We start from the raw sequence: 106,391 nt of genomic DNA on the forward strand, positions 1-106,391 counted from the left end.
ATTGTATTGATTACAGGTCATGAAACTCACCGTAAAATTTAGGAATGTCCACTCAGGTTTTGGATGTCTTGGATGGCCACATAGATGCCTCTCTCTGCTTCCCTACCCAGGAGTCGCAGTGGCATGCAGTCAGGGTAGCTTTCTCTGAGCTTGCGGCCATGCCCAATGTGCTGGGTGCCATAGATTACACACACGTTGAGCTGAGGCCACCTAGGGGCAGCCAAAATATTTATACCAATAGACATCTGGGCCAAGACACTAATGTGCCGGTGGTTTCTGTAGCTAATGAAACAATACACATATTCCGTGTGAACAATTTATTATCTTCAACACAGGCATTTTTGCTGTAACAAATCAACATAAATTTTTAAATTAACAAACTATTAGCTGCAGGCCTGATTATTATTATTTTTGGTGTGTTCTGGGTGCAGAGGATTGGGCTGGCTCGTTGGTCCGGGTTCTACTGGAGCGTCTAACTGGGGATTGAACTGGGGTCTGGCTTGGTGTAGTTGTCCCCGAGCTAGAGCTGACTTGGTGTGATGCCAACACCTTAAGGCTTTGACTGAGTATATTGAGGCTTGCAGTCAGTTGCGTATTAGCGGCAGTGTTGCTTGCTATTATTCTGGACAGGTTGTCGTTTACAATTTGGTTGTGTTGGATTAGCTGAATTAGGGATTGGTGCTGCCGCTGTTGTTCATCCATGATGCGTTGGAGATTGGCTTGCATTTGGGAGTTGTCTGCCCTCATCTGCTCCATTGAATTGGCAATTCTGCCCACCTGAACTATAAGTCTGCCTGAGTTTCGACTCAGTCTAGGCAGATGATGGGGCAGACTTGCCAGGTATTGGCTGTGGGTGTTGAGGCACGCATAGTTTTGGTCCTGTTGTGAGGCCCAACGGCTCCAAAACTCAGGGCCCATTTGTGTCTGGGGTGGTGTTGTGCTCAATTGGGGGCTGTGGGATGTTTGGGGTGGTTGGGGTATGTCCTGCGGCGTGGTTGCTGGGTAGGATCGATGGGCTGCAGGTGTAGTGTGTAGGTTTCCTGCTGGTCACTTTCCTGCTGGGCATCCTCGGTCATGAAGGCTGGTTCTGTATGGGGTTGAAGACAGCCACTATTTAGTAATTATTTAGCATTGGTCTTACGTCAACATGCATTACTTCTTAATATTGATGTTGGATTTGATAAATAGATTGTGGCCTAAACTTTACTATGTTGTTCACCTTTTTGGATAAATATGTGGCTTCTAACGTTCACTACTCAGTTGTAATAAGTTTGAGGGAATTGTTGGACTCTGAGCCATAATTAATGTGCGAACACGAAGAACTCTAACAACTACAAATTACTACATTTACATATTGGGTATGAAGCTTCCTTTGGAACAACACACACAATACAATAAATGTGTTGACCAATACACTCATACATTGTTCAAGGCAGTCAGTGGTCTGCCCAAAACGTTAACAAATATAGTGGTCTAAAATGTAAACATTAACAATGGGTGAAAAAGTCTTAAGGTGCCCTATGTTTAGAACTGGTTATGTTGGCCATGCTAAACAATTGGATGAGACTTAACATTTATGTAGGTGTTTTTAGCAAAGATTAAAAGTAAAAATATTTGTTGATCTGGCCAACATCACATCTGACAATTAACCATCTAAAAAAACCTTACCACCATGTGCTTGCTGTTGGTGATTATTACAAGGATGACTGTTCATGTGTTGTTGTTTTTTTGCTGTGCACAAACAGTGGTGCAGATGTATAAACCTGGAGAAGGCATAAGGAAGTGATAAACCAGTGATATGTGCAAGGTGATAAAGGCACAAGGCAAACAGCTCCATTATGTAAATTTACTTTTTTTTGTTTTTGTGCTGCTGCCTTTATCACCTTGCACATATCACTGGTTTTTCACTTCCTTATGCCTTCTCCAGGTTAATACATCTAATCCACTGTTTTTTACCTGCTTTACAGGTAATTGTTATGTTTACTCACCAGACAACTGAGGGGATTGTGGAGCCTCACTTTGTGGGCTGGCCAAAATAGCTTGTGGTGGCAGGGCCGACACTGTGGAGATGCGCCGTTGGGGTGGTGATGATGGTGCTGCTGATTCAGCCTCAAGACGGCGTCTCTTGGTTGGCCTACTAGCCACAGTAACCGAGCCCTGTGATGGGCGCCTTAGTGGAGGGGGGTTTGCTGAAGAAGAACCTATGTGATAAGATAAACATTAACATTTTGTTTTTCTATGTGTTTGCAGAATATGTGTTTACAGTAAAATCTTACCTGCATTGCCACCATCTGCATCTCTTGGCAGTGTTTGGATGTGGCCTGGCTGTGCTGCTTCTCTTTCGTACTGTAGAAATATGAAGAATGTCCTCATGAACATACTATTTTGTTGATATGTTATGCAAATTCCTTATTGTGATGTAAACATATGTGGTACCTGATGAGAACTAAACTATACGATGCTTATGATTTTCTGCCTGACTTCATTGGGTGTGTATACTTTAAATAAGAACCAATTTCACCAAACAATACATACACAAAGGCGCATAATACACAATATTATACTACTTAAAACCCAAACGTCGTAGCTTGACACAACCACAATATTGCACGCTAAATTACCAATTTTTGATGCTAACAAGAAAACACTACCCACAAATATCTGCACAAAATTGTAAACATCAAAACCAAATATGCATGAAAAATCACATCAAGCACACAAAGGACAACCCAGAACAACACACAATAAACATAAATCCATTGAAATTGTGAAATAAAAAAACTTTGCATAAAACATAATAATCACACTTCTTTAAAATACACCTGCAAACTTTTACTTTTCAAATAAAACACCAGAAAAAGGCCAAGGCAACCAGAAAAATTAACAATACAAAGGAAAAAAACATACATAATTGATATTAACACTACATCAGGCATGGGCAACCTGTGGCTCTCCAGATGTAGTGAAACTACACATCCCAGCATGCCCTGCCACAGTTTTAGCATTCCATAATAGCAAAACTGTGGCAAGGCATGATGGGACTTGTAGTTTTACAACAGCTGGAGAGCCACAGGTTGGCCAGGCCTGCACTACATCACCAACACATTAGAAGAATGAACCAACTTACAATCACAATTAGCTAGAAGACATTTCAGACAACTAAGGACAAAGCACAGATGTTTAAATTTTAAAAAACAAGACAAATAACTCACCATCCTGCCTTGGCCGATCCGAATCCCGGACATGAGTCGCACCAACCACTTCTGGCGGAATCAGAGTACGCACAGGCTCCTCCCAATCCTGATAAGACGCTCGGAAGGGGTGTCCACCCCCGGTCTGGCGGGCTGATTTAGCCTCCTTCGACATCTTTGCCTTGACACGGCGCTTGATGTCGTAGAATCGTTTACGACACGTGTCCTCGGTCCGCCTCACCACACCCTCACTATTCACAGCCGCAACGACCTTCCCCCACAGAACAGTCTTCCTGCGTGACGACACCTTTGCAGCATCATGGCCAAACAACTGTCGATGATGCCTCATCAGCTCCCGCACCAATGCCATATTCTCAGCGTAGCTGAATTTAACATTGCGGCCCGTCTTTGTAGTGGTGCGTGGCTGCGGAGCCACAACACCATCACTATTACTGGAGGCCGCAGCAGCAACCTCCCCCTCCTCCTCACTAACCTCCTCCACCTCACTCACCTCCTCCCTCTCACTCACCTCCTCCCTCTCACTCACCTCCTCCACCTCACTCACCTCCTCCACCTCACTCACCTCCTCCACCCACACTCACCTCTGACTGGGACATAATCAGGACAAACAACAAATAACACTGGGAAAAAAAACAGTAAACACACTCCTCCACTACCACTACACACCACACACCAAACACACACACACACACACACACTCACTCACAAACAATGACAAGAGACGTTAAAAAAAATACAATGACAAAAAACTTGACAGACTTTTAAATAACTACACAACAAGTATGACAAGACTACTTACACACACAGTACAGCACTCAACAATCGAAAAGAACCTCCTCAAATCCGCCACAAACTCCAAAAAACTCACCAACTCCTAACACACCTTCCTCTCACCTCTCCACTAGCTAAACCCACGAGGTGCGGGTGGTTTGGGGCGTTTTTATAGTAATGAGCACAGACACTCCTCCATCACGAATCAAACCAATCACGGACGAGTGACAAAAACTAAGCGTAGGAAAAATACGCGTCCGGGAACGGATAAACAGAAATGTGACGCAGTCGTAAATAAAACTCATAACACGGCCGCAAAACCACTAAATCGGCCGCATTCTACCTTACAAAACCACGAATAACATCGACATCGGAAAACACGAAAAATACAAATACGACAGCTTAGTAAATGAGGCGTAACATTTTCAAAAAGTTGCAAATTCACACATTCGATGTCATTCGTGATGAATCTCTCTCCAAATCGGTACAAATACGATTTTTAGTAAATTTACCCCATTGAGTTAGAAAAGACAACCTTCTCCAGCAGAGAATTCCATATCTTTACCACCCTCACCTTCCTTCACTGGGATTGAAAAGTCCTTTCCTCTAACCTAAGGGGGTGGCCACATGTTCTGTGTACAGATCTCTTTGTAAACATGTTGCCTGATAATTCCCTATATAGCCCCTCAATGTATTTATAAATATTAATCATATCTCCTCTTAAGATCCATACACACTTAACGATATAATGAGCGACGTCGCTCATTTTCCCCCTCCTTGAGCGACGTCGCTCATTTTATCTTTAAGTGTGTATGCCGCCAGCGACGACCGATGCGCGGCCCCGCGGGTCGGCAACGATCGTCGCTGTCGGTAGGGCATGCATGAAGGATGTGGACTGTCGTCCACGACCTTCATGCAGGGCTGGCGGGGGCGTGACGTCACTGAGCGATATGAGCGGTCATATCGCTCAGTGCGTACAGGCGGCCGCCGACCGGCCGGCCCGGGAGGGGGAAACGTTAGACGATGTCGCTCACAGAGCGACATCGTCTAATGTGTATGGGCCTTTAGTCACCTCTTTTGTAATGTAAACATATCTAACCTGGTTAGCCTTTCATTATAGTCCAATGACTCTACAGCAGTGACGTGCAGTGAGGTCATAGGCTGGGGGGGCACTATATATATCAGGGCAATACCTAGCCCAGTGGCCCCCTGTCTCACCTGGGTGTCCGGGACTGTGCCGCTGCTGCTGGCTGGGAGAGGGAAGTGCGCTGTCCGCCACCGCGCGCATCACTGCTTTCAGGACCACTGCTTCCACCCGCCAGTCACCACCGGGTCCCGCCGCTTCCGCCCGCCGCATATAGGGGTGATTGGACAGCGGATCCAGCACTGGATCCGCTGTCCAATCACAGCTGCCTTGCTGACATGGGCATGGTGTCCCTGTCAATGAGGCACTTATAGAAGTGCCGCTTACTCCATAGTTTTTAATGGGCTTTTACAGCCCAAATGCTTGGTCCTGCCCCCCGCTTAATCCCGTTCTAATTGCCAACGGGAGGCACTGCTATCGGTGCCTCCCAAACCAATTTAAAAGTACTAAAAAGATTACCATAATATAAAGATGATACTTATAACACAAAATATGTGTCATAAGTATCTTCTTTGTATTATTTCAATCATTAATGACAGGGGAGGCACTGCCTCTCCTGACGGCACGTCCCTGCTCTACAGGGCCGTACTGACGGGGAGATGTGTGCTGAGCGATTTATCACAGACCGCTCAGCACACATCTCTCCCCCCACTCAGCACAGCGCAATGTGTGCTGAGCGAGGGGAGAGGGACGGGGGGCCACTAGGGCCACTAGATGTGACCTTCTAGATGTAGCCGGCACCCCTACACACGGAGCGATGTGTTCTTAAATTCTAAGCAATCTAGTCAGATTGCCTAGAAATTATGTGAACATCGCTGTGTGTACCCCCCTTACGCTTTTGATCAATTTAGTAGCTCTTCTCTGAACTTTTTCGAGTTCCAATATGTCTTTATTATATTTTATCCTAATTTTATCATTTTTTATTTTTATTATTATTTTTTCACCTTCCATTCTTATTTTTATTTTTTTATTTTTATGTTTATTTTTACAAATTTATTTTCATTTTTATCCTTTATTTTTACTTTAAGGCGGTACTACCTGTATACACACAGTTAGAAGTGTTCATTTAGAGTCCCTTTCTATATTTCTCTGTGAATTACCATATGGCAAGCTAGCTGCGGAGAAAATGTGCCGCTAATTAATGTATCTGCTCTATAATATGCGCAGAAACCAGTATTCCTAATTTCCCATGTTGTTATATATTATATTTATTATAAGAATGTGTATATACTATATTGGTGTTCGTTCCGAATTTCAATAGGATAAATCTAAACAGGTTACGTTATTTTATGATTAGTCATCTCTGCCAGTCATTATTAGTGTTTCTGTTTAAGTACAAGAGAGCCTTCGTTTTCTGCATTTCACCTGTTTTTAATATTGCTGATGACAGACATCTGTTCACACTGATCGGTTCAGCCCTTAAATACCGGATACTTTGGAGGCAGGAATCTACCTTTGAAAAAGTCACGTGGAGCGTGACGAAACGCGTCAGGACCCGCCCCCACTCACACCTAGCTCAGGTGTAACTACAAGGTGCACATCGATCTACACTGCACCCTCCGCCTACAGCTTCCGTCATTAGCGGCTTTAACATACACGCCGCCACAGTCAGCTTGTGAAAAAGACGGCTTTCTCCCCTCCGCTGCACAGCTTATGTGCTTATGGGCACTGCAGGACTCTTATGCCGAGGACGCTCGGCTCTGACCAGCCCACCGGAGAGGTATTGAGATTTGCTCTAACCGAGGGACCCATATTCAATTGGGACATTATCAGTGCACCCTGTCTTCTAATAGCAACTAATTCCATCAAGTGGAATACGGACTCTCTCTATTAAGGTTATGTCCATCATATTGACCTTGAGCTACTACTAGTTATTATGAGTTCACTATACTAGTGACTCTTCTTAATATCACTTTTACCGGTATATATGTTTTAATTCTATTTTTATTTATTAATAAATACTGTTATCATTTACGTTGGCTCTCTGTACAGTATATTCATTTTCCTGACATCCAGCGCAGCCGTTTGTCTTTTTTTCTTATGTCTTTATTATAGTGTGGTGCCCAGAACTGTACACAGTATTCCAAATGTGGCCGTACCAATGATTTAACCCTGTCTCCATCTCCCGTTTTATGCGTGCTAGTACCTTATTTGCCTTTGCTACTGCACACTCACACTGGGCACTAGTACTAAGTCTATTGTCGATGAGTACCCCCAGATCTTTCTCTATTACTGATATGCCGACCATTTCCCCATTTAATTTGTAAATAGAATGTTTGTTCTTTGTCCCAAAAATAGGATTTTAATTACCTACGGTAAATCCTTTTCTCGTAGTCCGCAGAGGATGCTGGGGTCCAATTTAGTACCATGGGGTATAGATGGGTCCTTTGGGAGCCACTGGCACTTTAAGAGTTTAATAGTGTGGGCTGGCCCCTCCCTCTATGCTCCTCCTACCAGACTCAGTCTAGAAACTGTGCCCGAGGAGACGGACATACTTCGAGAGAAGGAAATACACAGATAGTGGTGAGATTCACACCAGCTCACACAGAACAAAAAAGGAAAGCCAAGCCAACCAACGTGGAACAATTCAGCAACGGCTGAACCAACAATACTGAACCAAGAACAATGCAGGAATACAAAGCACTGAGCGGGCGCCCAGCATCCTCTACGGACTACGAGAAAAGGATTTACCGATAGGTAATTAAAATCCTATTTTCTCTTACGTCCTTGAGGATGCTGGGGTCCAATTTAGTACCATGGGAATGTACCAAAGCTCCCAGTACGGGAGGGAGAGTGCGGAGGTTCCTGCAGAACAGATTGACCAAACTTTAGGTCCTCAGAGGCCAAAGTATCGAACTTGTAGAATTTAGCAAACGTGTTTGACCCTGACCAAGTAGCTGCTCGGCAAAGCTGTAAAGCCGAGACACCCCGGGCAGCTGCCCAGAAAGAACCCACCTTGCGAGTAGAGTGGGCCTGAACAGAATTTGGAATCGGCAATCCTGCCGTCGAATAAGCATGCTGGATAGTAAGCCTGATCCAGCGAGAAATCGTCTGCTTAGAAGCAGGACACCCAATCTTGTTGGGATAATAAAGGACATATAGAGCGTCCGATTTCCTGTGACGAGAAGTTCTCTTCACATATATCTTCAAAGCCCGCACAACATCCAGGGACTTTGAGCTAATTGAGATGTCAGTAGCCACTGGCACCACAATAGGTTGATTGATATGAAAAGCCGACACAAACTTTGGAAGAAATTGCTGACGCGTTCTGAGCTCAGCTCTATCCTCATGGAAAATCAAGTAGGGGCTCTTGCATGAGAATGCCCCCAATTCCAACACACGTCTTGCAGATGCCAATGCCAACAGTGTGACCGCCTTCCGAGTAAGAAACTTTACTTCCACCTCCTGTACAGGTTCGAACCAATCCGATTGTAAGAACTGCAGCACCACATTAAGATCCCAAAGCGTCGTAGGAGGCACAAAGGGTGGTTGGATGTGCAGAACTCCTTTCAAGAAAGTCTGAACCTCAGGGATCGCAGCCAATTGTTTATGGAAGAAAATGGACAAGGCCGAAATCTGGACTTTGATTGAGCCAAGCGTAGGCCCAGATCCACACCAGCTTGCAGAAAGAGGAGAAACGTCCCAGTTGAAACTCCACCATAGGAAACTTCTTGGATCCACACCAAGAGACATACTTTTTCCAAATCCGATGGTAATGTTTAGACGTTACCCCCTTCCTAGCTTGGATCAGAGTAGGAATAACCTTGGTTGGAGTGCCCTTCCGAGCTAAGATCTGGCGTTCAACCTCAATGCAGTCAAACGTAGCCGCGGTAAGTCTTGATAGGCGAACGGCCCCTATTGTTGAAGGTCCTCGCAAAGAGGAAGAGGCCTCGGATCCTCCAGCAGTAATGCCAGAAGATCCGCATACCAAGCCCTTCTTGGCCAGTCCAGGGCAATGAGGATTGCCGGAATTCCTGATCTTTTTATTAGTTTGAGAACCCTTGGGATGAGTGGAAGTGGAGGGAACACATACACTGACTGGAACACTCACAGAGTCACCAGGGCGTCCACCGCCACTGCTTGTGGGTCTCGTGACCTGGAACAGTACCTCCAAAGCTTCTTGTTGAGGCGAGAGGTCATCAAGTCTATTTGAGGTACACCCCATTGGCTTGTCACCTCTGCAAACACCTCCGGGTAGAGGCCCCATTCTCCTGGAAGGAGATCATGTCTGCTGAGGAAGTCCGCTTCCCAGTTGTCCACTCCCGGAATGAAGACTACCGACAGCGCCAGCATGTGTCTTTCTGCCCAGAGGAGGATTTTTGTTACCTCTGACATTGCAGCCCTGCTCTTCGTTCCGCCCTGCCTGTTTATGTAGGACACTGCTGTGACGTTGTCTGACTGAACTTGAATGGCTCGATCTTGCAGAAGATATGCCGCTTGTAGAAGGCCATTGTATATGGCCCTTAGTTCCAGAATGTTTATTGGAAGGGCAGATTCCTGACTTGACCACCTTCCTTGGAAGTTTTCCCCCTGGGTGACTGCTCCCCAACCTCTGAGGCTTGCATCCATGGTTAGAAGAATCCAATTCTAAATTCCGTACCTGCGGCCCTCGAGCAGGTGAGAAGTTTGCAGCCACAAGAGGAGTGAAATTCTGGCTTTCGGTGACAGGCATATCCGCTGGTGCATGTGAAGATGTGATCCCGACCACGTGTCCATCTGGAAGAACCTTGCATGGAATCTTCTGTACTGTAGAGCCTCGTAGGAGACTACCATCTTCCCCAGAAGGCAAATGCACTGATGAACCGATACCCGTGCTGGACGCAAGACATCCTGGACCATTGATTGGAGCACCAACGCTTTCTCCAGTGGTAGAAACACCCTCTGCATTTCCGTGTCGAGTATAATCCCCAGGAAGGGCAGTCTCCTTGTCGGTTCCAAATGTGACTTTGGAAGGTTCAGGATCCACGCATGATCCCGGAGTAGTTAAGTTGAGAGTGCAATACTCTGCAACAGCTTCTCCTTGGAAGATGCTTTTATCAGCAGATCATCCAGATATGGAATTATGTTCACTCCCTGTTTGCGGAGGAGGAGCATCATCTCCGCCATGACCTTGGTGAACACCCTCGGTGCTGTGGAGAGGCCAAATGGTAATGTCTGGAACTGATAGTGACAGTCCTGTAGTGCAAACTGTAGATAGGCCTGGTGAGGCGGCCAGATCGGAATGTGAAGGTATGCATCCTTGATATCCAGGGATACTAGGAATTCCCCCTCCACAGACCTGAGATCACCGCTCTCAGAGACTCCATCTTGAATTGGAAAACCCTCAAGTAAGGGTTCAATGACTTCAGGTTCAAAATAGGCCTTACCGAACCATCCAGTTTTGGTACCACAAACAGATTTGAGTAATAACCCTTGGTTATTAGGTGAGGTGGAACTGGAACAATGACATTTGTTCGTGCCAATTTTTGAATGGCTTCCTGTAGGATAGCACTTTCTGTCAGCGAAACTGGTAAGCCTGATTTGAAGAATCTGTGAGGTGGGAGTTCCTGGAACTCCAGTCTGTATCCTTGGGCAACAATATCTGTCACCCAGGGATCCAGGCATGATGACGTCCAGACGTGACTGAAATCTTTTAGTCTCGCTCCCACCTGTCCGATCCCCAGGCTGGGAGGTCCACCGTCATGCTGAAGATTTTGAGGAAGCAGAACCTGGTTTCTGTTCCTGGGAACATGGTGGTGCAGGTTTTCTGGTTTTTCACCCAACCGCCTTAAAAGAAGGTGGGGGGAGGTATGGATTTTTTTTAATTTTGCGGTCAGAAAAGGACTGCAGTGAAGGCGTAGGATAAGATTTCCTAGCCGGTGCTGCTGTGGAGGTAAGAAATGTCAACTTACCTGCAGTCGCCGTGGAAATCGATGCATCCAATGCGTCCCCAAATAGTGCCTGACCTGTGAAGGGTAGGTTCTCCACACTTTTCTTGGATTCTGCATCCGCAGTCCATTGGCGTAGCTAGAGTCCTCTGCATGCCGATACTGCCATGGAAGTAGCCCTCGCATTAAGCAGGCCAAGGTTCTTCATGGCCTCCACCATGAAACTTGCAGATTCCTGTATGTGACGTAAAAACAAGTCAATGTCACTCCTATCCATAGTATCTAAGTCGTCTAGTAAAGTGCCTGACAATTTTACTATGGCTTTTGAAATCCACGCACAAGCATTAGCGGGCCTTAAAGCCACGCCTGTAGCCGTGTATAGTGATTTGAGTGTAGTCTCAATTTTGCGGTCAGCCGGCTCCTTTAAGGCGGTTGAACTAGGGACAGGTAAAACCACCTTTTTAGACAACCTAGATACTATAGGCAGGTTTGCCCACTTCCTCCTGTCCTCGTCAGGGAAAGGGAAAGCAATGAGAATTCTTTTCGGGATTTGGAATTTTTTTCTCTGGGTTTTCCCTGGATTTTTCAAATAAGGAGTTTAACTCCTTTGAAACCGGGAAGGTGAGCAAGGATTTCTTATTTACTGTAAAATAAGATTCCCCTTCCGGCTCAGGTACCTTCTCCGTAATATGCAAAACATCCCTAATGGCTTCAATCATGAGCTGCACCCGTTTAGCAAGGGATGCATCTCCCCCCTGCATATGCCCATCACTATACCCTGTATCAGAGTCGGTATCAGTGTCAGCTTGCATTATCTGGGCAAGCGTACACTTTTGCGGGTATGTAGGTGGGCTCTTAGATGAAGTAGTGGGAGCTGAAAACTTCAAACTCTACAGATTTTCTCAATAATGGAGCCTTCTGAATCTGAACCCCCATGGGTTGATACTTTAAGGGGAATGATAGCCCAGATTTCAAATAGGATGTCACATACTGAGAAGGAGACAGAGACAGCATATTGCAGTCCTGAGTACATAGAATAGACTCCTCAGGAGAAGATAAACACTCTGCAGTGCAGGACACAGAGTCCTTAGACATGGTAATGTGGGATTAGTGATGAGCGGGTTCGGATCCTCGGGATCCGAACCCGCCCGAACGTCACCTTTTTTTTCACGGGTCCGAGCGACTCGGATCCTCCCGCCTTGCTCGGTTAACCCGAGCGCGCCCGAACGTCATCATCCCGCTGTCGGATTCTCGCGAGATTCGGATTCTATATAAGGAGCCGCGCGTCGCCGCCATTTTCACACGTGCATTGAGATTGATAGGGAGAGGACGTGGCTGGCGTCCTCTCCGTTATAGTAGAAAAGACTGAGTGACTTAGTTATAATTGTGGGGAGGATTGGGGACAGGGAGCAGCTGTTAGGGAGTACAGTGCAGGGTTTTGATTATAATACCACCAGTGAGTTTAATCCGTTGTTTCTCTGCCTGAAAAAAATGCTCCACCATATCTGTGCTCACTCAGTGTGCTGCACTGCTGCATATATCTGTGCTGAGTGCACTGCTCACACTGCCTAATTGTGGGGACTGGGGAGCAGTTATAGCAGGAGTACAGTGCACAGTTTTGCTGACAGTGACCACCAGTCCAGTATACATTTGTCTGCCTGAAAAACACTCCTGTGGTGGCTTTTTTTTCTTCATACTAGTTTAGCAGTCTGCTGACAGTGTCCACCAGGTCCGTTATTATTAGACAGTGTATTATATATATATATAGCAGTACGGTAGGCCACGGCTGTACCTACCTCTGTGTCGTCAGTGCACTCGTCGTCCATAAGTAATATAATACTATACTATCCATCCATCTACATTGTATACCTGTGGTGGGTTTTTTTTTCTTCATACTAGTTTAGCAGTCTGCTGACAGTGTCCACCAGGTCCGTTATTATTATACAGTATATTATATATATATATAGCAGTATGGTAGGCCACGGCTGTACCTACCTCTGTGTCGTCAGTGCACTCGTCGTCCATAAGTAATATAATACTATACTATAGTATCCATCCATCTACATTGTATACCTGTGGTGGCTTTTTCCCCCTTCATACTAGTTTAGCAGTCTGCTGACAGTGTCCACCAGGTCCGTTATTATTATTATTATACAGTATATTATATATATATATATAGCAGTACTGTAGGCCACGGCTGTACCTACCTCTGTGTCGTCAGTGCACTCGTCGTCCATAAGTAATATAATACTATACTATCCATCCATCTACATTGTATACCTGTGGTGGTTTTTTTTTTCTTCATACTAGTTTAGCAGTCTGCTGACAGTGTCCACCAGGTCCGTTATTATTATACAGTATATTATATATATATATAGCAGTACGGTAGGCCACGGCTGTACCTACCTCTGTGTCGTCAGTGCACTCGTCGTCCATAAGTAATATAATACTATACTATCCATCCATCTACATTGTATACCTGTGGTGGTTTTTTTTTTCTTCATACTAGTTTAGCAGTCTGCTGACAGTGTCCACCAGGTCCGTTATTATTATACAGTATATTATATATATATATATATAGCAGTACGGTAGGCCACGGCTGTACCTACCTCTGTGTCGTCAGTGCACTCGTCGTCCATAAGTAATATAATACTATCAGGGCCGGTTCAAGGGCGCACAGCGCCCCGGGCAGGAAAGGGGGCGTGGTCTAATACAGGGGGAGTGGTCAGTTACGCCCCCTGTACATTCTAGCGCCGCTTGAATGCTGAGCGATGCGCGATGACGTCATCGCGCACCGCACAGCAAAAGGTCCTCTCCACGAAGGGAAACTAGACGCTATGCGTCTAGTTCCCTTCGTGGAGAGGACCTTTGCTGTGCGGTGCGCGATGACGTCATCGCGCACCGCTCAGCAAAGTTACTCTCCACGAAGGGAAACTAGACGCATAGCGTCTAGTTCCCTTCACAGGGGATGGCAGCGGGCATTTGAGGCGGACGGGGGACACAGTGGGCAGCAGTGGCGGATCTTGCCACGGTGCGGTGCCCTCCGGATGGCGCCAGCGCCCTCCGGAAGGCGGCGCCCCGGGCAAAAGTCCTGCTTGCCCGTGGCAAGATCCGCTACTGAATACTATACTATCCATCCATCTACATTGTATACCTGTGGTGTTTTTTTTTTCTTCATACTAGTTTAGCAGTCTGCTGACAGTGTCCACCAGGTCCGTTATTATTATTATACAGTATATTATATATATATATATATATATATATATAGCAGTACGGTAGGTCACGGGTGTACCTACCTCTGTGTCGTCAGTGCACTCGTCGTCCATAAGTAATATAATACTATACTATCCATCCATCTACATTGTATACCTGTGGTGGCTTTTAGTTGTGCGCATTAAAATATGGAGAACAAAAATGTGGAGGTTAAAAAAATAGGGAAAGATCAAGATCCACTTCCACCTCGTGCTGAAGCTGCTGCCACTAGTCATGGCCGAGACGATGAAATGCCATCAACGTCGTCTGCCAAGGCCGATGCCCAATGTCATAGTACAGAGCATGTAAAATCCAAAACACAAAAGATCAGTAAAATGACCCAAAAATCAAAATTAAAAGCGTCTGAGGAGAAGCGTAAACTTGCCAATATGCCATTTACGACACAGAGTGGCAAGGAACGGCTGAGGCCCTGGCCTATGTTCATGGCTAGTGGTTCAGCTTCACATGAGGATGGAAGCACTCATCCTCTCGCTAGAAAAAAGAAAAGACTTAAGCTGGCAAAAGCACAGCAAAGAACTGTGCGTTCTTCGAAATCACAAATCCCCAAGGAGAGTCCAATTGTGTCGGTTGCGATGCCTGACCTTCCCAACACTGGACGGGAAGAGCTTGCGCCTTCCACCATTTGCACACCCCCTGCAAGTGCTGGAAGGAGCACCCGCAGTCCAGTTCCTGATAGTCAAATTGAAGATGTCAGTGTTGAAGTACACCAGGATGAGGATATGGGTGTTGCTGGCGCTGGGGAGGAAATTGACAAGGAGGATTCTGATGGTGATGTGGTTTGTTTAAGTCAGGCACCCGGGGAGACACCTGTTGTCCGTGGGAGGAATATGGCCATTGACATGCCTGGTCAAAATACAAAAAAAATCAGCTCTTCAGTGTGGAATTATTTCAACAGAAATGTGGACAACTGGTGTCAAGCCGTGTGTTGCCTTTGTCAAGCTGTAATAAGTAGAGGTAAGGACGTTAACCACCTCGGAACATTCTCCCTTATACGTCACCTGCAGCGCATTCATAATAAGTCAGTGACAAGTTCAAAAACTTTGGGCGACAGCGGAAGCAGTCCACTGACCAGTAAATCCCTTCCTCTTGTAACCAAGCTCCCGCAAACCACACCACCAACTCCCTCAGTGTCAATTTCCTCCTTACCCAGGAAAGCCAATAGTCCTGCAGGCCATGTCACTGGCAAGTCTGACGAGTCCTCTCCTGCCTGGGATTCCTCCGATGCATCCTTGAGTGTAACGCCTACTGCTGCTGGCGCTGCTGTTGTTGCTGCTGGGAGTCGATCGTCATCTCAGAGGGGAAGTCGGAAGACCACTTGTACTACTTCCAGTAAGCAATTGACTGTCCAACAGTCCTTTGCGAGGAAGATGAAATATCACAGCAGTCATCCTGTTGCAAAGCGGATAACTCAGGCCTTGACAACTATGTTGGTGTTAGACGTGCGTCCAGTATCCGCCATTAGTTCACGGGGAACTAGAGAATTGCTTGAGGTAGTGTGCCTCCGTTACCAAATACCATCTAGGTTCCACTTCTCTAGGCAGGCGATACCGAGAATGTACACGGACGTCAGAAAAAGAGTCACCAGTGTCCTAAAAAATGCAGTTGTACCCAATGTCCACTTAACCACGGACATGTGGACAAGTGGAGCAGGGCAGACTCAGGACTACATGACTGTGACAGCCCACTGGGTAGATGTATTGCCTCCCGCTGCAAGAACAGCAGCGGCGGCACCAGTAGCAGCATCTCGCAAACGCCAACTCGTTCCTAGGCAGGCTACGCTTTGTATCACCGCTTTCCAGAATACGCACACAGCTGAAAACCTCTTACGGCAACTGAGGAAGATCATCGCAAAATGGCTTACCCCAATTGGACTCTCCTGGGGATTTGTGGCATCGGACAACGCCAGCAATATTGTGCGTGCATTACATCTGGGCAAATTCCAGCACGTCCCATGTTTTGCACATACCTTGAATTTGGTGGTGCAGAATTATTTAAAAACGACAGGGGCGTGCAAGAGATGCTGTCGGTGGCCAGAAGAATTGCGGGTTACTTTCGGCGTACAGGCACCGCGTACAGAAGACTGGAGTACCACCAAAAACACCTGAACCTGCCCTGCCATCATCTGAAGCAAGAGGTGGTAACCAGGTGGAATTCAACCCTCTATATGCTTCAGAGGATGGAGGAGCAGCAAAAGGCCATTCAAGCCTATACATCTGCCCACGATATAGGCAAAGGAGGTGGAATGCACCTGTCTCAAGCGCAGTGGAGAATGATTTCAACGTTGTGCAAGGTTCTGCAACCTTTTGAACTTGCCACACGTGAAGTCAGTTCAGACACTGCCAGCCTGAGTCAGGTCATTCCCCTCATCAGGCTTTTGCAGAAGAAGCTGGAGGCATTGAAGGAGGAGCTAAAACAGAGCGATTCCGCTAGGCATGTGGGACTTGTGGATGGAGCCCTTCATTCGCTTAACCAGGATTCACGGGTGGTCAATCTGTTGAAATCAGAGCACTATATTTTGGCCACCGTGCTCGATCCTAGATTTAAAACCTACGTTGGATCTCTCTTTCCAGCAGACACAAGTCTGCAGAGGTTCAAAGACCTGCTGGTGAGAAAATTGTCAAGTCAAGCGGAACGCGACCCGTCAACATCTCCTCCTTCACATTCTCCCGCAACTGGGGGTGCGAGGAAAAGGCTACGAATTCCGAGCCCACCCGCTGGCGGTGATGCAGGGCAGTCTGGAGCGACTGCTGATGCTGACATCTGGTCCGGACTGAAGGACCTGCCAACGATTACTGACATGTCGTCTACTGTCACTGCATATGATTCTCTCACCATTGAAAGAATGGTGGAGGATTATATGAGTGACCGCATCCAAGTAGGCACGTCAGACAGTCCGTACGTATACTGGCAGGAAAAAGAGGCAATTTGGAGGCCCTTGCAGAAACTGGCTTTATTCTACCTAAGTTGCCCTCCCTCCAGTGTGTACTCCGAAAGAGTGTTTAGTGCCGCCGCTCACCTTGTCAGCAATCGGCGTACGAGGTTACTTCCAGAAAATGTGGAGAAGATGATGTTCATTAAAATGAATTATAATCAATTCCTCCATGGAGACATTCACCAGCAGCAATTGCCTCCAGAAAGTACACGGGGACCTGAGATGGTGGATTCCAGTGGGGACGAATTAATAATCTGTGAGGAGGGGGATGTACACAGTGAAAGGGGTGATGAATCGGACGATGATGATGAGGTGGACATCTTGCCTCTGTAGAGCCAGTTTGTGCAAGGAGAGATTGATTGCTTCTTTTTTGGTGGGGTCCCAAACCAACCAGTCATTTTAGTCACAGACGTGTGGCAGACCCTGTCGCTGAAATGATGGGTTCGTTAAAGTGTGCATGTCCTGTTTATACAACATAAGGGTGGGTGGGAGGGCCCAAGGACAATTCCATCTTGCACCTCTTTTTTCTTTCATTTTTCTTTGCGTCATGTGCTGTTTGGGGAGTATTTTTTTGAAGGGCCATCCTGCGTGACACTGCAGTGCCACTCCTAGATGGGCCAGGTGTTTGTGTCAGCCACTAGGGTCGCTTAGCTTAGTCACACAGCTACCTCATTGCGCCTCTTTTTTTCTTTGCGTCATGTGCTGTTTGGGGAGTATTTTTTTGAAGGGCCATCCTGTCTGACACTGCAGTGCCACTCCTAGATGGGCCAGGTGTTTGTGTCGGCCACTTGTGTCGCTGAGCTTAGTCACACAGCTACCTCATTGCACCTCTTTTTTTCTTTGCGTCATGTGATGTTTGGGGAGTATTTTTTTGAAGGGCCATCCTGTCTGACACTGCACTGCCACTCCTAGATGGGCCAGGTGTTTGTGTCGGCCACTTGTGTCGCTTAGCTTAGCCATCCAGCGACCTCGGTGCAAATTTTAGGACTAAAAATAATATTGTGAGGTGTGAGGTGTTCAGAATAGACTGAAAATGAGTGGAAATTATGGTTATTGAGGTTAATAATACTATGGGATCAAAATGACCCCCAAATTCTATGATTTAAGCTGTTTTTTTAGGGTTTTTTGAAAAAAACACCCGAATCCAAAACACACCCGAATCGGACAAAAAAAATTCGGTGAGGTTTTGCCAAAACGCGTTCGAACCCAAAACACGGCCGCGGAACCGAACCCAAAACCAAAACACAAAACCCGAAAAATTTCCGGTGCACATCACTATGTGGGATATACACACTTATACACACACAGGAAAATATCAGACACCGTTTCCCCCAGAGTACCTTCAGAGAGTCACAGAGTATAAGGAGCCAGCCACACAGTGCCCCAGTAGGCAGTTATTATGATAAAAGCCTGGCACAGACTAACTACCCTTAGTAGGGTAATTAATACTATAATCACACTCCCCCCCTTCCCTGTCTATAACACCCTGGTACCGCTGAGGTATGCTGGAGTTATGTGGAGGGCAGCGCTCCCTGTCAGCGTTCTTTCCTATGTATCTGCAGGGAGAAAATGGCACTGGTGAGTGCTGGATCCGCTCTGAGAGGAAGCCCCGCTTCTAGCAATGGCGCGTGGCTTCCCGCACTAATTATTTATACTGGCCTGAGGTGTTTGTTGCTAACAGCGGGATTAGCCCCTGTTAGCTGAGTGACCAGTTTAGGGTGAATTGTGCATGCTCAGGTCGCCCCTCAAAGCGCTTACACAAAGTGTTGCTGAGCTGACCGGTGCGCAGCCTTCTAGAGCTGCGCTCCCACCATTGTGCCGCCAAACCCACCTGCGAACCGCTAACCGGGACGCCGGCGCTGTACTCACCACACTTCTTTCTTCTGGCTCTGTTAGGGGGTGGCGGCCGTGCGGTAGGAGTGAGCGGTCGCCTCGTGGGCTTGCAACCAGCACCCTCAGGAGCTCAGTGTCCTGTCAGCGGAGATAGAGAACCATTAACTCTTCAGGAAGTTGGTTCCTACTCCCCCCATACCCCCTAAGTCCCACGAAGCAGGGGGGCTGTTGCCAGCAGCCTTCCTGTACCTAACAACTCTTAGAAAAAATAAAACTCAAAAAATTTCTAGGAGCTCCCCTAGCTGTGACCGGCTCCTCCGGGCACATTTTCTAAACTGAGTCCGGTAGGAGGGGCATAGAGGGAGGGGCCAGTCCACACTATTAAACTCTTAAAGTGCCAGTGGCTCCCAATGGACCTGTCTACACCCCATGGTACTAAATTGGACCCCAGCATCCTCTAGGATGTAAGAGAAAAGCATTTATCTGTATTAAACCTCATACTCCACTTTGCAGCCCAAACTTCCAATTGAATTAAGTCATTCCGACAGTCAACATCTCTGTTTTAATAATTTTACACAGTTTAGTGTCATGTGCGAAAATGGACACTTTGCTATCAAGACCATCCCCCAGGTCATTTATAAATATGTTAAATGGAAGAGGACCTAGTACAGACCCTTGGGGTACACCACTTAATACTTTGGCCCAGTTGGAATACTTAACATTAACCACAACTCTCTGCTCTCTATTTTCCAACCAGTTTTTGACCCATTACAAAATGTGTTTCCTAGACCGAGCTCACTTATACCCCTTTCACACCAAAAATGCAGGGTCTTACCCAGGAATACGGTCCTGGGATCATGCAGGGACATTCCCAGGTAAGACGCCTTGCATACCGCAGTCAGCAGCCTGGCATATTGCCAGGTTGCTGACGTCAGCGGTGACGCGGCGGGGGCAGCGCTAGAGATCACATGATCTCCAAGCGCCGTCTGTACATAGAGAGTGAACGGGAGCCGGGGTGCATTGACTCGGCTCCCGTTCACACCGCACAGTGAGCCGGGTTGAACGCGGGTTCAACCATGGTCAAGAGTAGGATTGAAATACCGGGTCACTTGACCCGGTATTTCAGCCCGGTACCCTTTCATACCGCACATGAACCCGTGTTCAGAGGTGCTGGTGTGAAAGGGGTATTAGTTTATGTAGCAGCCTCTTAGTTTATGTATCAACCTCATGTCAAAGGCTTTAGCAAAATCTAAAAATACCACATCCACTGTATTTCCCTGGTCTAAGTTCGTACTTACTTCCTCATAGAAGCTAATTAAGTTTGTTTGAGAAGACCTGTCCCTCACAAACCCATGCTGGTTCTTAGTCATAATTTTGCAGGATGCTAAGTACTTTTGAATGCTATCCCTTAATATACTTTCTGTTATTTACCCCACTATAGATGTCAAACTTACCGGCCTATAATTTCCGATAAATTTTGTTTCCCTTTTAAATAATGGCACTACATCTGCTATTTGCCAGTCCCTTGGTACTAATCCAGATTTCATTGAATCACTAAAGATTAAGTATAACGACCTTGCTATTTCTGAGCTTAGCTCCATTAAAACCCTAGGGTGAAATCCATCAGGGCCAGGAGATTTATTAGTCTTAATTGTATTTAATCTTTCATGGACTACTTCTACACTCAGCTGAGTATTGAGTAACGGCAGGTGCATCAGAACGTTTTTAGGTTGGGGGGGCAAGATATAATCTCATTTTGGCGACCCTAAATTGCTGAATCGCTAAAGGCCAGATCCACATGAAATACATCGAGAAGGCCAGATCCACATGAAATACATCGAGAAGACCAGATCCACACTAAATTCCTACACCCAGAAAAGCATACTATTTTTTTGGCTGCCTCATGTACAGATGTAGCCACGCTCATCATCACGACATGGATGGGATGGCATGGCTAGCGTGCCTGCATCTATGGCATGCACGCCATAGACTTCAGTGGCGCAATCGCCAGCTGCAACTAGTTGCAGCACAACATACTAATTAGTGACCAGAATGTCTAATTGTATGATGTCACTGCAGCTCTCCCATGTCACTCTAGTTTCCCACCACGTGCCCCATGTAGCAGGGAGAGTAGATAAGCACTAGCAGTGACCAGTGCAGTGCTGGTGCCGAGGGAGTTACAGGGAGGGTGAGGGCAGGGATACTGAGGGGGAGTTACAGGGAGGGTGAGGGCATGGATTCTGACAGGGAGCTAGAAGGAGTGTGAGGAGCACTGAGGGGGGAGCTACATGGTGGGTGAAGGCAGGGGCACTGAGGGGGAAGCTCCAGGGAGGGTGAGGGCAGGGGCACTGAGGGGGGTGTTAGAGGGAGGGTAAGGGCTGGGACCCTAAGGGGGAGTTACAGGGAGGGTGAGGGGGGAGTTAGAAGGAGGGTAAGAGTTACAGGGAGGGTGAGGGCAAGGACGCTGATGGGGTGTTAAAGGGAGGGTGAAGGCAGGGGCACTGAGGGGGGAGTTACAGGGATGGTGAGTGTAGGGGAACCGAGGGTGGACTTACAGGAAGAGTGAGGGCAAGGGTCTAAAAAAATAGCTTTATTAGAATAAATAAAATACTCTAAATCCAAGTGTGGATTAAACATCTATATACAGACTATAAGGTACGGAGAGCCCTCCCCACCCCGACTGTCAATTACCATATATTTGGAGTATAAGTTGTCGAAGTCGAAAAATAAGATTTTACTCACCGGTAAATCTATTTCTCGTAGTCCGTAGTGGATGCTGGGACTCCGTAAGGACCATGGGGAATAGCGGCTCCGCAGGAGACTGGGCACAACTAAAGAAAGCTTTAGGACTACCTGGTGTGCACTGGCTCCTACCTCTATGACCCTCCTCCAGACCTCAGTTAGGATACTGTGCCCGGAAGAGCTGACACAATAAGGAAGGATTTTGAATCCCGGGTAAGACTCATACCAGCCACACCAATCACACCGTATAACTCGTGATACTATACCCAGTTAACAGTATGAACAATAACTGAGCCTCTCAACAGATGGCTCAACAATAACCCTTTAGTTAAACAATAACTATATACAAGTATTGCAGACAGTCCCAGCATCCACTACGGGCTACAAGAAATAGATTTACCGGTGAGTAAAATCTTATTTTCTCTGACGTCCTAAGTGGATGCTGGGACTCCGTAAGGACCATGGGGATTATACCAAAGCTCCCAAACGGGCGGGAGAGTGCGGATGACTCTGCAGCACCGAATGGGCAAACTCTAGGTCCCCCTCAGCCAGGGTGTCAAACTTGTAGAATTTAGCAAATGTGTTTGACCCCGACCAAGTAGCTGCTCGGCAAAGTTGTAGAGCCGAGACCCCTCGGGCAGCCGCCCAAGAAGAGCCCACCTTCCTCGTGGAATGGGCTTTCACTGATTTAGGATGCGGCAGTCCAGCCGCAGAATGTGCAAGCTGAATCGTACTACAGATCCAGCGAGCAATAGTCTGCTTTGAAGCAGGAGCACCCAGCTTGTTGGGTGCATACAGGATAAACAACGAGTCAGTTTTCCTGACACTAGCTGTCCTGGAAACATAAATATTCAGGGCCCTGACTACGTCCAACAACTTGGAAGCCTCCAAGTCTTTAGTAGCCGCAGGCACCACGATAGGTTGGTTCAAATGAAAGGCTGATACCACCTTAGGGAGAAACTGGGGACGAGTCCTCAATTCTGCCCTATCCATATGGAAAATCAGATAAGGGCTTTTACATGACAAAGCCGCCAATTCTGACACACGCCTGGCCGAAGCCAAAGCCAACATGTCACGATCCGGGTATCTGGACGCCATTACCTGCCGTTTAGGTGTCTTCTCAGGCTGGCCCAGCGTTCCAAGTCCGGATCTCATCTGTGTCAACACTCTGCACATCCCTCCTGTCATTCTGAGACACTACCACAGCGGCGCCATGTTTGAATCCAACATGGCGTCTCCCGTCCTCTGCGGCCTCCACCGCCATTCCTGTGTTATTGCTGCGTGCTCTCAGAGTGATTTATCATGCCTCCCACAGTCTCCGCTGTCCTTCATGTGTCTCAGCATGTAACTGTTATATGACGTCTCCTGCCCTCCGCGGCCGGCGCCGCCATTATCACTATGTTTGCATATATCATTCCAAACCAGGTTTTCCCTCCAGGTTCCAGCATGGGCGCAGCCATGTTGGATTTGATCACATGCTCCAATTCCTCCAATCCACCATCTCTGGAATCTGCATAATTGCCTAGCCAATGCCTGCATAGCAGCAGGTATAAGTATCCTGTGTCTAGGCCAGATAGATGTCAGTGCTTTGAATGTCATACCTTGTTCCAGTCTCTCTCTCCTGTGGCTTGTTTCTCCAGGTTCCAGCTCCTGTCTCCAGCATCCACAAAGAGACCCGCACCTGCTTTCCATCCTGCGGTGCAGCCTGACTCTGCAATCCTCTGTGACTGCTCCAGCTTTCAGCTATTACTTCGTTTGCTTCCAGCTTCCAAGCTTTCAGCTATTAACCCATCTGTTTCCAGCAACCTGCTTCCAACAGAATTCAGCCTCCTTAAAGAGCCGGAGTTCTCCCAGCGGATTTCTACTTACCAGCAGTATCCACTACCACCGGTAACCACTCTTCATTTCATCTGTTTCCACGCACCCTAGCATCTTTCAGTTTTAACTCCGTGTCTCCACCATCTGGCTGGTTCCGTCCAGTGACTCCTACAGTGCATTCCAGTTACCAGCATCATCTCATACACCTACTGGCGTGTTCCTCGGTTGTCTCCACTACTACAGCCTGGCCTGGTAAGGTTATTCTACCCAAGGACTATAACATCCGTTCTGCAACCTACCAGTGCCCTCTTATACCTTTTATGGTTTAGTGATCCAGGAACTGTATTATCTGCCACTGCTAATACTGACTGTGAACGCTGTTGTGATTATACGGAGTCTGTTTAATAAACTTTCATTTGACTTTTAACCTGCTTGTCATGGTCACACCTTCGGGTTTCCTTCCACACTTACATGTCCAGGGGTCTGATTAAACCATCTAAGTTTAACTTCATTCCAGCCCCTACAACTGAGGCTTCCTCCCGTCAGCCTAAACCCTCAGTTGTGACACAACAGCATGACCACTTTCCACGTGAGATATTTTAATTCCACGGTTTTAAGTGGCTCAAACCAATGTGACTTTAGGAAATCCAACACCACGTTGAGATCCCAAGGTGCCACTGGAGGCACAAAAGGGGGCTGAATATGCAGCACTCCCTTAACAAAAGTCTGAACTTCAGGTAGTGAAGCCAGTTCTCTCTGGAAGAAAATCGATAGAGCTGAAATCTGGACCTTAATGGAACCCAATTTTAGGCCCATAGTCACCCCTGACTGTAGGAAGTGCAGTAAACGGCCCAGCTGAAATTCCTCCATTGGGGCCTTCCTGGCCTCACACCACGCAACATATTTTCGCCAAATGCGGTGATAATGGTTTGCGGTCACTTCTTTCCTAGCTTTAATCAGCGTAGGAATGACTTCCTCCGGAATGCCCTTTTCCTTCAGGATCCGGTGTTCAACCGCCATGCCGTCAAACGCAGCCGCGGTAAGTCTTGGAACAGACAGGGCCCCTGCTGCAGCAGGTCCTGTCTGAGCGGCAGAGGCCATGGGTCCTCTGAGATCATTTCTTGAAGTTCCGGGTACCAAGCTCTTCTTGGCCAATCCGGAACAATGAGTATAGTTCTTACTCCTCTTCTCCTTATTATCCTCAGTACCTTGGGTATGAGAGGAAGAGGAGGGAACACATAAACCGACCGGTACACCCACGGTGTCACTAGAGCGTACACAGCTATCGCCTGAGGGTCTCTTGACCTGGCGCAATATCTTTCTAGCTTTTTGTTAAGGCGGGACGCCATCATGTCCACCTGTGGCCTTTCCCAACGGTTTACAATCAGTTGGAAGACTTCTGGATGAAGTCCCCACTCTCCCGGGTGGAGGTCGTGCCTGCTGAGGAAGTCTGCTTCCCAGTTGTCCACTCCCGGAATGAACACTGCTGACAGTGCTAACACGTGATTCTCCGCCCATCGGAGAATCCTTGTGGCTTCTGCCATCGCCGTCCTGCTTCTTGTGCCGCCCTGTCGGTTTACATGGGCGACTGCCGTGATGTTGTCTGACTGGATCAGTACCGGCTGGTTTTGAAGCAGAGGTTTTGCCTGACTTAGGGCATTGTAAATGGCCCTCAGTTCCAGAATATTTATGTGTAGGGAAGTCTCCTGACTTGACCCTAGTCCTTGGAAGTTTCTTCCCTGTGTGACTGCCACCCAGCCTCGAAGGCTGGCATCCGTGGTCACCAGGACCCAGTCCTGTATGCCGAATCTGCGGCCCTCTTGAAGATGAGCACTTTGCAGCCACCACAGCAGAGACACCCTGGTCCTTGGAGACAGGGTTATCAGCCGATGCATCTGAAGATGCGATCCGGACCACTTGTCCAACAGGTCCCACTGAAAAGTCCTTGCATGGAACCTGCCGAATGGAATTGCTTCGTAGGAAGCTACCATCTTTCCCAGGACTCGCGTGCAGTGATGCACCGACACCTGTTTTGGTTTCAGGAGGCCTCTGACTAGAGATGACAGCTCCTTGGCTTTCTCCTCCGGGAGAAACACTTTTTTCTGTTCTGTGTCCAGAACCATCCCCAGGAACAGTAGACGTGTCGTAGGGACCAGCTGTGACTTTGGAATATTTAGAATCCAACCGTGCTGTTGTAGCACCTCCCGAGATAGTGCTACCCCGACCAACAACTGCTCCCTGGACCTCGCCTTTATCATGTCCAAATACGGGATAATTAAAACTCCCTTTTTTCGAAGGAGTATCATCATTTCGGCCATTACCTTGGTAAATACCCTCGGTGCCGTGGACAGACCAAATGGCAACGTCTGGAATGGTAATGACAATCCTGTACCACAAATCTGAGGTACTCCTGGTGATGATGGTAAATGGGAACATGCAGGTAAGCATCCTTGATGTCCAGTGATACCATGTAATCCCCCTCGTCCAGGCTTGAAATAACCGCCCTGAGCGATTCCATCTTGAACTTGAATTTTTTTATATATGTGTTCAAGGATTTCAAATTTAAAATGGGTCTCACCGAACCGTCCGGTTTCGGTACCACAAACATTGTGGAATAGTAACCCCGTCCTTGTTGAAGGAGGGGCACCTTGACTATTACCTGCTGGGAATACAGCTTGTGAATTGCCTCTAGCACTGCCTCCCTGCCTGAGGGAGTTGTTGGCAAGGCAGATTTGAGGAAACGGCGGGGGGGAGACGTCTCGAATTCCAGCTTGTACCCCTGAGATACTACTTGAAGGATCCAGGGATCCACCCGTCCCGAGCCCACTGATTGCTGAAGTTTTTGAGACGGGCCCCCACCATACCTGGCTCCGCCTGTGGAGCCCCAGCGTCATGCGGTGGACTTGGAGGAAGCGGGGGAGGACTTTTTCTCCTGGGAACTGGCTGTATGCTGCAGCTTTTTCCCTCTACCTCTGCCTCTGGGCAGAAAGGACGCGCCTTTAACCCGCTTGCCTTTATGGGGCCGAAAGGACTGTACCTGATAATACGGTGCTTTCTTTGGCTGTGAGGGAACATGGGGTAAAAATGCTGACTTCCCAGCTGTTGCTGTGGAAACGAGGTCCGAGAGACCATCCCCGAACAACTCCTCACCCTTATAAGGCAAAACTTCCATGTGCCTTTTAGAATCTGCATCACCCGTCCACTGCCGAGTCCATAATCCTCTCCTGGCAGAAATGGACATTTCACTTATTTTAGATGCCAGCCGGCAAATATCCCTCTGTGCATCTCTCATGTATAAGACTGCGTCTTTTATATGCTCTATGGATAGCAATATAGTGTCCCTGTCTAGGGTATCAATATTTTCCGACAGGGAATCTGACCACGCAGCTGCAGCACTGCACATCCATGCTGAAGCAATAGCTGGTCTCAGTATAATACCTGAGTGTGTATATACAGACTTCAGGATAGCCTCCTGCTTCCTATCAGCAGGCTCCTTTAGGGCGGCCGTGTCCGGAGACGGTAGTGCCACCTTTTTTGACAGACGTGTAAGCGCTTTATCCACCCTAGGGGATGTTTCCCAACGTGACCTATCCTCTGGCGGGAAAGGGTACGCCATTAGTAACCTTTTAGAAATTACCAGTTTCTTATCGGGGGAAGCCCACGCTTCTTCACACACCTCATTTAAATCCTCAGATGGGGGAGAAACCACTGGTAGTTTTTTCTCCCCAAACATAATACCCTTTTTTGTGGTTCCTGGGGTAATATCAGAAATGTGCAACACATTTTTCATTGCCTCAATTATGTAACGTGTGGCCCTATTGGAATGTACATTTGTCTCATCGTCGTCGACACTGGATTCAGTATCCGTGTCGACATCTGTGCCTGCCATCTGAGGTAGCGGGCGTTTTAGAGCCCCTGATGGCTTTTGAGACAGCTGGGCAGGCACAAGCTGAGAAGCCGGCTGTCCCACATCTGATATGTCGTCAAACCTTTTATGTAAGGAGTTGACACTTTCACGTAATTCCTTCCACAAGTCCATCCACTCAGGTGTCGGCCCCGCAGGGGGTGACATCACATTTATCGGCACTTGCTCCGCCTCCACATAAGCCTCCTCATCAAAAATGTCGACACAGCCGTACCGACACACCGCACACACACAGGGAATGCTCTGACTGAGGACAGGACCCCACAAAGCCCTTTGGGGAGACAGAGAGAGAGTATGCCAGCACACACCAACAGCGCTATATAACACAGGGATTAACACTATAACTGAGTGATTTTTCCCAATAGCTGCTTGTATACACAATATTGCGCCTAAATTTAGTGCCCCCCCCCCTCTCTTTTTTACCCTATGTAGTCTGGAAACTGCAGGGGAGAGCCTGGGAGCGATCCTTCCAGCGGAGCTGTGAGGGAAAATGGCGCCAGTGTGCTGAAGGAGATAGCCCCGCCCCTTTTTCGGCTGACTTCTCCCGCTTTTTTCTATGTATATCTGGCAGGGGTATTTTACACATATATAGTCTCTGACTATATTATGTGTTTTTTTGCCAGCCAAGGTACTTAATATTGCAGCCAAGGGCACCCCCCACCCCAGCGCCCTGCACCCATCAGTGACCGGAGTGTGAGGTGTGCATGGGAAGCAATGGCGCACAGCTGCAGTGCTGTGCGCTACCTTGTTTGAAGATCGAAGTCTTCTGCCGCCGATTTCCAGGACTCTTCTTGCTTCTGGCTCTGTAAGGGGGACGGCGGCGCGGCTCCGGGAACGGACGATCGAGGTCGGGCCCTGTGTTCGATTCCTCTGGAGCTAATGGTGTCCAGTAGCCTTAGAAGCCCAAGCTAGCTGCAAGCAGGTAGGTTCGCTTCTCTCCCCTTAGTCCCTCGTAGCAGTGAGCCTGTTGCCAGCAGATCTCACTGAAAATAAAAAACCTAAAATAAACTTTCTTTTTCTAGGAGCTCAGGAGAGCCCCTAGTGTGCATCCAGCTCAGCCGGGCACAAAATTCTAACTGAGGTCTGGAGGAGGGTCATAGAGGGAGGAGCCAGTGCACACCAGGTAGTCCTAAAGCTTTCTTTAGTTGTGCCCAGTCTCCTGCGGAGCCGCTATTCCCCATGGTCCTTACGGAGTCCCAGCATCCACTTAGGACGTCAGAGAAATATAACCACACGCATCACGTACAAACACCACACAGGTGGTCTCCGTGCGGGTGCTTGTTCCGCCGTGCATGCGCATGCTCGCACGTTACGTATGTTCGCTCACGCGGTCCTGCGTATTAGCGCGTGGTATGAGTAAATACGGTAGCATACGCATTCGCATGGAAAATCCATAAAGACATATTCCATATTTAATCCACATAGTACATAATTTACACATTGCCTACATGCACCACACCAGCAAGTTAAATTTACTTTGGAAAGGGAACAACAGAGATATTCAACTTTATAGGATATGAGGGGACAGAATTAGGTTAGGAGGTGGTGTTTGGTATCCAGCTGTACAGTATTTCAAGGGCAATATTCCGATGGCAGTTTGCAGAAAGTAGCACGCTCCTGTGCATAGATATGTGAAGGAATATATTATTAATATAACACTGTATGTACTGTACTCTTGATATTCAGAGGGAACCCAGTGGAGGACATCTGCAAGTGCACCTGGACCAGGCATCGCCCACCTATTCAAACTAGTGATGTGCACCGGACATTTTTCGGGTTTTGTGTTTTGGTTTTGGATTCGATTCCGCGGCCGTGTTTTGGATTCGGACGCGTTTTGGCAAAACCTCACCGAAAATTTTTTGGCGGATTCGGGTGTGTTTTGGATTTGGGTGTTTTTTACAAAAAACCCTAAAAAACAGCTTAAATCATAGAATTTGGGGGACATTTTGATCCCATAGTATTATTAACCTCAATAACCATAATTTCCACTCATTTCCAGTCTATTCTGAACACCTCACAATATTATTTTTAGTCCTAAAATTTGCACCGAGGTCGCTGGATGGCTAAGCTAAGCGACACAAGTGGCCGACACAAACACCTGGCCCATCTAGGAGTGGCACTGCAGTGTCAGGCAGGATGGCACTTCAAAAAAATAGTCCCCAAACAGCACATGATGCAAAGAAAAAAAGAGGCGCACCAAGGTCGCTGTGTGACTAAGCTAAGCGACACAAGTGGCCGACACAAACACCTGGCCCATCTAGGAGTGGCACTGCAGTGTCAGGCAGGATGGCACTTCAAAAAAATTGTCCCCAAACAGCACATGATGCAAAGAAAAAAAGAGGCGCACCAAGGTCGCTGTGTGACTAAGCTAAGCGACACAAGTGGCCGACACAAACACCTGGCCCATCTAGGAGTGGCACTGCAGTGTCAGGCAGGATGGCACTTCAAAAAAATTGTCCCCAAACAGCACATAATGCAAAGAAAAATTAAAGAAAAAAGAGGTGCAAGATGGAATTGTCCTTGGGCCCTCCCACCCACCCTTATGTTGTATAAACAGGACATGCACACTTTAACGAACCCATCATTTCAGCGACAGGGTCTGCCACACGACTGTGACTGAAATGACTGGTTGGTTTGGGCCCCCACCAAAAAAAATAAGAATTTACTTACCGATAATTCTATTTCTCGTAGTCCGTAGTGGATGCTGGGGACTCCGTAAGGACCATGGGGAATAGCGGCTCCGCAGGAGAATGGGCACAAAAGTAAAGCTTTAGAACTACCTGGTGTGCACTGGCTCCTCCCCCTATGACCCTCCTCCAAGCCTCAGTTAGGATACTGTGCCCGGACGAGCGTACACAATAAGGAAGGATTTTGAATCCCGGGTAAGACTCATACCAGCCACACCAATCACACCATATAACTTGTGATCTAAACCCAGTTAACAGCATGATAACAGGAGGAGCCTCTAGAAAAGATGGCTCACTACAGCAATAACCCGATTTTTTGGTAACAATAACTATGTACCAGTATTGCAGACAATCCGCACTTGGGATGGGCGCCCAGCATCCACTACGGACTACGAGAAATAGAATTATCGGTAAGTAAATTCTTATTTTCTCTGACGTCCTAGTGGATGCTGGGGACTCCGTAAGGACCATGGGGATTATACCAAAGCTCCCAAACGGGCGGGAGAGTGCGGATGACTCTGCAGCACCAAATGAGAGAACTCCAGGTCCTCCTCAGCCAGGGTATCAAATTTGTAGAATTTTACAAACGTATTTGCTCCTGACCAAGTAGCTGCTCGGCAAAGTTGTAAAGCCGAGACCCCTCGGGCAGCCGCCCAAGATGAGCCCACCTTCCTTGTGGAATGGGCTTTTACAGATTTTGGCTGTGGCAGGCCTGCCACAGAATGTGCAAGCTGAATTGTACTACAAATCCAACGAGCAATAGTCTGCTTAGAAGCAGGAGCACCCAGCTTGTTGGGTGCATACAGAATAAACAACGAGTCAGATTTTCTGACTCCAGCCGTCCTGGAAACCTATATTTCCAGGGCCCTGACAACGTCTAGCAACTTGGAGTCCTCCAAGTCCCTAGTAGCCGCAGGCACCACAATAGGTTGATTCAGGTGAAAACGCTGAAAATCACCTTAAGGAGAAACTGAGGACAAGTCCTCAATTCCGCCCTGTCCGAATGGAAAAACAGATGAGGGCTTTTACAGGATAAAGCCGCCAATTCTGACACGCACCTGGCCCAGGCCAGGGCCAACAGCATGACCACTTTCCATGTGAGATATTTTAACTCCACATATTTAAGTGGTTCAAACCAATGTGACTTTTGGAACCCAAAAACTACATTTAGATCCCAAGGTGCCACTGGAGGCACAAAAGGAGGCTGTATATACAGTACCCCTTTCACAACGTCTGAACTTCAGGGACTGAAGCTAGTTCTTTTTGGAAGAAAATTGACAGGGCCGAAATTTGAACCTTGGTGGACCCCCATTTCAGGCCCATAGACACTCCTGTTTGCAGGAAATGTAGGAATCGACCTAGTTGAAAATTCCTCCGTCGGGGCCTTACTGGCCTCGCACCACGTAACATATTTTCGCCAAATGCGGTGATAATGTTTTGCGGTTATATCTTTCCTGGCTTTGATCAGGATAGGAATGACTTCATCCGGAATGCCTTTCTCCTTCAGGATCCGGCGTTCAACCGCCATGCCGTCAAACGCAGCCGCGGTAAGTCTTGGAACAGACAGGGTCCTTGCTGGAGCAGGTCCCTTCTTAGAGGTAGAGGCCACGGATCCTCCGTGAGCATCTCTTGAAGTTCCGGTTACCAAGTCCTTCTTGGCCAATCCGGAGCCACGAATATAGTGCTTACTCCTCTCCATCTTATAATTCTCAGTACCTTGGGTATGAGAGGCAGAGGAGGGAACACATACACTGACTGGTACACCCACTGTGTTACCAGAGCGTCTACAGCTATTGCCTGAGGGTCCCTTGACCTGGCGCAATACTTGTCGAGTTTTATAAACATGTGGAAGACTTCTGGGTGAAGTCCCCACTCTCCCGGGTGGGGGTCGTGTCTGCTGAGGAAGTCTGCTTCCCAGTTGTCCACTCCCGGAATGAATACTGCTGACAGTGCTATCACATGATTTTCCGCCCAGCGAAGAATCCTTGCAGCTTCTGCCTTGCCCTCCTGCTTCTTGTGTCACCCTGTCTGTTTACGTGGGTGACTGCCGTGATGTTGTCCGAATGGATCAACTCCGGGTGACCTTGAAGCAGAGGTCTTGCTGAGCTTAGAGCATTGTAAATGGCCCTTAGCTTCAGGATATTTATGTGAAGTGATGTCTCCAGGCTTGACCATAAGCTCTGGAAATTCCTTCCCTGTGTGACTGCTCCCCAGCCTCGCAGGCTGGCATCCGTGGTCACCAGGACCCAGTCCTGAATGTCGAATCTGCGGCCCTCTAGAAGATGAGCACTCTGCAACCACCACAGGAGAGACACCCTTGTGCTTGGTGACAGGGTTATCCGCTGATGCATCTGAAGATGCGACCCGGACCATTTGTCCAGCAGGTCCCACTGGAAAGTTCTTGCGTGGAATCTGCCGAATGGGATTGCTTCGTAGGAAGCCACCATTTTTCCCAGAACCCTTTCATTGATGTACTGAGACTTGGCTCGGTTATAGGAGGTTCCCGACTAGCTTGGATAACTCCCTGACTTTCTCCTCCGGGAGAAACACCTTTTTCTGGACTGTGTCCAGGATCATCCCTAGGAACAGAAGACGAGTCGTCAGAATCAGCTGCGATTTTGGAATATTGAGAATCCAATCGTGCTGCCGCAACACTACCTGAGATAGTGCTACACCGACCTCCAACTGTTCCCTGGATCTTACCCTTATCAGGGAATCGTCCAAGTAAGGGATAACTAAAATTCCCTTCCTTCGAAAGAGTATCATCATTTCGGCCATTACCTTGGTAAAGACCCGGGGTGCCGTGGACCATCCATACGGCAGCGTCTGAAACTGATAGTGACAGTTCTGTACCACAAACCTGAGGTACCCTTGGTGAGAAGGGTAAATTGGGACATGAAGGTAAGCATCCTTGATGTCCCGAGACATCATGTAGTCCCCTTCTTCCAGGTTCGCAATCACTGCTCTGAGTGACTCAATCTTGAATTTGAACCTCCGTATGTAAGTGTTCAAGATTTTAGATTTAGAATCGGTCTCACCGAGCCGTCCGGCTTCGGTACCACAACAGTGTGGAATAATACCCCGTTCCCTGTTGCAGGAGGGGTACCTTGATTATCACCTGCTGAGAATACAGCTTGTGAATGGCTTCCAAAACTGCCTCCCTGTCAGAGGGAGACATCGGTAAAGCCGACTTTAGGAAACGGCGAGGGGGAGACGTCTCGAATTCCAATTTGTACCCCTGAGATATCACCTGAAGGATCCAGGGGTCTAATTGCGAGTGAGCCCACTGCGCGCTGAAATTCATTGAGACGGGCCCCCACCGTGCCTGATTCTGCTTGTAAAGCCCCAGCGTCATACTGAGGGCTTGGCAGAGGCGGGAGAGGGCTTCTGTTCCTGGGAACTGGCTGATTTCTGCAGCCTTTTTCCTCTCCCTCTGTCACGGGGCAGAAATGAGGAACCTTTTGCCCGCTTGCCCACGAAAGGACTGCGCCTGATAATACGGCGTCTTCTGATGTTGAGAGGCGACCTGGGGTACAAACGTGGATTTCCCAGCTGTTGCCGTGGCCACCAGGTCTGAAAGACCGACCCCAAATAACTCCTCCCCTTCTTCCAAATGCCGTTTGGAATCCGCATCACCTGACCACTGTCGTGTCCATAACCCTCTACTGGCAGAAATGGACAACGCACTTAGACTTGATGCCAGTCGGCAAATATTCCGCTGTGCATCACGCATATATAGAAATGCATCTTTTAAATGCTCTATAGGCAATAATATACTGTCCCTATCTAGGGTATCAATATTTTCAGTCAGGGAATCCGACCACGCCAAACCAGCACTGCACATCCAGGCTGAGGCGATTGCTGGTCGCAGTATAACACCAGTATATGTGTAAATACATTTTAGGATACCCTCCTGCTTTCTATCAGCAGGATCCTTAAGGGCGGCCATCTCAGGAGAGGGTAGAGCCCTTGTTCTTACAAGCGTGTGAGCGCTTTATCCACCCTAGGGGGTGTTTCCCAACGCACCCTAACCTCTGGCGGGAAAGGATATAATGCCAATAACATTTTAGAAATTATCAGTTGTTATCGGGGGAAACCCACGCATCATCACACACCTCATTTAATTTCTCAGATTCAGGAAAACTACAGGTAGTTTTTCCTCACCGAACATAATACCCCTTTTTGGTGGTACTCGTATTATCAGAAATGTGTAAAACATTTTTCATTGCCTCAATCATGTAACGTGTGGCCCTACTGGAAGTCACATTTGTCTCTTCACCGTCGACACAGGAGTCAGTATCCGTGTCGGCGTCTATATCTGCCATCTGAGGTAACGGGCGCTTTAGAGCCCCTGACGGCCTATGAGACGTCTGGACAGGCACAAGCTGAGTAGCCGGCTGTCTCATGTCAACCACTGTCTTTTATACAGAGCTGACACTGTCACGTAATTCCTTCCAACAGTTCATCCACTCAGGTGTCGACCCCCTAGGGGGTGACATCACTATTACAGGCAATCTGCTCCGTCTCCACATCATTTTTCTCCTCATACATGTCGACACAAACGTACCGACACACAGCACACACACAGGGAATGCTCTGATAGAGGACAGGACCCCACTAGCCCTTTGGGGAGACAGAGGGAGAGTTTGCCAGCACACACCAGAGCGCTATATATATATACAGGGATAACCTTATATAAGTGTTTTTCCCCTTATAGCTGCTGTATTTTTAATACTGCGCGTAATTAGTGCCCCCCTCTCTTTTTTAACCCTTTCTGTAGTGTAGTGACTGCAGGGGAGAGCCAGGGAGCTTCCCTCCAACGGAGCTGTGAGGGAAAATGGCGCCAGTGTGCTGAGGAGATAGGCTCCGCCCCCTTCTCGGCGGCCTTATCTCCCGTTTTTCTGTGTATTCTGGCAGGGGTTAAATTCATCCATATAGCCCAGGAGCTATATGTGATGCATTTTTTGCCATCCAAGGTGTTTTTATTGCGTCTCAGGGCGCCCCCCCCCAGCGCCCTGCACCCTCAGTGACCGGAGTGTGAAGTGTGCTGAGAGCAATGGCGCACAGCTGCAGTGCTGTGCGCTACCTTGTTGAAGACAGGACGTCTTCTGCCGCCGATTTTCCGGACCTCTTCTGTCTTCTGGCTCTGTAAGGGGGCCGGCGGCGCGGCTCTGGGACCTATCCATGGCTGGGCCTGTGATCGGTCCCTCTGGAGCTAATGTCCAGTAGCCTAAGAAGCCCAATCCACTCTGCACGCAGGTGAGTTCGCTTCTTCTCCCCTTAGTCCCTCGATGCAGTGAGCCTGTTGCCAGCAGGTCTCACTGAACATAAAAAACCTAAAACTAAACTTTTCACTAAGCAGCTCAGGAGAGCCACCTAGTGTGCACCCTTCTCGTTCGGGCACAAAAATCTAACTGAGGCTTGGAGGAGGGTCATAGGGGGAGGAGCCAGTGCACACCAGGTAGTTCTAAAGCTTTACTTTTGTGCCCAGTCTCCTGCGGAGCCGCTATTCCCCATGGTCCTTACGGAGTCCCCAGCATCCACTAGGACGTCAGAGAAAGAAGCAATCAATCTCTCCTTGCACAAACTGGCTATACAGAGGCAAGATGTCCACCTCATCATCATCCTCCGATTCCTCACCCCTTTTACTGTGTACATCCCCCTCCTCACAGATTATTAATTCGTCCCCACTGGAATCCACCATCTCAGGTCCCTGTGTACTTTGTGGAGGCAATTGCTGCTGGTGAATGTCTCCATGGAGGAATTGATTATAATTAATTTTGATGAACATCATCTTCTCCACATTTTCTGGAAGTAACCTCGTACGCCGATTGCTGACAAGGTGAGCGGCTGCACTAAACACTCTTTCGGATGACACACTGGAGGGAGGGCAACTTAGGTAGAATAAAGCCAGTTTGTGCAAGGGCCTCCAAATTGCCTCTTTTTCCTGCCAGTATACGTACGGACTGTCTGACGTGCCTACTTGGATGCGGTCACTCATATAATCCTCCACCATTCTTTCAATGGCGAGAGAATCATATGAAGAGACAGTAGACGACATGTCAGTAATCGTTGGCAGGTCCTTCAGTCCGGACCAGATGTCAGCACTGGCTCCAGACTGCCCTGCATCACCGCCAGCGGGTGGGCTCGGAATTCTTAGCCTTTTCCTCGCACCCCCAGTTGCGGGAGAATGTGAAGGAGGAGATGTTGACGGGTCACGTTCCGCTTGACTTGACAATTTTCTCACCAGCAGGTCTTTGAACCTCTGCAGACTTGTGTCTGCCGGAAAGAGAGATACAAAGTAGGTTTTAAATCTAGGATCGAGCACGGTGGCCAAAATGTAGTGATCTGATTTCAACAGATTGACCACCCGGGAATCCTGGTTAAGCAAATTAAGGGCTCCATCCAAAAGTCCCACATGCCTAGCGGAATCGCTCTGTTTTAGCTCCTCCTTCAATGTCTCCAGCTTCTTCTGCAAAAGCTTGATGAGGGGAATGACCTGACTCAGGCTGGCAGTGTCTGAACTGACTTCACGTGTGGCAAGTTCAAAGGGTTGCAGAACCTTGCACAACGTTGAAATCATTCTCCACTGCGCTTGAGTCAGGTGCATTCCCCCTCCTTTGCCTATATCGTGGCCAGATGTATAGGCTTGAATGGCCTTTTGCTGCTCCTCCATCCTCTGAAGCATATAGAGGGTTGAATTCCACCTCGTTACCACCTCTTGCTTCAGATGATGGCAGGGCAGGTTCAGGAATGTTTGGTGGTGCTCCAGTCTTCTGTACGTGGTGGCTGAATGCCGAAAGTGGCCCGCAATTCTTCAGGCCACGACAGCATCTCTTGCACGCCCCTGTCGTTTTTTAAATAATTCTGCACCACCAAATTCAATGTATGTGCAAAACATGGGACGTGCTGGAATTTGCCCAGATGTAATGCACGCACAATATTGCTGGCGTTGTCCGATGTCACAAATCCTCAGGAGAGTCCAATTGGGGTAAGCCATTCTGCGATGATCTTCCTCAGTTTCCGTAAGAGGTTGTCAGCTGTGTGCCTCTTCTGGAAAGCGGTGATACAAAGCGTAGCCTGCAAGGAACGAGTTGGCGTTTGCGAGATGCTGCTACTGGTGCCGCCGCTACTGTTCTTGCTGCGGGAGGCAATACATCTACCCAGTGGGCTGTCAGTCATATAGACCTGAGTCTGCCCTGCTCCACTTGTCCACATGTCCGTGGTTAAGTGGACATTGGGTACCACTGCATTTTTTAGGACACTGGTGACTCTTTTTCTGACGTCTGTGTACATTTTCGGTATCGCCTGCCTAGAGAAATGGAACCTAGATGGTATTTGGTACTGGGGACACAGTACCTCAATCAAGTCTCTAGTTGCCTCTGAATTAACGGTGGATACCGGAACCACGTTTCTCACCGCCCAGGCTGCCAAGGCCTGAGTTATCTGCTTTGCAGCAGAATGACTGCTGTGATATTTCATCTTCCTCGCAAAGGACTGTTGGACAGTCAATTGCTTACTGGAAGTAGTACAAGTGGTCTTCCGACTTCCCCTCTGGGATGACGATCGACTCCCAGCAGCTACAACAGCAGCGCCAGCAGAAGTAGGCGTTACACTCAAGGATGCATCGGAGGAATCCCAGGCAGGAGAGGACTTGTCAGACTTGCCAGTGACATGGCCTGCAGGACTATTGGCTTTCCTGGGTAAGGAAGAAATTGACACTGAGGGAGTTGGTGGTGTGGTTTGCAGGAGCTTGGTTACAAGAGGAAGGGATTTAGTGGTCAGTGGACTGCTTCCGCTGTCACCCAAAGTTTTTGAACTTGTCACTGACTTATGATGAATGTGCTGCAGGTGACGTATAAGGGAGGATGTTCCGAGGTGGTTAACGTCCTTACCCCTACTTATTACAGCTTGACAAAGGCAACACACGGCTTGACACCTGTTGTCCGCATTTGTGTTGAAATAATTCCACACCGAAGAGCTGATTTTTTTTGTCATTTGACCAGGCATGTCAATGGCCATATTCGTCCCACGGACAACAGGTGTCTCCCCGGGTGCCTGACTTAAACAAACCACCTCACCATCAGAATCCTCCTTGTCAATTTCCTCCCCAGCGCCAGCAACACCCATATCCTCATCCTGGTGTACTTCAACACTGACATCTTCAATTTGACTATCAGGAACTGGACTGCGGGTGCTCCTTCCAGCACTTGCAGGGGGCGTGCAAATGGTGGAAGGCGCAAGCTCTTCCCGTCCAGTGTTGGGAAGGTCAGGCATCGCAACCGACACAATTGGACTCTCCTTGGGGATTTGTGATTTAGAAGAACGCACAGTTCTTTGCTGTGCTTTTGCCAGCTTAAGTCTTTTCATTTTTCTAGCGAGAGGATGAGTGCTTCCATCCTCATGTGAATCTGAACCACTAGCCATGAACATAGGCCAGGGCCTCAGCCGCTCCGTGTCGTAAATGGCATATTGGCAAGTTTACGCTTCTCATCAGATGCTTTCAATTTTGATTTTTGGGTCATTTTACTGAACTTTTGTTTTTTGGATTTTACATGCTCTCTACTATGACATTGGGCATCGTCCTTGGCAGACGACGTTGATGGCATTTCATCGTCTCGGCCATGACTAGTGGCAGCAGCTTCAGCACGAGGTGGAAGTGGATCTTGATCTTTCCCTATTTTAACCTCCACATTTTTGTTCTCCATTTTTTAATGTGTGGAATTATATGCCAGTATCAATAGCAATGGCCTACTACTATATATACTGCGCACAACTGAAATGTTCCACAGGTATGGATGGATAGTATACTTGACGACACAGAGGTAGGTAGAGCAGTGGCCTTCCGTACCGTACTGCTATATATACTGGTGGTCACTGTGTCAGCAAACTGCAAAACTAAAATGCACCACAGGTATAGAATGTAGATGGATAGTATACTTAATGATGACACAGAGGTAGGTACAGCAGTGGCCTTCCGTACCGTACTGCTATAAATAGTATACTGGTGGTCACTGTGACAGCAAACTGCAAAACTAAAATGCACCACAGGTATAGAATGTAGATGGATAGTATACTTAATGACGACACAGAGGTAGGTACAGCAGTGGCCTTCCGTACCATACTGCTATATATAGTATACTGGTAGTCACTGTGTCAGCAAACTGCAAAACTAAAATGCACCACAGGTATAGAATGTAGGTGGATAGTATACTTAATGACGACACAGAGGTAGGTACAGCAGTGGCCTTCCGTACCGTACTGCTATATATAGTATACTGGTGGTCACTGTGTCAGCAAACTGCAAAACTAAAATGCACCACAGGTATAGAATGTAGATGGATAGTATACTTAATGATGACACAGAGGTAGGTACAGCAGTGGCCTTCCGTACCGTACTGCTATATATAGTATACTGGTGGTCACTGTGTCAGCAAACTGCAAAACTAAAATGCACCACAGGTATAGAATGTAGATGGATAGTATACTTAATGACGACACAGAGGTAGGTACAGCAGTGGCCTTCCGTACCGTACTGCTATATATAGTATACTGGTGGTCACTGTGTCAGCAAACTGCAAAACTAAAATGCACCACAGGTATAGAATGTAGATGGATAGTATACTTAATGACGACACAGAGGTAGGTACAGCAGTGGCCTTCCGTACCGTACTGCTATATATAGTATACTGGTGGTCACTGTGTCAGCAAACTGCAAAACTAAAATGCACCACAGGTATAGAATGTAGATGGATAGTATACTTAATGACGACACAGAGGTAGGTACAGCAGTGGCCTTCCGTACCGTACTGCTATATATTGTATACTGGTGGTCACTGTGTCAGCAAATTGCAAAACTAAAATGCACCACAGGTATAGAATGTAGATGGATAGTATACTTAATAACGACACAGAGGTAGGTACAGCAGTGGCCTTCCGTACCGTACTGCTATATATAGTATACTGGTGGTCACTGTGTCAGCAAACTGCAAAACTAAAATGCACCACAGGTATAGAATGTAGATGGATAGTATACTTAATGACGACACAGAGGTAGGTACAGCAGTGGCCTTCCGTACCGTACTGCTATATATAGTATACTGGTGGTCACTGTGTCAGCAAACTGCACAACTGAAATGCACCACAGGTATGGAATCTAGATGGATAGTTTTTTTTTTAATAAGGTAATTTTTATTCACAAACTGAAGAATAAGGTACAGACATTGCAGATCATCACAATATCACAACAATAAATCTTTCGGCTCAAGACAGACCTCCAATATTGGAGGAAATTCACATTCAAGGGATATCAGAACATGACCATGAGGGAATTACACATACTTTCTTGCTGTACAGATTATTTGGGTCTGCAAGATCCGCAGCCATCAATATAAATCCTCATACATTTTTATATTTACGCCCTTAAGCTAACCAATAAGAACATAACATCAACAGGGGAAAAACAAAAAACAAAAAACAAAACCTGAAGCAAGGTGAGAAGGGATAATCTGATTCCGGACCACAGTAATTATGCGGATAAACAGGCGGCTCCACAGGGCTCAACCGCCAAGCATCTCACTTATGTCACTAAGCAGTAAATATTTGGCAAGTTAGCATTTCAGTGCCCTCTATATTTGCGGGGTCATGTGCGCATGGGGGGAGTCGAGCCATGGAGACCAGACCTTTTCAAATTTGGCTGATGCGTTCTGTTTCATATATATATATCTTTCCTTAATTATTGTATCATTAATTAGGGTCTTAAGCCCAGATACCGAAGGGGCTCTGGGGGCCATCCATAGCCTCGCAATGCAAACCTTAGCCAAGGCACATACATTACTGGCATAGAGACCCCTTGAAACAGACAGAGAGGATGAGCATCCCATCCCCAGAATACAGAACTGAGGGGTAAGCACTCCGCCAGTTACTCCTGTACTTTCCAGGATTGACCCGACCCCCAACCAGAACACCCTCAGCCTCGGACAATCCCACATTAGATGCCAAAATGTTCCGACCTCCCCCCCGCATTTAGGACAAAGGCCAGATCCGCCCGTACCGAAAGTAGCTAGTCTAGCCGGAGTCATATATGTCCTGTGTAAAATGAAGAATTGAATCTGCTGAAATCTAAGAGATTTGGTAACTTTGGCAGGGTATTCCAGAGCGAGGGCCCAGTCCTCTTCAGTTATTAAACCCATATCCTCCTCCCATTTTCCTCGGAGACGTGTCAGAGGGTCCGCATGGAGCTTAGCAAGTAAATATCCATACGCACAGGAGACCATCTTAGCTCGACCCAAAGTAGCCACAAAGGTCTTGATGGGAAATGGGAGGATACGTGGGGGGGACTCAGCAAACTGGGACTGGAGGGCGTGACGAAGCTGGAGATATCTGAAAAAATAGGAATTGGGTAACCCAAACTCATCTTTCAGTTGCTGAAAGGATTTGAGTACCCCATCTAGGTAGAGTTGGGAAATAGAAACCACAGATCTAGGGGCCCACACCTCCCGCCCCTCAAGCGCGTGTAGTTCAGGGAGCCAGTCAGAGTACCATAGGGGGGTATCAGGGTCCAAACCATCGTATCCCAAGAGGACTCTCAGGGCCTGCCATATTTTTAATGCCTGGAAAATAATAGGGGGAAGAAACCGAGATATGCTCCCACTCAACAGCACCTGCACAGGAGAGAGGTGAGGAAAGTAGGAGCGAATAAACTCACAGTGTAAGGAGTTAACCCCAGAATCCTGCGCCCACACACTAATATGAGTCAGCTGGGCAGCATAGTAATACATCTGAAAATTAGGCAGAGCCAGGCCACCGTCAGAGCGCTGCCTGGTAAGGGTATTTAGCTGTATCCTAGAACGTTTGTTAGCCCATATCAAAGAGGATAGAACACTATTTAATTTTCTAAAGAATAGCGGATAAATATATACCGGGGACTGGAGAATAATGTATAAAAGTTTGGGGAGTATAATCATTTTAATGAGATTGACCCTGCCAGACACCGTCAGTGGAAGCTTACACCAAGCTTTGGATTTGCCCATAATCCACTGCATGGCTGGGTCCAGGTTCAGAGGGACAAAATCGGAAGGGTCACTAGTTATTTGAATCCCGAGGTATTTAAATTGTATCGTCCAACGTAGTGGCAGGGGGATTTTGGGAATAGTAGGGGGGGGGCCTATGACTGGCATAATGTACGATTTAGACCAGTTAATTCTAAGTCCCGAGTGATCACCAAAGCACTCAATCACCCGTAGCAGAGTGGGCATTGACTTGGTGTAATCTTGCAAGAACAGCAACATGTCATCAGCATAAAGAGCTATTCTATCCTCACGTGAGCCCGTACTGATTCCCACAATATCTGGGTGTGATCTTATCAGACAGGCCAGGGGCTCAATGGCCAAGGCAAACAGTGCGGGGGATAGGGGGCAGCCTTGTCTAGTCCCACGGGATAGCTGGAAAGAGGGGGATACATAGCCGTTCACCAAGATCCTGGCACTCAGATGTTGATACAGTAGTTTAGTCCAACTGATAAAGTTGGGTCCAAAGCCCATACGAGCCATCACCTCCCATAAATAAGCCCATTCAACGCTGTCAAAAGCCTTGGCCGCGTCTAGCGAGACCACAGCCGAGTCAGAAGGGGAGTCATGTGGGAGTTGCAGAATGGTATATAGTCTAGAGATGAGCGCCTGAAATTTTTCGGGTTTTGTGTTTTGGTTTTGGGTTCGGTTCCGCGGCCGTGTTTTGGGTTCGACCGCGTTTTGGCAAAACCTCACCGAATTTTTTTTGTCGGATTCGGGTGTGTTTTGGATTCGGGTGTTTTTTTCAAAAAACCCTAAAAAACAGCTTAAATCATAGAATTTGGGGGTAATTTTGATCCCAAAGTATTATTAACCTCAAAAAACATAATTTACACTCATTTTCAGCCTATTCTGAACACATCACACCTCACAATATTATTTTTAGTCCTAAAATTTGCACCGAGGTCGCTGTGTGAGTAAGATAAGCGACCCTAGTGGCCGACACAAACACCGGGCCCATCTAGGAGTGGCACTGCAGTGTCACGCAGGATGTCCCTTCCAAAAAACCCTCCCCAAACAGCACATGACGCAAAGAAAAAAAGAGGCGCAATGAGGTAGCTGACTGTGTGAGAAAGATAAGCGACCCTAGTGGCCGACACAAACACCGGGCCCATCTAGGAGTGGCACTGCAGTGTCACGCAGGATGTCCCTTCCAAAAAACCCTCCCCAATCAGCACATGATGCAAAGAAAAAGAAAAGAAAAAAGAGGTGCAAGATGGAATTATCCTTGGGCCCTCCCACCCACCCTTATGTTGTATAAACAAAACAGGACATGCACACTTTAACCAACCCATCATTTCAGTGACAGGGTCTGCCACACGACTGTGACTGATATGACGGGTTGGTTTGGACCCCCCCCAAAAAAGAAGCAATTAATCTCTCCTTGCACAAACTGGCTCTACAGAGGCAAGATGTCCACCTCATCTTCACCCTCCGATATATCACCGTGTACATCCCCCTCCTCACAGATTATCAATTCGTCCCCACTGGAATCCACCATCTCAGCTCCCTGTGTACTTTGTGGAGGCAATTGCTGCTGGTCAATGTCTCCGCGGAGGAATTGATTATAATTCATTTTAATGAACATCATCTTCTCCACATTTTCTGGATGTAACCTCGTACGCCGATTGCTGACAAGGTGAGCGGCGGCACTAAACACTCTTTCGGAGTACACACTTGTGGGAGGGCAACTTAGGTAGAATAAAGCCAGTTTGTGCAAGGGCCTCCAAATTGCCTCTTTTTCCTGCCAGTATAAGTACGGACTGTGTGACGTGCCTACTTGGATGCGGTCACTCATATAATCCTCCACCATTCTATCAATGTTGAGAGAATCATATGCAGTGACAGTAGACGACATGTCCGTAATCGTTGTCAGGTCCTTCAGTCCGGACCAGATGTCAGCATCAGCAGTCGCTCCAGACTGCCCTGCATCACCGCCAGCGGGTGGGCTCGGAATTCTGAGCCTTTTCCTCGCACCCCCAGTTGCGGGAGAATGTGAAGGAGGAGATGTTGACAGGTCGCGTTCCGCTTGACTTGACAATTTTGTCACCAGCAGGTCTTTCAACCCCAGCAGACCTGTGTCTGCCGGAAAGAGAGATCCAAGGTAGGCTTTAAATCTAGGATCGAGCACGGTGGCCAAAATGTAGTGCTCTGATTTCAACAGATTGACCACCCGTGAATCCTTGTTAAGCGAATTAAGGGCTGCATCCACAAGTCCCACATGCCTAGCGGAATCGCTCCGTGTTAGCTCCTTCTTCAATGCCTCCAGCTTCTTCTGCAAAAGCCTGATGAGGGGAATGACCTGACTCAGGCTGGCAGTGTCTGAACTGACTTCACGTGTGGCAAGTTCAAAGGGCATCAGAACCTTGCACAACGTTGAAATCATTCTCCACTGCACTTGAGACAGGTGCATTCCATCTCCTATATCGTGCTCAATTGTATAGGCTTGAATGGCCTTTTGCTGCTCCTCCAACCTCTGAAGCATATAGAGGGTTGAATTCCACCTCGTTACCACTTCTTGCTTCAGATGATGGCAGGGCAGGTTCAGTAGTTTTTGGTGGTGCTCCAGTCTTCTGTACGTGGTGCCTGTACGCCGAAAGTGTCCCGCAATTTTTCTGGCCACCGACAGCATCTCTTGCACGCCCCTGTCGTTTTTTAAAAAATTCTGCACCACCAAATTCAAGGTATGTGCAAAACATGGGACGTGCTGGAATTTGCCCATATTTAATGCACACACAATATTGCTGGCGTTGTCCGATGCCACAAATCCACAGGAGAGTCCAATTGGGGTAAGCCATTCCGCGATGATCTTCCTCAGTTGCCGTAAGAGGTTTTCAGCTGTGTGCGTATTCTGGAAAGCGGTGATACAAAGCGTAGCCTGCCTAGGAAAGAGTTGGCGTTTGCGAGATGCTGCTACTGGTGCCGCCGCTGCTGTTCTTGCGGCGGGAGTCCATACATCTACCCAGTGGGCTGTCACAGTCATATAGTCCTGACCCTGCCCTGCTCCACTTGTCCACATGTCCGTGGTTAAGTGGACATTGGGTACAACTGCATTTTTTAGGACACTGGTGAGTCTTTTTCTGACGTCCGTGTACATTCTCGGTATCGCCTGCCTAGAGAAGTGGAACCTAGATGGTATTTGGTAACGGGGGCACACTGCCTCAATAAATTGTCTAGTTCCCTGTGAACTAACGGCGGATACCGGACGCACGTCTAACACCAACATAGTTGTCAAGGACTCAGTTATCCGCTTTGCAGTAGGATGACTGCTGTGATATTTCATCTTCCTCGCAAAGGACTGTTGAACAGTCAATTGCTTACTGGAAGTAGTACAAGTGGGCTTACGACTTCCCCTCTGGGATGACCATCGACTCCCAGCGGCAACAACAGCAGCGCCAGCAGCAGTAGGCGTTACACGCAAGGATGCATCGGAGGAATCACAGGCAGGAGAGGACTCGTCAGACTTGCCAGTGACATGGCCTGCAGGACTATTGGCATTCCTGGGGAAGGAGGAAATTGACACTGAGGGAGTTGGTGGGGTGGTTTGCGTGAGCTTGGTTACAAGAGGAAGGGATTTACTGGTCAGTGGACTGCTTCCGCTGTCACCCAAAGTTTTTGAACTTGTCACTGACTTATTATGAATGCGCTGCAGGTGACGTATAAGGGAGGATGTTCCGAGGTGGTTAACGTCCTTACCCCTACTTATTACAGCTTGACAAAGGGAACACACGGCTTGACACCTGTTGTCCGCATTTCTGGTGAAATACCTCCACACCGAAGAGCTGATTTTTTTGGTATTTTCACCTGGCATGTCAACGGCCATATTCCTCCCACGGACAACAGGTGTCTCCCCGGGTGCCTGACTTAAACAAACCACCTCACCATCAGAATCCTCCTGGTCAATTTCCTCCCCAGCGCCAGCAACACCCATATCCTCCTCATCCTGGTGTACTTCAACACTGACATCTTCAATCTGACTATCAGGAACTGGACTGCGGGTGCTCCTTCCAGCACTTGCAGGGGGCATGCAAATAGTGGAAGGCGCATGCTCTTCACGTCCAGTGTTGGGAAGGTCAGGCATCGCAAACGACACAATTGGACTCTCCTTGTGGATTTGGGATTTCAAAGAACGCACAGTTCTTTGCGGTGCTTTTGCCAGCTTGAGTCTTTTCAGTTTTCTAGCGAGAGGCTGAGTGCTTCCATCCTCATGTGAAGCTGAACCACTAGCCATGAACATAGGCCAGGGCCTCAGCCGTTCCTTGCCACTCCGTGTGGTAAATGGCATATTGGCAAGTTTACGCTTCTCCTCCGACAATTTTATTTTAGGTTTTGGAGTCCTTTTTTTTCTGATATTTGGTGTTTTGGATTTGACATGCTCTGTACTATGACATTGGGCATCGGCCTTGGCAGACGACGTTGCTGGCATTTCATCGTCTCGGCCATGACTAGTGGCAGCAGCTTCAGCACGAGGTGGAAGTGGATCTTGATCTTTCCCTAATTTTGGAACCTCAACTTTTTTGTTCTCCATATTTTATAGGCAGAACTAAAAGGCACCTCAGGTAAACAATGGAGATGGATGGATTGGATACTAGTATACAATTATGGACGGACTGCCACGGTTAGGTGGTATAAAAAAACCACGGTTAGGTGGTATATATTATAATAATAATACAATTATGGATGGACGGACTGCCTGCCGACTGCCGACACAGAGGTAGCCACAGCCGTGAACTACCGCACTGTACACTGGTTGATAAAGAGATAGTAGTATACTCGTAACAACTAGTATGACACTATGACGACGGTATAAAGAAAGAAAAAAAAATACCACAGTTAGGTGGTATATATTATAATAATAATACAATTATGGATGGACGGACTGCCTGCCGACTGCCGACACAGAGGTAGCCACAGCCGTGAACTACCGCACTGTACACTGGTTGATAAAGAGATAGTAGTATACTCGTAACAACTAGTATGACACTATGACGACGGTATAAAGAATGAAAAAAAAACCACGGTTAGGTGGTATATATTATAATAATAATACAATTATGGATGGACGGACTGCCTGCCGAGTGCCGACACAGAGGTAGCCACAGCCGTGAACTACCGCACTGTACACTGGTTGATAAAGAGATAGTAGTATACTCGTAACAACTAGTATGACACTATGACGACGGTATAAAGAAAGAAAAAAAAATACCACGGTTAGGTGGTATATATTATAATAATAATACAATTATGGATGGACGGACTGCCTGCCGACTGCCGACACAGAGGTAGCCACAGCCGTGAACTACCGCACTGTACACTGGTTGATAAAGAGATAGTAGTATACTCGTAACAACTAGTATGACACTATGACGACGGTATAAAGAAAGAAAAAAAAATACCACAGTTAGGTGGTATATATTATAATAATAATACAATTATGGATGGACGGACTGCCTGCCGACTGCCGACACAGAGGTAGCCACAGCCGTGAACTACCGCACTGTACACTGGTTGATAAAGAGATAGTAGTATACTCGTAACAACTAGTATGACACTATGACGACGGTATAAAGAATGAAAAAAAAAACCACGGTTAGGTGGTATATATTATAATAATAATACAATTATGGATGGACGGACTGCCTGCCGACTGCCGACACAGAGGTAGCCACAGCCGTGAACTACCGCACTGTACACTGGTTGATAAAGAGATAGTAGTATACTCGTAACAACTAGTATGACACTATGACGACGGTATAAAGAAAGAAAAAAAAATACCACAGTTAGGTGGTATATATTATAATAATAATACAATTATGGATGGACGGACTGCCTGCCGACTGCCGACACAGAGGTAGCCACAGCCGTGAACTACCGCACTGTACACTGGTTGATAAAGAGATAGTAGTATACTCGTAACAACTAGTATGACACTATGACGACGGTATAAAGAAAGAAAAAAAAATACCACAGTTAGGTGGTATATATTATAATAATAATACAATTATGGATGGACGGACTGCCTGCCGAGTGCCGACACAGAGGTAGCCACAGCCGTGAACTACCGCACTGTACACTGGTTGATAAAGAGATAGTAGTATACTCGTAACAACTAGTATGACACTATGACGACGGTATAAAGAATGAAAAAAAAACCACGGTTAGGTGGTATATATTATAATAATAATACAATTATGGATGGACGGACTGCCTGCCGACTGCCGACACAGAGGTAGCCACAGCCGTGAACTACCGCACTGTACACTGGTTGATAAAGAGATAGTAGTATACTCGTAACAACTAGTATGACACTATGACGACGGTATAAAGAATGAAAAAAAAACCACGGTTAGGTGGTATATATTATAATAATAATACAATTATGGATGGACGGACTGCCTGCCGACTGCCGACACAGAGGTAGCCACAGCCGTGAACTACCGCACTGTACACTGGTTGATAAAGAGATAGTAGTATACTCGTAACAACTAGTATGACACTATGACGGTATAAAGAATGAAAAAAAAACCACGGTTAGGTGGTATATATTATAATAATAATACAATTATGGATGGACGGACTGCCTGCCGACTGCCGACACAGAGGTAGCCACAGCCGTGAACTACCGCACTGTACACTGGTTGATAAAGAGATAGTAGTATACTCGTAACAACTAGTATGACACTATGACGACGGTATAAAGAAAGAAAAAAAAATACCACGGTTAGGTGGTATATATTGTAATACAATTATGGATGGACGGACTGCCTGCCGAGTTCCGACTGCCGACACAGAGGTAGCCACAGCCGTGAACTACCGCACTGTACTGTGTCTGCTGCTAATATAGACTGGTTGATAAAGAGATAGTATACAATACATACAACAATATACTACTATACTGGTGGTCAGGCACTGGTCACCACTAGTCACACTGGCAGTGGCACTCCTGCAGCAAAAGTGTGCACTGTTTAATTTTAAATTAATATAATATTATGTACTCCTGGGGGCTCCTGCTATAACAACCTGCAGTGCTCCCCAGTCTCCCCCACAATTATTATAAGCTTTGCCTTTTATACATTGATGTGCAGCACACTGGGCTGAGCTGAGTGCACACAGACTGAGTCACACTGTGTGACTGGCTGCTGCTGTGTATCGTTTTTTTTCAGGCAGAGAACGGATATAGCAGAGAACGGATATATTATATTAAAATAAATAAAAGTTAACTAACAACAACTGCACTGGTCACTGTGGTAAACTCTGTCTGACTCTGCACAATCTCTCTCTCTCTTCTAATCTAATTTCTAATGGAGAGGACGCCAGCCACGTCCTCTCCCTATCAATCTCAATGCACGTGTGAAAATGGCGGCGACGCGCGGCTCCTTATATAGAATCCGAGTCTCGCGAGAATCCGACAGCGTCATGATGACGTTCGGGCGCGCTCGGGTTAACCGAGCAAGGCGGGAGGATCCGAGTCTGCTCGGACCCGTAAAAAAAACATGAAGTTCGTGCGGGTTCGGTTTCAGAGAAACCGAACCCGCTCATCTCTAATATAGTCTACGTAGATTAATAGATGTGGACTTCCCTGGCATGAAGCCAGTCTGATCCGAGTGAACGAGGGAGGTGATCACTGTGTTAAGCCGTACTGCCAATATCTTTGCCAGGATCTTAGCATCGGTGGGAATCAGGGAAATCGGCCTATAGGAGTCTGGAGACCCAGGGTCCTTACCGGGCTTTGGAATCACTATTATAATTGCCTCTGACATAGAGAGGGGAAGCTCATTATTGGCAAATATATCCAAGTATAGGGCATGGAGTCTGGGTCCAAAGAAATCTATATGAGTTTTGTAAACCTCAGAGGGAATCCCGTCACACCCCGGAGCCTTGCCATTAGGGGACATACCAATGGCCGCAGTCACCTCCTCGAGCGTCAAGGGCGCCTCCAGCAGCTCATAGGCCTCAGGGGAGAGTGCGGGCAACGCAATATCCCCCAGGTAGTGCGAGATGTCAAGAGTAGAGCACGTCAATTGTGAGCTATAAACACCAGAGTAATAAGATCTAAACAACTGCGCAATGTCCGGCGTGGTGTCAACAAAGGAGCCATCCCCATCGGACATCTGGGTGATCGTAGACCCAGGCCGATCGTAGTGTATCAGACGGGCCAAGAGTCCCCCCGTCCTATCAGCCTGCATATAAATATTAGTGGCCTTGAAAAGGAGAGAGCGTGAGTTTTTGTCGGACAGGTGGGCCATCCAAGCCGACTGAGCCACTAGCCAGCGTACCTTCGTAGTGGGGGCACCATCTAGCAGGTATTGGGACTCTAGTTCCCTGGCGTCCCTTTCAAGGGCCTGTTCCTTCTCCCTGGAGGATACTTTATGAGCCGCTATGCGTCCAATATATGAACCTCTCAAAAAAGCCTTAAATGAATCCCAAACTATCGTAGCCGGGGCTGACCCTACATTATCGTTAAAGTACCCCCCCCATTGAGTCTCGAGGTCACTGCAGTCACCAAGCTGGGTCAGCCAAGAGGGGTGCAGCTTCCAATAAGAGTGCCCCCTCTGACTTCCCACAGCGATAGTCATCAACATGGGGGAGTGGTCAGAGACCCCTCGGGCCTCATAATGAATGTCAATGATCCCCGGGACAAGGGCAGGGGACACTAGCATCAGGTCAATCCTGGAAAAGGAGCCATGAGTACTGGAAAAACAGGAGAACTGGCGGGCCGTAGGGTGACGGAGCCTCCACACATCAACCCACTGCAAGCTATCCAAGAAATCTGCAAACTTAGTAGGGCCACCACTCGCCAGCGCAACACTCGGGGAGTGCCATCGATCCAAGGACAAATCTAGGATGTTATTAAAGTCACCCAGGCATATCACTGGGGTAGTGGGAGATGAAGCGATGAAAGAGGCAGCCTGCTGCAACACAGCATATGAAAAGGGAGGGGGGACATACACCGCTAATATGTAATAGGGCTGGGAGCTCAGTTTACATTCCATAAATACAAATCTTCCATATGGGTCAGTTTTGATCGACAGTAATTCAAATTGCACTGATTTTTTAATCAGAACCGAGACACCCCTAGAAAAGGAAGAGTGAGAGGCGTGGTAAGCCCATCCCACCCAGGCCCGGCGTAAAGACAATAACCTATGTCCCTCTAAGTGGGTCTCACTGAGGCATGCAATGTCCGGGTCATATTTCTTAATCATATTTAAAACCAGAGATCGTTTGATTTTGTTATTCAGACCTCGGACATTCCATGCCAACAGCTTCAGATTAGTCATGACTCCATGTAGACTCTATGTGTCTCTCGGATAGACATTTCCCAGAATACAACTGAGAACCAACATCAGTAATACCAGTAACACATGACGTACATAAGCCCAGCATTATAATCCATAGCGTCTGAATTAATAAACATCCTTGCTTCAAAAAAAACTCAGGTAAGAAAAATAACAAACTAAAGAAAGAAAACCAAAAACAGCAGCAAAGAGAGCCGCAACTAGCAGCTTCCCAATTATCCCTCCCCTCCCCGTATACCCCGCAGAACACCGGCATACTTATATCCCAAACCAACAACCCAAACTACCAAGTGCTGAGTAGGCCTAGATTCTCAACTAAACCTCTAACCAACACCACTTGGACGGTAAGTCTTGAGCCACCAATGCAAAGGAGGGGGGCTCCCCGATCTAAGATCGTTCCCTCCGATAGCCCAGACCCAGCTCCTGCAACTCAGGAGATCAGTCCGGAGCCAGCTGTCGAGCACCCGGTGCAAATCTGTCCAGCCATTGTGCCGCTTCCCTGGGGGAATTAAAAAACTTGGTCTCCCCGTCCGCCACAACTCTGAGCCTTGAAGGAAACAGCATGGAATACGGAATGTTGAGGTCTCGCAGACGCCGTTTAATGGGCATAAACTGGGCTCTGTCCTTCTGGACGTCTGCGGCAAAGTCCGGGAAGGCCGACACCTTGACTCCATTACGGACCAGCGGGCCCTTTGTGCGACCTAGGCGAAGAACTGAGTCCCGGTCCTTATAATGTAGGAATTTGGCAATGAAGGTGCGAGGAGGGGCACCAGGAGGTAGTGGCCGAGATGGTATCCTATGTGCACGCTCCACCGCAAATTGGGCCGTAAAGGACTCAGCGCCATACATCTCCTTGAGCCAAGATTCGAGGAAGTCCTCCGGCTGCGAGCCCTCTTCTCTTTCAGGTAGGCCCACAAATCTGACATTGTTCCTACGCAGTCTTCCCTCCATGTCTAAAAGCTTAGTCTGGAGGGAGGAGACTTGTTGGGTCACCGTGGATACGGACTGCTTCAGGGGTCCACACATATCTTCCAGGTTGGAGACCCTTGTCTCCGCCTCACCCACTCTCTCACGAATGCGCTGGACATCTTGTCGGAGTAAGGATAGGTCACACTGCACCTTCTCCATCTTGTCGGATAGACGTTGCTCACTGCCAGCTATAGCCTCCAGCACCTGTTGAATAGACGGCGCCTCCGCCACCCCCGGGGAGCCAGCCGCAGACACGGAGGGGGAATCAGAATGGGTAGGAGAGGGAGCCGACGACACCTTGGGTGTGGGTTGTCTGGCATATCTTTCTAGCTTGGCCGCAGCCGCACTTTGGCCTCCCTTAACCATATTGAACAGGAGCAGTCACAACCACCCTAGGGCAGTGTGTTCCGTGTAGAAGTATAATGAGAAGGCGGTAGGAGCGAGGACGCCCTCAATTAGTGGCGGGAAGCAACCGTGCCCAGTCCTTATATCAAAATATCAATGGATAGAAAATACAGGCTTGTGTAGAAGTAGCAGCAATATGTACAGTAATATTGAAGAGGGAGAATCTTGCAGCAACTTCGGAAGGCAAGGGCAGGATGTCGGTGCGTAGCACACTGAAGGATATTAGTGCAGTATAGCGACGCAGTCAGTTCCAATTACTAATGCATCTCTTATGTGGTAGAATGGGAGAGCTGTGCAGCAAAAGACACCTGACTGTGCTTCCAGCAGTATGTTGAGTCAGTATAGGTAGTATAGATACTGAGAGGCTGAGAGTGAGTGAGCAACTGATAGTGAGGTCCCAAATAGCAAAGGCTCACTGGTCACAGGAGAGTTCCATCAGGCAGCCCATCAAATGTGCAGGCATTAGCAGCAGCCTTTATCATTCACTCCCAAAATGGCCGCAGTGTCCCTTCCTCTTCCCCTTCCCCAGGAGTACCTGTTTGTTCTCCCGTCTTCAGGGTCACTTCAGGGACCCAGGTTGCAGCCCTGGAGGCAGAGGAGAGGCTATTTCCCCCCCACAGTCCTTTTGCGGGCTCCGGCAGCAGCGGCAGCCCGCCGCTCGAGCTCCGGGTGTCCCGCGATCGAGGCCGCCAAAATCGAGGCCGGGGATCCGGAGAACTTGTAGGCCGCAGGGCCGGATGTCGGTGAGAGCCGCGTCTACGGGACCCGGAGAGCACGGATAGGGACGCCCGGCAGTGCCCAGCAGTGCAGGGTGAGCGATTCGGCCGGGTAGGAGCACCAGAGGGAATAAGGATGGGTATCAGGAGTTTGGTGGCCGGGGAGCTCCCGAGACCTGCTGCCTACTCCTTAGCCGTCGCGGCCACGCCCCTAGATGGATAGTTTACTTAATGACGACACAGAGGTAGGTACAGCAGTGGCCTACTGTACCGTAATGCTATATATTATATACTGGTGGTCACTGGTCAGCAAAACTCTGCACTGTACTCCTCCTATATAATATTATACTGGTGTTCCCCAGTCCCCACAATAAAGCAGCACACTGAGCACAGATATGGAGTGTTTTTCAGGCAGACAACGTATACTGGTGGTCACTGTCAGCAAAACTCTGCACTGTACTCCTGCTATATAATACAGCTGCTCCCCAGTCCCCACAATTAAGCAGTGTGAGCACAGATATATGCATCACACTGAGCACAGATATGGAGCGTTTTTTTTCAGGCAGAGAACGGATAACTGGCGGTCACTGATCAGCAAAACTCTGCACTGTACTCCTCCTATATTATACAGCTGCTCCCCAGCCCTCCCCACAATTAAGCAATAATGCACAATCAAGTTCAACAATAACGGAGAGGACGCCAGCCACGTCCTCTCCCTAACATTTCCAATGCACAAGTGAAAATGGCGGCGACGCGCGGCTGCTTATATAGAATCCGAATCTCGCGAGAATCCGACAGCGGGATGATGACGTTCGGGCGCGCTCGGGTTAACCGAGCCATACGGGAGAATCCGAGTATGGCTCGGACCCATGTAAAAAGGGTGAAGTTTGGGGGGGTTCGGTTTCCGAGAAACCAAACCCGCTCATCACTAATTCAAACCGACCTATGACCCCTCATGTACTGTAAATGACCAGCCCTTTAACCTATGGATGAAGAGATTACAGTTTCCTTTGTTTCATGCTTTGGACCATTGTATAAAACCAAGCCTCCTGGCTGGCTTCAGTCTTTTCTCTGAAGGTCATCTATTCAGATTGACTGAGGACTGGAACCAGGTTGCGCAGGCGAACAAACGTATGTATCCATTGGTTGTAGCTTCTTCTCTTGTATTCTTGTATTTCTGTTGTATCCCCCTTTTAAGTAAATAATTGTTGCTGGGTTGGACCTCAATCTTACATATACAACTGGTGTCGCATTTCCTTTCCTGTTAGGGGTTAAAGTGTATAGGCCGCACGTGTAGCTATTTTGTGCTTACAGCGTGACGGTGTGCTTATGCAATGAGTACGCATTTCATAGAGGTTTAACTGACACATGATTAGTGGTTGCTGCAGCCTGAACATTTGTGTATTTAAGGTATTGCTCTTTTCCTGACAGTTAATCAGACTTAACAATTGGGAGCTCTGTCCGGTTCATCACATACTCACAGACTTGCAGGCCATAAACAGACTTTGAGCTACAACAAAGGGTGGAGACGCATGTTAAGTAATCTTGCATTGTGTTTGAAACCAGGTTGTGTTGTTAGATAACAGTCTGTTCTGTATAGTCTTAGATGTGCTGGTGTAATCCAGGGGACAAACAGGAAAAAAGCCATTTATACTTTGTGTGTAATTTTGGCACAAAAGCATACACAAAGCATACCGATACTTTGCATGCATTCTCACATACTATTGCCATAGGCTTACAATCATTATAGATCTGTGTGAAATCGGATACATTTGTTTGCTATATATATATATATATATATATATATATATTTGAAATAGTGTGTTAAGGGAGTAATTGTAAAACACAATTGTGTGTTGTGTTAGTGAGCGATAGTAGTTTTAGTGCTCACATTTATCGAAATAGTGTAGTTTATTGAATTGCGAACGCACGTTTGTACGGTACGTGAGGACAGCGTACAGAAGCACGCATGTGGCGTAGACACGCACGGTCACGTGTTTACGCAAGGTTGTGTAGAGTTGCATGCTCAAGGTATAACCACATGATAGCTGGTCAATTTAAGGCGGGATAGTATACATTTAATACTATATATATAGCACATAACTATCCGATTTCAAAAGCAGATTATTGTAATACTTTGGTTAAACTGTACTGCCTCTGGGGTAAAACCATCAATCAAAGGGAGTGATATCTTTCTGTACAGAAAAACACTGTGTAACTGTGTGAGTTGAAAGTAGGAGTGGATGTATTGAACCCCGGGAAAATCAGGATCTCGTGGAAACACTTGAGTTAGCAGAGGCTCAGTGGCGTGAGGTTCGCTACCTTACGTGAATACATAAATAGAGAAGTACGCAAGTCGTGAGGAGACTTGCACAGGAGCGTGATAGAGTATAGAATTGTGAATTGAAGTTTAAGGTTGTTGTGTTGCGCTCCGGCTGAGGAGCGCAGCTTGTGAATTCGACTCCAGCGATCGTAGGGCATATAGATAACAAGTATCTATAGGCCGTGCGATTGCACCGCACATCCGTGTGTTCTACAGAGCACCAAGTGATATTATTGTGTCATATGCGCTGTGGGAAGCATATGCAAACGTGATTGTGTAAACAAGGGGTTTTGCACTTTACAGGAAATATCCCTGGTGGGCTTCCACTGGAAAGGGGGATCGGTGGTCTGTTTCTCTCCCTACAAAAAATTCCAGTGGAAAGATACCGAAAAGGACATTTTCGCTGTTTTTCTCTCTCAGGAAAATATTCCAACAGAACCTCCACCGAAAGAAATTTCGGTGCTGAAGGGTCTGATAGTAGTATAGGTCAGCAGGGACTGGAGTGAGTGAAAGCGCTAGGTTGACTTTCACCATCTGCTTGCATTGTGTATTTGGTGTTTGTGATAAAAGGCCCACAATGGGAGCCAAGTGCACAAGTGAGAGACGTTCGGCAGCCAGGGTTCAGGCTGGGGAGCTGCAGCCCAAAGGATCCGCAAGGTTTATTATGTGTGGGAAATATGGTCAACACTCGGAGGCTTTTTGCGATGAATGGGTACGTATGACTGCTGAAGATAGGGCATCATTCCCTAGGGTGGGTAGTTTTGAATCAGAGGTACTGCAGAGCATAAGGATTAGAATATGTCTGATCAAATCTAGAAAACAGGATCAGACATACCGACTGTTTAAATCTGTGGCAACAAGAGGGAGATGTGCAATGGGAACTGGCTCGCACAGCAGGTTCCAAACCTAACAGGAATGTGATTGCAAGCACACCATCACCAACACATGTCGATGGGGAGAAATTGGCTACAACCAATGGTACATCTGTAAATTATAGTAAAATGCAGAATCAATGTGTTAACCCTAACCCTTGCAAGTTGTATCCCGTTTTGAATTCTCTCCAAGGTTATAGGTCAGAGGAAGATGATGGATCCAGCCTAATCTCAGCCCTCATCCAGGCAGTCACCTTGCAGGAAACTCAGGTGGGCATGGCCCAACCAATAAGAGCAGTGACGGTGTCTCCCACTGAAGGGACGGGTGAGATCACATCCACCGGTAAGTGTGAGACTGTTCATTACGCAGAGACAGTAACACCTCACAGTGAGAATAGAAGGGTTGCGTTACATCCTGTCTGAGTAATAGCAACTCCCAATGGGAGAACAGATAGCCAGGGAGTAACCCTCATCAGGAATACTGCAATGTATTGCCCAAGGACCAGATCAGAACTGCGGTCAATCATTTCAGAATTCCCTGATCCCCGGAGACATTTAGCCAGATGTCAGAAGTATATTAAGGATCTGGGTAATGCCCATGAACCTACAAACAAAGATTGGCAGGCACTTTGAAAGCGTGCCTACCCCCTAATATTGACATCCCAAAATTCATAACTGATTGTAAACTAGATGTAGAAGTGCCTCTCACTGATGAGTACAATCAGGAGAATATAAAGCAAATTAACATACAATTAGAATTGTATTTCCCCACTGTTGTTAAGTGGAGCAAAATTTTCTCCATAAGACAGAAGGACAGTGAACCAACATCCGAGTATTTCCATAGGGCCTTACAAATAATGGCTAGATACACTGGGGTATCGGATATAAGGAACAATGCGAATTACAGGGAGGTGGCTGTCTCTGTGCTAATGGACGGGCTCAAAAAGGCATTGAGGGTCAGGGTGCAGACTTCTTTTCCTAATTGGAGAGGGGTCACAGTAGATACTCTCGGAGTATGCGCTATTGAGCATCATGAGAGTATCTCCAAACGTAAAGAACAGCAACAGGAGAGGTTGAGGACGGTAAGTATACAGGCTCTTACAGGGAAGCCCCATCAGTCTAAACCCCAGACCCCTGATGTTTGGAAAAGATCAAGACTATGTTACATTTGTAGAAAGAAAGGACATTTTGCTCAGGATTGTAGGAGTAGTAGGACACATAGTCAATATAGACCCCCTAGACCAGAACACGAGCCACGTTATTAAATACATAGAAGGGGCCAAGGGACATATAGTAAAGATTTTAAAGCCTTATAGAACACACTAATTTGGCAAATGGGAAGAACGAGATAAGTGCAACATTACCCTTTGACAAAACTTGCAGGGGTTAAGATGGGGCCCCTATGATGCTAAACCTTTACTTTTTTCTCCTAGCAGCAGTGGCCCCTGACTAACTTAACAGAGATTTTGTTAGATATGATATACATATAGTGTGCTCCCACTCAGGAAGTACAAAGTATGTTAGATACCCACGAAGACTAATGTTGCATTCCACTGTTCTAGATTCATGTCCATCACAGGTAGAGGAAATTATCTCGCAAAATACCGGTTCCCTATGAACTTAGGATGGACAGGACACTGGATTGATGGCTGGGATAGTCCCAATAGCTATACAACAAGAACAAGCTTTAAAGGGGAGTAGATCACGTAGAGAATCAATTCCCCGTAGTGCCCAATCCAGTTGTCATTTTAATAAAATCCTCTTCACCTCTACAAACTTATCTGTTACCAACCTCTATGTGGTTGGTCTTCACAGTTTCCTTCACCTCTTTCGTTTACCTACAGGAGGGTACAATACATTGACCCGATTACAGTTCATACACCACATGCCTTATCGGAGATTCAGAGTGCTGCCCGAATCCAGTATATCTCACTAGCACAATGGCACCAGTATTACTGCAGTGTGCCTTGTCATGCACAAAGGGTGGGGAATGGGAATACTGGTAAAGGGAGATTGAGTACGGACACTGATATGAATGATGATGTGCCAGCCTGATGGTGAATGCAAACCTGACATTTTTCTTTTTTATAGTCTCTCTTCTAGAGATTTTTTTTAACTCCACGCGACAAATACACAACAGTTAATTGAAATGCAAAATTTATGTTCCCTACAGGAGAGGGCGGTCTGGAAGGTGAAGGGATATGGTCAGGAGTCATCAGGACTGTGGACAGATGGACATGGTAAGCCAGTGACCCCCAGGGCATATCTCCCAAGCCTAGCTGAGGCGGCATACAGTCTGACTCATCTGGGTAAGGAAGGTATGTGCAAACTGGTAAGAGCCTACCGGAGTGCACCAGGATTCTCTTCTCATGCAGGTAGGAAAGCAATGATATGTCTTACTTGCTTGAGGAAGAATATTGGTAAGACAATACCAACAGATCCATTCCATATCCCTCCTACAGACGGACCTTTTCAGGTAATACAAATCGACTTCATACAGTTACCACCCTGTAGGAATTTGAAGTATGTTAGTATGTACCGATGTCTTTTCAAACTGGGTTGAAGCATTCCCTGCTGCCACAAATACTGCTGTGTTCACTGCAAAGAAAATCGTGCAGGAATTTGTGTGCAGATATGGTATCCCTAGAATGATTGAAAGTAATTGGGGTACCCATTTTACGGGTGAAGTCTTCCAGGTCATGTGCAAACTGATGGGTATTAATAGCAAGCTGCATACTCCATACCGGCCACAGGCAAGTGCGAAGGTGGAGAGAATGAACAGCACTATTAAGAACAAGCTAAGCAAAGTGATGGCTGAAACTGGATTGTTGTGGCCAGAAGCATTGCCACTAGTGTTGTACAGCATCAGAACCACTCCCAGGTCACCGCTTAACTTATCACCCTTCGAAGTTCTTTTTGGACGACAACCCCATGTAATGATAGACCCCCAGGATGATTTGAAGTGCAATAACGAAATAGCTGCAATATTTGGTTAGGATGAGACAGCAACTGAGAAACCAGCAAAGGAATCTAAAACTGGTGATTCCTGACCTACCAAGCAGTAATTGTCATGACATTGAGCCTGGGGATTATGTGATGATTTGAAAAAAAAATTACGCTCAGGTTGCCTCGTAGACAGGTGGGAAGGATTGTATCAAGTTTTGTTGACCAGCACGACAGCACTAAAGGTTGCCGAGAGAGAGACTTGGGTCCACTCGTCCCACTGCAAGAAGGTTGCTGACCCGGAGAAAACTCGTGACAAAGAGAAAGGTGAAGAGAACCTCGTATCACTAGAGAATTTGTTCCGGGAAAGCTGAGAGGCAGGACTGTTGAATGGCACCTGAGCGCGGAGAACAACAAAATCAAGGACGGTTGTCGTACCATTTTTCTTTTTTCACCCCCACTGCATTTTTCTTTTTGTTTCCCTTCTTATTTTTGCTCCTTAACGAAATGGATCTACATCAAGAGACTGTGTTTCGGCTTTTTCTGGTGACTCTGTTTTTGATAAGGACAATCTGTTTTTGTGAGGGCCCTCGAGACGTCGAGCAAGGATCTGGAATGGGTTCGGATGTTGAGTACGGATTCATAGGATCTCAGGAGCAGCATATCACTCTAGTAAAGGCTGGTATCAGTAAGAGATCTGGTTGTCACGGAGCTCGGAGGTAATGCGAAGGGTTATTGTCTGATGAATATTGTATATGTAGGCATTGCAAAAACATAATCGAAGATGGGTGCATCCAGAGATGTCAGTCAAACAATAACATCGACATTGGCCGACATCCTTTGAGTGATTACCACTCATTAGTGGGTACGGTCTTAAACCAAACAGAATGCTGGGTGTTCTCACAGGTACCTCAAGGACAGAGTAAGTCGGGATTAGTGCCATACCCTTTAACGATAGATGAGGTACTCGAATTACGGGTTGGGAGACCAGTGGACAAGAAATTCAATATATCTAGGCCCCCCTAGCTTGAAGCTCCACCAGTACCACGTAGATAGGTCACTATTGTGCTTTAATGTGTCCAATTTCCAGAAACCAGGAAATTGGGAAGTGACATGGAATAACCAGACAATGACCTTTTTACACAGAGCTGATAGCATACCTATCGACTCTGAACTTGTACGCAAGATAGCCACCAGTGGAAAGTACTTTCGGTATAGGTATACACGTGGGATTAAAACCATGTGGGCTGGAAAAGTGTTGCAGGGGTATTGTGCCCACATCATCCAGCCCGATACTTGTACTGAGCAAATGAGAGAACTAGGGACCGTTTTCTTTATCAGGAAGATATGTGATATGCTTTTGTTGCATTTTGTCCCTTATGTTCTTCCAGATTATGCCTATTTCATATGTGGGAGGAAAGCATACAAGTGGCTTACTCCGAGCTCTGAAGGGTTGTGTTATATTGGGAGAGTACTACCAGAGGTTATGACCATAGCACACGACAAAAAGAAAGACATTCACCGCAACGCTCAGACTCCTTATACTCATACACATTATGAACACATCATCAAGAGACACCTCATAGATAGGAAAGAGCACGCAGCCTCTGATTTGATCCATGAATCCACTGGGATTCAGTTCCTTCTCGCATTAGATATCACCCGTACTGCCAGAGGAACTATAAATTATAAGTACATCCATGCACTGGCGATATAGATAATATCACTGAGATGTATGATGACACCTTCAGGTATACGGGTAGGGAGCTACAAGCCTAAAAGAAGGAGCTGGTCCAGCACAGGATGGTCCTTAATTATGTTACGGCTGTGACAGGTGGGTACTGTGTTACTCTGGCAACTCAATATGGTGTGAAGTGCTGTACATATATTACGAATAGCACTGACGACCCCACGGAGATCATCGATCAAAAGATGGACGATATCTTGCAGTTAAAGTGGGAGTTCAGAAGGAAACACAACCTAACCTTGATGGCTGTGGGTAATGAACTAACCGGCTGGGCCTCATGGTTGAACCCACTCAAATGGTTTTCTGGATTAGGAGAGTGGGCGCAAAATGTAATTGTGAGTTTAGAAAAGTTTCTCCTTTGTATCCTGGGTGTCGTCATAATTATTGGTCTGATATTCAGGTGTGTTCGAATTTTGACGCGCCACAAACACAGCACAAATTTGATGAGTCTAAGGAGCGAGGGCGTTGTTACAGCAGCAGATTTAATTTTGACCCATCTGTAGAAACAGTGTTATGATAAGGATTGCAAATGAATTTCATGGCCTGTTTCTTTCACCATTTTTCTCTGTTTCTCCCTCTACCCAGAAACATCCAACCGGAAAAGACGTCAACCAAAATTTATGTGAATGTATTATTTTTTTTTTATGTGTCCCTCATCTCTGCAACCTTCAGTTAATGGCACACATAGTCGATAAATGTTATCCACACATAACAGCATACACATACGTTCCCCCTCCATGTATCATCAGGTAAATGTGCTCCCCATTTGTTGGTATAAGAAGCCGAAAAGGTGAGGGTTAAAAGCCCTTGCCCGAAAAGAGATCGGTAGTGTTTGTTTGCCCATGTACAGACCCTTAATACGGGATGAGAAGAATTTAATGTATACTTAGCAATACCTCGAAGCTTACCTAGAACATATACAGCACGATGATACATGCCCCTCAGACATTAATTCATACATAAATGCTTTTTCCTATCCCACTAGGCTATACATTTCCCACCTACAACTCTTCCCCGGTCATCTGAACTTTGTATATATTGTATAGATAATATTTTCATTTTTTATTAGTTATGTGTGGCAGTTATTGTTGACTGCCAAAGGGTGGACTGTCGAAGTTGAAAATATTATAGCCACACGCATTACGTGCAAACACCACACAGATGGCCTCCGTGCGGGTCCTTGTTCCGCCGTGTGTGCGCATGCTCGCACATTACGTATGTTCGCTCACGCGGTCCTGCGTATTAGCGCGTGGTATGAGTAAATACGGTAGCATACGCATTCGCATGGAAAAGCCATAAAGACATATTCCATATTTAATCCACATAGTACATAATTTACACATTGCCTACATGCACCACTCCAGCGAGTTACATTTACTTTGGAAAGGGAACAATAGAGATATTCAACTTTACAGGATATGAGAGGACAGAATTAGGTTAGGAAGTGGTGTTTGGTATCCAGCTGTACAGTATTTCAAGGGCAATATTCCAATGGCAGTTTGCAGAAAGTAGCATGCTCCTGCGCATAGATATGCGCAGGAATATATTATTAATATCACACTGTATGTACTGTACTCTTGATATTTGGAGGGAACCCAGTGGAGGACATCTGCAAGTGCACCTGGACCAGGCATCAGCCACCTGTTCAAACCGACCTATGACCCCTCATGTACTGTAAATGACCAGCCCTTTAACCTATGGATGAAGAGATTACAGTTTCCTTTGTTTCATGCTTTGGACCATTGTATAAAACCAAGCCTCCTGGCTGGCCTCAGTCTTTTCTCTGAAGGTCATCTATTCAGATTGACTGAGGACCGGTAGCAGATAATAGATATAATCTGATTGGTTGCTATGGGCAACATCACCAGTTCTAAAAATCTCTCACCTTAGTAAATTTACCCCATAGACTTTGGCTAGGCAGTGCAGATGCTATTTTTTTATTAGATCTGTATTACTGGGCTGTGTTGTACTTTTAACTTTCATTTCACAGCATCAGATTCAGGAAGTGAAAATCCAGTGAATGAGACAGTGAGAAGCCTAATGCTGGCTCTATTCTGTCTGTGTCTAACTCCTCCTTCCTGATTAACTAATCTTTGCCAAAGCTGTGAACTGAACGAACTAGTTCACCTTGAAGATTAGTTCATTTTGAACTAATCATTCATGAACTACCCATCACTACTAGCAGATAATAGATATAATCTGATTGGTTGCTATGGGCAACATCACCAGTTCTAAAAATCTCCCACCTTAGTAAATTTACCCCATAGACTTTGGCTAGGCAGTGCAGATGCTATTTTTTTTATTAGATCTGTATTACTGGGCTGTGTTGTACTTTTAACTTTAATTTCACAGCATCAGATTCAGGAAGTGAAAATCCAGTGAATGAGACAGTGAGAAGCCTAATGCTGGCTCTATTCTGTCTGTGTCTAACTCCTCCTTCCTGATGAACTAATCTTTGCCAAAGCTGTGAACTGAACGAACTAGTTCACTTTGAAGATTAGTTAATTTTGAACTAATCATTCATGAACTACCCATCACTAACCGGAACCAGGTTGCGCAGGTGAACAAACGTATGTATCCATTGGTTGTAGCTTCTTCTCTGTATTATTGTATTTCTGTTGTAACCCCCTTTTACGTAAATAATTGTTGCTGGGTTGGACCTCAACATTACATATACGATTGGTGTTGTATTTCCTTTCCTGTTAGGGGCTAAAGTGTATAGGTCGTACGTGTAGCTATTTTGTGCTTACAGCATGACGGTGTGCTTACGCAACGTGTACGCATTTCATAGAGGTTTAATTGACACATGATTAGCGGTTGCTGCAGCCTGAACATTTGTGTATTTAAGGTATTTCTCTTTTCCTGAAAGCTAATCAGACTTAACAAAGTAGTGCCTCCTCTCTTCTTTAGGAACTGGCAGCAGCCTGTCACACGTGTGATTCTGTCTGCGTGCAGCGGCTATCCCTTTGATTTAGAGCGAGCCCACAGGGTAGGCGGTGCTCGGGACTAGGAGAGTACTCAGAGCTGTGATAGTGTGGTCTAACTAGGCAGATGGGCGGCACATGTCCATTACATTTCTGCGGCACATCTCTTCATGCCGCCAGCGCTGCCGCTGCCTGTGGTAAGTGTGATAGATGCTGGCGGCAGCGGCAGCAATAGGCAGGACAGTGCGGCTCCATCAGTAATGAGGCAGAGCAGAGCCGGCCCCAACCAAATTGATTCCCTAGGCAAGATTTTGTCTGGTGCCCCCTAGCATGGCCGCTAGTTCTGCCTCCGACCCAGCACCCAGCAGCATACCTCACGGCAGCAGCCAGCAACACCCCTCACCCACAGCAATTCTCATTTTGGTGTACTGTGCCAGCAAGAGCATTGGCACCCCCACCTCCCCATATTTTAAATAAGGAAAGTGCGCGCCATCAGGGCACATTCTTGCTGGGAAGGGGCGTATCCATACAATAGTACCCCCAATTCAAATTATGCCACACAGTAATGTAACCTTGAAAAGGTAAGGTAGTGGTGGATCAAGGGTGACAAAGCAGGACAGAGCAAAAAAGCAATAATAATTTCAAGGTACAATGATTTTAAATTAATAAAATTATAAAACAATACATCACTTGACGTCTGTTTTTAGGTGGGATGTCCAAAGCCTTATATTTTCTCACAGATGTCAAATGGTCCCAATATGTGCATGCGGGGAAAAAATAGGATTTTACTTACCGGTTAATCTATTTCTCGTAGTCCGTAGTGGATGCTGGGGACTCCGTAAGGACCATGGGGAATAGACGGGCTCCGCAGGAGACAGGGCACTTTAAGAAAGAATTAGGAATACTGGTGTGCACTGGCTCCTCCCTCTATGTCCCTCCTCCAGACCTCAGTTAAGGAAACTGTGTCCGGAAGAGCTGACAGCACAAGGAAAGGATTTTGGAATCCAGGGTAAGACTCATACCAGCCACACCAATCACACCGTATAACTCGTGATAAACTTACCCAGTTAACAGTGTGAACAACAACAGAGCATCAGACCAACCTGATGCAACCATAACATAACCCTTATGTAAGCAATAACTATATACAAGCATTGCAGAAGAAGTCCGCACTTGGGACGGGCGCCCAGCATCCACTACGGACTACGAGAAATAGATTTACCGGTAAGTAAAATCTTATTTTCTCTAACGTCCTAGTGGATGCTGAGGACTCCGTAAGGACCATGGGGATTATACCAAAGCTCCCAAACGGGTGGGAGAGTGCGGATGACTCTGCAGCACCGAATGAGCAAACACAAGGTCCTCCTCAGCCAGGGTATCAAACTTGTAGAATTTTGCAAAAGTGTTTGAACCCGACCAAGTAGCTGCTCGGCAAAGCTGTAATGCTGAGACCCCTCGGGCAGCCACCCAAGAAGAGCCCACCTTCCTTGTGGAATGGGCTTTTACTGATTTTGGAGGCGGCAATCCAGCCGCAGAATGAGCCTGCTAAATCGTGTTACAGATCCAGCGAGCAATAGTCTGCTTTGAAGCAGGAGCACCCAGCTTGTTGGATGCATACAGGATAAACAGCGAGTCAGTTTTCCTGACTCCAGCCGTTCTGACTACATAAATCTTCAAAGCCCTGACTACATCTAGTAACTTGGAATCCTCCAAGTGACGAGTAGCCGCAGGCACCACAATAGGTTGGTTCAAATGAAAAGATGACACCACCTTCGGCAGAAATTGCGGACGAGTCCGTATTTCTGCCCTGTCCATATGGAAAACCAGATAGGGGCTTTTACATGACAAAGCTGCCAATTCTGACACACGCCTAGCCGAAGCTAAGGCCAATAGCATGACCACCTTCCACGTGAGATATTTTAACTCCACGGTCGTAAGTGGCTCAAAGCAGTGAGATTTCAGGAAACTCAACACCACGTTAAGATCCCAAGGTGCCACTGGTGGCACAAAAGGGGGCTGAATATGCAGCACTCCCTTTACAAACGTCTGAACTTCAGGAAGAGAAGCCAGTTCCTTTTGAAAGAAAATGGATAGGGCCGAAATCTGGACCATAATGGACTCTAATTTTAAGCCCATAGTCACTCCCGACTGTAGGAAGTGAAGGAAACGGCCCAGCTGGAATTCCTCTGTAGGGGCCTTCCTGGCCTCACACCAAGCAACATATTTTCGCCATATACGGTGATAATGTTTTGCTGTCACGTCCTTCCTAGCCTTTATCAGCGTAGGAATAACCTCATCCGGAATGCCTTTCTCTGCAGCCGCGGTAAGTCTTGGAACAGACAGGGTCCCTGTTGCAACAGATCCTGTCTGAGAGGCAGAGGCCATGGGTCCTCTGTGAGCATTTCTTGCAGTTCCGGAAACCAAGTCCTTCTTGGCCAATCCGGAACAATGAGCATTGTTCTCACTCCTCTTTTTCTTACGATTCTCAGCACCTTGGGAATGAGAGGAAGAGGAGGAAACACATAAACCGATTGGAACACCCACGGTGTCACTAGTGCGTCCACAGCTATCGCCTGAGGGTCTCTTGACCTGGCGCAATACCTTTGTAGCCTTTTGTTGAGGCGGGATGCCATCATGTCCACCTGTGGCAGTTCCCATCGATTTGTAATCTGTGTGAAGACTTCTTGATGAAGTCCCCACTCTGAAGTCTGCTTCCCAGTTGTCCACTCCCGGAATGAACACTGCTGCCAGTCCTTGCACGTGATTCTCCGCCCAGCGAAGAATTCTGGTGGCTTCTGCCATTGCCACCCTGCTTCTTGTGCCGCCCTGGCGGTTTACATGAGCCACTGCGGTGATGTTGTCTGACTGAATCAGCACCGGTTGGTTGCGAAGCAGAAGCCCCGCTTGACTCAGGGCGTTGTATATGGCCCTTAGTTCCAGGATATTGATGTGCAGACAAGTCTCCTGACTTGACCACAGCCCCTGGAAATTTCTTCCCTGAGTGACTGCCCCCCCACCCTCGGAGGCTTGCATCCGTGGTCACCAGGACCCAGTCCTGTATGCCGAACCTGCGGCACTCTAGAAGGTGAGCACTCTGCAGCCACCACAGAAGAGACACCCTGGCCCTGGGGGATAGGGTGATCAGCCGATGCATCTGAAGATGCGATCCGGACCACTTGTCCAACAGATCCCACTGAAAAGTCCTCGCATGGAACCTGCCGAAGGGAATGGCTTCGTATGACGCCACCATCTTTCCCAGGACTCGCGTGCATTGATGCACCGACACCTGTTTTGGTTTTAAGAGGTCTCTGACCAGAGTCACGAGCTCCTGGGCCTTCTCCGCCAGGAGAAAAACCTTCTTCTGGTCTGTGTCCAGAATCATGCCCAGGAAGTGCAGACGCGTCATAGGAATCAGCTGCGACTTTGGAATATTCAGAATCCAGCCGTGCTGTTGCAACACCTCCCGAGAGTGTGTTACACTGATCAGCAACTGCTCTCTGGACAACGCCTTTATGAGGAGATCGTCCAAGTATGGGATAATTGTAACTCCTTGCTTTCGCAGAAGCACCATCATTTCTGCCATTACCTTGGTAAATATTCTCGGTGACGTGGACAGACCAAACGGCAACGTCTGGAATGACAGTCCTGTACCACAAATCTGAGGTACTCCTGATGAGGTGGATAAATGGGGACATGCAGGTAAGCATCCTTTATGTCCAGAGACACCATAAAATCCCCCTCTTCCAGGCTTGCAATGACCGCCCTGAGCGATTCCATCTTGAACTTGAACCTTTTCAGGTAAATGTTCCGGGATTTTAAATTTAATATGGGTCTGACTGAACCGTCCGGTTTCAGTACCACAAACATTGTGGAATAGTAACCCCTTCCCTGTAGAGGGAGGGGAACCTTTACCACCACCTGCTGGAGATATAATTTGTGAATTGCCGCTAACACTACTTCCCTTTCTATGGGGGAAGCTGGCAGGGCCGATTTGAGGTAACGGTGAGGGGGCATCACTTCGAATTCCAGCTTGTATCCCTGAGACACAATCTGTATTGCCCAGGGATCCACCCGTAAGCGAACCCACTGGTGGCTGAAATTTTGGAGACGCGCCCTCACCGCTCCTGGCTCCACCTGTGGAGCCCCAGCGTCATGCGGTGGATTTAGTGGAAGCCGGGGAGGACTTCTGTTCCTGGGAACTAGCTGTATTGTGCAGCTTCTTTCCTCTACCCCTGCCTCTGGCAAGAAAAGACGCACCTCGGACTTTCTTGCCTCTTTGTGATCGAAAGGACTGCATTTGGTAATACGGTGCTTTCTTAGGTTGTGAGGGAATATATGGCAAAAAATTTGACTTCCCCGCCGTAGCCGTGGAAACTAGGTCCGAGAGACCGTCCCCAAACAATTCCTCACCCTTATAAGGTAACACCTCCATGTGCTTTTTTGAGTCGGCATCACCTGTCCATTGCCGAGTCCACAGGACCCTTCTGGCAGAAATTGACATTGCATTTATTCTAGAGCCCAGTAGGCAAATGTCTCTCTGGGCATCCCTCATATATAGGACAGCGTCTTTTCTATGCCCCAGGGTCAGTAATATAGTATCCTTGTCCAAGGTATCAAGTTCCTCAGACAGAGTATCTGTCCATGCTGCTACAGCACTACACATCCAGGCCGACGCAATTGCCAGCCTTAGTAGGGTACCTGAATATGTATATACGGACTTCAGGATACCTTCCTGCTTTCTATCCGCAGGATCTTTTAGGGTGGCCGTATCCTGTGACGGCAGGGCTACCTTCTTAGATAAGCGTGTCAAAGCTTTGTCTACCCTAGGGGATGACTCCCAGCGTAACCTGTCCTTTGGCGGGAAAGGATACGCCATAAGTAACCGTTTGGGAATCTGCATTTTCCTATCAGGAGAATCCCAAGCTTTTTCACATAACTCATTTAACTCATGTGAAGGGGGAAAAGTCACCTCTTGCCTTTTTTCCCCAAACATATAAACCCTCTTGTTAGGGACAGGGTTTTCCTCTGAGATGTGCAATACAACCTTAATTGCTATAATCATGTAGCGGATGGCTTTTGCCATTTTAGGCTGCAACTTTGCATCATCGCCATCGACACTGGAGTCAGAATCCGTGTCGATATCTGTGTCAACAATTTGGGATAGTGGCCGCTTCTGAGACCCTGACGGCCTCTGCGCTGTAGGATCAGGCATGGGTTGAGACCCTGACTGTCCCAAGGCTTCAGCTTTATCCAACCTTTTATGCAAGGAGTTTACATTATCATTTAACACCTTCCACATATCCATCCAATCAGGTGTCGGCGCCGTCGGCGGAGACACCACATTCAACTGCACCTGCTCTGCTTCCACATAGCCTTCTTCGTCAAACATGTCGACACAAGCGTACCGACACACCACACACACAGGGGATGCTCTATTTGAGGACAGAACCCCCACAAGGCCCTTTGGAGAGACAGAGAGAGAGTATGCCAGCACACACCCCAGCGCTATATGACCCAGGAATTACACAGTAACTTAGTGTTTACCCAGTAGCTGCTGTATACACTGATTTTGCGCTAAATTTATGTGCCCCTCCTCTCTTTTTACCCTCTTTCTACCGTGATTCTGCAGGGGAGAGCCTGGGGAGCTTCCTCTCAGCGGAGCTGTGGAGAGAAAATGGCGCTGGTGAGTGCTGAGGAAGAAGCCCCGCCCCCTCAGCGGCAGGCTTCTGTCCCGCGATTTTGTGTAAAATAATGGCGGGGGCTCATGCATATATACAATGCCCAACTGTATATATGCTCTTTTATGCCAAGAGGTACTTAAATTGCTGCCCAGGGCGCCCCCCCCTGCGCCCTGCACCCTACAGTGACCGGAGTGTGCGGGTTTAATGTGGGAGCAATGGCGCACAGCTGCAGTGCTGTGCGCTACCTCATATGAAGACTGGAGTATTCTGCCGCCGCTTTCGAAGTCTTCTTGCTTCTCACGCCGGCTTCTGGCTCTGCGAGGGGGACGGCGGCCCGGCTCCGGGATCGGACGACCAAGGGTGCGTTCCTGTGTTCGATCCCTCTGGAGCTAATGTTGTCCAGTAGCCTAAGAAGCATGACCTATCCACAGTGAGTAGGTCTGCTTCTCTCCCCTCAGTCCCACGTAGCAGAGAGTCTGTTGCCAGCAGATCTCTCTGAAAATAAAAAATCCTAACAAAATACTTTCTTATTAGCAAGCTCAGGAGAGCTCACTAAAGTGCACCCAGCTCGTCCGGGCACAGATTCTAACTGAGGTCTGGAGGAGGGACATAGAGGGAGGAGCCAGTGCACACCAGTATTCCTAATTCTTTCTTAAAGAGCCCTGTCTCCTGCGGAGCCCGTCTATTCCCCATGGTCCTTACGGAGTCCCCAGCATCCAATAGGACGTTAGAGAAACAAAGTGGACAATAATGTGTAGGGTATACAGTATCATCATCAGCATAAAATGTGAGGTTCCCAGGAGAGCAGTTACCTGAAGATCTCCAGAAGAAGGCTGCGTTGTCTCTAGCCTGCCAGGCCTCTCGCGGGCTCCTGGGCCATCACCCACATGAAGGCAGTGGTCTGGCAAGAATTAGGTGGCCACTGTAGGTGGGAGGAGGGGAGGTTAGGCAGTGGCAAGGCGGCTTATGCAGGACGGTGTAAGGCAGGCAGGGCCGGCAACAGAAATCTTGGGGCCCGGTACACTGACATCTCTGTGGCCCCCCCCCCCGGCCCAACCCCCCTTGCCCCCAGCATGCCGACATCGATATGCCTGGGCCGCCTGCCGGCATTCTGGCAGCCGGGATCCCGGCGTCGGTATGCTGACAGCCAGGATTCCGGCCGCCGAGATCCTATCTACGTCCACTACCACAGCACAGACATTCTGCTCTCATCTGACATGCACATGCATGCATGCAGATGCATCCATATGTGCAGAATGCAGATGCATGCAGAATGTGCAGAATGTGCCCGCCTGCATTCCGCCCCAAACCAATCCTAAAGCCCTATACATGATGCATGAAGTGATAAAAGCCTTACCAACAGGCTGCAGCAGCAACACACTGACAGTGACACAGCCGTCCGGCTCCTCACTCACAGAGCAGAGACAGGGAGGCCGCGTGCGGTGAGACACTGGAGGGGCGGTCCGGACGAGCTTCCTGCTGTGTGACTGGTGCGCGGTGCAACGTCAGTACACTGCACAGCACACGGCACGGCCGGGGACTGGCTGAACGGATGACAGGAGACCTGGGGGGAGGGGGGGGGAGCTGAGGGCACTGAAGAGTGATCACAGGACTCCAGAGGGCTGGGGGGGCGCGTGTGCTGAATAAAAAAAATAAGATTTTACTCACCGGTAAATCTATTTCTCGTAGTCCGTAGTGGAAGCTGGGAACTCCGTAAGGACCATGGGGAATAGACGGCTCCGCAGGAGACTGGGCACATCTAAAGAAAGATTTAGGACTATCTGGTGTGCACTGGCTCCTCCCCCTATGACCCTCCTCCAAGCCTCAGTTAGGAACTGTGCCCGGAAGAGCTGACACAATAAGGAAGGATTTTGAATCCCGGGTAAGACTCATACCAGCCACACCAATCACACCATATAACACGTGATAGGAACCCCGGTTAACAGTATGATAACAATTGGAGCCTCTGAAGAGATGGCTCACAACAAAACCCGATTTTTGTAACAATAACTATGTACAAGTATTGCAGACAATCCGCACTTGGGATGGGCGCCCAGCATCCACTACGGACTACGAGAAATAGATTTACCGGTGAGTAAAATCTTATTTTCTCTGACGTCCTAGTGGATGCTGGGGACTCCGTAAGGACCATGGGGATTATACCAAAGCTCCCAAACGGGCGGGAGAGTGCGGATGACTCTGCAGCACCGAATGAGAGAACTCCAGGTCCTCCTTAGCCAGGGAATCAAATTTGTAGAATTTAGCAAACGTGTTTGCCCCTGACCAAGTAGCTGCTCGGCAAAGTTGTAAAGCCGAGACCCCTCGGGCAGCCGCCCAGTATGAGCCTACCTTCCTTGTGGAATGGGCTTTTATTGATTTAGGCTGCGGTAATCCTACCGCAGAATGCGCCAGCTGAATAGTGCTACAAATCCAGCACGCAATAGACTGCTTAGAAGCAGGAGCACCCAGCTTGTTGGGTGCATACAGGATAAACAGCGAGTCAGTTTTTCTGACTCCAGCCGTCCTGGAAACATACATTTTCAGGGCCCTGACTACGTCCAGCAACTTGGAATCCTCCAAGTCCCTAGTAGCCGCAGGCACCACAATAGGTTGGTTCAAGTGAAAAGCTGAGACCACCTTCGGAAGAAACTGAGGATGAGTCCTCAATTCTGCCCTATCCATCTGGAAAATCAGAGAAGGGCTTTTACAAGACAAAGCCGCCAATTCTGAAACCTGCCTGGCCGAAGCCAAGGCCAACAGTATGACCACTTTCCACGTGAGATATTTTAATTCCACAGTCTTAAGTGGTACGAACCAATGTGATTTCAGGAATGCCAAAACCACATTGAGATCCCAAGGTGCCACTGGGGGCACAAAAGGAGGCTGAATATGCAGAACTCCTTTGACAAAAGTCTGAACTTCAGGCAGTGAAGCCAGTTCTTTCTGGAAGAAAATCGACAGAGACGAAATCTGGACCTTGATGGACCCCAATTTGAGGCCCAACGTCACCCCTGCTTGCAGGAAGTGTAGGAATCGACCCAGTTGAGATTCCTCCTTCGGGGCCTTCATGGCCTCACACACCAAGCAACATATTTCCGCCAAATGCGGTAATAATGTCTTGCGGTGACATCCTTCCTGGCTTTGATCAGGGTAGGGATGACTTCCTCCGGAATACCCTTTTCCTTTAGGATCCGGTGTTCAACCGCCATGCCGTCAAACGCAGCCGCGGTAAGTCTTGGAACAGACAGGGTCCCTGCTGCAGCAGGTCTTGTCTGAGCGGCAGAGGCCAAGGGTCCTCTGCCAGCATCTCTTGAAGTTCCGGGTACCAAGCTCTTCTTGGCCAATCCGGAACCACGAGTATGGTTTTCACTCCTCGCATTCTTATTATTCTCAGTACCTTGGGTATGAGAGGTAGAGTAGGAAACACATAAACCGACTGGTACACCCACGGTGTCACTAGAGCGTCCACAGCGATCGCCTGAGGGTCCCTTGACCTGGCGCAATATCTTTTCAACTTTTTGTTGAGGCGGGACGCCATCATGTCCACCCGTGGTCATTCCCAACGGTTTACCCGCATTTGGAAAACTTCTGGAAGAAGTCCCCATTCTCCCGGGTGTAGGTCGCCCATCGGAGAATCCTTGTGGCTTCTGCCATCGCCATCCTGCTTCTTGTGCCGCCCTGTCTGTTTACATGGGCGACCGCCGTGATGTTGTCTGATTGGATCAGTACCGGCTGGTTCTGAAGCAGGGGCCTTGCTTGGCTTAGGGCATTGTAAATGGCCCTTAGCTCCAGAATATTTATGTGAAGCGAAATCTCCTTGGAAATTTCTTCCCTGTGTGACTGCACCCCAGCCCCGAAGGCTGGCCTCCGTGGTCACCAGGACCCAGTCCTGTATTCCGAATCTGCGGCCCTCTAGTAGATGAGCCCTCTGCAGCCACCACAGCAGCGACACCCTGTTTCTTGCCGACAGGGTTATCCGCTGTTGTATCTGTAGATGGGACCCGGACCATTTGTCCCACAGGTCCCACTGGAACGTCCTTGCGTGGAACCTTCCGAATGGAATTATGCTTCGTACGAAGCTACCATTTTTTTTTTATTTTTTTTTTCAGGACTCGTGTGCTTCCACTGGAAAAAACACTCTTTCCTGGTCTGTGTCCAGAATCATTCCCAGGAACAGAAGACGTGTCGTCGGGACCAGCTGTGACTTTGGAATATTGAGAATCCAGTCGTGCTGTTGTAGCACTTCCCGAGAGAGTGCTACCCCCACTACCAACTGTTCTTTGGACCTCGCCTTTATCAGGAGATCGTCCAAGTACGGGATAATAAAAACTTCCTTCTTGCGAAGGAGTATCATCATTTCGGCCATTACCTTGGTAAAGACCTTCGGTGCCGTGGACAACTCCAACGGCAGCGTCTGGAACTGATAGTGACAGTCCTGTACCACACATCTGAGGTACTCCTGGTGAGGAGGGTAAATGGGGACATGCAGGTACGCATCCTTGATGTCCAGGGAGACCCTGTAATCCCCCTCGTCCAGGCTCGTAATAACCGCCCTGAGCGATTCCATCTTGAACTTGAATCTTCTGATATAAAAGTTCAAGTATTTTAATTTTAAGATGGGTCTCACCGAACCGTTCTGTTTCGGTACCACAACCATTGTGAAATAGTAACCCCTTCCTTGCTGAAGGAGGGGCACCTTGACAATCACTTGTTGTGATTATAGTGTTGAATAGCCACCAACACCGCCTCACTGGCAGAGGGAGGTGCCGGTAAGGCAGATTTTAGGAAACGGCGGGGGGAAGAACGTCTCGAACTCCAGCCTGTACCCCTGAGATACTACTTGAAGGACCCAGGGATCCATGTGAGAGAGCCCACTGGGCGCTGAAATTTCTGAGACGGGCCCCCACCATACCCGGGTCCGCCTGAGCAGCCCCAGCGTCATGCTGTGGACTTACCGGACGCAGGGAGGACTTCTGCTCTTGGGAACTAGCTGTGTGCTGCAGCTTTTTCCTCTACCTTTGCCTCTCGGCAGAAAGGATGAGCCTCTAGCCCTCTTGCTTTTCTGGGGCCGAAAGGACTGTACTTGATGATACGGTGCTTTCTTTTGTTGTGGGGTAGCCTGTGGCAAAAAAGTCGATTTCCCAGCAGTAGCTGTGGAAACGAGGTCTGAAAGACCATCCCCAAACAGTTTTACCCCCTTATAGGGCAAAACTTCCATGTGCCGATTAGAGTCGGCATCGCCTGACCATTGCCGAGTCCATAACCTCCGTCTGGCGGCAATGGACCTAGCGCTTATTTTTGATGCCAGCCGGCAAATATCCCTCTGTGCATCACGCATGTATAAGACCACGTCTTTTATATGCTCTATTGTCAGCAAAATATTGTCCCTATCCATAGTTATTTTCCGACAGGGAATCTGATCACGCAGCGGGAGCACTGCACATCCATGCCGAAGCAATGGCTGGTCGCAATATAATGCCCGAGTGTGTGACTATATCTTTCAGGGTAACCCCCTGCTTTTTATCAGCAGGTTCCTACAGGGCGGCCGTATCCGGAGACGGTAGTGCCACCTTTTCTGATAAGCGTGTAAGCGCTGTATCTACCCTATGGGGTGTTTCCCAACGTGACCTATCCTCTGGCGGGAAAGGGTACGCTGCCAATAACCGTTTAGAAATGATCAATTTCTTACCGGGGGAAGACCACGCTTCCTCACACACCTCATTTAATTTCTCAGATGCAGGAAAAACTACTGGTAGTTTTCTCTCACCAAACATAATACCCTTTTATGTGGTACCTGGGGTATTATCATAAATGTGTAATACATTTTTCATTGCCTCAATCATGTAACGGGTGGACCTATTTGGAGGGTACACTAGTGTCATCGTCGTCGACACTGGAGTCGGTATCCGTGTCGACATCTGTTTCTGCCATCTGAGGTAGCGGGCGTTTTTAGAGCCCCCCATGACATTTGAGACGCTGGAACAGACACAAGCTGAGTAGCCGGCTGTTCTGTGTCGTCGACCTTTTGTGTAAGGAGTTGACACTTTCACGTAATCCTTCCATAAGTCCAACCACACCGGTGTCGATCCCGCAGGGGGTGACATCACATTTACAGGCATTCGCTCCGCCTCCACATCATTATCCTCCTCATACATGTCGACACAGCCGTACCGATACACAGCACACGCACAGGGAATGCTCTGACAGAGGACAGGACCCCACAAAGCCCTTTGGGGAGACAGAGGGAGAGTATGCCAGCACACACCAGGGTGCTATATATCACAGGGATATCACATATAAAGAGTGTTTTCCCTTATAGCTGCCTATATATATTGTATACTGCGCCTAAATTGTGCCCCCCCTCTCTTTTTAACCCTTTCTGTAGTGTATTGACTGCAGGGGAGAGCCAGGGAGCTTCCCTCCAACGGAGCTGTGAGGGAAAAATGGCGCCAGTGTGCTGAAGGAGATAGCTCCGCCCCTTTTTCGCAGACTTTCTCCCGCATTTTTATGGATTCTGGCAGGGGTTAAAAAGCACCTATATAGCCTCTGGGGCTATATATGGAGCCAGTTTGCCAGCCAAGGTGTCAGTATTGCTGCTCAGGGCGCCCCCCCCCCAGCGCCCTGCACCCATTAGTGACCGGAGTGTGAGGTGTGCATGAGGAGCAATGGCGCACAGCTGCAGTGCTGTGCGCTACCTTGGAGAAGACAGAAGTCTTCAGCCGCCGATTTTCCGGACCACCTTCTTGCTTCTGGCTCTGTAAGGGGGACGGCGGCGCGGCTCCGGGAACGGACGACGAGGTCGGGTCCTGTGTTCGATCCCTCTGGAGCTAATGGTGTCCAGTGGCCTAAGAAGCCCAAGCTACCACCACTTAGGTAGGTTCGCTTCTTCTCCCCTTAGTCCCTCGATGCAGTGAGCCTGTTGCCAGCAGGTCTCACTGAAAATAAAAAACCTAACAAACACTTTCTTCCTAGGAGCTCAGGAGAGCCCCTAGTGTGCATCCAGCTCAGCCGGGCACAGAAATCTAACTGAGGCTTGGAGGAGGGTCATAGGGGGAGGAGCCAGTGCACACCAGATAGTCCTAAATCTTTCTTTAGATGTACCCAGTCTCCTGCGGAGCCGTCTATTCCCCATGGTCCTTACGGAGTCCCCAGCATCCACTAGGACGTCAGAGAGAAAAAACGCAACCACACAGCGGGCGGCCAGCGGCTGCCGGGAGCAATATATAATTATTTACACTGCCTGGACCTTGGGGCCCCTCACAACAACGGGGCCCGGGACGGGTGTCCCCTTTGACCCCCCCTGTCGCCGGGCCTGAAGGCAGGTGCGTAAGAAGAACTTAGTGATTTTACCCCATAGAAAATTCTCGAAAGTCCCCGACATTAGGGAGAAAGAGTGAGAAAGGGAATGAGAGAGGAGAGAAAAAGTGCATCAGAGAGAGAGTGTTAGAGAGAGGAAGGAGGAGAGACAGAGGGAGGGGAGCGAGTGGGTGTTAGAGAGTGTTTCAGGGTGGGAGGGAGAAAGAGGGGAGCAAGAGAGAGTTTGTCAGGGAGAGAGAGATAGAGAGGGAGTGATCATTAGGTACACTACAGTACAGTTGTGATAGGTGGTAAAGCGTACCTGCAGTCTCACGCCTGTCCAGTTGCGGCCTCTCTGGTCGTTCGGTTCTTGCTTGTCGCGACGTCGGGCGGAATCTGCGTGGAAAGGCTGCGGAGGACCTGGGCAGAAGGGACGGGGATACCCCAGTATAGACAACACCCCCCCTTAAAGGTGAAAGGACCACTACGGTGGGATACAGAACAAAGATTTATTATAAACAGTGTTAGTCACTGGTCCATGTGACCAAATTCACCTCTTAGTAGAGTTCAGTGCAATTCAATAAGCCATGATACTTTTAGTCACATACTAAAAATATAACATAACATTAACACAAGAGCATTTCAGAATTTCAACATTCAGACGTCTTATACAGCCGCTTCATGAGTATGCATGCGTTATACTGACGGGTCACTAGATGGCGCTAGATTGGATATGTTCAGTTTATGCTGCTGACAAAATGTTCCAGCTATATCACTGTCCTACAGGGGGTGCTGTAGAATGAGTTTGCACTGTGGACAGTATTTGTAATCCAACGGGTGGTGCCGTGGAGCAGCTACTTGCCATGTATAGCACCAGTTTCCAATAGAGGGCGCTGTGGAGTAAGTCATCTCACAGTATAGCAATGCTTCAAATAGAGGGCGCTGTGGAGTAAGTCATCTCACAGTATAGCAATGCTTCAAATAGAGGGCGCTGTGGAGTAAGTCATCTCACAGTATAGCAATGCTTCAAATAGAGGGCGCTGTGGAGTAAGTCATAACACAGTATAGAAATGCTCCAAATAGAGGGCGCTGTGGAGTAAGTCATTTCACATACAGTGGGTCACAGAGCAAATGACCCAATCCTGGCACACACATTGTGCTGCAGCTCAAACAGTCTAGGGATAAGTGTCACTTCGTGTTTTCCTTGCAATTGCAGTGGTAAGGGGAAGCAAAGGGTTTCACACAACCCTACCCTTTAAGGCTCTCTCTGGTACAATGGCAGGCAGCTCCAAATAAATCCCATATGTCCCTCTCCTTGTACATAGAGTCCTGCTGTGATCTGTCCCAAGGGGCTGTGATGTTGCAAGCTGTCAGGGTGATCACTGTTGGTCTGGGTGCCCATATGTGGGGGCTGTCTGGGGTGAAGTAGAGTACCTGTATTATCTGCTGCTGTTGCCAGCTCCTGCCGGTCACTTCTCACTGCTGCTTTTCAGGATGACAGCCGTCTCTCGATGCCCAGTCTCTCCCAACGCAGCGCGCCTCCAGACCTCCACGTACAGCTCTTCACACCCACACATGACACACTGCCTCCTGTTCCACTGCCATGCTGCTCTCTCTCTCTCTCTCTCTGCTCACTGCAGCTCTCCTCCCTTCTTCTCTCCCCATACACCACGGCCAATCAGAGCGCTCCCAGCTTCCCGCTCTGCAGGGATCCTGATGGAAAGCCCAGGGTCCTAGTGCTATACATATTTCCCTCCTAGTTGCCATAGTTGCTTAGCAACCAGTGTAAAAAGGATTTTAATCCTCATAGTGCATCTGCAGCTGGTTTAACTAGCAGAAGGGGTACCCCAAACACGGGTATCACATGTTCGCCCGCTGAAATTATGCGTGTCCCCACGCATACTGTAATGGATTAAAGTCCTACACCACAGTCTTTGAACTCCCAATACATGCAAATAATTGGATGCCAACAAGTTAAACCTGAACAGTTATACCTTTCTACTTTTACTCTTGTTAAATAGCTAGGGTATGTCCATCCCAGGGACCCCATCCCTCTGCCACAGGACTTCGATCCCTCTGCGGTACGGGTTCTTCAATGGTGTACATGGGTGTTACTCTATATCACGGCGTGCGATCTGCAACGAGCATGTGGTGCACCTTTATCGCATCTCATTGATCTTCGTATAGCCTGCTGTATCCTGAAGGCGAATTCTTCTCCCGTTATGGTCCTGTACTCACTATCCATTACAGGCTTCTCTTCCGTGGAATGGGCCTCAGCCTTCTCAGTTGCCTGTGGGGTCTCTGCCTGGGGCTTGGGTTCAGACGGTGGCATTGCTGGCTCCGGACTTCTGGATTCCACGGGTCCCACTATCTTTGTCACGGCCATGTGGACCACTGCTTCAGTGTCCCTTTTCTGGTCAGTCGCACCGGCATCTGTTTGCTCGAGATTTGCTGCACGGTAATCTGCGTCTTGCCTTTTTGGGATGTACTCTCGTTTTTGTTGAGGAGAAATCTGAGGCTTTATCACATTTTGAAGGCACTGCTGCACTGTCTCACTCTGACCTTTGACAACCGGTCTCTCACTTGTGTCCAGCATTTTCCTTTGCTTTGGGACTTCAGGTTCGGGTGGTCGGGGCATCCGTTCAGGTCGAGGAGTATTGGTGTTAGGTCTACCGGTCTCACTATTACAGTCTCTTGGTTCCTCTCTGCTTCCGCTGTCCCAGTAGTCTTGCTGGTAGTAGAGTGGAGGCTTTCTATTCCGCGGACAGCGCCAATACCGGTTACGCTCTCTGGCATGTCTGTTGCCTTGCACTGGAACGCCATTAGGACCTGTGACGTTGATAGCCTTAACGCCCCTTTTTCCATTGGTCAATTCAAATTCGACCCATTCCCCACTTCCTAGGCTTCGGAAGTAATTGTTCTGATGGGTCTTCTGAATGCCCGTATAGTGAACATATATGGTTCTCTTAGTGTCTGTTCTCCTTATGAAGCCGTAACCACGCGTTGCACTAAACCACAATACTTGGCCTGTCGTCTTTCTTGTTCTGGTTCTTCGATCATCCCCACCAGATGGTACACCCATCACTCCGACTTGACTCTGCCACACCAGTCTTGGTCCTGCTTTTCTGGGTCGTTCCTCCCATGGTAGATCTATTCTCTCCACTCTTTCGGAGGTCTGCTGACATACAGTGCCTTTCGGAGCATGGAATTGATCGGTCAATCGTCGGCCCGATTCTCTTACTACATCCCAGCGAGGACGACTCTGCCAATCTTGCTCTTGACGCCATTCTCTGTGTCTATTCCTATCTTGGTCCCTGTCGAGCTCTTCTAATCTCCGGCTCATTTGGGAGAGATTCAATATCATCTCCGTCAGCCTCTGATTGAGCGTCTCCATAGGATCTGGTCCCGGTGGGGCTTGTGCTTGCTGGAGAACCGCTCCCACTTGGGCTAGTCCGTCTGACTTCGCGGGCAGTGCGGTTTCTCTGTAGCTGTCATCTTCACTCCACTCTGAAGACGCATCTTTCACGACATTGTTGCTCTGATTTTTCCCAAGGATCTGCAGCACCGTCTCTTTGAATTCCGAGAAGGAGTTCCCTGGTTGCTGTCGTCTCTCCATGCGCATTTGAGAGCGAATTGTCTCTCCTCTTGCCCCTTCTACAAACAGGTCTGTTAACGTTCTATCTATCCCTTCGACTTCTCGTTCATCCAGGGCCCGTATAGCCTTTGCAGCTTCTTGTAGGGCCAGCGCAAAGTCTCGCAGTGATTCGTCAGGTCTTTGTTTTCTCGCATAAAGGCGGCTCTTTAATTCCGCTATGGTCTCGCAGTCGAATATGGTCATCAGCTTCTTAAAGATCCCTTCGACGGTCTTCTTTTCGCTGTCTTCCCATGCTTTCACTTCCCGTAGTGCCGAATCCGTCAATTGACCCATAACGATCTCTATTTTCTGTTCTTCGGTTAGTGAGTACAGGCGGAACATGGAGTACATCTTGTCTTTGAATTCTTTGAACGTACTCGAACCCGGCACTTGTTTTCCTGCAAACGTTGGTAACCATGGTGCTCCAAAATAGTATGGCATAGTCAACGGTGATGCCGCCATGGTGGTCGTGTTTCCTTGTCCGAGTGCCGGTGGTAGCATGGGAGTAGCGGGAACCTGTGGATCCGTCATCTTGCTCGTATCCTGTTCGTGACGCCAAGTGTGATAGGTGGTAAAGCGTACCTGCAGTCTCACGCCTGTCCAGTTGCGGCCTCTCTGGTCGTTCGGTTCTTGCTTGTCGCGACGTCGGGCGGAATCTGCGTGGAAAGGCTGCGGAGGACCTGGGCAGAAGGGACGGGGATACCCCAGTATAGACAACACCCCCCCTTAAAGGTGAAAGGACCACTACGGTGGGATACAGAACAAAGATTTATTATAAACAGTGTTAGTCACTGGTCCATGTGACCAAATTCACCTCTTAGTAGAGTTCAGTGCAATTCAATAAGCCATGATACTTTTAGTCACATACGAAAAATATAACATAACATTAACACAAGAGCATTTCAGAATTTCAACATTCAGACGTCTTATACAGCCGCTTCATGAGTATGCATGCGTTATACTGACGGGTCACTAGATGGCGCTAGATTGGATATGTTCAGTTTATGCTGCTGACAAAATGTTCCAGCTATATCACTGTCCTACAGGGGGTGCTGTAGAATGAGTTTGCACTGTGCACAGTATTTGTAATCCAACGGGTGGTGCCGTGGAGCAGCTACTTGCCATGTATAGCACCAGTTTCCAATAGAGGGCGCTGTGGAGTAAGTCATCTCACAGTATAGCAATGCTTCAAATAGAGGGCGCTGTGGAGTAAGTCATCTCACAGTATAGCAATGCTTCAAATAGAGGGCGCTGTGGAGTAAGTCATCTCACAGTATAGCAATGCTTCAAATAGAGGGCGCTGTGGAGTAAGTCATTTCACATACAGTGGGTCACAGAGCAAATGACCCAATCCTGGCACACACATTGTGCTGCAGCTCAAACAGTCTAGGGATAAGTGTCACTTCGTGTTTTCCTTGCAATTGCAGTGGTAAGGGGAAGCAGAGGGTTTCACACAACCCTACCCCTTAAGGCTCTCTCTGGTACAATGGCACGCAGCTCCAAATAAATCCCATATGTCCCTCTCCTTGTACATAGAGTCCTGCTGTGATCTGTCCCAAGGGGCTGTGATGTTGCAAGCTGTCAGGGTGATCACTGTTGGTCTGGGTGCCCATATGTGGGGGCTGTCTGGGGTGAAGTAGAGTACCTGTATTATCTGCTGCTGTTGCCAGCTCCTGCCGGTCACTTCTCACTGCTGCTTTTCAGGATGACAGCCGTCTCTCGATGCCCAGTCTCTCCCAGCGCAGTGCGCCTCCAGACCTCCGCGTACAGCTCTTCACACCCACACATGACACACTGCCTCCTGTTCCACTGCCATGCTGCTCTCTCTCTCTCTCTGCTCACTGCAGCTCTCCTCCCTTCTTCTCTCCCCATACACCACGGCCAATCAACAGCCACTAACTACAGTACAGCCACAGGTCTCTAATGGGGGCGGGTACAACATTAAGCCCTGCCCCCTAAATACCCACAAATCGCAGCATGCACTGTCCTACTGCCAGAAGTATTAGTCAGGGTAGGGAGAACAGAACGGGCCAGACTTGGTCCTCCCCTGCTGCATCCTCTGTGGCTGTGTGCTGCTGCCAAGTTACACAGCCTGCAGCCGCCGTGTGCATTTCCGTGACAGTACCCTGCCCGCCACCCCTTCTCCCTGGCTTGTGTGGTATGGAGAGTGGAGGGATGGGACAGCTCAGACCTGTACTGCGCCACACATTTGATCGGGTCGGGTGGCTGATCCCAGTAGAAATGGCTACTGACTCACTGTCTCAACACAGTGACTCGAATCATCAGGAAGTATGAATGATTCGAGTCACTCACTGTTTCATGAGTCGAGGCAGCTGCAGCAGCAGCCTCTCTCAGCCAGAGGGAGGAAACACAGTGTGTCCTTCAGTCAGTGTGTTCTGCTGTGTGTCTTTAGCTGTGATTGGCCAGAGGCTATACCAGGTGACACCCAGTGGGAGGGGGGAGGGAGCAGCCACGACTCACCAGTCAGTGAGTGCTGTGCTGCTGTGCTTGAGTCATGTCATGAATCATGATTCATCCTGAGTCTGCCAGTGAGTTGAGACAGTTGTACACTGTGTAGACTCAGTGACTCAGTGGATGGATCTGATTCATGCAGCATAAGCCTGCAGGAGGTGAAGCCCCTGTGGTACAGGGCTCTCAGCTCAGTGCTCACTGATCCTGCTCAGTGTGATTGTGGGTGGCAAACTCCCTGGAGGCTAGATAGTGGATAATATAATAAATACAAGCCCACCTAAAATTATCTAATTAGCAAAGTATGCAAAGTAAAAAAAAAAAGTTTTTATTTGGTTTAGTTACAGACTGAATGATGTGTTTCATGGCTGTTAAGCTTTCTCTCCTCAGCCAGAAGTAATGTGCATATTCTGTAACTAGTGTGCAATAAGTGCTTATTAATAATATATCAACATAACACTGAATCTATGTTAATATATTATTAATAATCAGTGCATAAGCAGCTGCCTCCCCCAGATACACTGCACAATCACTGCAGCTGAATAACTCCCTCCATGAGTCCAGCACTGATCTGCCAGCACTGGCAACTCACTGATTCATGTGCAGTCTCTGCAACACATTCTAGTACAAATGAGTCATGACTCATGTGCCGAGATACTGACTCCAGACACTTCACTGAACTGAGTCATGTGTCTCAACTCAGTTCAGTGAATCACTTTGCCCATGACTAGATCCCAGGGGAAGATCCAGCCTTACTGGAAGAGCACAGCAACAGCATCCAATCACGCATGGGGACGTGGATGGAGAGGGGAAGGGTTCACTCCTCCGGCCGGACAGCATCAGCTGTTCTCTCTTCGTGATGGTCAGCGGTGCAGCCGCATGCCAGCGTACTATAATGAGTCAGGCTGACGGCCTTGGGTTCTTCATTGCGGCTAGATCTGCCCCTGCTGTCTCTGCCACCGCGGAATCGGAGCTGAGCTGAGAGCTCTGATCACAGCAGGCAGTCAGAGCAGAGTCATTGTCTACATGCAGCTGCACCACACACTGCTGTTGTCAGGGGAAAGCCACTTTTCATGCTGCCAGCGCCGCTGCTGCCTGTCAGAGTGACAAGCGCTGGCAGCCGGCAGCAACAGCACATATCAGCAAGGTCGCAGAGCGGGGAGAGCGCCTCTCCGACCCGGTGCCTCCCTGCTTTGCAGACCTTGCTGAAAGAGTAGCGCCGGTCCTGACTGGACGTTCACTGTCTGCATGGAGCGGAGGATGTAATGTGCGGTCTTTCACTTGACCGCACATCGCTCCTCCTGTACATGATTGTCACCTCTCTATGTTTGGGGGGGGGCGAGTTGCCCCCTTGCCCCCCCCCCCTCAGTTCCGACGCCTCTGAGTAAGGGGCATTGTTATTTACGTTATTATATAGTATTCCCACCACTTGGTACTCTACAGCAAATGCCAGCATAAAAAATTCATTCAATTTCTTCGCTTTTACCTTATCGTCAACAATCAGAGCGTCCAACTCACTTTTTAATGGTCCTATATTATCCTTATTCAGCCTTTTTCCATTGATATACTTAAAGACCGTTTTTGGGTTAAACTAAACATTGTCTACACAGAGAAACCCCATGATCACCCAATTATGCAATTATGATACTATAGTACTGACTTTTCCCAAATTCGGGCTTGAACAAGATTACTAATGCAGTAACATAGTAGGAAGGTAACAACACCCAGACTGATAGAGGTTGTCTGACAAATCCATTATTGAGCACTCATATTGGGCCTGATTCTGAGTCAGTCTTCGCAAGTGCAGAAGTCGGCAGTAGTCAGATTTATTGCCTTATGCTACAGCAAACATCCGCCCATCCATGCAAGTATCTTTGGGGCTTCATGCATGTTCTTCAACCTACCCACTGTCTTTCTGGCGGCGGTAATAGTATTGGAACTTGCACTCACATCTTGCTAGGTGCCTAAAGGTGGGTACACACTGGAAGATATATCTGCCGATCAATTGATCGGCAGAAATATCTATGGACGGATCGGGCAGTGTGCTGTGCATACACACTGCCCGATCCGTCGGGGACTGACGTTATGAACTGGGCGGGCGTGTACACACACCCGCCCAGTTCAGCTGTCAATCACCGCTGGTCGACGCAGAATGTGTACCGGTGGTCGGCCGACCGCCGTACACACACAGCGACGCGCCAATATATCGGTAGATATATTGGCCATCGGCTGTGCTGCGGGGCCGACGCGATACGTCTGTGAACGACAGAGTTCACAAACGTATCGGCCGTACACACTGGCCGACGGATCCGCGATATATCGGCCTTTCAAGAAAACAGCCGATATATCCGCCAGTGTGTACAGGCCTTAAGATCTGTCTGAAACATTTTGTGTCTGCACGATTCAAATAAGCACTGAAGTCAGGCTACTTGCCACAACACTCCCATGATACTGTTATGAACCGCATCTGTTTTCTGTGTCTGCACGGTAACTGCCCAGTCACCACCTAAAAACACCTATTTAATGGAATCTCAGAATCCAACACACATGGAGCGCATGGCCACTGCAAGTGTATTATGTGATGCATGCGCAGAGCGTGCTTGGTGATCTTGGAGCATGATCAGTCTGCATTTAAACGCAAGATGCATCTGCTAATGAACTTGCATCGGAAGCAGACCCATTAAGGCATATGTAATAGGGTCCAAGTTTGTCAGAGATGCGGGATGCTTCCCGATCTCTGAGGTTTTTTAAAGCAGCAACCATTTACAAGGCAAAATAATGCTTTGTAAATGATTGATGCTTTAAAAAATGTCCGAGATTGGCCAGCATCCTGCACCTCCAGCAGTCTCGGACCCTATTATATATGCCCCATTGTGTCAATTTTCTGGGCAAATGCTGGGCAAATTAGACATACAATGTAAATGACACATACAATGTGCTATCTCAGACACCTTTAGTTATGCTTATTTCTTCAGGGTCAATAAGGCTCCACAGGGGAGACAATGGGGTGTAGGTGGTGGATAGGACCGGGCACCAAACAGTTAAGCTTTAACATACCGTATCTAAGGATGCTCCAGTCCTTCCCACCTATACCCCGCCCACAGCCCAGGCTACTCAGTTTAGTTTTGATGCTGGCAGGAGCCGGTTTACCCTTAAACAGTGGGTCTGCTATTAAGCAGTCCGAGCTTTAATTTTATGATTTATTTTGATTTCATTTTACTACAAGACAGAGCTAGCAGCACTAGGCAGTCCTCGGGATACCAGCGCTGCTGCTCCATCAACTCCTCGGCACCACAACACTAGTAAGAGGTCTAGTGATTCCGGCGGGGTGCCTGGCAGCTCAGCTAGCATGGCTCCGTGGGTGCCTGGACTACAGCCAGAGCACAGGGGGACAGGTAAGGTGGGTTCCCGCAGATACAGGACTCTAGGAATGCTCAGTCTAGTCTCCCTGTATACCTCTTATAGGAGCCAGGTTATACAGCCCTATATCCTACCAGCCACTGCAGTCTGTGTAGTTGATTTAGTGCCCATTGCAGTCATAAATTGTATTTGATTTGTGCTGGATCTGCTGTCTGATTTTTCTCTGTCAGCTTATACCTTTCCCTTTGTTTTCTTTTCCTATGACCCTAAGATACCGATGTACTTCACATCTTCCTGTAGTTGTGAAGGCTGTCACATTACCGATGTACTTCACATCTTCCTGTCTGTCACATTGCTATACTTGCTGCACACTGCTTATTGCCATATAGTGTGTTATACTGTTACTGCAGCTATGTCTATCAAAGGCAAGGATAACAAAGAGGTTGCTGCCTCCTATGCTGGTCTCATGCAAGTCCTGTGCAGTGGGATTATCCCCCCAGGACATTGGGGGTCATTCCGAGTTGTTCGCTCGCTAGCAGATTTTAGCAGCATTGCACATGCTAGGCCGCCGCCCTCTGGGAGTGTATCTTTGCTTAGCAGAATTGCGAATAGAAAATTCTTAGCAGTTTCTGAGTAGCTCCAGACCTACTCACAGATTGCGATCAGCTCAGTCAGTTTCGTTCCTGGTTTGACGTCACAAACACACCCTGCGTTCGGCCAGCCACTCCCCCGTTTCTCCAGACACTCCCGCGTTTATCCCTGACACGCCTGCGTTTTTCCGCACACTCCCAGAAAACGGCCAGTTTCCGCCCAGAAACACCCACTTCCTGTCAATCACAATCCGATCACTTCAACGATGAAAATTCTTCGTTCGGACGTGAGTAAATCTACTAAGTTTTGTGCTAAAATACTTACCGCATGCACACTGCGTACCATGTGCATGCGCATTTTTGCCTTAATCGCTCCGTTGCGAAAATCGGGAACGAGCGAACAACTCGGAATGACCCCCATTGTACAGGATGGTTTGTGTATATCTTGCTATATTCCACCTTACCAGCCAGCCCCTCCAGCTCCCGTTCAGGATCCGTCCGGGGTTCCTTTTAACAGATGCTGACACAGATAGTGGACCACTTAGTGGCCCTTGCAGTGGTTCCCTCTATAGGATTTCCACAGCATGTGCACCCTGCTATACCAGTCACTGCTATGCCCCCTCCCTGGGTGAATGTGCTCTCTACTTCAGTACAGAGTTTAGCTACTACCTTAACTGCTTTGCCACAGATGTTGCAGGGTGAAAGACCATTACCCACTAAAGCCACTAGGTGTACTGTGCCATCCTCACGCAGCTTTCAGATTCCAAGGTGTCATCAGAGGAGGCAGATTCCTCTCTCACTGAATCCTCTTCAGGGGAGAAGGAGCGTCAGCCTACATTAGATATACCTGCACTAGTGAGGGCCGTCAAATCCATCCTTCAAATAGAAGAGGAGGAGCCTGCTCCTAAACCACAGGCCCCGCCTTTTAAGAACCAATGATTCTTAAGGCTGAATTTCCTCAGTCAGATCAGCTTACTGTACACATGCTTGAGCATGGAATATCCCTAGTAAAAAGATCCAGCTACCAAAGCACTTGGCTTCTTTTTACCCTATCCCAGCTGCTTATTGTGCTAAGTGGGAAGTTCCCCCTGCTGTGGATTCCCATCTGGCACGTCTGGTTAAAACCTCTACTTTACCTATCCCTACAGCATCTTCCCTAAAGGAGACTACGTATAGGAAGATTGAAGCCTGCCTCAAATCTGTCTATTCTCTTACAAGAGCTATTACTTGACCAGCTATGGTCGCTGCCTGGGTGGCTAAGGTCATTGAGGGCTGGGCAGGAGGCTCTGGAGGAAAGCCTTCCCTCTGATGTTACCCAGGAACAGCTGTCCCACATCACCCATATCAGAGATTTAACTTCCTACTTAAGTGAAGCGGCTTGGGATACTGGTCTCCTGGCTTCCAAGGCATCTGCTACTGTGGTGGTAGCCGCTGCATCATCTGTCTATGCTCATGGAAAGCTGACACAGATGCCAGCCTCCAAAACTGCTTTCCTGCCCTCAGCATCTACCCTGAGGACTCGGACATCTTTCTTTCAACCCCAAGGGGCTAAAGGCCAGCCCTTCCCTTGGCCCCCTGGCAGTCGGCTTCCACAAAGAACTCCAATCCCAGGGCCAGGCAGGCCTGGGCTACCAGACGTCCAACTCCCAAGTCTGAAGATAAACCCTCTGCCTGATGAGATTGGTCTCCTCCTTCTTCAGTTTGCACATTCTTGGTGTCAGACCACCGCAGATGCCTCGGTGTAAATGGTCTTTCATTCTGGAGATACCCCCTCAGCAGCTTTTTTTTTTACACAGTCCCTGACACCCCCCCCCCCCCCCTTATCAGTCCAGAGCAAAGCCTTGGCCATCCTGAAGGCCATTCAGTCCCTGCTGCACTTGGGGGTAGTAATCCTGATCCATTTATCACAGCGAGGGATGGGTTTTTACTCTTCCCTGCTCTTGGACTAGAAACTCAACAGGCCTATCCTCAATCTCAACTCCCTAAACAAGTTTATCAGACTGCCCAGGTTTCATATGGAAACCCTTTGTTGTATTATGCCTTTGTGGAGCATGCAGACTTTATGTTGTCTCTGGACATTCAGGACGCTTACCTAAATGTGCCTATAGCACCCTCTAATTTGCAGTTCCTCTGGTTTGCTGTCCTCCAGCAACATTTCCAATTTCTGCCCTTTCTACTGCTCACAGGGGGGTCATTCCGATTTGATCACTCCCTAGCTACTTTTTGCAGAGCTGCAATCAGATAATCGCCGCCTATAGGGGAGTGTATTTTAGCTTTGCAAATGTGCGAACGCCTGTGCAGCTGAACCATGCAAAAACATTTTGTGCAGTTTCTGAGTAGGTCTGAACTTACTCAGCCCTTGCGTTAACTTCAGCCTGTCTGGTCCCGGAATTGACGTCAGACACCCATCCTGCAAACGCTTGGACATGCCTGCGTTTTCCCAAACACTCCCAGAAAATGGTCAGTTAACACCCATAAACGCCTTCTTCCTGTCAATCTCCTTGCGATCAGCTGTGTGAATGGATACTTCATTAAATCCATCGCTCAGCAACGATCCGCTTTGTACCCGTATGACACGGCTGCGCATTGTGGTGCATACGTATGCGCAGTAGTGACCTGATCGGTGCGCTGCGAGAAACTGCAGCGAGCGATCAGGTCGGAATGACCCCCAGGGTCTTTTCCAAAATCAAGGCTGTGATGGCGGCCCAGCTGCATCGTCATGGGGTCAGAATACTCCCATACCTGGATTACCTGCTGATCCTGGTACACTCTGCAAAGGCCCTTCACCACCATCTTCATCTGACCATTGCCTTCCTGCAAACATATGGCTGGCTAATCAACTGGAAAAAGGCATCCCTTGCTCCTTCTCAAACAATGAGTACGCAAGGTGCTTCACAGTCACCGAGTGTCAATCCACTCAGCCATGCAGATCTTGGGGCCCATGTTCTCCTCCTTCAACATGGTGGAGCATGCCCAGTTCCACTCTAGACTCCTGATACTGGCCAGATGGAATGGGTAATCTAATCAGGTCCCAGATGATAGCTCGACTGTCCCTGGTGGCTCCAGATGTCTCATTAGGACAAGGGTTGACCTTTCTGGATCCCGGATTGGGTACTTCTTACCACAGATGGCAGTCTCTGAGGTTGGGGGGCAGTGATGGGCCATTTCAGGGCCTTTGGACTCCTCACGGAAGTTGCTTACCGATCAACATCCTGGAGCTATCTATGAGCTGTCTACGGACACCTCACTCTGGCACGGTCCTTTCTCCGCGGGATACCGGTCCAGGTCCAGTCTGACAACCTCAAACATCAGGGAGGCACTCGCAGTTTGTTGCTATTGCAAGAAGTGTCTCACATTCTCCGATTGGCCGAACACCATCTCCCCGCCATCTCGGCGGTGTTCATCCCAGGGATCCTCAACTGGGAAGGGTACTTCCTCAGCCAGGTCAAGAAATGTGTCAGGACATTACTCGCCTCAGCACATAGACGGGCATCATTCAGCTGACAGTCTGATCATTTGAAGCCACTCATCCCGGCTTCCTTCTAAATAGAAGTCGCGGCAACCACTCCATAAGGACTCGTTGTGGGAACTATATAGACAATTACCGCCAGCGGACAGCTTGAACAGGAGCCTGTCCATTCTCGCTTCTGGCCAACGCAACTCCATCCTGCCTGCACGCTGCGGGAACCTCCAGGACACAGCCACACAGGAGACACCTGTGAAATTCCGTGGAGACAAGTTGCGGTGACCACTCCATTCTGACCGCACACTGTGGGAATCTCCGGGATACAGCTACACAGGAAGTACCTGTGGAATCCCATGGAGACAAACTGCGGTGATTACTCCATTCTGACCGCATGCTGCGGGAACCTCCGGGACACAGCTACACAGTAGGCACCTGTGGAATCCCGTGGAGACACGCCAATTGAGGGCAAGTACTATCTGCACAAGTCCCACACATAAGTTAAAATTGCATACGGCAGAGGTAATATTATTGGACACACTGATTAAGGCGTGAGGGTATAAATACGCTTTGCCCAAAGCATGAGAATATGTCATCTAAATTCTATATCACATACGTGCACTAGTCAAGATTTTTCAATAGTTCTGATTCTTCAATTGGATTCTTTACCATCAATCAGAACAGTTTCCGAAAGGACATTTTAATTACAGTCAGCTGTGTTCCGAATACACATTAAAATCACTGTGTGGTCTACTTTTTGGAATATGAGACTTTGTTTCCTTCCGCTATAGATACATTGTTAATAGGGACAACATATGTTATAACAAATGTTATTTTGTCTGTCGAATGCTTGAAGGGATTTTCTACATATTTTATATAAATAAATACTAAACTCACAATAGTCTGTTTGCGCTCTCAGTTATCTATATACAACTTCCTCAGTCGTCACGACGTGCACACCGGTGAGTTAGCTCTACACCCAGAGGTCTTCCAGCTTCTGGTGGACAAATGAAGCCTGTCGGATGTGGATCTCATGGCCTCACGACACAACCACAAGGTTCCCGTGTACGGGTCCCAGACAAGACATCCTGAAATAGCCTTCATGGACGCCCTGGCAGTGAAGTGGACCTTCTGTCTGGTGTACCTCTTGCCTCCATTCTACTACCTTCCTTGGGTGCTTCCAGTGGCAAATGCAGGATTTTGAAAGGGGGGTTTCCAAATACTTATACCCAGGGCCGGTGCTAGGGTGTCCGGCGCCTCCCTGCAAACAATAAATTTGCGCCCTCCCTCCCATATGTAAAAAAGGGACAGGGCTCGTCAAAGGGGCGTGGCCACATAATAGTATCCCCAATTCAAATTACGCCACACAGTATCACAATCGCATTCACATTATACCACATGTAGTGCCCCTGATTCATATTGCACCAGTTAGTTGTGTACCTAATTCACATTACGATACACAGTAGTGCTCCTTATAAACAATACCCACAGCAGTAGTGCCACACAAAATGCCCACAATGATAGCGTGCCTAATACATAATGCTCACAGTAGTCGTGCCACACAGAGCGTCCACAGTAGTCGTGTCACACAGAGCGCCCACAGTAGTCGTGTCACACAGAGCACCCACAGTAGTCGTGCCACACAGAGCGCCCACAGCAGTAGTGATCCACAGAGCGCCCACAGTACTAGTGCCACACAGTATATATATATATATATATATATATATATATATATATATATACACACATATATATATTTATATATATATATATATATATATATATATGCACACATACACATACACAGATATATATATATTAGGCTGAGATCATAAAATTCACATTTAATTGATAACAGTAGAAAATAAAAGTTTCAATACAGCCTATCTTACTTTTGCAGACAGACACACTCCACAGCTCTCTTGCACATTTCACTCTCCTGCATTGCTCTCTCTCTCTCCCCGAGTCCCCCGGGGCCCCATCCTTAATCCGGCTCTGAGTGGGGGGAAGAAGGGGGTGGGGAAAGGCTTTGGTAACTTGTCCCCTGCCTCTGCCCCCTCAATCTTGTTAAACGGATTACTGCAAAAATGAAATTGAAAGTAAATTACAGCTCCCGGCAGCAAGGGCTGCTGGGAGATGTAGTTTATGTTCAGTTTCATCTCGACGGCTGCTGCTTAGGGAGGGGAGCATTAGGGGGGATCGGCGCCTAGGTGACATGCCCCCCTAGCCACGGCCATGAGGAGGTCAGAGGTGGTGGAAACAGGGAGGGAGGGAGCCGGAGCCGCGCTTCACGTTGCCTGCGTTTGTCATACAGTGTGTGACAGATGCAGCGGCAACCAGGAGCCAGCAGCAACAGCAGAGCAGGGAGAGCGCCTCTTCCGACCAGCGCCTCCCTGCTTTGCAGGAGCTGCTGAGCGGGTAGCGCCGGCTCTGCTTATACCCCTTTTACACCACCAACTAGTAACACGGGTTATTGCACATGAATGTGCATAACCCGTGTTGCTGGCTGGTGTAAAAGGGTCGAGTTGGAACAGTCCGGGTCGAGTGACCCGGACATAACGTGCGCTAATACCACTACCTCCGCCATATCGTAGTTTCATACATTTACCCCATAGTGTGGTAAAATAAGATTTTACTCACCGGTAAATCTATTTCTCGTAGTCCGTAGTGGATGCTGGGACTCCGTAAGGACCATGGGGAATAGCGGCTCCGCAGGAGACTGGGCACAACTAAAGAAAGCTTTAGGACTACCTGGTGTGCACTGGCTCCTCCCACTAAGACCCTCCTCCAGACCTCAGTTAGGATACTGTGCCCGGAAGAGCTGACACAATAAGGAAGGATTTTGAATCCCGGGTAAGACTCATACCAGCCACACCAATCACACCGTATAACTCGTGATACTATACCCAGTTAACAGTATGAAATATAACTGAGCCTCTCAACAGATGGCTCAACAATAACCCTTTAGTTAGGCAATAACTATATACAAGTATTGCAGACAATCCGCACTTGGGATGGGCGCCCAGCATCCACTACGGACTACGAGAAATAGATTTACCGGTGAGTAAAATCTTATTTTCTCTGACATCCTAAGTGGATGCTGGGACTCCGTAAGGACCATGGGGATTATACCAAAGCTCCCAAACGTGTGGGAGAGTGCGGTTTGACTCTGCAGCACCGAATGAGCAAACTCTAGGTCCTCCTCAGCCAGGGTATCAAACTTGTAGACTCTTGCAAAAGTGTTTGAACCCGACCAAGTAACAGCTCGGCAAATTTGTAAAGCCGAGACCCCTCGGGCAGCCGCCCAAGAAGAGCCCACTTTCCTCGTGGAATGGGCTTTTACATATTTAGGGTGCGGCAGTCCAGCCGCAGAATGTGCAAGTTGAATCGTGCTACAGATCCAGCGAGCAATAGTCTGCTTAGAAGCAGGAGCACCCAGCTTGTTGGGTGCATACAGGATAAATAGCGAGTCAGTTTTCCTGACTCCAGTCGTCCTGGAAACATATTTTTTTTTCAGGGCCCTGACTACGTCCAGTAATTTGGAATCCTCCAAGTCCCAAGTAGCCGCAGGCACCACAATAGGTTGTTTCACATGAAAAACTGATACCACCTTAGGAAGGAATTGGGAACGAGTCCTCAATTCCGCCCTATCCATATAAAAAAATTAGATAAGGGCTTTTGCATGATAAAGCCGCTAATTCTGATACACGCCTGGCCGACGCCAAGGCCAACAGCATGACCACTTTCCACGTGAGGTATTTTAGCTCCACGGATTTAAGTGGCTCAACCCAATGCGACTTCAGGAAATCCAACACCATGTTGAGATCCCACGGTGCCACTGGAGGCACAAACGGGGGCTGACTATGCAGCACTCCCTTAACAAAAGTCTGAACTTCAGGCAGTGAAGTCAGTTCTATTTTGGAAGAAAATCGATAGAGCCGAAATCTGGACCTTAATGGAACCCAATTTTAGGCCCATAGTCACCCCTGACTGTAGGAAGTGCAGAAATCGACCTAGCTGAAATTCCTCCGTTGGGGCCTTCCTGGCCTCACAGCACGCAACATATTTCCGCCATATGCGGTGATAATGGTTTGCGTTCACTTCTTTCCTAGCTTTAATTAGCGTAGGGATAACTTCCTCCGGAATGCCCTTCTCCTTCAGGATCCGGCGTTCAACTGCCATGCCGTCAAACGCAGCCGCGGTACGTCTCGGAACAGACAGGCCCCCTGCTGCAGCAGGTCCTGTCTGAGCGGCAGAGGCCATGGGTCCTCTGAGATCATTTCTTGGAGTTCTGGGTACCAAGCTCTTCTTGGCCAATCCGGAACAATGAGTATAGTTCTTACTCCTCTCCTTCTTATTATTCTCATTACCCTGGGTGTGAGAGGCAGAGAAGGGAACACATACACCGACTGGTACACCCACAGTGTTACCAGAGCGTCCACAGCTATCGCCTGAGGGTCCCTTGACCTGGCGCAATATCTTTTTAGCTTTTAGTTGAGGCGGGACGCCATCATGTACACCTGTGGCCTTTCCCAACGGTGTACAATCATTTGGAAGACTTCTGGATGAAGTCCCCACTCTCCCGGGTGGAGGTCGTGTCTGCTGAGAAAGTCTGCTTCACAGTTATCCATTCCGGGAATGAACACTGCTGACAGTGCTAACACATGATTTTCCGCCCATCGGAGAATCCTTGTGGCTTCTGCCATCGCCATCCTGCTTCTTGTGCCGCCCTGTCGGTTTACATGAGCGACCGCCGTGATGTTGTCTGACTGGATCAGCACCGGCCGGTGTTGAAGCAGGGGTCTAGCCTGACTTAGGGCATTGTAAATGGCCCTTAGTTCCAGAATATTTTTGTGTAGGGAAGTCTCCTGACTTGTCCATAGTCCTTGGAAGTTTCTTCCCTGTGTGACTGCCCCCCAGCCTCGAAGGCTGGCATCCGTGGTCACCAGGACCCAGTCCTGTATGCCGAATCTGCGGCCCTCTAGAAGATGAGCACTCTGCAGCCACCACAACAACGACACCCTGGCCCTTGGAGGGTTATCCGCCGATGCATCTGAAGATGCGACCCGGACCACTTGTCCAACAGATCCCACTGGAAGATCCTTGCATGGGACCTGGCGAATGGAATTTCTTCGTAAGAAGCTACCATCTTTCCCAGGGCTCGCGTGCATTGATGCACCGACACCTGTATTTGTAGTAGGAGGTCTCTGTCTAGAGACGACAACTCCTTGGACTTCTCCTCCGGGAGAAACCCTTTTTTCTTGTTCTGTGTCCAGAACCATACCCAGGAACAGTAGACGCGTCGTAGGAACCAGCTGCAACTTTGGAATATTCAGAATCCAGCCGTGCTGTTGTAGCACTTCCTGAGATAGTGCTACTCCGACGAACAACTGCTCCCTGGACCTCGCCTTTATAAGGAGATCGTCCAAGTACGGGATAATTATTTCGGCCATTACCTTGGTAAATACCCTCGTGCCGGGGACAGACCAACGGCAACGTCTGGAATTGGTAATGACAATCCTGTACCACAATTTTGAGGTACTCCTGGTGAGGAGGGCAAATAGGGACATGCAGGTAAGCATCCTTGATGTCCAGTGATACCATGAAATTCTCCAGGCTTGCAATAATCGCCCTGAGCGATTCCATTTTGAACTTGAACCTTCGTATATAAGTGTTCAAGGATTTCAATTTTAGAATGGGTCTCACCGAACCGTCTGGTTTCGGTACCACAAACATTTTGGAATAGTAACCCCGGCCTTGTTGAAGGAGGGGTACCTTGATTTCACCTGCTGGAAGTACAGCTTGTGAATTGCCGCCAGTACTACCTCCCTTTCTCCGAGGGCAGCAGGCAAGGCTGATGTGAGGTAACGGCGAGGGGAAATCGCCTCGAACTCCAGCTTGTATCCCTGTGATACTACTTGCAGAACCTAGGGATCCACCTGTGGGCAAGCCCACTGGTCCCTGAAGTTCCCGAGACGCGCCCCCACCGCACCTGTCTCCACCTGTGGAGCCCCAGCGTCATGCGGTGGACTCAGAGGAAGCGGGGGAAGATTTGTGATCCTGGGAACTGGCTGTCTGGTGCAGCTTTTTCCTTCTTCCCTTGTCTCTGTGCAGAAAGGAAGCGCCTTTGACCCGCTTGCTTTTCTGAAGCCGAAAGGACTGTACCTGAAAATACAGTGCTTTCTTAGGCTGTGAGGAAACCTGAGGTAAAAAAAATTCTTCCCAGCTGTTGCTGTGGATACGAGGTCCCAGAGACCATCCCCAAACAATTCCTCACCCTTATAAGGCAGAATCTCCATGTGCCTTTTAAAGTCAGCATCACCTGTCCACTGCCGGGTCTCTAATACCCTCCTGGCAGAATGGACATTGCATTAATTCTGGATGCCAGCCGGCAAATATCCCTCTGTGCATCCCTCATATATAAGACGACGTCTTTAAATAAGAATTTACTTACCGATAATTCTATTTCTCATAGTCCGTAGTGGATGCTGGGGACTCCGTAAGGACCATGGGGAATAGCGGCTCCGCAGGAGACTGGGCACAAAAGTAAAAGCTTTAGGACTACCTGGTGTGCACTGGCTTCTCCCCCTATGACCCTCCTCCAAGCCTCAGTTAGGATACTGTGCCCGGACGAGCGTACACAATAAGGAAGGATATTGAATCCCGGGTAAGAATCATACCAGCCACACCAATCACACCGTACAACCTGTGATCTGAACCCAGTTAACAGCATGATAACAGAGGAGCCTCTGAAAAGATGGCTCACAACAATAATAACCCGATTTTTGTAACAATAACTATGTACAAGTATTGCAGACAATCCGCACTTGGGATGGGCGCCCAGCATCCACTACGGACTATGAGAAATAGAATTATCGGTAAGTAAATTCTTATTTTCTCTAACGTCCTAAGTGGATGCTGGGGACTCCGTAAGGACCATGGGGATTATACCAAAGCTCCCAAACGGGCGGGAGAGTGCGGATGACTCTGCAGCACCGAATGAGAGAACTCCAGGTCCTCCTCAGCCAGGGTATCAAATTTGTAGAATTTAGCAAACGTGTTTGCCCCTGACCAAGTAGCTGCTCGGCAAAGTTGTAAAGCCGAGACCCCTCGGGCAGCCGCCCAAGATGAGCCCACCTTCCTTGTGGAATGGGCATTTACAGATTTTGGCTGTGGCAGGCCTGCCACAGAATGTGCAAGCTGAATTGTACTACAAATCCAGCAAGCAATAGTCTGCTTAGAAGCAGGAGCACCCAGCTTGTTGGGTGCATACAGGATAAATAGCGAGTCAGATTTTCTGACTCCAGCCGTCCTGGAAACATATATTTTCAGGGCCCTGACTACGTCCAGCAACTTGGAGTCCTCCAAGTCCCTAGTAGCCGCAGGCACCACAATAGGCTGGTTCAAGTGAAATGCTGAAACCACCTTAGGGAGAAATTGAGGACAAGTCCTCAATTCTGCCCTGTCCGTATGAAAAATTAGGTAAGGGCTTTTATAGGATAAAGCCGCCAATTCTGAGACACGCCTGGCTGAAGCCAGGGCTAACAGCATTACCACCTTCCATGTGAGATATTTTAAGTCCACAGTGGAAAGTGGTTCAAACCAATGTGATTTTAGGAATCCCAAAACTACATTTAGATCCCAAGGTGCCACTGGAGGCACAAAAGGAGGTTGTATATGCAGTACCCCCTTGACAAACGTCTGTACTTCAGGAACTGAAGTCAGTTCTTTTTGGAAGAAAATCGACAGGGCCGAAATCTGAACCTTAATGGACCCTAATTTTAGGCCCATAGACAGTCCTGTTTGTAGGAAATGCAGGAAACGACCCAGTTGAAATTCCTCTGTAGGGGCCTTCCTGGCCTCGCACCACGCAACATATTTACGCCAAATACGGTGATAATGTTGTACGGTTACATCCTTCCTGGCTTTGATCAGGGTAGGGATGACTTCATCCGGAATGCCTTTTTCCTTCAGGATCCGGCGTTCAACCGCCATGCCGTCAAACGCAGCCGCGGTAAGTCTTGGAAGAGACAGGGTCCCTGCTGGAGCAGGTCCTTTCTTAGAGGTAGAGGCCACGGGTCCTCTGTGAGCATCTCTTGAAGTTCCGGGTACCAAGTCCTTCTTGGCCAATCCGGAGCCACGAGTATAGTCCTTACTCCTCTCCTTCTTATGATCCTCAGTACCTTGGGTATGAGAGGCAGAGGAGGGAACACATACACTGACTGGTACACCCATGGTGTTACCAGAGCGTCCACAGCTATTGCCTGAGGGTCCCTTGACCTGGCGCAATATCTGTCTAGTTTTTTGTTGAGGCGGGACGCCATCATGTCCACCTTTGGTTTTTCCCAACGGTTCACAATCATGTGGAAGACTTCTGGGTGAAGTCCCCACTCCCCCGGGTGGAGGTCGTGTCTGCTGAGGAAGTCTGCTTCCCAGTTGTCCACACCTGGAATGAACACTGCTGACAGTGCTATCACATGATTTTCTGCCCAGCGAAGAATCCTTGCAACTTCTGTCATTGCCCTCCTGCTTCTTGTGCCGCCCTGTCTGTTTACGTGGGCGACTGCCGTGATGTTGTCCGACTGGATCAGCACCGGCTGACCTTGAAGCAGAGGTCTTGCTAGGCTCAGAGCATTGTAGATGGCTCTTAGCTCCAGGATATTTATGTGAAGTGATGTCTCCAGGCTTGACCACAAGCCCTGGAAATTTCTTCCCTGTGTGACTGCTCCCTAGCCTCTCAGGCTGGCATCCGTGGTCACCAGGACCCAGTCCTGAATGCCGAATCTGCGGCCCTCTAGAAGATGAGCACTCTGCAACCACCACAGGAGAGACACCCTTGTCCTTGGAGACAGGGTTATCCGCTGATGCATCTGAAGATGCGATCCGGACCATTTGTCCAGCAGATCCCACTGAAAAGTTCTTGCGTGGAATCTGCCGAATGGAATCGCTTCGTAAGAAGCCACCATTTTTCCCAGGACCCTTGTGCATTGATGCACTGACACTTGGCCTGGTTTTAGGAGGTTCCTGACTAGCTCGGATAACTCCCTGGCTTTCTCCTCCGGGAGAAACACCTTTTTCTGGACTGTGTCCAGAATCATCCCTAGGAACAGCAGACGTGTCGTCGGAATCAGCTGCGATTTTGGAATATTTAGAATCCACCCGTGCTGTCGTAGCACTACTTGAGATAGTGCTACTCCGACCTCTAACTGTTCCCTGGACCTTGCCCTTATCAGGAGATCGTCCAAGTAAGGGATAATTAAGACGCCTTTTCTTCGAAGAAGAATCATCATTTCGGCCATTACCTTGGTAAAGACCCGGGGTGCCGTGGACAATCCAAACGGCAGCGTCTGAAACTGATAGTGACAGTTCTGTACCACAAACCTGAGGTACCCTTGGTGAGAAGGGCAAATTGGGACATGGAGGTAAGCATCCTTGATGTCCAGAGACACCATATAGTCCCCTTCTTCCAGGTTCGCTATCACTGCTCTGAGTGACTCCATCTTGAATTTGAACCTTCGTATGTAAGTGTTCAAGGATTTCAGATTTAAAATAGGTCTCACCGAGCCGTCCGGCTTCGGTACCACAAACAGCGTGGAATAATACCCCTTTCCCTGTTGTAGGAGGGGTACCTTGATTATCACCTGCTGGGAATACAGCTTGTGAATGGCTTCCAATACCGCCTCCCTGTCGGAGGGAGACGTTGGTAAAGCAGACTTCAGGAACTGGCGAGGGGGAGACGTCTCGAATTCCAATTTGTACCCCTGAGATACTACCTGCAGGATCCAGGGGTCCACTTGCGAGTGAGCCCACTGCGCGCTGAAATTCTTGAGACGACCCCCCACCGTACCTGAGTCCGCTTGTAAGGCCCCAGCGTCATGCTGAGGACTTGGCAGAAGCGGGGGAGGGCTTCTGTTCCTGGGAAGAGGCTGCCTGCTGCAGTCTTTTTCCCCTTCCTCTGCCCCGGGGCAGATATGAGTGGCCTTTTGCCCGCTTGCCCTTATGGGGACGAAAGGATTGAGCCTGAAAAGACGGTGTCTTTTTCTGCTGAGAGGTGACCTGGGGTAAAAAGGTGGATTTCCCAGCCGTTGCCGTGGCCACCAGGTCCGATAGACCGACCCCAAATAACTCCTCCCCTTTATACGGCAATACTTCCATATGCCGTTTGGAATCCGCATCACCTGACCACTGTCGCGTCCATAACCCTCTTCTGGCAGAAATGGACAGCGCACTTACTCTTGATGCCAGAGTGCAAATATCCCTCTGTGCATCTCGCATATATAGAAATGCATCCTTTAAATGCTCTATAGTCAAAAATATACTGTCCCTGTCCAGGGTATCAATATTTTCAGTCAGGGAATCCGACCAAGCCACCCCAGCACTGCACATCCAGGCTGAGGCGATTGCTGGTCTCAGTATAACACCAGTATGTGTGTATATACTTTTTAGGATATTTTCCAGTTTTCTATCAGCTGGCTCCTTGAGGGCGGCCGTATCCGGAGACGGTAACGCCACTTGTTTTGATAAGCGTGTGAGCGCCTTATCTACCCTAGGGGGTGTTTCCCAACGCGCCCTAACCTCTGGCGGGAAAGGGTATAATGCCAATAATTTTTTAGAAATTAGCAGTTTTTTATCGGGGGAAACCCACGCTTCATCACACACCTCATTTAATTCATCTGATTCAGGAAAAACTACGGGTAGTTTTTTCACACCCCACATAATACCCTTTTTTGTGGTACTTGTAGTATCAGAAATGTTCAAAACCTCCTTCATTGCCGTGATCATGTAACGTGTGGCCCTACTGGAAAATACGTTTGTTTCCTCACCGTCGACACTGGAGTCAGTGTCCGTGTCTGGGTCTGTGTCGACCATCTGAGGTAACGGGCGCTTTAGAGCCCCTGACGGTGTTTGAGACGCCTGGACAGGTATTAACTGTTTTTCCGGCTGTCTCATGTCATCAACAGTCTTTTGTAAAGTGCTGACGCTATCACGTAATTCCTTCCATACGACCATCCAGTCAGGTGTCGACTCCCTAGGGGGTGACATCACTATTACAGGCAATTGCTCCGCCTCCATACCATTTTCCTCCTCATACATGTCGACACAACGTACCGACACACAGCACACACACAGGGAATGCTCTGATAGAGGACAGGACCCCACTAGCCCTTTGGGGAGACAGAGGGAGAGTTTGCCAGCACACACCAGAGCGCTATATATATACAGGGATAACCTTATATAAGTGTTTTTCCCTTATATAGCTGCTGTATTATTAATCTGCCAAATTTAGTGCCCCCCCTCTCTTGTTTTACCCTGTTTCTGCAGTGCAGGACTGCAGGGGAGAGTCAGGGAGCTTCCCTCCAACGGAGCTGTGAGGGAAAATGGCGCTTGTGTGCTGAGGAGATAGGCCGCCGAGAAGGGGGCGGAGCCTTTCTCCCGCTTTTTTAAGGAAAAACTGGCAGGGGTTAAATGCATCCATATAGCCCAGGAGCTATATGTGATGTATTTTTAGCCATCTAAGGTGTTTTTATTGCGTCTCAGGGCGCCCCCCCCCCAGCGCCCTGCACCCTCAGTGACCGGAGTGTGAAGTGTGCTGAGAGCAATGGCGCACAGCTGCGGTGCTGTGCGCTACCTTATTGAAGACAGGACGTCTTCTGCCGCCGATTTCCCGGACCTCTTCAGTCTTCTGGCTCTGTAAGGGGGCCGGCGGCGCGGCTCTGGGACCCATCCATGGCTGGGCCTGTGATCGTCCCTCTGGAGCTAATGTCCAGTAGCCTAAGAAGCCCAATCCACTCTGCACGCAGGTGAGTTCGCTTCTTCTCCCCTTAGTCCCTCGGTGCAGTGAGCCTGTTGCCAGCAGGTCTCACTGAAAATAAAAAACCTAAAACTAAACTTTTCACTAAGCAGCTCAGGAGAGCCACCTAGTGTGCACCCTTCTCGTTCGGGCACAAAAATCTAACTGAGGCTTGGAGGAGGGTCATAGGGGGAGGAGCCAGTGCACACCAGGTAGTCCTAAAGCTTTTACTTTTGTGCCCAGTCTCCTGCGGAGCCGCTATTCCCCATGGTCCTTACGGAGTCCCCAGCATCCACTTAGGACGTTAGAGAAATATGCTCTATGTTAGCAAAATATTATCCCTGTCTAGGGTATTATTATCTGACAGGGTATCAGACCACGCTGCAGCAGCACTATTCATGCTGAGGCAATTGCAGGTCTCAGTATAGTACCTGAGTGTGTATATACAGACTTCAGGATAGCCTCCTGCTTTTTATCAGCAGGCTCCTTCAAAGTGGCCGTATCCTAAGACGGCAGTGCCACCTTTTTTGACAAACGTGTGAGCGCCTTATCCACCCTAGGGGATATCTCCCAACGTGACCTATCCTCTGGCGGGAAAGGGTACGCCAGCAGTAACTTTTTAGAAATTACCAGTTTCTTATCGGGGGAACCCACGCTTCTTTACACACTTCATTCACTCATCTGATGGGGGAACAAAACACTGGCTGCATTTTCTCCCCAAACATAAAACCCCTTTTATGTGGTACTTGGGTTAATGTCAGAAATGTGTAACACATTTTTCATTGCCGAGATCATGCAACGGATGTTCCTAGTGGATTGTGTATATGTCTCAACCTCGTCGACACTGGAGTCAGACTCCGTGTCGACATCTGTGTCTGCCATCTGAGGTAACGGGCGTTTTTTGAACCCCTGATGGCCTTTGAGACGCCTGGGCAGGCGCGGGCTGAGAAGCCGGCTGTCCCACAGCTGTTACGTCATCCAGCCTTTTATGTAAGGAGTTGACATTGTCGGTTAATACCTTCCACCTATCCATCCACTCTGGTGTCGGCCCCACAGGGGGCGACATCCCATTTATCGGCCTTTGCTCCGCCTCCACGTAACCTTCCTCATCCAAAATGTCGACACAGCCGTACCGACACACCGCACACACACAGGGAATGCTCTGACTGAGGACAGGACCCCACAAAGTCCTTTGGGGAGACAGAGAGAGAGTATGCCAGCACACACCAGAGCGCTATATAATGCAGGGATTAACACTATAACTGAGTGATTTTTCCCCCAATAGCTGCTTGGATACACATATTGCGCCTAAATTTAGTGCCCTCCCTCTCTTTTTAACCCTTTGAGCCTGAAAACTACAGGGGAGAGCCTGGGGAGCTGTCTTCCAGCTGCACTGTGAAGAAAAAATGGCGCCAATGTGCTGAGGGAGATAGCCCCGCCCCTTTTTCGGCAGACTTTTCTCCCGCTTTTTTCATGGATTCTGGCAGGGGTAATTTATCACATATATAGCCCTAGGACTATATATTGTGATGATTTGCCAGCCAAGGTGTTTATATCGCTGCTCATGGCGCCCCCCCCCCCCCAGCGCCCTGCACCCATCAGTGACCGGAGTGTGAGGTGTGCATGAGGAGCAATGGCGCACAGCTGCAGTGCTGTGCGCTACCTTGTTGAAGACCGAGGTCTTCTGCCGCCGATTTTCCGGACCACTTCTTGCTTCTGGCTCTGTAAGGGGGACGGCGGCGCGGCTCCGGGACCGAACGATCGAGGTCGTGTCCTGTGTTCGATCCCTCTGGAGCTAATGGTGTCCAGTAGCCTAAGAAGCCCAACTATCTCCAGTCAGGTAGGTTCGCTTCTTCTCCCCTTAGTCCCTCGCTGCAGTGAGTCTGTTGCCAGCAGATCTCACTGTAAAATAAAAAACTTAAAATATACTTTCTTTCTAGGAGCTCAGGAGAGCCCCTAGTGTGCATCCAGCTCAGCCGGGCACAAGATTCTAACTGAGGTCTGGAGGAGGGTCATAGTGGGAGGAGCCAGTGCACACCAGGTAGTCCTAAAGCTTTCTTTAGTTGTGCCCAGTCTCCTGCAGAGCCGCTATTCCCCATGGTCCTTACGGAGTCCCAGCATCCACTTAGGACGTCAGAGAAATAAAAGATATCCGTGTTCCCCTTTCTCAGTGGAACATGTCATAAAAAAACGAACACACACACACCCAATGGAACATGACACAAACACACACCACCCCACCCCCAAAGTAAGTGAAACATACAGACACACCCTCCCCCCTCCCGTGAACCATGACAGACACACACCCTCCCCCCCCCACAGAGACGATACATGCAGATTCCCAGTGAAACATGACACACTCTCCCCCCCCAGTAAAACATGACAAACACAGACCCCCCATTTGAAACATGACACCCCCCTCCCCGCCAGTGAGACATGACACAGACCCCAGTGAAACATACACCCCCCCCTCTACCAGTGAAACATGACAGACCCCCAGTAACCCCTCCCCCGTGAAACATACACACACTCTCCCCACCAGTGAAATATGACAGACCCCCTCCCCACGAGTGAAGCACACACACACTCCCCACTTGTGAAACATGACAGACCCCTAGTGAAACACACACACACACACACTCCCCACTCGTGAAACATGACAGACCCCTAGTGAAACACACACACATCCCCACCAGTGAAACATGACAGACCCCCTCTCCACGAGTGAAACACACACATACACTCACACCCTCCCCACCAGTGAAACATGACAGACCCAGGGGTGTATCTAGGGGTTGGAGCGCCCCTGGCAAAGTAAGGAACTGGCGCCCCCCACCTCCCCCACCCAGGGACACAGATGGGGGAGGTACAGATAGGCTGAGGTCAGGGACACGGAGGGAGAATTACAGGGAGGGTGCGGGTAGGGACAATGAGGTGGAGGACTTACATGGAGGCTGAGGTCAGGGACACTGAGGGGCAATTACAGGGAGGGTGTGGACAGGGACACTGAGGGGGAATTACAGGACTGTGCGGGCAGGGACACTGAGGGGAAGGTACAGGGAGGGTACAGGCAGGGACACTGAGGTGGAATTACAGGAGGGTGTGGCAGGGACACTGAGGGGGAAGTCACAGGGAGGCTGAGGTCAGGAACACTGAGGGAGAATTACAGGGAGGGTTCGGGTATGAAAAATGAGAGGGAGGGGCTACAGGGAGGCTGAGGTCAAGGACACTAAGGGGCAATTACAGGAGTGTGTGGGCAGGGACACTGAGGGGAAGTTACAGGGAGGGTACAGGCAGGGACACTGAGGTGGAATTACAGGAGGGTGTGGGCAGGGACACTGATGGGGGAGTCACAGGGAGGCTGAGGTCAGAAACACTGAGGGAGAATTACAGGGAGGATGCAGGCGGGGACACTGAGGATGAATTATGAGGAGGGTGCAGGCAGGGACACAGAAATGAAATTACGGGGAAGGTGCAGGCAGGGAGACTGAGGGGGAATTACGAGAAGTGTGCAGGCAGGGACACTGAGGGAGAATTACGGTTGGGGTGCGGGTAGGGACACAGAGGGAATTACGGGGAGGGTACGGGCAGGGATACTGAGTGGTAATTATGGGAAGGGTGCGGACAGGGACACTGAGAG

The 106,391-nt window shown here is 48.4% G+C and overlaps 1 long non-coding RNA gene across 1 annotated transcript; it reads right to left on the minus strand.

Moving 5' to 3' along the window:
• Positions 1–310: 310 nt before the first annotated feature.
• LOC134901195 (uncharacterized) lies at positions 311–93,032 on the minus strand. The gene is made up of 4 exons (XR_010174737.1): positions 92,853–93,032; positions 2,277–2,346; positions 1,989–2,201; positions 311–1,087 (listed from the first exon to the last, which is right to left on the minus strand). It is a non-coding gene; the product is annotated as an uncharacterized LOC134901195 (long non-coding RNA).
• Positions 93,033–106,391: the final 13,359 nt, after the last annotated feature.

Source organism: Pseudophryne corroboree, chromosome 1 (genome assembly GCF_028390025.1).
Source record: "Pseudophryne corroboree isolate aPseCor3 chromosome 1, aPseCor3.hap2, whole genome shotgun sequence".
Taxonomy (NCBI): domain Eukaryota; kingdom Metazoa; phylum Chordata; class Amphibia; order Anura; family Myobatrachidae; genus Pseudophryne; species Pseudophryne corroboree.